Raw genomic sequence first — 129012 nt, 5'->3', positions numbered from 1 at the left:
CTTTCTCCAGCACCCACAGCTGTGCCCCGGAAATCCAGCAGGGTCTTGAGCAAGAGAGGAAGAGGTCCATTTTCAGGTTTTCAGGCCCTAGTTTCTGAACCTCAGCCTCAGTGGGGGCGGGGTGCTGGGAGCTGACAGCCACCGCGGTGGAAGGAGAAGCCTCTGCCAGGGCACTTTTTGATCTGCTCTAACTGCCACTATAGAAAATTAGATAGAATTCATTTCTGTGATGAAGGAATTAATGGTTATGGAGAGAATCGAGTTCAGGTGGAAGGCTTGAATCCAAGGAAGGGAATAAAGCCTTGAAATTCAAATGAAAAATTACGATATAAGCATAAAGGAACCCTATTTTACACCTGTAAGACCAAATGTATAAATATGAACCAACGGCTCCCTCTGGGAGACAGGGATTGTGCTTCTAATTCACCTAGACAAATAAGCCATGCATCCCTTCCACCCACACATTCCAATGAAGGCCAGGCACCAGGCAGCCCCACAACCCATGCTGGCCACCTCCTTCCTCTCCTGTGCTCCTGCCAATCAGGCCAAAGCCGTTCTGGCATCCCTGGAAGCCTGGAAGCCGGCGCCTCCAGACACTGCAAATGTCTTGGACAAGGTCATTCTTCCTTAAGCTTCCTCCTAGTTCTAATGCCCTGGTCTTCAAGTCGTCCCCCGCCCACCGACTCCCCCCAGGACCCCAGAGTATAAAACGTCTTAAGATGCTTCAACTTCATTCATTCATTCACTCACTCACTCATTCACTCACTCACTCACTCCGTGCCTAACATTGGGTATCAACATGAAGGGGAAACTGAGGCCACAGGTTTTGAGAATCAGGGAAGTCGAAGTTAAAGTCCTTTCCTACCATTTTCCTACCACTTAGCTTCCTCAGTGTAGAATGCCCAAGGCAGAAGAGGCACATGCAAAGGTCCGGGACAACTCGCAATCATTGTGCTTGGCTCTCGATTGAGCATCCTTTGTTCTCTACCTCACATAGTGCAAGCATAGAGGTACAGATGGGCCCAATTGCCAGGGGAAGCAGCTAGCAGGAACCAGCATGCACTGAGTTCCAACTGTAGGCAGGGGCATCCGGCTCCATGTTCTAACCCAACCCAGGCACCAAACTCAGGACTGGCAGCCTGTGTCCAGGTTTCACCACACACAGATGGCCACATATCTTTCTGGTGCTCCACCAGGGACCCTGGCCACAGACAAAGACTCAGAGCAAATCACTGATTCCCCAAGATTGGACTCCCCAGCTTTTTCTTGGGCCCAGATAGCCTGCTTATGTGAGAATCATTCGTTCATTCATTCATTCATTCATTCACCCGGTGAGAATACGCTGAGCATCTATGAAGGCAGCTGGAAGACAGAAATCCATAGAATAATGCCTTCCCTCTGGCGGAAGCTTCCAGGAGTTTCCAAGACCTTTGCTTCAGCTGACAGGAGTGGAGAGACACCTCCCTCTCCAGTGAACCTCCTGAAAACAGGAGGAAGCAGGAGCCCCAGAGGCCTAGGGAGCCCAATTCCATCAGCTTTCCCTTGGCAACTGGCCAGTCTGAGGTAAAGAACAGGAAGTATTTGATCTTTCCATGCCCGTTCTTGCCTTTCCTGACGTTCCCCAAAAGCCTGGGGGTGATGAGAGAAAGTTTTCCTGGGCTTGAGGCCTTCTCTGACACTGGCACACAGCCTCGGGCTGCAGGTTGACCTCTGAGCTACAGGCCAGACTGCATTGGGGCTCACTGTCCCCCTCCTCCTTTGACTTGTTTAATGAAAATACTTTGCGGGCGCCATAGATGCTCAGCTGTGATAAGGTAATTGTCCAAGGGCAAGGTCTACAACCAGACTTGCACCAGACTTGGTGCAAATTGAACTTGGAGGAGAGATCTGAAGGGACCAGAGCCAGGAATCCAGTGCTATCTGACTTTTAGTCTTTTGTTCTGGCTGCTGGGAGTCCAGAGGAGGCAGGTGTGCACCAACCCAAGCTGTGCTCACAGACATTTGTACACATGTGCACACACATGCTCCCAGTCCCACACGGTGAACAGGTACATGTCCATAACACACAGTCACCCCCATCCCCACTCAGCTGCATGAGAGCACCCCAGTCTCCCACTTCTGCCAAGGCACCTTCCCACTGCAGGAGTCAAAAGGAAAGAGAAATGAGACGGCAGAAGAAGAAAAGGCTGTTATAGATTCTAGCAGCCACCCTGTGAAGGCAGCCATAGCTGTGTCTCCACAGGGCAATGGGGAAGCGGAGGGCAGGAGGGTTTCATCTGGACAAGGAAGAGGAAGAGGGAGCCAGCCATCTTCAACATCAAAGACAGCTGGTGCCATCCCAGCACCTCCTGGGCTTCGTTGGCCCTGTTCTTTTTTTTCTAGACCCTTACAAGGCGCATGCTCCAAGGACCAGCTCAAGAAGAAGGCAGAAGAAACAGAGAAGAAAGGAGAGAGGATGAGGAGGAGGGAGAGAGGATAGGGAGGAGGGAGAAGAAAGAGGAGGAAGTGATGAGGGAAAAGAAGAGAAGGAAGGGAAGAGTTCTAAGCACAGGTGAGGGAGGAGTGGAGAGGAAGAAAGTCGTGGAAGCAGAAAAGAAGCACAGGGTGAGGGTAGAGAGAAGGGGAAGAAGAGGAAGAGGGGGAAAGAAAAGGAAGTCAGATGAGGGGCCCTCAGATACCACTACCCTGAGGCTCCGGGCTCTCCACCTTGAGAGCAGCAATCTCTATGCAAATTGATTTTATTTTGCTGGGGGAAATTAAAACGTGAAATACGAAAACAACTGGGCTTCTTTCTCCTTGTAGTTCCTTCCTAGGCTGGCACTTCAGTGTCACCCCGCGCCGCCCCCCAACCCTCACCCACCCCCACCAAAGGGCATAATCCCAAAAGAGAAGGCAAAGCTGTGTCCCCACGGAGGAGCCTTTCTGTCACTCCAGAGTTCCCACCTGGGAGCCTCAGGAGCTTAGGGGGTCCTCTGTTCCAGGCTACTCTGTGCCTGTCCCCTCCACACACCAACCTGAAGAAATGTCTAAGGCTCCAAATCAAAAGTTCCATTTTTCAAGGTGTCTTTAGCACCCTCTAAAGAAAGAAGCATTGGGTAATCACTTTCCAAAAAAATATTCACGGCGTCCGAGCTGAAATAAACAGTATCTACTCCTGGGAGCTGGCTAGGGGCGCAGGCCTGGGTTGCCTTAAGTCTCATATTTTTTGAGCTGTCTTGTGCAGACCTGAGCAGCCAGTTGTCCTCCAGCTCTTTGAATGGTCCAGAGTGCCCCCCTCCTCCTTTAGGGGAGCCTCCTGCTTAGTGCAGTTTGGAGGGCTCCACTAGAAACTTGAAAGAAGACTGTTGGTGCTGCTACAGCCTCTTAAAAGAGAGAAAGAGCTTGTATATTCAGAGATTCCAGACTAGCCTGGGACTGGTAGACTTAGGAAGCAACTGCCCAAAGGGGGACAGCTCTGGAACGGAAGTGGTTGGGGGAGGGGATGGGGATGCACTACACCGTGAGACCAAAGAGGAGGAGGGATGAAGGAAGGAAGGGGAAGGAAAGACAAGGAGGAGGAAAAGAAGCGGAGGAGAGACAGAGGAATAAAGGGGAAGGGAAGAGAGAGGTAGAGAGGAGGGGAAAGGAGAAGAATGGAGGAAGAGAGGAAGGGAAAGAGGAGATGAAGAAAGAAGAGAGGAAAAGAGAGGGGAGGTAGGAAGGAGGAAAAAGAAGAGTAAGAAAGGGAAAGAGGAAAAGGAGGGGAGAAAGAAAAGGGCGGGTAGGAAGGAGCGGAAGAGAAGAGTCCCCTTCCTCATCTGAACCAGAGGATTCTGGTCTGAGTTCCAGTCCACAGAGCAGTGGAGGCCGGTCATACTTCTGGAAACCACGGAGATGGAAGGTGGGAGGACCAGACCACAAAGTCCAGTAGAGGGGATCTGCTGGGGAGGAGTCAGAAAGGCAAGGAGAAAAAGAGAGGGGGATCCTATGCACAGAGGAGAGAGGAGACAGATGGTGGGGTGCAAACGGAGACAGGGGCAGAAAAAGTGTGCCGAGAACTGAGGTTGAGGGAGGGAGGGATGGAAGCTGGAGAGAGAGAGAGAGAGAGAGAGAGAGAAGAGAAGGGAGATGAGCAAGTGCAAGCTGGAGCACACAGCTGGGGCAGGAGTCCTGGGAACCTCTGAGGTGCTGGAAGCTTTGGGAGTTGATTAATGACTTGGGAGGGGGCACATTGGGACAAGGAGTGAGCCAGGGGGGACCAGCCAAGCAGGAGAGTGTGCCCCCCCACCCCAGCTGCAGCCACCCATCCCCAGGTGAACCCCCCTTTCCCCTGCTGGATGTGAAATCGCCATTTCACCCCGCCACACTTCTTAATTGTTGCAAAAATCATTTGTGAAATTGGTCTCCAACAGGCGAGAACGGCTACGCTCATTCTGACAGACAACCCCGCTTCCTCCCCCCATGGTGCCCGCCCTGCCTGGGCTCAAGGGATCCCCAGCTGCAGGAAGGCAGTATAGCCAGTGCAGGGTAGTGAGCCACTGCCTCTGTGTGTTTCCCTCCCTGGAGGGTAGAGAGTGGAAGATCACCTCAAGGGCAAAGTAGCACCCAACCACAGGTCTGTCTGAGGGTTGGGGGGCCCCTCCCTGCATGAAAGTGGCCAGCTGGATTTCTGTCTCACTGCAACTGGGCTCCACTTGTTGGGTTGGTACTGAGAGACTGGACCTGACAGGCCAGGTGCCAGGCACTCCAAGGAGGAGAGCCAATCAAAATATAGATGACACCTCTTCTCAGATGCTAGGACATACATGGGATCTACACTATAACAGCCCCATTGAGGAACCCACACTCAATTTACCTAGATTTACCCAAGAGAGGCCTACAAAGACCCCACTTACTCATGAAAAACTCAAAAGATGCCAGTGAAAGTCAGTCACACTCATCCATGAGTACACTAAGACCACACCACCACAGAAAGGAGAGCACCTCAAAACTTGCCATGTCAGAGGGTGGATGGATGACCAGGCCAATGGAAGACTGAATGATAATGCATTAAATGTGTGTGCTGTGTGTGTGTGTGTGTGTGTGTGTGTGTGTGTGTGTGTGTGTGTCTTTTATAGGAGGACATATGGATGCTGTGCGCGGTGGTGCACTCTGGGTGACAGAGGCAGGCGGATCTCCGTAAGTTTGAGGCCAACCTGGTCTACAAAGTGAATCCAGGACAACCAAGGGTACACAGAGAAACCCTGTCTCAAAAAATCAAAGAAAAAAGAAGAAAGAAAAAGAAAAGGAAAAAAAAAAAAAAAAAAAGACAGACAGACATATGGACACAGATGTTTGTATAAAAACAAATACCCACCTCAGGACGTGAGGCAGGCTAGGCTCCCTGGCAAGTTACCCCCCTTTTCCTCTTGGACAAACTACAGGCCAAAGACTCTTTCTCCTGACCTGGCTGGTGAGGGCACCTATGACTCTCAAACTACTTGGCTTCTCTCCTCTCCCCATTTTATCTTGAAAGCATGTATTTAACAAGCTATTCCACAGGACTTCCATCACCAGAAAGGCTCACCCCCCCCAAAAAAAAAGTCTGATGAGCCCCTCACGCTAGGAGAAAAGGTCAGTAGCATGCTGAGAGGGGCAAAGGTCACAGGTGTGGAGGAGGGGAAGGGAGAGGATACACTGGGGCCAGGCTGCAGAGAGCACCCCCAGGCCAAGACCAGACTGACCCCCTGGCCACCTGGAGAGGGGGGGCGGCGGCGCGAGGGGGGGTGGGGCGAGCTTGAGGGTTGGATTTATTTTATTGTATTTTACCTCCAGGGCTGGGCAAGTGAGGCCTTTTCCCGGATTGGGGCTGGGGACACACAAAAGGTCTGTAGTGGTGGCGTCCTACCCTGCTGGGAGGGCGTTTCCCCCTCTAGGAATCTAAGTCCCGATACTGAGACCACTGGTTACTCTGGCTGCAGAGAGCAGAAATTTTTGGGATCTCTGACCAACCTCCGCCCCTGCCCCCACACACACTCAAGACCATCAAATTGGAGCACCAGCCCACAACTGGAGGAGTTGAGTTTGTACCAAGCTCGGCCCCTACTGTCTCCCACTCATCTTCCACCTGATAGAAAAGGGTCCTAGGGATGGCCTGGGAGCCAGAAAGAAAGGGAGGTTGTTCCCAAGGGTTTGGCAGACCAGATGGTCAGTTTCAGGCGCCATAGGTCATCCTGGGCTTCTCTGAGCTGCAGGAGGCCAGGGGCGAGCTGAGCAGTAAAACTCTTGAGTTGGTATCAGAGAAAAAGTTAAAATCCTTCCGTGGACGTCACACAAGTCTCTTCCACCAGAGAGGGAAGTTCAGAGCTCAGGAGATAAGTGTGGGGAGCTCTAGTCCAGGTGGCCGGTGACAGCAGGAGAGGACAGAGAAGCGCCAGCCCATGGCCAGCTCGCCTACACAGGAAAGAGACAGCTGAGACCAGTCCTGGGGACCTAGGCTGGGGAAGCATGGACCCGCCCGCCCGTTCATCTCTGGACCACACTTAGAAGTTGTCCCCGCCCTCTCTCCGTGCACCCCTAGCCCACCCCCACCTCCGTACTCGGGCCCCCTCTATTTTCATCAGAGTTTTAAATTATTACCCTCCCATACCATGCCCCCTGGAAAAAAGAAAGAAAGAAAGAAAAGAGGTCGAGTTGGAGATTAGAAAGGAAGGAAAAAAATATTCGTTGGCGACTTCTTTTCGTTATCGGTCCCTTCTGCCTCCCGAACTGGCCCCCTTCCCTCCTCATGAATAAAAGAAAAGTCCGAACCTATCAGATCTCTCTGGCAGCCGCCAGCTCCCCCGCCCTCCCCTGCGGTTGAGCACTTTTGCACAACTTACCCAGCTGATCGCTCGCGCCCCCTCGCTTTGCCTCTTCTCTTCCCCCAACCCTGTCACTCGGGTCGCCTCCCCTCCAGTCCAAAACTCGAGCAAGCGCTCGTCCCGGCTTCAGTTTGTCCTCCGGGGGACAGGGTGTGAGGGCGAGGAGAAAGAGGCGTGGAGAGGAGGGATCAAGGGGAGGAGGGAGTCCGAGGCAGAGCCAGAGAATAAATATATAAATAAAGACCCAAAGAAATCCACTCCGCAGTCTCTCGGCTCAGGAACTTCAGCCGGGAGCGCCAGAGCAAGTGGCCCCCGCAAGGCGCAGCTGAGGACTAGGAGCCCGGCCTGCTCGACCTACGGCTGCTGGTGTCCTTCGGCTTAACTTCTGGCCGGGCCTGGCGGGTGGAGGCGGACTTGGGGTTGGACTGTTTGTTTGTTTGAACTTCCTTGTCGCCACCTTCCATTCCCCCCGCCCCCACCTCACTCCGCCACCCCCGCCCCTACCTCAAACCCCCCCCCCCGCCCTGCTTCTAGAAGGGGCGCGTCGGCAACCGGGGGGGGGGGAGGGTAGTGTGCAGAAGGGAGGGGGAAGAGACGGGGGGGGGGGGGGAGAGAAGAAGACGAGAAGAGGATCGCAGCAGGGGTGAAAGGAAGAGGCGCCGAGGTTTATCCAGCCAACTCGAGATTCCACTCCGGAGTGCGCAGGAATGGCGGCGCTGCCCGGCGCGGTCCCCAGGATGATGAGACCTGGCCCGGGGCAGAACTACCCGCGCACCGGCTTCCCCCTGGAAGGTAAGAGCGTGCAGTAGGCCTACGCGGGGCACCGCGAGGGCCTTCGAGGTGGCGCTCTCCAGGCGAGCGAGCACCGGGTCCAAGCTCTGCTGGGTCCAAGTCTCCGCAGGCGACTCGGGAAGTTTCTAGAGCCGACACTTGTCGGTTTCTGCATGGGCTCCGCGGACCGCGGCTCGCGCTCCACGGGTCACTGGCGGCCCGCCTTTCCCCACAGGGTGCGACTCCCCAGAGAGTTCGCATCTGGTCCCTGTAAATTCTAGTTTTTCCCACTATTCTTTGACACCGTGGAGTTCCTGGGTCTCTGCGCAGCCCTACCGGCTTTCTTCTTCAGTTTTGAATCGGGCCCCTCAACTCTCGGGATTGGAGTCCCAACCCCTTTTATTTCGAAATACTAACAAGCGATACTCTAGTCCTACTTTACAAAAAACTGTCCGCTTCCTCCAAAGCAAATTACTACCTGGCTTGTTTTTTCCGTCCCGGAAACAAACTAATTGGAAATAATGCATAGTACCATATTTTCCCGCAAAAACAAAAACCTCAAAACACAACTTTTCACTACTCGGCCTTTCTAAAGTCTGCAAATGTCCCGGGGAGAATCTCAAGAGAAAGGGTACAGCAACGTCCAATCCAGGGGACTGTTATGGTGTTGAACCGTATTCAGGTTCTCGGGGCACTGGGGACAAGGGGGTTGTAGAGGAGACCCGCCGGGCAGCTACACGGCCGGGAGAGGAGAAATGGTCCCTTTGCGCCACCAACCCCCCCTTCCTATTTAAACTGATGGAAGGCTTTCAGCCAGTCACGGACGGGTCATCCGGCTTCCTCGGGTCAGGCAGCCCAGGGTGTCACAGGAACAGTTACAATGGTGTGCCAATTTTATTTTTTTAGTTTCCCCTCTTGTCATTGTGTGGGCCCCACTTGCGGATGCGGGAGGATGGGGAGAGAAGGCGAGAAAGGCGGTCTGGCAGCCTGCGATCTGGGGAGGGAGACCCCCCTCGGGCAGCGAGAAGCCGCCGGGTCCCCGAATTAGACAGAGGCGAAGAGAGCGGGCTGCGTGATCAAGTGTGCGCGAGCGGCCACGCAGGCGGCAGAGCGCGGCAGCCGGGGATTTGCCGGAGTCCTCTCCTGGAACGAATGCAAGCAAAACAGGCGGCTGAGGACGCGCGAAGGATTAGGACAATATTTGCCCAACATGACGCAGAATACTGAGGAGAGCCGAGTGCCGGTCGCTAAAGAGCCTCTTGAATATAAAGTTGGGCGTTCGAGAGCTCTCCAGCGCTAATGGCGTATCCCGCCACGGAGACCGAGTGACTCTGGCTTGGCGACGCACGATTTCTGATTAAATCCGAGGGTGGCTTCAGATACCTACTTTTACAAAGAAAAATTGGTGGTGGAAGGGGGGAGCGAGAAAGTAAGGAGGGGGGTAGGAACAGCTCAGCCGCCCAAGCCTCTTCTAGCCTCCTCCTTTCCAATTATTCTGTCTGCTTCCTCCGCTTGCGCCGCTGTGAAATCGTTGTAATCTTCCAGATCTCTGCAGCCGCGAGTCCCCAAATTGGGGGGATCGGGGCCGGATTAGAGCGCCGGGTGACCCCCCCAACCTTCTGTGAGAAAATTGTGTAGACTTTGCATTAAGGCTTGCCTAAGTTCTTTTCTCCCCAGAACTCACCAAGTATGCCTACCTTCCTGGTGTGTACACACACACACACACACACACACACACACACACACACACACACACACAGAGAGAGAGAGAGAGAGAGAGAGAGAGAGAGAGAGAGAGAGAGAGAGAACCATCTTCATTGCAGTAAAGACTGCTTCCACGGTTATTGCATTTCTGAGACCAAGTTGCGGTATCTTGGAGCTTGTGGTCATTGTGGAGTGTGCCCCCAATTTGTCCCCAAGCGAAATGATAACTTTAAGAGTGCTTGGAAAGCAAAGGGAATTCACTAAGGGATGGTGTGTTCTCCCTCCCCCACCCCTGACCTCCCAGGCTATGGGGATGGCTTTCTGTCACCAATCCTTAAGCTATGCAGACTCAGCTGGCGCAATCCTGGCCGCTCAAGCCAAAGGGGTAAATGTTGAGAGTTAAGTAGCATCTTAACTAAACTGGTCAGAGTCCTGACCCACAAAGGTGTGGGGCTGACCTAGTGGGCTACACCTCCCTAACTGTCACTCTTCCAGAGGCAGGGGTCCTGTGTGACTCCAAACTAGGACCCCAGAACCATTTGCAGCTGGATCTCTATTCTCCGCTAGCCTCCACTCTCTGTCCTTGCAGGCGTTCAGAGCACCCAAAAGTGTATCTTCATTTCTTCCAACGAAGAGCGGCTTTAGGGGGCAATCAAGCCAAGGCTCTGGAGCCACGACTCTTCTCTTTCCACTCTGTAGAAAGCTCCTATGGCTTCATGAAGATTATGGAGATCATCTGTTAGGAGTCTTGGGTCAGGGGGTGCTGTACTACTCCCCCCACACACACACACACTAACCATATTCTGTATTGTTCTCATCCACTGCCTTCCCTTCTTCCTCCAGTGTCCACACCTCTTGGCCAAGGCCGGGTCAATCAGCTTGGTGGGGTCTTCATCAACGGGCGACCCCTGCCGAACCATATCCGCCACAAGATAGTGGAAATGGCCCACCATGGCATCCGGCCCTGTGTCATCTCCCGTCAGCTCCGTGTTTCCCATGGCTGTGTCTCCAAGATTCTGTGCCGGTACCAGGAGACTGGGTCTATACGGCCCGGGGCTATCGGTGGCAGTAAGCCCAGAGTGAGTGTCTTTGCCTTTGAGGCTGGTAGCAGGCCTTCCCTAGGGTGGAAACCTTGGTTGTCACCTCTCTCGCTATCCCGTGTCACCTAGCAGCCCTGGGTGTCTGGAAGCATCCCATAGAAATGGCAGTAGGAGCAGTGCCCTTAGCTCTCTGATACTGTCCCATTATTTGAACATTTGAAGGATGGGTTAGCTGAGTCCTAGGTAGTCCAAGACTTTGAAGCTGATAATCCCTCACTGGAATGTCCCCACATCTGCCCCCAATCCTGGTGTTGCCTGAGGTGGTGGTGGTGGTGATGGGGGAACAACAGGGTTACGAATTACATTTTATTTTATTACTTGCCCTGCCCCCCCAACGCCATTCTGGGAAGCTTGAAACCCTACAAGCCCATTTTAGGAGGAAGGGCAGTGGCCAGCTAGGCTGGGAGCTTTTGGAAGGTTGATACTAAAACTATTTCCCATCCCCGCCCCTTCCACTCCATCTCTCCGTTCCCACTCTCCCACCTCCACCTATGAAGCAGGTGGCGACTCCAGATGTGGAGAAAAAGATTGAGGAGTACAAGAGGGAAAACCCTGGAATGTTCAGCTGGGAGATCCGGGACCGGCTGCTGAAGGACGGCCACTGTGACCGAAGCACGGTGCCCTCAGGTGAGAAGGCAGCTGAGCCAGGGCCAGAACTGGCCAGGAGTCCGTCTGGGGAAGCCATCGTGTAGGGCTGAGGGTGGACAGAGGAAAGGTGAGTGACAGGCACCCGGAGAAAAATAGTCAGGCATAGAAGTGAGGAAAGGCAGGAGTGATGCAAAGAAGGGGGGGCGGTCCGGGGGGGTAGAAAGTTAGAAAAAGGAGAGGTTTGAAGAATGAAGGGGAAATAAATGGGAAGGAAGGAGAGCCGAAGAGGGGTGGGGTGCTGAAAGGAAATTAAACATGAAGGTGGAAAGCCCTTGAGCTTTGGGGAAAGTGACCTGGAGAAAAAGAGACTTGCCCCTAAAGGGTTGCCCAGAATATGCTGTGACAACGGGGGGGGGGGGGGAGCTACCTGATTTGTGTGTCAGACTGTACACAGGCCTGCAAAACCAGGGCACACTTGCATGGCTGCAGCAAGCGCAGGGGTGGGGGAGGATACTCTGGGTAGCACTAAGACAGGTAGGGTCAAGTATCTGATGAGTGTACCCAGGATGTGTAATAATAAGGAGCAGTAGGTGGCTGTCCCTGCAAGCCTACCTGGACATATTTGCCCCAGGAATGCCGCTGCTGAAGTAATCCAAGCCTGAAGTGTTTGGGTGCCAGGGAGCTGAGAATTGGGGGCTTCCAGCATCTCTGCCCCCAACAACTTATACTCTCTCTCTCTTGCCTTTAATTTCTGAGGTTTAGTGAGTTCGATTAGCAGAGTGCTCAGAATCAAGTTCGGGAAGAAAGAGGACGATGAAGAAGGGGACAAGAAAGAGGACGATGGCGAGAAGAAAGCCAAGCACAGCATCGACGGCATCCTGGGCGACAAAGGTAAGACCCTACGGTGGCCCTCGGAGACCACGTATTCCCACGCTTGTGCGGATTAACCTCTGCCACCGCTGGGACGGTCCGGAAAAGTCGTCGGTCGCCGGTAGCCAGGGTTTTGAAGGCTTTATGGTACGCGAATCTATTCCTCCCCACCACGCCAGCCCTGGGAAGCGCCGCTGCCCGGTAGCACAACCATGCGCCTCAGCTGTCACCACCACCACCCCGTCCCCCCCTCCTCCCCGCGCGCACGGGTCCACACAGCCTGTGCATCCTCTAGAGCTGGCGTTTTGGCGTCGATCAATTTATTTATAGAAGACTTGGGCAAGCGTGAGGGGGACAGGGAGGAGGGCGAGGAAGAAGCAGCCCGCCCGGGGCTCCCTAAATGAATTTGTTAACCAGACCCGCACACGCTTTCTAAACGGTCCCTTGAAACCCCGCCTGACAGCTGACTGACCGCTGCAATCAATAAAAATTAGCGAGAGCCGCGCGGGCTGTCTCTCATGCCCCCACGGCCGAGGAGGAGTGAGGGGCACCGGGTGCTTTCCTCTTGGCAAGAACTGTTGTGGCGGGGGCTGGAGGCCAAGTTCCCCAGATGCCAAGGGTCGGGGGATTCATAGAGTCAGGCTCTCCACACCCTCAGTCCAACCTTAGCTAGCCTTCCCAGCGCGGACTCCAGAGCTCTGCTTCCTCTCCGAAGCTGCTAAGGCTGAAGTTTATCTTTCAAGCGCCTGTGCCCCGGCTTGGAGAACCCAGACATATTTCTGTTTCTGCGTGGGGAAGTCTTTCTTCATTACCCCTCCCGTGGAAATTTTCTTGTCTCTGTGAAAGTGAGGTCCCAATGGGGGGGGGGGCAGAGAATGAAGACTTCAGAGTCACAAAGACTGACCCGGGAAAAGAAGGCGCCAGAAACAGACACGCCAGGGAGGCAGAATGAATCCGAAAGGCAAGTGCCTTTGGGGAGAGTATAGGCTGTTCATTAAGAACCCCTTGTTGTCCAAGAATCCTTCCAGAGGTTTCAGCAGATACCCTGCCCAACACCTCCAGCGCAGGTCTCTCTCTCTGATTCTCAGGAAAGTCTTCCAACCTTGAAGATGAACTTCACAAACAAAAGCCCACTTCTAAAGACAACACCAAGAGCCAGACCCTGCAGCTCAGTCCAAGTGGGGGGGGGAAGATTGGGGAAAAGGCAGCCCCCTTCTCCCGCAGCCTCTTTCAAGGGAGGAGGCAGGTTGTTGACATGGGGGCAGAAGGGGGGGTAGTGCTAGAGGAGCTGCTGTCCCTCTAGGGACAAAAGGGTCAGGGAAGAAAAGAAGAGTGCAGTGCTTGGTACCCCCCGCTGTGCCCAGCCTGCCTAAGGGGCCTTGACTGTACTGCTGGAGGCAGTCTCTGCACTGCCCAGTAAGCCGCTGCCTCGGTCATTCTGCCCGGAGCCCTGGGACTCCTTCCTAGGGACCCAAGGTTTATCTCAGCTTATCAGAAAGACAAATTGGACTCTTAAAAACAAAACAAAACAAAGTACTACTGGTGGATCCTAAATTTGAATAATCTTTCTAAGGTACACACCACATACTAAAAACCTCTAAGAGTTACCGTGCCCCTCCCATCCCGCCGCCACCTCCCGCCCCCAAGCCGTCGGGATATCTGAGTTTGTTTAGCGATTTCTTGCACAGAGTGTATGAAGGGGGACCTGTCTAGTTCAGTGTGTGGTGAAATGCAAGAGGTCGGTGGCCACCGAGAAAAGGAAGAGAATGAGGAAAGAGAAAGAAAAAAAGAAAAAGGCTTGCGTCTTGAGGGGTTCCTCTGACATAGAGAACTCATAGGCCTAAAAAAAAAAAAAAAAAAAAAAAAAAAAAAAAAAAAAAAAAGAAAGAAAGAAAGAAAGAAAACCAGTGAACCAGAGGCTTCGCTGGAGAGAGGTTTTCCCTGCCAGAGACCCAGGATGCTCCCTGTCTCCAGGGGTTTAGAAACCAGTTCTGGCTGTCCAGATGGGGACAGCTGAGGGCACAGGTGCTGACTGTGCAAAGCTGCTGTAAGATTGAAATGGCTGGTCTCCTGACAGATTCCCCAGGGTTTGAGTTGCCTAGGGGGTGTGAGTGGCACTCTGGGTCACTGAATGGCCTTGCAAGTGCCTGCATCTTTCAGGTGGCTGTATGCCTACCGAGGCGCCTTTGGATGAGGGATGCCTCAGGTCTTAGCAGGCAGGGGTCTGCAGCCTCATCATGGGCAATTGTGGAGAGGCGCTGGAGGTTCAAATGAGGCAGGATTTTCTTTGTGGGCAGATCTGGTGTCCGGGCGTGAACCCTGGCCTGTGGGATGGCAGCCATGTGGAGACCCCCATCTGTCTCTTAGACTCTAGACATCAGTTTCACAGTCAAATGAATGCTGAAAAGCTCCTCCAGTCGGCACTCCGAGTCCGTCCAGTGCTGGGACCCAGATGCCAACCCCCCCATGGGGAGAGCAAGGGGAGGGGTACACACTCACAACTTTGTTTTGGCTTCTTGCTTTTTGACAACCGCTTTCTCCCAGGGTCGCCCCTCTCGTGGCGGGGAGCCACCAAAGAGGGGTTTAAGAGCGCTCCTCTTTAAGCACTAAAGAGAGATCCCTCCCTGAGTCCGTTTCTTCCTATCGTCCGCTTGGCATTTAATAATGTTAAGACTTATTAGAGCTGGTAATGAAAACTGAGGCCGCTGAATAGGAAGCTGTGTAGGAGAGGGGTGTAATAGCTTCCAGGCATGGTAAGAAACTATTTATCCGCAATCAGTCTTCACTCTCAGAGTTTGAAGCACAAACGTTAAGTTGAAGGGTTTTAAAGCAGATTAAATTGAGCTTTTATTTCTCCGCACTTTCATCTCTGAACGGCTCACTCCCGCTTCCCTTGGGCTGATATTCATGAGACTGTGGGCTTTTTTTTTTTTTTTTTTTTTTCCCTTCCTCTTTCCCTCTTATCCTAGTTAAGACTGAGTTATTAGGATGTTGCTTGTGAGAAGTCTCGGGACTGCTGCCGTATAGGAGCTGCCGTCAAGCTCAGCTTACCTGGGGGAAGGAAGGGGACAGTTTGCACCTTTGGTAACTTGGACCCTCTCCTCTTCACCCCTGTCCTTAAGAGTCAGGGGATGGGGTGGAGACGACCTGCAGGAGATGTGAGCAGAAAAGACAGAGGAAGAGATTTCCCCAAAGAAATTGATAAGGGCATGCAGAGAAGGGTTGGGCCGTTCTTCTGTAGTCAGCGAGATAGGTAGGATGGAGAAATAGAAATAGCGATAGCTACAGTAACACAACCCGCAGCCAAAGCCTCTGGCATCTGCCTATGCTCAGGGTGACGCCTTGGCTGAACACATCAGACATAGGATTGCTCTCTAGGGTACAAAGCCCAGTGGGGTTATAATTAATATAAAACACACAAAAGGTTACCAGGAGATGGAAAAGTTGTTTTCGCGTGTGGCCAGGAATACCTATAGGTGTCCAAGTCCAACAGGAGGAGAGTGTTCATGGGTGTGCAGGCCATGGAAGGCTAGGGAGAAGAAAAGGGGTCGACTAGGATTTAATTTTTTTTAGAGAGGAGCGAACTAGAGTCTTGCACTCGCCAGGCAAGCACTGTCTCCCACTGAGCTACATACACTTAGGCCCTAGGTTTGTTTACTTTGCATTTTCCCCTTAATTTATTTGAAGAAAGGTAAACTTACAGGTGTGCAGTGGGATATGACTGAGGAGGGATCGGAGAGGAGGGGAGAGCCTGAAGTGTCGGTTTTAGACACTTGTAAAAAGGAGGTGGGAAACAATTTAATTTGGCAGCGGCGGCGATGGCTGCTAATGCGGTTTTCGGTCGTTTGCCGCACCGGAGGAAGCTGTTTTGATTGTGTGTACAAGGACCTGCCAAATTTAATTAGGCTCCGGGGGAGCGAGTGAATAGGGAAAGGGAGGGAGGTAGGACTCCTCACAGCCCACACTTTTTCTTAGTGTTGCCCCCGCTCCGGAGACTTCACACCTGGAAGGGTAGATGTTGGGGGGGGGGGTATAAGTGAGAAGGGTGGGGTCTTGGAGAAGAAGGCTGGGCTGAGAGAGGACCAAGACGGTCGGTTTATCAGGAGGCGATCTGCATTGATTTAAACCTACAACTTCCCTCCTCTGTAAATGTGTGTTTAGAGAAAGGTAATTGACACTCCACCAAATCAAAGGATTACCCCGGGTTGGCAATCTAATCAAACACAGTCCAGGCGGGATTTGAGTCTGTTCAGAGGAGGATCAGCTTCGCATAATGGGGGCTCCAAGGAAGATAGGGGGTGTCAGGCAATTCCTCGGCTTTAGGCAGCGCTCCGCTATAGATGTGGCGGGAGGGGGGGACAGCGAACATGGGAGGGGGCCCTGGAAGCATCACGGTCCGGTGGGGGATGGGACGCGGGGGGGGGGGAGAGCTCCTAGCGAGGGGGCGAGCCCACACTGAGCTGACAAGACTCCCTCCCCCCCAATCCCCCTGAACCCGAGAAAGAATGAGGAGGAGGGAGCTGAGACTAAGCGACACTACAATGAGGCGATAACTGTTACAAAGGCGAACACGCGCTCGCACGCTCGCATCCCCCGCATCCCGCGGTAAATAAAAGTCTGCAAACTGCGCTTCAGATAAACGGGTGCCTAAATCTAGTGTGACCAGCCAGGAGAGAAGAGACAGAAGGAGATAAGGTTGGGGAGGGGCGATGAAGGAGCCTAATCTAATAGAAGACGTTCAGAAAACAAACTTCATAAACAAGGGAAACAGCGAGTGCTGAGCGCAGGAGCCGCGCGGGGCCGCAGCCGACCGCGGAGCCTGGATAATGGGGCTGCCGCGAGGGCAGTGAGAATGCAAGAGTCGGGCTCCCGGGGGGGGGCGTGCAGGGGAGAAGCCCCGGCCTAGAGAAGTTGGAGAGTCTTGCAGAGTCTTGCAAGTGGGGTCCCCCGCTGAGCGGACGCGCTCGTTCAGTATTCACCTCCGGGCACGCACCCGCCGCGCAGCGGCGGTTTCAAGGAGTCTGTACCTAAAAGATTCGCGTGCACCGAGCTGCAGTTAAAGGAATTAGATATTTACCAGTTTGAAATAAGCCTGGCTAAGAAGAAGAGAGAAGAGAGAAGGAGAGAGACAGACACACACACACACACATTGAAAAGATGAGGCTGGGGAAAGACTTCAAACGAATTCATCATTTGGAACGGTGAAGGGAGATTTACCAGACAGTATTGGGAAGTTATTTAGATATTAATAACACATTTTCCTCAGGCGCGACCACGGCAGCCGTCTGCGTTGCTCTCCAAGCCATTTGGCTGGGTAAAAATATGGGCGTCTCAAATGTTGGGAGGCGATAAGGCAATCCGGCCAACCCTAGTCCTGAGTCTGCAACGCAGGAGCGTTAAACCCGGATTAACCTCCCCCAACCCGCCACCCCTCCCCTTTCACGGCTTTCCAAATTTTTTAGTGGCATTTACATGGAAAGGTTTTAAAGCACACATAACAGTAGCCACGAAGGCAGAGAGGTGATTTGGGGAACTTTTATCTTTATTAAGGAGTCTCCTTCTGAAAACAGTTGTTACACGTAACATTGTATATCAGTATTACATAATGCACAGAGAGGGCCCAGCAAACTAAGTCTTTTGTAAAGTTGCGGCCTGCGGTTAGTCCGTGGCCATCAACAAAGCCCCTGTCCTCAGCCCCAGGTGAGGGCATCTAAGGATAAAAACCGGTAAACCAACAGCCTCAAAGACAATCAGTTTGGGAGGAAGGCTTCTGCTTTGAAACCCCAAAGGGAATGTTCTCTTTGGGGCCGTGAAGAAGGCCTGACTAAGGGGGGGCGTGCATTCCGAGGATTCCTGAAAAATAGCCGCGTCCCCTCCCACTCCACTAATGGGGTAATTAGGAAACCCAGTTGGGGACCCAAAGTGATTGGAAGACTGAGATGCCCCCTAAGTTTCTGTTACCCTGGGCCCTCCCTCTCTTTTCCTCCTGCTGAACACGGGGAGGAGGTGGAAATGGGGTCACCACTTTCTGACCCCCTCTGTTGGGACTGACCCCGGTGGGGTCAAGCCGAGGGAGGGAGGAAACTCGCCTTCCCAAATCTAATCAAGGCAGAACGGCGACCTAAGGGGGGGAAAGCTGCGCCATTCGTACCTAGACTTTTCCATAACTTCAAACAAAGTGGAGCTGCGGAGAGTCAAGACCAGGATGCGAAGGGGGAAAAGAGCTTAGGGGAGGGAGTGAGTGGCGGGGGCAGCGGGGGCGGGGGGGAGCGGCTCAATATGCGCAGGGGAGGGGCCTGCAGGAGGAAGGGAAAGGGTCGAGGGCAAAGGGGAGGTGGGGGCCAAAGGAAAGGGTGAGGGGAGAGAGACGCGAAGGCGGGGTCAACAACTTAAGCTCTGGTGGGGAGGAAAAGAGTCCGACAGACCCTTGCACCCTCGGGACGGGTGAGGGGAAATTGTGTGAGCCCCAAATCCAGTTTCGAAGCGCCCCCAGAGCGTGTGGCTGGTCCTTTAGTGATGCAGCTGAGATGAGCTCGGGCGGATTTCCAGGGTCTAGGAGGCAGCTGCAGGTCTCTGGAGGTCCCCTGCTCCCATTTAGTGGCCTAGCGGCCCGAGGCCTAGGGTCAGCTTGCTGGCTCTGTTTCCAGGCCTTGGAAGTGCATGAGGTCTGAGTCCAAGGCGAGAATCAGGCAGCGGTGGGGTGGGACGGTGGGGACCGGGAGTGATAAAGTCAGAGATGGTCTGCCGAAACGGCGCGGTCGTGGAGAAACTGTACAGGAGAGAAGGCTGGGAGTAGAGTGTGGGGACGTTACGCGGCTCCAAAAGGGAGGAGGGGCGCAGGATAGCAGCGGGAAAGACAAAGGGACGCAGTCGCCGAGTAGCTGCCCTGGACCGCGAGCGCGGCGGGCTGCAGAGTGAGCGGGGCCGGGCGACGGGTCGCAGCACTTTTGATGCTCGGCGTTGGGTGACACCAGTACAAAGGCGGCTCATCATATTACCGCGCGGCCCGGCGGCTCCTCGGGATACAGCCGCTTAATTAGAGGCGAGCACGCCGAGCGGGTGGGGCGAAGACTCGGGAGGCACACTGTGACCCAGCCCTGGGTCTCGGCCAGCGGCACAGGGGTGCGCTATCCTCCCCTCCAGGCGCGTAAGGGATTCGCGCCTTCCCGCTTAGCTGTCCCACCGCGAAGTGCCCTGGTCCGCGAGAGGCAACTGCTCCCTAGCCATCAGCTCCAGGTTGGCGTTAGAGCCAGGGGATATGGGAGTGGGGAACACTTAAAGGCGAGAAGGGAGACTGCTGGGCGCGAGTAGGGCAAGTGCTGCCTCAGGTCCTATTCTATCCACCGGTTCTCCGGGGCTGAGGGTTCGCGGCCATTCTCGGGCCTGTGTTCCTGGCCCCAGCAGCTCCGGTGACGGATGCAGGAGGACCAGGGAGGGGACAGAATGCACCAGTCCTCGGCTTCCCAGCACACTAGCTTTGCAATTTAGGACCGGTCGAGGAGTGTCTCTGCACTTCGACTTCCCATTGACAGAGATTTATATAAAGATTCCTATCCTTTGGCTGGGATTCTGGACCCATTTGAAAGTCGGGTAAAAGCTAAACAAAACCAACAAACAAATGCCCAACTCTTCGTGTAGGGGCAGAATTTTTAAAAAAAAATGTAAAGAGATGCATCTACTTCCTGAAGTTGCATCCGGCTCAGAACCCCACGGCTGCATTTTTTGATAGCCCCAGTATTCTCTAAAGGGTCTCAGCTTCCCCGAATAGAGCCCAGAATGAAGAGATTTAAATGAAGGGGTCGGATAGGAGGTGAGAGCTATCTGTCTGTCTCCAATGCTCCCTCTCTTTCCAAAGCCATCAAAAGACCAGAGACACTAGTCTGACTCCAAAACAGAGGAGGGTTCCCAGCTTTGTGATTGGAAGCTGATTTCAGACATTTTTTAAAAACATGTTTGTTTGTTTGTTTGTCTGTTGGGATTGAGTAAGTACATGTGGAGGTCAGAGGACAACTTGGAGGGGGCCAGTTCTCTTTTTTTCATCTTGTCGATCCTGGGATCGAACTCAGGTCATTGGGCTTGAAGGCAAGCACTTTTACTGGTCCTTTCGCAGATCAGTCATAGGTGTTGTCCTCTTTTCGTCCCATATCACTAAAGGAAAAAAAGAAAAAGAAAAGGAAAGAGAGAAAATCTGCCCCTGAGAAGTAAATATATGTGAACCTCTTCATCTGTTCTTCGAACTTTTGTTGGGTTTAATGGGAGGTATCAGGCAGTGTCAAGTGACGAAATCATACACCGCATATCAGGATGGTCCCTGCTCTCCTGAAGTTCTGCTCCTTCCCTGAGTGTGTCTGTGTTCACTTGGGTCTCTTGAGAGTGAGGTGTGTGTGTGTAGGTATTTGTGAGTGGTGTGTGAGTGTGTTTAAGTCTGCCTGGGAGCATCCACACATCCCTAGGGGCGTGCTTGGGGTTGCCAGTGAAAGTGGCAAGCAGCCCCCAACTGACCTTTGGAGTCACAGGCATCCCAAGCCCGGTTCCCAGCGCTGAGGGTTCCAGGCAGTGGTAGAGGGAGGACAGAGCCTCTCTCCTTCACTGAGCTCTTTGTCTGAGGGGCCAAAAGACCGGGAGATCAAAGAAGGCCCGGCAGGCCAGAAAAGGGGGTGGGAACAAGAGACGTAGCTTAGAAAACTCTAACCTGAACTTTTCTGGGGTCCTTTTGGGGGAAGCCCCAGCAAGTGGGCTGGGGCCTTTCTGGGAATTCCTTCCCAAGAACCCAAGCCTCCGCAAGGCTGACAGGTGATCAGCCACGCCCTCCGGATGCGGGTTTAATTTCAGGCAGCAGGTATTCTGGTGACAGAGAGAGTGGAGGCCAACCTTCCAGAGGTGTTCCGTGAAGAGTGTAGGGGTGTTTGGGGGAGTGTGGTGTTGGGACTTGGGTGGGGCTCCAAGCTTCCCGAAGGTCAGGAAGTTTGCGTTCAAGTCTACCCTGGTTTTATATGCGCAAACTCACTTCCTAGGCAAGGTTTGGGGTTGATAGGGATGAGGAGGAGTTTCAAGGACAGTTTTGGGTCCTCTACTTTCTAATGGAAGCTGCCAGAAGTACCTCCAGCTTCTGCCTTCTCTGGTGATCACAGAACAGAACCAGGAAAGTGGTAAACTGAGGCACTCTCCCGGGCCTGCAACTCTAAGCCCCTGCCCATCCCCCATCCTTGCAATTTCCTTCCTCGACAGAACTTCCTGGATTTGCCCTTTCCAGGGCCTAAAAAATCCTTTCTTACGGGATGCCTGTAAGAAAGGCAGCTGGAAGGCACCTTGGCTTCTGCTTTGGACCTTCCTTTACCTGGGGGCCAATGCCCTTTCTCTCATTTTCCTCCTGTAGGAGGAATGCACACTTTTCTTTTATCAGGGATGGGGAAAGAGTATAAATTATTACAGAATCCCCATATTTCACACCTTTATTAGTAGGGCTCCAGCAGGACCCTAAGAAAAGAGGTTCTAGGGTTTTTGGTTTTGTTTTTTTTTTTCAGTAGGAGGCTCTCAGTCCCAATGTGTTGCAGTTGAGACGGTCCGCCTATAACCAGTTGGGGCTACACTGAAGTCCCATCAGAGAGTGCCCCCAGCCAGGCTTTTTTTTTTTTCCTCTGCCCAGCGCCCCTCTCACTCCCAAACGGCTCACTTTTCCCTCTCAGTTGTTTGGTGGGTACAGATCCAGAAGTCCAGCCCCTGGCGGGGAGTCTTGCAACAACAGTGACTCCCAACCAGCCACTGCCTCAGTTTCCTCATCTGATCAGGGCTGTGGAGAGGTGGGGAAGGAGGAAAGACAAGGCCGATGCAGGGGAGGGAAGCTCCCTGGAGCCTGGCAGGGAGTCCCAGGCTGGAAAGAAGCCCTGGCTCCTCCTCCCCTCAGTCGCAGCCCGCTCTCGCCTCAATGGCCACTTTAGAAATACAAACAACTTTAGAAATAAAGTAACCAAACCCCCAAGGGGCTTTGAAGCCGCGAATGCCTGGTGGCGCTTTGCAGTGGTGTGGGCCAGGCCCTGGCCTAATCTTGCTTTCATTTCCACCGATGGCTGCCGGGGAAGCGCTCCTGGCCTCGCGGCCCCTCAGGAGGCTGATTAGGCTACAAAGAGACCCCATTATCCGGAGAAGAAACTAGGGGGGGTGGTGTGGAGGCGGCGAGGGGGATGGGGGGGAGCGGCCTCTGAGCCAATCTATTGACTTAGTGGATGAAGTCAAGAATCGCGCACGCGGGGCCTCGAGGGGCGGAGGCAGGCCCACAAGCCCACCCCCACCTCCGCCCCCAAACCCAAACCCAGGAGCAGCCAGCCCCTGGTACAGGAGTAGCTCTGCTGAGCTGCTTCTGGGTGACTGCCCAGGCTGGCCGTGGAGGGCCCAGCACACGGAGTCCCACCACTCTAGACCTTGGCTTAGGATGGTGGGTGATGTTGGCATCCACTGTTCTGTCTCTAGAATGGCCTTCCTTTGTGAGCAGTGAGTCGGAGAAGGCACCTGAGCAATGTCCCCTCAACCCCAACCCCACCCCTGGCTGTCAGAGGCCACCACTCAGATGCTGATGAGGAGGTGGCTGAAACTGAAGCCTAGGAGGGTGCAGGGAGGGCAAGGGTGGTAGAACCTGAAAGATCCTGGCAACTCAGAGTGAGGTTTTTTCTGAGACTCCGTGTACTCTTGACAAATGGCAGGTGAGCGTAGGTGTCAGAGGATTCTGGGAAAAGGAAAAAAAAAAGGTGACACTATACAAACCCAGAGCAGACAGAAGGCTAGATAAATATCACCCCAGTTCCTCCTGCAGCCTTTCCTCCTTCCAGGCTTCTTTTAAGGCAGAGGCCCTCCACTATGGCCTCAGGGTTAGGGTTAGGGGGCCTGAGGGTGTCACTCCACAACCGTCATCCCAAGGTGAGTGGGGTGGAGGCAGGTCCTGTATAGGTGGCCACATCTCTCATTCTCGTGTACAACCCTGAGCCAGGAAACAGGATAGACTCAAGGGAGCTGCCCAGTCGCAGAGGAGCAAAGGAGAAAGAGAGAGCCAGCTCTTGAGTCCAACAGATGATGTAGCTCTGTTCCTTTGATCCTTGAACACAGGGGACCAAAAACAGTAGAGACCCCCCCTCCAGGTAGGTTTGAAGGAGGGTTACCCCAGGCTCCCCTTGAGACAGGGTTTATGTGGCCCCTGCATAGCTGAGGCATGCCACTCTTCTTCCATAGTGGCTAAGCTTGTCATGGTGGACTATACTGGGGAGGTGCCTCCTGGGGTCCTGGTTATAGGCTCCTAAAAAGCTGAGCTAAATTCTTCAATTTAGGGCTTATTCCAAGGGTGTGTATGTGTGTGTGTGTGTGTGTGTGTGAGAGAGAGAGAGAGAGAGAGAGAGAGAGAGAGAGAGAGAGAGAGAACGCGCACGCACGCGATGGAGGGATTTCAGCTGGGGACTGATGAACTGAGCAGAGAATGCTGTGGAAGGTGTGGAGGTTGTCGGGAGAAAGGCAGATGGGAGGGGAGATAGATGGAGGCTGCTTAGGAGGGACCACCCTGCTAACTGATGAAGAAAGGAGGCCCCCAATCCCTAAGTCCTCTCTGCACCTGAGACTCCAGGGCATGGAGCCAGCAACTGCCACCTGGGGGTTCCTCTTCAGACTGGGAGGGCACAGACTACAGACAGGCCCCTGAGCTCACCATTTCACAGGACAAATTCAGGACAAGTGACAGGAATGAGGTAGAGGAGGGACAGACAGACAGTCTTGTGGGTAGAAGAGCAAGATAAACAGGTAGGGGACTAGGTGTTTGGAAAGCATGAGCAAAACTGGCCCCCTTCTCATCTCTGCAGACTCTGCGTTGAATGTAGCACACATCACAGAGAGAGAAACAGAGGCAGAGACAGGTGGTTACTCTGAGAAGAAGTAGTTTGTAGGGAGGAGAGCTCTCTTCTGAGTCTGCTAGACCACTAATGTCCATTAGTGGCCTGGCAGGGACCCAGCCCTGCTCTTCTGGTTGTTTAGGTTAGACAACTGAGGCCCACCATCCTCTGCTGTCTCTCATAAATCCTGGAACCTTCTTCAGGCCCTTGCGAGACTCTGGCTCCAACAGGCATCCCTATTAGCCACTTAGGGTGTCTGCATCTCCAAGAATCTAGGATAACTCAGACTGGACAGATGTCTCAAACCTGGCCTCTAAAAAGTTTGTGTCGTCACTCCAAGAAAATCCCAGTAAAGGACAGGGGACGACAAGGGACTGAAGCACAGAGGCCAGGTGGTCACAGGTTGGCAGGAGGGGTCAGGGTAGGTCGCTAGTCCTCTGTCTCTTTGTCTAAACCACGACTGGGCTCAGCCCAGCAGGTTTTCAAGTTGTGGTGGACAGACACCGGCAGCTCCTGCAGGACACAAGGCTGATGGAGGTTGATGGAAGGCATTCCAGTGAGGCTGGGCTTTGTCCCAGGGAGGAGCAGTCTGTCTCAGAGGCTTCTCAGGAGGGGGTGGAGGAGAAGCTGTTTCTATTGGAATCAGAGCCTGGGGCTGTGGTTATTGGTCCTCAGAGATAAGACGATAATGCTTATCTGGTGACAAGTGATTCCTCTGCTTTTCTAGCTCCCTGATTAGGGAACTTTCTCTCCTGGCTGACACCCCTTCAAATAGGCAGGGCTGTTTTAGGAACACTGGTGTCTGCCTCCCAGGTTTGCCCAGCTTGCTGTGTGGACAGGCCAGGACCAACAGTCACACCACACACACACACACACACACACACACACACACACACACAAACACGCGCCCCCGCTTCACTGGCCAGGGTGGGGAGGGGTAGGTGCTGACCATGTGACACAATAGAACAATGTCTTGTTGGGGGGGGGGGCGTGGCACACACCTTTAATCCCAGCACTCAGGAGGCAGAGGCAGGTGGATCCCTGTGAGTTTGGGGCCAGCCTGGTCTATAATGGGAGTCCAGGACAGCCAAGGCTACACAGAGAAACCCTGTCTACAAAACCAAAAACAGAACAATGTCTCTTGAGAGGTGCCAGAAGGAGAATGTGGCTGAATGTGAAGAGTGGAGGTTCCTCAGCCAGCAAAGGCAAACAAGTGTGTCCCAGAGTCTTCAGTCATTTGATGGTCACCAAGACTGAGAGTCACTAGCCTAGAATAAAAAAAGAGAGGCCCAGCGAGGGGATGGAACTTGGGAATTGTCACAGGGCAAGTCAAGAGCAGCCTGAACTCTGGTCCTAGGCCTATGCCAGGTGGTAGCACATGCCTTTAATCCCAGCACCAGGGAGGCAGAAGCAAGCAGGTCTCTGAGTTCGAGGCCAGCCTCGTCTAAAGAGAGAATACCAGGACAGCCAGGGCTACACAGAGAAACCTTGTCTTAAATGTTCCTTCAGTGGAATGTTCTCCCAGAGCTGCTGGGTTCCTAGTCATTTATGCAGCACTGGTCCCGCTGAGGATCTGCTCTGGCAGGGTACCACACCCGGCCCAGTGCTGCTGCTCCTGGCTCTTGTTTGATCCATGGGATGGCCTCCGAAGCAATTGTGTCTCCGTCCGTCCGAAGCCTGGGCTCACCCGGGACTGCAGCTTTCATGCCCTCTGCCTACGCTTTCCCACCCAGCCACTGATGATAAAAGTCACACACACACACACACACACACACACACACACACACACACACACACACACACAGAGCAAGCTGATGTAGGAGAAGAGGCATCAGGCCTTTAGGAGTCCCTGGTTAAAAATGAGGAAAAATACCGGAGAATGGCCTGTGTGGGATGGAGCAGATGCTGAGGCTGGTTAGATGCGCCGGGTTAGGAGCAGGGGGGGGGGGGGGGCTGGGGGGGGGTCCCGAGCCAGGTGTACTGTATTCACCAGGGGCTTTGAAATAAACTCAAATAGAACTTCCCCTCTTGTGAATTTCAAGATTACTGCAAGGGTGATACATGCTTGTGAAATTTAATAATAATAATAATAATAATAATAATAATAATAATAATAATAATAATAATAATAATAATAATAATATATTATTATTATTATTATTATTTTGAGACAGAGGCTCATGTATCTCAGGTTAGCCACAAACTACACGGATGGCCTTGAACCTCTAGAGGGTCCTCCTGCCTCCACCTCCTAAGGGGAGATTCCGGGATCATACCACGCCTGGATCACACAGTACTAGTGACTGAACCTGGGGCCTCGTTCTTGCTAGGCAACCCCTCTTTGAACTGAGCTGCATCCGCAGCCCTTAGGAAGTTTCAAATAATAAAAAGTATTAACTGGGGCTGGAGAGGACCCACATAGTGGCTTATAACCACCTAGAATTCCAATTTCAGGGAACCGGATGCTCTCTTCCCACCTCCACAGCCTCCAGGCACGTGTGTGGTTTACACATGCAGCAAAATATGCATGTGCGTAAAGCAAAATGCATTAATTTGAAAAAGAAAAAAAGCATAGAAATTATTGTCTAAGGATTCACGTACAGATCCATGGGGAACCTTTCAGGGTCAGGACAGAACTTGGTTTTTCCTCTGTGTGGCCATGGCCATGGCAGTGGCCATGTATCTTAGTGTCCCTCACAGACCTCAAGGAGCTGGATGGGGGTGTTACGTGGACCATGTCAACTCACTCTATGACTGTAGAGGTGTCAAAGGGGTGAACATGACCTTGAACCCCAGGTTGAGTTTCCAACTTTTCCTTGTGTGCTGTGCCCCTAGGGAGGATGCTTGGGTTTGGGTTTGTTGTTATTTTGCTTTTGTTGTTGTTGTTGTTGTGTTTTTTGGGTTTTTTTTTTTGGTTTGTTTTCTTTCCCCCTCCCGGGATGCCTATGATGCTTAGGAAGCTCGCTTTGACATCAAGCTGTACCTTCAGCTCTGTCAGAGCTCAGCATCCCTAACAAGTTAAGCTTCAGAACATTTGCAGGTGTTTGTCCTCTCAAAGCACAACCCCCACCATCGCCACCACCTAAATGCCTCCCCTCCCTTCCCCCTCCTGCACCTGCCTCAGCTTCCGGCCCTCCTCCGTTTCAAAACAGCAGGCTGGGCTTTACCTGCCCACCTCTGAGAAAAGCAACCAGGCCTCAAAGGGGAAGTGGTATTTTTAGGCACTTAATTAGACCCAGGACAAGAATGGAGGCTGGTGCTCTGGTCAGGCCAGAAGAGGTTGTTGGGATTAACACCCAAGTAACCGTATCAAAGTATCAAGGCTTGCTGGCCCCCTGGAAGCAGGCAGCAGGCAGGAGGAGACTCCTAGGCAGCACAAAGGCTGGGTCCCCTGAGAGGGCATTCCAGGAACCATACTGGCAGGGGTTAGGGGTCACTGGGAAGTGTGTTGAGAGAACAGCCACCACCCCCCACTCCCCGCAGCTGTCAATCTGTTATCTTTCTCCCTTCACTCACTTCCTTTGCCTGAGAAAGTTGAAGTTCAGAGTTGTCTATTTTATTGGGGCTAGAGATGTGGGGAGTACCAACTCTGGGTGGCTCAGGGCTGAGAGCATAGTTATGGAGGGGCAGGACCCCACTGCAGGCTTCTCCACGGGGGTTCACAAACTAGGGGAGACTCTCAGAAGGCTGGGATGGACTGAACCCTGCTGGGAAGCAGAGGATGGGGGGGGGCATGGGAATTGGTAGGGCAGCAGACATCTACTGAAGCTACCAACCAAGCAAGTAGGGTGATGCCTCTGTAATCCCAGACCCGGCACTGCTGAGGCTAAGGCTGGAGGATCACAGGTTGGAGATCAGCCTGAACTGTATAGTAAGATCCTGACCCCTTTTTTTTTTTTTTTTTTTTTTGGTTTTTCAAGATAGGGTTTCTCTGTGTGGCCTTGGCTATCCTGAACTCACTTTGTAGACCAGGCTGGCCTCCAACTCACAGCTATCCGCCTGCCTCTGCCTCCCGCGTGCTGGGATTAAAGGTGTGCACCACCACGCCTGGCCCTGACCCTGTCTTAAGAAAGCAAAACAGTAAAAATATCTACTTACTCTGACCTTACGGGAGTGAATTTTGCAGGTCCTTATCACAAAGCCCATTTATACGTAGAAAAAAATGAGACACAGTGGTCACACTGGGGCAGTGCCATCCCAGTGGACATCTGTGTTCAACTGGACCACCTTTATCCAAAGGGAGGGACAGCAGTGCATGCATCTCTTTCAACCAGCCAGCCTGTTATCAGTTGGCTGGTTTTTTTAAAAAAGGAGAGGGAAAAAAAAAAAAAAAGAGGCCAGGCATGCCTTTAATCCCAGCACTCGGGAGGCAGACACAGGCAGATTGATGTGAGTTCGAGGCCAGCCTGGTCTACAAAACGAATCAGGACAGCCAAAGCTATACAGAGAAACCCTGTCTCGAAAAACCAAACCAAACAGAAAACAACAACAAATGGCCAAAAGAGGTTTAATCAGTCACCTGCAGTCACACAGCCAGAAACAAGGCAGAGCTAGTAAGCAACATAGATCTTTCTATTGTGACATTGGCTTTTCCACAGGCATGCAACTTTGGAACGTTCTTCGGAAGTTCACTGGGTCCTTAGAGAGTGGCTTCCCTGTCTCCTCCAGAGAAGAGGTTTGCCCTTTTTTAGGAAAGACTCCTGGCGAGCAGTGGCCTTTTTTTAATGGAGTTGCAGGTGGCCGTGTTGCCAATTTGCTGTTTGTGCTTCTAAATCAAGAAACCTCAGTGGCCTGGTTGGTGGGTAGGAAGGAGAGGGGTGCTGGATGGGTAGGTGGAGCAAACCTTGTTAAGGGCATTTTTTTTCTCTCTCTCTCTTGTGTGGATTTTGTTGCCCTTATCTTTATCCTGTGTATGCCTGGCCTTTGCCGGGTTGTGTCTTGGATGATGATAGCACAGCAGGGGTCTCTGGTTTTATATGTGTGTGTGTGTGAGAGAGAGACAGACAGACAGACAGACAGACATAGCCTCATGGTAGAACATGTGCCAGCTGTGTGCTGTATGCACGAAGGTATGTGGCTGCTGTTGCCACGCAGAGGGTTTATCCCCTGTGTAGCTATAGAACAAAAGAGGCATGTGATGAAGTGACTTTGTGGAACCCACTCTGTTTGGTACAGGCTTGTAGATTTGCCCATCGCCCCATTCATAGATAGAAAAGGGGATTTTGAGGAGCCGAGTCGGTTTTGTGATGGGCATCTAGCTGTGAGTAGCTGAGTGGAGACAAGCAACCAAGGCTGGCTTCAGAGCCCAGCCTCTCTCCTCTGCTCCCCAGGGAAGATTTAAGTGACAACAAAAAGTTGAAAAGGCGATGGCAGCGCGCAGTCGCCCCACTGTCATCAAGAGGTCTGGCGGACAGGACGGGGACGTGTGTGTGATCACATGCATGGCCCTCCTCACTCTGGCCTCTCAGCTCCTACCCGTTCCTGGGCCCCTAGCCCAGCCCCGTCACACGAGGGCCTTTTCTTTCTGGGGCTTGCAAACGCGCCAAAGATTAACGCCTGCAGCTGGCTGTAGCCTCAAACAATGGCAAGACCTAGGAAGTGAAGGAATTGCCGGGAGGAGTACAGAGCCCTGTCCAGTGAGGCGGGTGGGTCACGGTCTGCCCGCTTGACTCCAAGTGACCCCCGTCTGCCTGCCCTTCCCCCAACTCCTCCACCTCCAATCTCCAGGCTGGAAGTAGAAACAGCTTGCATAGAAATTCTCTCTCGAAAGACCAGACCGCTTTGCCCAAGCAAAGCTTTCTACCAGAGATTTGGTGGGGGGTGGGGGAGATGGGGGGCAGATGGGGGGGCAGCGCAGTTAGAGAAGGAGAGCACCCCTCCAGCTGGGGCCTGATACCAGAATTCTAGCTGGGTGCTGCCGCTCACCTTGTTCTACAACAACTAGACAAACTGACTAATCCCAGCACGTTTCAGGCTGAGGTAGGAGACTGGACAGGGTGTTTGAGGCCAGCCTGGGCTACTAGCAAGATCCAGAGGGTGGGAGGAGGGCGCTGTAGGAAGAGACACCTACCCAGCCAGGTGTACAGCCTTTCTCCTCCTCATATCTCCACTTCCTCCCTCCTGTATCAGCTGAAACAGCCCTGGCTACTTGAGAAAACAAAAGCAAAAACAAACAAACAAACAAAAAAGTCATCCTGAGCCATCATTCTGAGCTACCAGAGAGAAAGAAAGGCCAGATGGTCATCTGCACTAATTTTCAAGGCAATAAGAATGAGAGTTGGGCCCAGCATGGTGGTGCACGCCTTTAATCCAGGCAGAGGCAGGCAGATCGCTGTGAGTTCGAGGCCAGCCTGGTCTACAAAGCGAGTCCAGGATAGCCAAGGCTAATAAAGAGAGACCCTGAGAGTTGGGGCTAGGCGATGGAGCTCAGTGCCCCAGCGCCAAAGTAGATGACAGGGGACAGAGCATAAGATAAGCAGAGCCCACTGGCTTCTGGCTGGCATGAAGTTCTGGGCGCACACCTGCAGATCACAGAAGGGCGGCAAAGAGATCTGGTCACTGGGCCCATCACAGGACCAGAGAAAGAGGCACAGGAGTCATTGGATCCTAGTCTCTCTGGCTTTGAGTTCAAGATTGATATCCCTTCAGGCACGGTGGTACTCATCCTTAGTCCTCAGAGAGGCAGGTGAATCTCTGAGTTTGAGGCCAGCCTGTTTTACAGAGTGATTTCCAGGACAGCCAGGGCTACACAGAGAAGCCTTGTCTTGAAAACAAAAACAAGCAAACAAACAAACAAAAAAAATGAGCAAACAAACAAATAAAAACCCAAAAATTTTTTAAAAAATTGATATTGCTCGTGTGTGTGTGTGTGTGTGTGTGTCTGTCTGTCTGTCTGTCTGTCTGTAAGCAGGAGCCCATCAACAAGAGAACTGACCTTGCTTGGCTTGCCTGGCTGGCACCTACAGTGCAATGGAGATTTCAGCTCCCTATCCAGAGCCCCTCTGTGTGTTCCTTGAATTTGGGCATTACTGGTAAATTCAGCTCCATTCTTTCTCAGGGCTTCTCAAGTGCCTGTAAGCTCCTTTCTAGTCCTTTCCATAGCACACCAAAAAATAAAAAATGAAGACCACTGTCCTGGGTGGAAAAACAATGCGCCTCCCTTCTAGTAGCCAGATGTGAGTCTCCTTGGACCAGAAAACAAGGGCTGTGGCAGGTCCCAGCCCGTGACTGCCGAGCTCAGAAATGCAGGTGGCGAGTCCCCTCCGCAGATGAAGCCACTTAATTACCACGCAATCAATATGCAAACAAGTGCCAAACTGGGTTTGAATCAAATTTCTCATTGGGGACTCAGTGGGGGAGGACAGTTAGGCAGAAGGGGGACCTACCAGGGTGGACAGAAAGGAGGGGGCTGGCTGAGAGAGAAAAGGGTGTCTGTGAGATCCAGGCACCCCAGGGCCATTTGGACACCCGACACCCCCCCCCCCCCCCCCCCCCCCCCCCCCGTCTTCAGAGTCTGGCATGGGGCCCTGCATCCCGTTAGAGGAGCTAGGGTCTGTGCCTCCAGGCTGCCATCTTCAGGAGGCTTCTGAGGCCTGTCAGCTGAAGTCTGGCGGCCTCTGCTAATTCATTTGACTCGGAAATCTCAACTTGACCAGGTTCCCCCTCCCCTCTTTAAAACAAACTCATTAAACTTGTCAACACTCATTAGGCCTGTAAAACATTGAACTGGAGCCACTGGGGGGACTCGGAGAGGGTTATGTGTTGGCTGTGTGAGCATCTGGGAGCGTGCACTCCAGAACTGAGCCAGGCCCTGGGAGACTCAGCTCAGGCTTGGCCACAGGACCAGAAGTCACTACGGTTTGTTTTCTTGCATCTGCCAGTTATCAAAGGCAGAACAAGGCGGGGAGTTAGACACCCTGCCCCACCAAGAGCTCCAGAGTCAAATTTCAACTGGAGTTTGCCTTTGGCTGTCTGGTCTATCATAGTGGGACTTGGCTCACTGGGCAAGCACCCTGAACCTGAGCCTGCTGCATCTTAGAATCTGGCACTGGTAGCTGCTATGATGGCAAGGAGTTTTTACCCAGCACCTGTAGTCTGAACTTCAACTTCCTGCTGTGGGTCGGTCTCTGCAGTATGACACTTTTTCCTGAGCCTTAGTCCTCCCCCAAATAAAAAGCATAATGAAGAAACAGGGTTGCAGTGAGGAAGTAGATTGGCATAGGAGCAAGCCTGTGGTCCTACAGGGATCTCAGGAGGAGACTTTCTTTTTTGTGCCCCGACCCCTTCTACCTGCTCTTGGTCCTCAGTCCCTTGCCACACACTATGACATCCTACGCGCGCGTGTGTGTGTGTGTGTGTGTGTGTGTGTGTGTGTGTGTGTGTGCAGATCCCAGTCCTTTAGTAACAAGTATATGTGTTGGGGAAGTGGAGTTGGGGAAATGGAGGCTTCCAGAAGAGGGTCTGGATGGGGTTCATCTTAGCATGAGAAAGCACATCCAGCAAGGGGAAACTGGATTGCAGGGTGTAGGGGTATAGTGAGTCACAGAGTTCTTGTATAGCATGCAGGATACCCAGAGTTTGATGACTCTTGGTGGGGGGAGGCAGGGGGTCACAGTAAAGAACAGCTAATTGCTGTGCACACTCCCACACCCCAGTTTTAAACACTGCCTGTTGTAGAGGATCCCAGATCTCTCAGGTCTGCAAATCGCAGCTAGCAGAAGCTTGCTGCCCTGTTTAGAGTCTCCTCCTGGGCCCCAGTCTACAGAGTCCGGAGTCAGCCTCCCTGCCTCCCTGGGCCTACGCTAGGACCGAGGAAACAGCATCCAGCCATGAATAGCTGTTTTGTCTGGGTCCCCTTTTAGGACCTATGATGTTTTCTTTTTCCCTTTAAAGTGGGGTGTCTGCAAGTCTCTGGCTCTTTCTCTCTCTCTTACCCCCTTCCCCCTCTTATAGAGAATGGCCTCTTAAAAAAAAAAAAAAAAGACGCCAGCCTTCTGCTATTTTCCCCTCTCCTTGAAAATGAGAACATCAGCCATTGAAGTGGATTGATGAACTCTTCCAAAAAGTTTATTAAGGAAAGGTTAGACAAAAGCCCCCGGGGCCTGCAGGCAACTGAGCAGTCAGTATATATACTGGGCCCTTTTGTCCCCCCAGGGCCGACGCTTGAATACCCCTCAATGGCCCTCTTCAGAGTGACAAGATCAAGCCAGACAACGGCTTGTTAAAAGGAACTGCTAGCCGTTTCTCTCTGGCCGGCCAAAGCTGCGTCCCCCCACTTCGCTCCTGCATTAATGTACATCTGCACTCTCGGGAATAATCGCCTGGAATTCTGTTGGTTTTGTGTGGGTTTTTCTTTTCTCTTAAATACACCCTCCTCCTCCTCCTCCTCCTCCTCCTCCTCCTCCTCTGCCCTGCTCCCGCCCGACCCTCCCCCACCCTGCCCCCCATGCCTGCCCCTCCCCCTAGCCATCCCCATCCCTCCCCACAGCTGTCCTGGAGGCATATGTTACCCAGCTCTGCTGTCTGTGTCTGAGTGTCCCTGGGTGGCTATTTCTGGAGAGGAAGAAGAGAGGAGAGTTCCAGAGCCTCAGTCTCTTTTGGTCTACCCTCACGGATGCTTTTGTGCCCCAGGGGATGGTAGGTGGGACTTGAGCTACATTATCAGTCCTGTAGCCTTGGACGTTAAGTTGGGAATCTTCTGTCCCATTTGTGGATGAATGGGAAGCCGAAGTCTGGGGCATTCTGCAGACCTGGCCAATTCAGTGTCTTAGATCTGGTGGGTTTCCCATGGGGCAAGTGGAAGCTGGTGAGGGCAGGGCAGCCATTCTGAGGGGCAGGGACTGCTGGATGCCTGACCCTAGGAAACAGTGTGAGCAGGACTGTGGGGGATCCATAGGAGAAGGACAGGAAGGGAGGAGAAGTTGCCTAGAGAGGAACCTTGGATGCTAATAGGGTGAACACTTGACAGAGACACTCAGCAAGGGTCAGATCTGCCCTCTTCACCAGGGCTGGGCAATGCACACACGTGTGTGTACATGCAAGTGTGTGTCCCTGGGCAGACGCAGCGAATTGCCTTTCTAGTGAATTTCATTCTACTGTCACCTGTGTCTTGTACTGTCTGAATTCCCTAGCTCTAGGGTCAGGACAGTATGACAGACAGGTGCTCAATGGATGCTCCTTGATTCTAGAACCTTCCTGTGAACTAGAGGGTCAGCTGCTTCTTGTGGGCACTGAAGTCCTCCCCTCCCAACCTCAGAGACAGCTCCCTTCCCCTTCTGAACGGTCCCCTCCTGGCAACGGCTAGGGAATCGATTCTTCTCATCTGGGGAGGGTTCACCCCTTGAGGATAGGGTTAGCATGAAGGGGAGAAAAGGACCTGGGCCAGGAGCCCTCTGATCCTAATGGCCCTCGCTGATGGGGACCTTCTCTCTCTCACTTTCCCTTTAGTTCTGCAATGGAACCCCCCACCCCACCCCAACCCCAGGCTGTCTTAGGCCTGAACACGGCCCAGAGGTCTCAGGTGGATTGGCTCATTCTTCTAGCAGGGCAGCCTTAGCCTCACCCCACCTTTGGTGTAGACTAGCGCAGGTTCAAATCCTGCCCCTGCTGCTTGCCAACTGAACCATCATGACCTAAGTCTTTGTAGATAGCAAGAAGGAAATGCTACCCACCCCCTCTGCCCCCCCAAAAGTTCAGACACCCAGGCCAGCCCTGTCTTCTCTTGCCCCAGCCCCCCTTCATGTCTTCTGCTTTAAGGATAGACTTGAGAGAAAGGAAAACAGGAAATCCAGATGTGTGTGTGTGTGTGTGTGTGTGTGTGTGTCTCTGTGTGTGTGTCTGTGTGTGTGTGTCTGTGTGTGTGTGTCTGTGTGTGTGTACACGCATGCACACACCAGGTGGGGGAAGGTAATGGTACAGCCACTGTAATTTAAGAAATTTGCCTCTCACCCCTGTCCACCCACTCCAGCAAAAGATAACTATTTCACGGATGATTCAAGCCAAACTTCCCTGAAGGAAGGGCTCTGACCCATGACCCCCATAACCTGTATTTAGCACCTTCAAAAGCCCCAGAGAGCTGCCCTGAGCAAGACGGAGGGAACAGGGCCATCAGCAAGCCAATTCCTGAGCTCTGGAATCCTGAGTGAAAAACCAGCAGGGATCTTGAGGTGCTGTCCTAGCCTGTGAGTGGCCACAGGGAACCAGGGCTGGTAGAGGGTGGAAGGATGGGGCTCCCAGAGGGTGAACAGGAGGTAGAGAGAGGGCAGCTGCCCCGACATGTGAAGATGCCTCTTCTCTCTGGCTCCGTTGGTTCACCTGTAAAATGGACCCGCATTGCCTTCCTTGTGGGGTTTTGCAGGGATGCATGAAGGCTGTGGTGGGCCTAGCTAGGAGTGAGAGCTTGTCTGTGTTGGAACAGACAGACAATGCAAAGGTCTGTTTCTAGGCAGGACAGAGGATGGGACAGATGCAGGTATTAACTCAAGTTAATGCATGACATACATATTTTGACCCATCACTGGCAATGCCAGGCATGTGCAAAAGCCAAGGACAGTGTGGACACATCCCTGTCCCCAGCAACCTCTGGTGTGGTGATAGGCAAGTGTGTTCCTTCTCATTCTGTGTGAGCTGTCTCATGTTGGACAAGTGAGGATGGGTTTCTCTGTCTCTCTGTTGTCCTCCGTCCCCCATACCCCCATCTCTGTTTTTGTCTCTGTGTCTGTCTCTGTGTCTGTCTCTCTCTCTCTGTTTCTCTCTCTGTCTCTGTCTCTCTCTCTCACTCACTCACTTTGAGACATGGTCTCATTGTGTAATCAGGGTTGGCACAGAATTCATGATCTTCCTTGCTCAGCCTCCCAAGTTCTGGGATGACAGGCATGAGTTACCCACCTGTTGCATTTCCTGAAAAATCTCAGCAAACTTTCAGATCTCTGGGCTGGGAATATAGCTCATCTGTTAAGAGCTGGCTGTGCAAGCATGAGGACCTGAGTTCAAATCTCCAGTGACCATGTAAAAAAAATCAAATATGACTGTTTGCACCTGTAACCCCAGTGCTATGAGGAGTGCAGTGGAGGCAGGAGGGTACTGGGGCTTGTTGGCCACTGGTCTAGCTCCAGATTCAGCGAGAGCCTCATCTCAAGGGAGTAAAGTGGAGATTGACAAAACAAGATACGATCATCCTGTGGTCCATGCATGTGTATGCATACATGTATACATCACACACACACATGGGGGCGGGGGGGGGGGGGGAGAGATTCTGATCTTTTCTTGCCCCAGCCTTAGCCGTATCTCTCAGACATCAGTTTTCTCTCATCTTTCAGGCAGGAAGGCAAGGAAGGAATGGTCTCTCCCCACTGTCCCTCCAGGTCTCTTTGGATGCTAGCATTGGGCAGGCTCCTGTCTTAGCTCAGCCCTTGCTCTGCTGCCTCAGCCATGGAACCATCTCTGTGAGCTGGGGGGTAGGGTCACCATCTCACAGTGGGAGAAAGCCACCTGCTGAGTCCCTGACCTGGCACACAGTGGGTGCTTAGAGCGTAGGTGCTGGTGTTCAAGAGGCCCTGGGGTCCATCCGAGCTTCCTGGCTGTTTGCAGAGCCTGGACTCTCACAGCCTGGCCAGCCTTTGAAGGTCAGTGCAGCTCTTTATTACCACGATTAATCACCCAGAGACAATGGCCCTGACATGCCCACAGCCTGGCCTTCAATGAGCAGGGGGGTGGGTGGAGAACACCTGAGGGGGGGGTCTAAGTAGCTGCCCGTTTGTTTAGAGGTGCAGAATGCATGTTGCTGGCTTGTACCGCAGCGCCTGGATCTAGAGGGAGGTTTGCTTTTTTTTTTTGGAACACAACTTGGTGTCAGATTGTGCCAGGGTCCTTTGAGGTCTGCTCAGGAGCTAGGTGACAGCTGTGAGTGGCCAGTGGTTAGTGATGCCACCTCTCTAGGTTGGCTGGTAAGACAGGGAGCTTTGGTGTCCCCAGGTCCCAGATGAACACTCCACAGTGCACGTGACTGGAGCTGAGTAGAGTTGCCTGTCCTCCCTGAGCTTTGGACTCCTCTTCCACGGGCAAAAAAGGCAGCCACTGCCCCAGGGATGTGCTGGGGACACCTACTGGTGGCATCCTATTATAAGCCTTTGTGAAGTGTTAGGGTTTGGCTGTGCCTCCTTTCTGTTCACCATTCCTTCCTTTGTTCGTTCTTTGCTCATTCGTCATCCATCCACTCACTCATCAACCACTCATCCTTTCCATCTTCATCCATCCATTCTTTCATTACTTATTCATCATGCCTTCATCATTTGTTCATTATTCATTCATTATTAATGATTCATTGAGCACCATTCATTCATTTATTCACCATTCACTATCTTGCTCTGTGAAACTGGAGCTTCAAGTCAGACATCTGCCTAGAATTTGCACAGAAGAAATCTGGCTCTTAACGTCTACAAATATTTAATTAACTTTTCTTATTGGGAAAAAAAAAAAAATCACTTGCTTACTGTAAGCGGAAATCAGTCGAAGTGCCCAGAGAGTCTGCCTCTCCTGCTTCCTGCTGCTAGACTTTGGGTGTGGGTAGTTCGAGAGTCTGATATTCTAGATGTTTCTTGCTGGAGAAGTGTGTTTATCTCCACTATGTGTCCTCTGACAGTGGGACAGGGAAGTGACACTATTGTACTCCTACACAGCATGGTGTTGGCTAGGGTCTTGGGACACACCCTGCCTGTGCCAAGCTTCCTCATTTCTCTTGTCTGCTGTTGGTTTGAGCAGGAGGAGCTGTGTTGCCAGGTCCTAGAGGCCCCCTTGTTTGTTTTTGGCTCAGCAGGCCTGTGCCATTGCTGTTCCACAGAGAGCTAACCTACAGCCACAGAACTACTGTGACTGCTAGTCTTGAAGTAGCTGGAATTTGGGTTGGTTTTGTGCGCGCGCGCGCGCGCGCGTGTGTGTGTGTGTGTGTGTACTCCCTTGCCCAAACAGGGATGGACCAGAGGTCAACCTTTAATGTTATTACTCAGGATCCAGCAACCTTCTTTCTTCTGTTTTTTTTTTTTTTAAAGATTCATGTGTATATGTGTGTGCTTCTGTGTCTATGTGTGACTGTGGGTGTCTGTGTGTGTGTGCAGGCATGCGCTTCTCCGCACACATGACTGCAGATGCCAGAAAAGGCCGGAGGCTTTGGGCTTCCCTGGAGCTGAAGTTACAGAGCGTTGTGAGCAGGCCTGGATGGGTGCTGGGAATTGAATTCTGGTCCTTGGCAAGAGCAGTGCACTCTTAATTGCTGAGTTGTCTTCCCCAGTGCATAGCCTGTATCTTAGAACAGAGTCTTTCATTAGCCTGGAACTCACCAAGTGGGTTAGGCTGGCTAGTCAGCAGGTGACAGCACTGAGATTACCATGGGTACCACAGAGAAGGAAGGTAGGGTGCTCTAGGGATGATGGTAGGGAGGCTGTGTGGATAACAAGGAATGAAGTGACCGCAATACTAAATGCGGCTTGGAACTTCACAGTTGACAAAGTTTCCTCCTAGGCCTCTGTGAAAGATCCTTTTCCCTCTCTTTTACAATTGGAGAAGCCGAGGGTGACATCAACTGCTCAGACCACACAGTAAGTGATGAGATATCAGGTCTGCCTGGGCTGAAGACTTGGGGGACACACAATCCTTCCCCCATTTTTATATATATGGAGGTAAGGCCCTGAAGAGAACTTCTTGCCCTGGAGCCTCTTCTAGACACACAACAGTGAGCCCTGAGTAAGGAGAGAGGCTGCCCTTGGTCCCTTCCAGGCTCTGTCAGATGAACTCAAGTGCCAACCTGAAGCCCTTGGGAAAATGGCCCCATTTCTCTACGCTCGTATCTCTCTACGGCTTCGGGTAGCATGCATTTCTTTATAGAGGGAGATAGCCTTTGCATGCAGCCAGCCTGGTCACAGCAGGGACTCAATACACCCCCGATGCCCAACCTGGCTGGCAAGAAGGGGTTGGCAGCGTCTCTGCACTCAGCTTTGTGTCCCCCCCACCCCATAACATATCCATAGCTTGTGTCATTCACTGATGGGATGATCCGAGGTGTTCAAGGTGGGGAGCAGGGCTTGTGCCTGGGGCTGGAGAGATGGGGTGTGAATGAGCTCCACTGGGGGAGTGGTGCTGTTCTGAGGAAGAGCAAGGAGCTGCGGCTTCTCTCCCCAAGGCGCAACAGTCAGACTCAGCTTCAAAGTAGCGCCTTGATTACCTCAGATTGTTCTGTAGTCTGCCCTGTGGCTCACCCCTGGCCTCCTAGCACCCATGAAGGGAGGCAAGAGGATGACACATTTCAAATCTGCCTGGGCTGCACAGAGGACCTTGTTTCAAAATCCAAACAACAAGAAAATCTAAAATAAACTAGGCACAGTGGCATGGGACGGTAAGCCCAGGAAGGTGGAAGCAGGGGGATCGAAGAGTTTAAGGCCAGCTGCAGTGAGACTCTGTTCTCAGAAACCCAAAAGTGAATAAACAAATAATGAGCCCCCAAAACAAAAGCAACTAAGAAGAAATTAGTTGAAAAGATAAAAGAATTCTGCATTCCTGGATGAAAACCAAGCCCAAACAGCGCCTGCCCACACGCCTCCACATGCAGTTAGGACAGGCGCTGAGCCTGTTCTGGTGGGCGGGAACCCAAGCCTCCCAAAGAAGTTGATGGGGGAGTGATGGCCCATGCTCTGCCTCAGCCCCAGAATGGCCAGCCCATGGGTGGACACATCCCCCAGGTGCCTCAGTTCTCCTTAGATGTGCAATGCCACAGGGGTCAGGGGGCCCTGCCTGCTGCTGCTCGGTCAGCCTCCAGGGTGACTTAAGACCCAACTGGCCTGTGACCATGGGAAAGACTTAGGGCAGGAAGAGGCTAGCAAGGCCACTGCAGAAAGCATCTGGCTGTTTACCAAGCCGGGCACCTCCCTGGTCCCTGGCAAGGTCCTCAGGGTCCCACCTCTCACCCAGGTACTGTGAGGTAATAGTTCACCCAAAAACAGCCTTTGAAAGTCAATTATTTGAAACAAGGCAGCTGAGGCTTCTCAGAGTGCTTGGAGCAAACAGATTTTTGGCAAGCGCAGACCTAAGGAAACAGGATTGAATTTCCTCTCACCTCACTTGGGGAAAATCCATACTGCCTATTGGTGAACTTGGCTCAGAGTCTTAAGGGGTAGGGGCCTTTTCTGGTTATTGAGGAAAGACCCAGAGATGCTCTACGGCATCCCCCTTCCCCCCCTTCCCTCACTTGACAGCTGGTTCTAGGGCTTAGGGCTACCAAGGCTGGCTGGTTCTTCCTTTGATGTGACTTCATTTCCTCCTGATTCAGATTTAAAAAAATTTAAAAAAAGACAGTTTATCGGTGGCTGAGAAGCTGAGTTAAGGAAAAATGTTCAAGTCCTGACCCTTCCACGGAGAGCTGGGTATACTATCAGGCAAGTCTCTTCCCCTCTCTGCCATAACTGTGCGACAGAGGAGGGTAATAATACCCATGTTAGAAGGGTGTGGTGGTGCATGTCTTTAATCCCAGCTCTCAGGAGGAAGAGGCAGGTAGATCTCTGTGAGTTCAAGGCTATTCTGGTTTATATAGTAAATTCTGGGACAGCCAGGGCTACATAGTTAGACCCTGTCTGGGGAAAAACAAAAACAAACAACAACAACGAAAGAAAGAAAGAAAGAAAGAAAGAAAGAAAGAAAGAAAGAAAGAAAGAAAAGTGTCTGGGCAAAGGTAACAGAAAAGGGGAAGAGCTAGGGAGAACGGTGCTGAGTGATTGACCTTTGCCTGTGTCCTTCTGAGAGCGTCTGGGGTGTAAGAGTGATTTGTCATGCGACCCCACTCCCATACTCAACCACCTCCCCGCTCCTCCCCCCACCCCCCACAGCATCTCTTGTAGCCTAGTCTGGCTACGCAGCCAAGGATGACCTTGAACTTCTGATCTTCTTGAATTCACCTCTACAGTACTAAAGCACAACCACGCCCAGTTTAGCAGGGCTAGGGATCCAATTCACCACGCCCCCAGTGCTCCATAATCACACATACCTGCTGAGCTGTGCCCCATAAAGATGCCCTTTCCCCCCAGAAGCTGCTCCTGATGACAGTACAGGAGCCCCAGCTTCAGCAGGTGGGTCAGGGACACAGCTGCAGGGTGTGAGGCCAGATGTAGGGGTGTGTGCTTTGCTCTGCATCTTCTCCTTGTGCTGCAGTGGGGAAGGGAGCAATGAAGAGCTGAGGATTCAGGGAAGCACCATATAGACCTCAGTATAGGCTACTCACTTCCCAGGTCCAGGCACTTGGGCATACCGTCCCCTTCAGCTGGGACCCCGGTGCTATCTGGAATTGCCTCCAGACCAGAGTGGACTTGGGTAGCTGTTTAAAAGCTCCCTGGTAAGGCTTAGCCCTATGGAGAGTCCAGTGGCCGCTGCCCAAGCCAAACCCTTCCCGGTGTCACTCTCCTCACCTACAAAACCCCAGCATTATCAAGTCATCGCACAGAGGTGACAGGTTAGAAGAGATACCAGTCTGAGAGAACTCACCTGTCATTAAAAGCTTGCTAGCCATGATAATGACTTCCGTTTCTGGAGCACCAATAAGATGCCCATCCCTTTCCATGCATTTACATGGGCTTTTCTCTGGGACAAACACACACACACACACACACACACACACACACACACACACACACACACACACACACCTCCCAGGAGGAGGCTTGCCTTTGTCCTTCTTTGGGGCGCTTGGGTGTGTCTGCAGCTGGAGCCGGCCCTGGGCTCTTGTGCCTGTTGGGACACATCTAGGCAACCTTCAGCAAACAGTGACTCAGCCACATGGCTATAGATAAGTCTCTTCCCAGGCTAGTCCTCCGCTTCCTCAGGTTTCTCCCCAACATGTCAGGGCCCAAGAGGATGTGGCAAGCTCTTGTGTCAGTTTTCCCAAGGGGCCCCCGGGGGGAGGAGCTGGGGCTAAGAGACTGGGATTCCTTCTCTCCTTGCTTAACCCTGTTTCTTCTGTCCTAGGAACAGAGGATCCCAGTTTGGTGGGACAACACTCTGTTCCTGGTACTGGGGGGGGGCAGTATCTCTCCTTCCCGCCCCCCCTTTCTTGTTTCCAGGTCTAGGACACCCTCATTGCATATAGGGTGGCCCTGCTTCCAAGCTCCCAAGGGAGAGAACAGAAGGGGACCACCACGCTTTAGAGCCAGTGATGGGTGACCTTAGGACTTAATGAAAAGTAGCCACAGAGCATATGCCTTCATTGTCTGGTAAGGCATGCTGCCATTCACCCTGCTCTTCAGTGACTTACTCCAAGGACATCTGGGGTTCTTTAGAAACAAAGAGAGTCGGAGACCACTCCTTACCCCACCCCACCCCCACCAAGTCACCTGCTGTGTAACTTCCTGTGAATCCCATCCCCTCTCTTCAATCAGTTGAAAGCTTGCTGAAGAAGCACAGCAGGTTTAGGCTGGCATTTCTTGGTATGGAAGCAGGTCTCAGACAAACAGCTGGAACACCTCTGGTGACAGAGACCCCTCCACCCCAGGGTCAGCCCCATAGTCAGCACAGAACTTCTGTGACCCGGGATGTAGCTTCATCTCTACCGGATGCTTTATGTGGTGGAGAGAGCCAGCTCTTTGTGAATAGTTAAAAAGAACTATTTGGCAAGTGCCTCCAAAGCATCTGGGCCATGGGAGCTGCCTTCTGCACACCCTTATGGTGGAGTGGCACTACCATTTGGAACCTGGGTCCCTCACACAGACATGATGGTACCCACCTGCCCAGAGGAGCACCTGCAAGGATTAAATGAGATACTAGGTACCCCAAGCTTGGTTGGCAAATAGCCCCTCCATCATTGCAAAATTTAATTATCTCCATGGGTGTGGCTGAGTCTGCTTCCCTTTGCCAAACCCTGCCTTAAGAGCAGGACAGGAGAGCTTGGGAGCTAAGGAATGTGACACATAGAATGGTGTGGCTTTGGTACCTGCTCAGGTGCCCAGGGTCTGTGGCCCACCTGTGAACCATTGGCTGTGGTTGCGCCAACCTATGCCTGCTTTACGTCTTCAGCAAGCTCTCCTTCACTCCAAATTCCTGAAGCCCAGGGACTCAGGGTCCCAATCTGCAGCAGTAGCCACCCACATCCACACCACCACACACCCTCACCCCTTCCACCTACCCCCACCTCCACTAGGCATCCAATCATCTGTGTATTCTCCTATCATGAAGGAAGCCTTACTAGCTAGGTTTGGGGAACTAGAGGGTGGTACTGACCAGTGAGGGCCTTGGGCTGTGCAGATGGCCGCCCTGGCCCACGGGGATACTGTCCACCTGGCTCCTGAGTCCATCAGGCCCCACTTAAGAGGATGCTCCTCACGTGGAGGGCCCATCCGGCTGGAGATGCCTTCAGAAATGGAAATGCGGTCCATTTGTTTGTGATTTACTTCCTGACCCTTAACGGGAACCCGATGGGACCAATAAAGGCTCCCAGCTTGCCCAGTGCCCAGCCTCAGGAAGGCTGGAGCCCGGCCAGTTCTCTGTAGGCAAAAAGCATCTCAAAGTGGAGCCGACTGCTCTGCCCCCACCCCAGGCCACCCCACCACTCACTGGGGCTCCCTAAACTTTTGAAAGATCCCTCACTGTTCTCCAGATCAGCCTGGGGCCACCCGCCTTTCCACGCTGGGGGCAGGACACAGAGAATTCTGCTTTGGAGGCAGAGAAAGGCCTTGGAGGGGATGTGGATGACGGTAAGACTATTCTGAGCACAGGGTCCGTAGAGAGAGGGGCCAGGACAGAGAAGAAAAATCTAGTTTTCAATTTTCCTCAAGAGGAAAGTGAATTCGCAAGAGACAGAATAATTTTCCAGCGTGCCGGCCATAAGTACAACCTCCTTGAGACGTGGCGAGTTATTAACGAGGAGAAAGAAAAGCAATTGTAAAAACCTCTTTGCATTTAGCAGAACTGCACAAAACCTTTTATTTCCAGGGGAATCTAATTAGAGAGCAGGGGCACAGCTGGGGAGGGAGAGAGGCCTAGGTTAGGCTGGGAGGCCCCAGTTGCTTGTTCAGGAGGACAATGTGGAGCAACATTGTCGCTCATAGCACCACAGAGGGTTTGGGGATGGGAGCTCTGGATGCGAATCCTGAAGCTTGGCTTTGCCAGCAATACAGTATAGAAAATAGTTGGACTTGCCAGTTCATGCCTACAATCCCAACACTTGGAGGGGAAAGGGTTGCCAAGAGAGTGAGACCAGACTGGGCTGCACAGTTAGCTATTCTGTGTTTTGATCTTGCATATTCTAGGCTGGCTTGCAACCAAAAGTGACCATGAACTCCCAGTTTTCCTGTTTCAGTCTGTGAGGTGCTGTGGATTGAACTCAGGACCTCATGCATGCTAGGCAGGCATTCTCTCAACTGAGCCACATGCCCAGCCCACAGCATGAGCTTCAGGCTAGTGTGCGTTCAGAGCAGAACTTGCCTCAAAAAGGGAAACCAAGAAACACCTCCCCCCCTGGAATCCTAAGGAACACAGGTAGACGCACCTGTGCCTGGCCGACCATGTCTGGCAGTGCAAGTGAGATTGTCCCCATCTGTCCCACCCTGCACAGCACCTACCACCAGACATGTCTGTGCCCAGAATACTTCATCCACTATTACCACATGCAGCGTCAGTGCTCGGAGGTCTGGTCCTCCTCAGCTCCCCTTACAGGCCGTTCACAGGCAGCAGAATGTGGTTCTGGGGCAGGAGAGAAAAAGGAGCTATAAGGAGAACAGAGGCAGCTGCAGCCCAAGGGTGTTGTAGAGTTTCCATAGCCTTTTCAATACCCTCACTTCACAAAGGGTAAATGAAGTAACTGGAGATCTGGGTTCAAGTCCTGACTCTGCCACCAATAGCTGTGTGGTCTTGGGTCCTTCTTTGACTCTCATCCTTAGAATGAGGTTGGCCTCGATGCTCACGGGTGTTGTTATGAGTGCACAGCTTGGCACCTAATACGGCTTCTCAGATGCCCAGTTTCAGGTTGTCATCACACAGTAGCCTCCAACTCAACTCTCCAGCTAGTCCTCTGCCCTCAGCTCCTTCAATGAGAACGTTTTGTCTTTGTTCACAGTACCCAGAAGCAAGGATTTTTGCCTTCTGAGAACCAGTGTGTCTTTGGCATGTATCACTTCCTGGGACCTTAAGTGTGGTTGGCCACACTTGGGGGAAATTACATTATTTATTATAACAAGATTCAGCTGATTGAGCTCAAAGCAGTAATTGCTGCTGGTTACAAATAACAGATTTTTTAAAATATATATATATTTATTTTTATGTATACAGTGCTCTGCCTGCATGTACACTAGCAGACCTGAAGAGAGCATCAGAGCATATTATAGATGGCTGTGAGCCACCACGTGGTTGGTGGGAATTGAACTCAGGACCTCTGGAAGAGCAGACACTTCTCTTAACTACTGAGCCAGCGCTCCAGCTCTACAAGTAACAGATTTTATCTATTAATCTATATGTGTACCTACATATCTATCTAGCTGTCTGTCATATATATAATCTATCCATCTATCTATCCATCATGTATTTATCTATCAATGTATCTATCTACCCATATTTATCTATCATCTATATTATCAGAAACATATAACTGTCGAAATGGCATAGGTAGCAGGACCAGACTGGGTTTTACCTCCCCTGCAGCCTGTTTACAGAGCTCTTTGATTCTAGTCAGAGAGGCCCCAGGTAGAGGGAGTTAGTCATGATGAAGACCCTGTGTTTTCAGGGGGACAGGAGTGAATTGAACATCTGGATACAGATGGAGGATTGGATGGAGGGTCCGCATGTCGGTTTTCAGGGCTCAGGTCCTCAGCCCTCTTAGAGCAGTCAGCAGGGACCAGGGAGGCGGCGGGTACCACATAAATCCATCCCTAATGAGATTCTTGTGCAAGGAGATGGTACAGACTAGGCAACAATCATGCTGGCTTAGAGAGCGAACTGCTGTTGGCATTTGCCGTGGCTTTGCAAGTTAGGGCATCCATCTGGATATGAGAAAAGAGCATTCTTTCTTTGCTTATTTATTCATTCACTCAACCACTCATTCATTGATTCATTCATTATTGTAGGCCAGCTTCTCTCCTGGGCATCAAGAATAAAGCAATGAAAAAAAAAATTAAAAAAAAAAAAAAAAGAATAAAGCAATGAACAAAGCATACTGACAACATATACTCATGTGGGCCCTCCAAATCCTTCAACCGCAGAGTTGTTCTGGGACAGGTGCCATCCCAACTTCAGCCTCTTAAGGGCCTCTCTTGATTGGGTCAAGCTCTTTGCCCTGAAAATGTCACGGTTTGCTTCTGACTGCAGAGCATAAATGAGAAGAGTGAGAGGTTGAGAGGGGACTTAGGCCAGAGCATAGGTATAGAGAAGGGGTGTGCCCAGAAGGGGGGGCGGGGGGAGCGCAGCCTGGAGACTGGGGCCTGGGGCCTGTGCACGCGCGCGCACACACACACACACACACACTCGCTGCAACCATAGCAGGTAGATTCTGTTTCTGTTTCCACCTTCACAGTAGGGGAGAAGAGCTGTAGTCTACATGGCTTTTCCCTCTCTGTGGAGAAGCCCCCACCTTGTGGGGTCCTGAGATCGGTTCTTGCAGAGTGGCCTTCGAAGCTACAAGTGACCAGCCCTCACAGGAGATTCCAGGGATCTAGGCTGCATACACACATTCTTAGGCACCCAGAGGCCCACCAGGTGATCCCCGTGTGGGAAGCTTGGGAGGCACTGCTGATGTACAGCATGCTGGCAGGATACAGTTTTAGCACTGAGGCCCTTTCCCCGGCTTTGGACCCAGACCTTGCATCTTACCATTGGCTCAGGTCTCCTCAGCTTTCTGAGTGTTTCCTGAGGAGTCCTGGCTCCCCCTTACATAAGGGAACTGAAGGTCCTAGCTGCTTTATGAGCTCGTGGGACATCTCAGATCCAAGCTGGTCCTTAATCAATTGCCACTTCCTTCTTCCCTCTGTTGTGCCACTATGGACAGACAGAAACCGCAGAAGGCAGCCGGCTGTTCAACAGGCTGGTAACTGGTCACTTTTGCAAATCTATTTCCCCAACCCTGAGAATGACAGTCACCCACTCTGAGAGCATGAGAGAGGCCGGATGTTAGAACTCACACAAAGCCAAAAGTGTTAGCACCCAGAGTGACTGTCTAGCCTACCTTCCTTCCTGACAGGATCATGGGCGTATTGCACCTGGTCCAGGTGACACAGAGCCAGCTGCCTACCCCTTCCTGACTACCTTCCCTGGTGTCACCCTTTGTCCTCACAGCTGGGCAGCTTCAAGGGAGCTTAGCCCAAGTTCCAAGTTTATCTTTCTCTTCCAAGCAAGGTGGTATTATTCCCAGGACAGGGTGGGACAGGGTGACACGGGTACCTAGTCAAAGGCATAGATGGAAGTTCTGGGTTCCCCCTTTCCCTGATGGCAGCAGGTGATGGCTCCCACTCTCTCACTGCCCACTAGCATCCCAATGTCAGGACCTGGTTTCAGGCAAGCGTCTGCTCTGGACCAAGCCTTGCAGGGCAGGGGCGTCTTGCCTGCTGTAAGACGTAGCCGTAATTAAGAAATAAGCCGCCTCGCCCAGCGCCTTGGCAATCATTTGGCTAAGTAACTAGCATGGTCCAATGCCTCAGAAATCACCATTAGAGTACGCTCCTTATGGCCATAAAATTTCTCGTTTTCTGCCTCTCGTCAGCCTCCCCCACCATCTTCGCCTTGCTTTATTTACACATTCGTCCTCAAACAATGGCAATAAACTCTTTCCCAGAGTGTTGCAAATCAGAAATTTGTCCACATTTTTCCACCACCTTCCACTGCGGACCTGCTCTGCCTGGGAACAGCCTGGCCAGGCCAGCTGGAGAGGGCTGGGCAGCCTGGATTGATGGAGAGTTGTTCCCTACCCCCCACAGCTGCCTGCCAGGGAAGAGGTTGCTGGGGAGAGGGCAGGAGGGGAGGAGGCAGATGCTCTGGCCAGTGACCAGCCAGGTGCAAGGGGTATTATGAAGGAAGGGGCGGGGGAGAGAAACAGAGAGATAGACAGAGACAGACAGAGACACATGCAGAGACAGAGAAACAGAGAGACAGCAAGGAGAGAAGGAAGAGAAAGGAGGGGGAGGGGAAGAAAGGGAAGAGGAGAGAGAGCTTCCTTTTCCCTTCTAAGAGAGGAAGGGGGCTTAGAAGTCAGAAGAAGTAGAGCTAGCCCCGACAGCTTGTGAGGGAAGAGCATTGCCCCCATGCAAGAAACAAAAATTTTAGGATATCCTGTGGCCCACACACTGATCCCCCTAACTTGTATTCAGACTCCTTCTGAAATTCCAACCCCTTCTAATCTGTAGTCCTTTCTAGGGTGATGGGCATTTATGACAGCCAGCTGCCCTACTTACTGTGTGCTGAGTACACTGTTAGGAGCTTTGCGGTGGAGCCAGGGCCCTTTCTCAGGTTGATCTGAGACACCTAGGAGAACCCCTGCTTCTTAAAGATGGGGAGCTGGGACTCAGAGAGGGGGTGAGGGTCAACAAAGGTCACACAGCAGGTTGGTGAAACTTCAAGCTTCCTGTTTGAAGTTTGTATTTTATCTTTGTAACCAGCCCAAAGGCCTTCTGGGAATCTTCCCATGGATGAGGCCGTGGTCCTCTTATCTGGGTGAGTTCTGGGGCTTCTGCAGTGACACACACATGCATATATATGTATTTACACACATATATATTTGAGATACGGTCTTATGTAGCTCAGGCTGTCCTCCAAGTGCTACATTATAGGTGTGTGCTAGTCCTCCTGTGCTGGGGGCAGAACCCAGTTTACTGCACATTAGGCAAGCACTCTACCAACTGAGCTGTATCTTTTCAGGTGCAGCTGTATAAGTGCGTCTTGGGATATATATATTTGTGTGTGTGTTTGTGTGTATATGCTTTGTATGCATGCATGTGTACCACGTGTATTCAATGCTTGTGGAAGAGAGCATCAGATCCCCTGGAACTGGAGTTACAGTTAGTTGTTAGCTACTATGTGGGGGCTGGGAACTGAACCGAAGTCCTTTGGAAGAGCAATCAGTGCTCTTAAGTGCCAAGCCACCTCCCCAGTCCTTCATCTTAAATTTTAAAGCAAGACATAGTAGTTGCCCATGTCTGGGGGTGCAGGAGACATTTCAGTGGACACATAGTCACCTGTCCACCCCCTCAAACATGTGCCATTCCTTTGTGCTGGGGACACTTAGACTCCTGTGCCCTGGCCACTTAAAAATATTCTGCTATCCATCATTACTGGGGTGGCCCACCGCACACTAAAGTGATTTCTCCTCTTCACCAAAGCACCCATGCCCCATATCTGCCAGCCACATTTAGCCAGCACCCATATCTGCCGCCTCCCCAGAGCTCCTGGAGGCAGCCCGAGGAATGAATGCAGCAGAATGCTCAGAGGGTTGCCACTTCACGTCACTTCTCTGGTAGGTGAGTGTCCTAGGTAAGGCTCCCTGTCTCTAGGGAGGAATGTGTGGCCTGCACTGGAGCAATCTGCCCCAGGGATGGGGAGATACCTGCTTTTGCAGTGATCCCCCGAGCTGTCTGCTAAGTTATGGCTGTAGGGTTGGGGGCTGTGTTAGAAGCAGGAAGGGACAGTTGATGTTGGTTCCTGTGGGCCTACGCAGCCTGCAGGAGGGGCTCCGTGACGCCTACAGAGACACCCAGAGCCATACACCTTCTCTTGCAGCAGAATGCTAGTTCCAGAATTTTCTGCAAGGCCTTCCTAATAAAACTGAGGAAGCTGGATGGGTAGAAATGAGTTGAGAAAGGAAAGCAGGTGGCAGAGTCCTGGAGAGGAAGCTTCGATTTGGGCATGCTTGAATCCTCTGTCTGCCTGTCTGTCTGTCTGTCTGTCTGTCTGTCTGTCTGTCTGTCTGTCTGTCTGTCTCTCTCTCTCTCTCTCTCTCTCTCTCTCTCTCTCTCTCTCTGTGTGTGTGTGTGTGTGTGTGTGTATAAAGCCCATGCATATGCAAAGGTGTGCTCACGTGTGTGGAGACCAGAGGACAACCCCAGTTGTCATTCCTCGGGGTCCTCTCCACCTTTGTATTGAGTCAGGGTCTTCCACTGGCCTAGCACCCTGTCCCCATCTCCCCCCCCCCCCCCCCCCGCCCCAGATAGACTAGGTCTGCTGCCCTGTGAGCCTCGGGGCTTCCTCCTGTCTCCTTCTCTCCATGACTGGGATGACAAGGCTGTGTGTGATACCTGGGTCTTCCGTGGGTTCTAGGAGTCAAACTCGGGCCCTCTTGCTCACCAACTGCACAGGCTTCCGGCCCCTCAGTCAGTGCTTGTTTCTCCGATGAGGGAGGCTGTGGCTTCTGCACTCTCTTATGGTCTTGAGGCAGGGTCACAGAGAGTGAGAGAGTGTAGCTGTAGCCGTCCTGGAACTCACTCTGTAGACCAGGCTAGCCTCAAACTCATAGAACTCACAGAGATCCGACTGCCTCTGCATGTGCTGGGATTCAAGGTGTGTGCCACCACTGGCCAGCTCTGGCCTTTCAGTTAGTTAGTTAGTCTTTTAGCCCCAGACTTCTTGGCTGAATTGGCAGAGGAGTGGGCCAGAAGCCTGAGTCCCAACGCTGGTTTCCCCACTGGACTTCTCCATGACTATAGCCTTCTGTCAGCACTGAGGAGGGTGAGGAGGGGCAGGGAGGAGGAGGGTCCAGGCAGATCTGACTTCACAGCATTGAGGCTCGGAAGGCTCATCTGTAGGAAGGGACAGCTGCCCTCTTTCTCCTGCACTGACTTTGGAACCTCTTCTTAGCTCTCCAGCCCTCCCTCCACGCTGCCCCCGCCTTCCCTACCTGGTTCTGTAACATGTGTATTCTTGTTGGGTCACTTCCCTGAGACCTCAGCCCCCCACTTGCTCTTCTGCAGGTGCCATTGATTATTTTTTGGGGGAGGGGGTGACAGGTTCCTCTATAAAGAATAAAGTGGAGGGGATTGTGTGTGGCAAGAAAGGGAGGATAAAAGAGTGTATTTATTTATATGGTCATTTGCTCATTTATTTATTCATCTATTCACACACTTGCTCCTTGCTTTTAGATTTTGTGTCAGACAAATATTTGCCTCTGGGACCCAGGGTAAACTAAGTCTTCTTTGTTAGGGTGCTGGTGGTGACAGCAGCCAGTCATCAGGTACTTACTAGGTGTCAGGTACTTCATAGCCTTTGTCTTACCATGTCCCCTCCATCATCAGGCAAGAGGACCCTAAGCAATCAGGACTATCAGCTGCTTCATTTGGCCCAGAGGGATAAAGTCACTCTCCTCCCCACCCCCCACCCCCACATGCTGTGGGGCTGGGCGGCACTTTGTGCCTCTTGAGGGTCACTTTGGAGCTACAGTGAGGGAGAGCCATAGCAGCAGATGTCAAGAATTGGGAAATTCTGAGAGGACGAGCGACACACGGTGTTCTGTGTGTGTTAGAGCCTGAGGGTGCCCATCTTCTCTGCCAGGTGAAAGAAGACAAGGGGTCTGGGCAGTGGCTCACGGAGCTGGTCACCTTGGAGCTCTGTCCCACACAGGTCTGGGAGCTCATCCTGGGATCGTGATCTTCTCTCTGCTTAGCGTCTTTTGATACCCTCATCACTCATCCTTTTTAGCAATGACCAGCCCAGCACCTGTGGCTGGAAGGAAACCGACAGATGCCCCGGCCTGAGCCATCAGCTCTGGTTCCTCCCTGGAGCCCTTGTCAGCTTTGGTTGCTCTGGCCAATGCCCTCTTAGACAGGACTAAAGGCAGAAAATGGTGTCCTGGGCTCCACTCCGCCCAGCACTCTCTGCTTGAGGCTTTGTTGCTCTCTCTGCTGGATGTTAAGTGAGCCAGTGATCAGAACAACCCAAGGAGATGGCTCAGTTGGGAAAGCGCTCGCCTTGTAAGCAGAAGGGCTTGGGTTCGAGGCTCAGAAACCATTTAAAAAGTCGGTGGCGGGGGAGGGGGGCGAGGGGAGAATCATGACACAGGCTTGTCATCTCAGTGCTGGGAGGTTGAGCTGGGCAGATCCCGGAAATTCACTGGCCAGCCAGCCTGGCCTGATTGGTGGAGTTCCAGGCCAATCAAAAGGCTTTGTCTCAAACAAAAAAAATGGGAGAGTGCCTGAGGAATGACACCCAAGACTGTCCTCTGACCGCTGTACCCACCCTACCCTCGGCCCACACACTCCACGAGTGTGACATACACAGAAATAACTTGAGGAAGAAGAGAATGAAAACTTTGATCTTAAAGCTACAGGAAGAGTAAGGTGTTGGAGTTCAGCTCCAGTTAGGGTAGGCTCGTGCCTGTCTCCAAGGTGCTCAAATAATTCCACACAGCTGCCACTCCTCCCACACCCTACATTAGCCCCATGGGACAAGAGATTAAAGAGAATGAGTTGGAAAGTTCCCCAGGACCCTTAGCCTTCCATCTTCAGGTAGATAAACTCTAGATTTGAACTCTGTACCTGCTCAGCATCCTTGGCCACACCATATATACCTGGTTTCTCTCCTACATGTGACATATGCTAAGTTCCCAGTTCAGTGCGGAAGAAAGAACCCTAGATCCACCCTGGAAAAACATTACTGAATTCTGATCATACAGTGCTATTCCAAGCAGTACTACTTCCTTCTTCCCGGATCCGCCCCTTCCTGTCAGGAATGCATAGACAGTGCCCTCTAGTGCCTAAGAAAGGTACTGTGCTCTTAGCAGAGGCTCATGTTTATAATGCCCCATAGTGACCCTATATTTTCTGATACAAATGACCTCGCCAAGGCTCAGAGTTTGCACATACAGCCTGAAGGAAGCAAGGGTTCTGACAGTCAGAGGTCCTTCAGACCTGAGGGGGTGGGCATCTTACCCTCTGGCAGACCAGAATCCACTCAAGAAGTAGGAGATAGCTCCTGCCGGATTGGTACAGTTCACCCATCTCTCTACATAAGGGGTAGGTATAGCAGAGCTCCCAAGCTGGGCTCAGGCTGTGGAAAGCCCCAGAGAAGAGTTGTCTGCCCCCCACCTTGCACTCTTAAGTCTGTAACACAGTCTTGGCCCAGAAGCTGGAGTTAATGGGATCCCTGGAGCCCCAAGATATTTTGGCTCCACCAGTTCCCTCATGTAGGGTCGGGAGAGAAGGCGACAGGGCCTGGGGATTGACGGAGACCCCTCGCTACACAAGAAGACCCTTCAGTTGCTTCTGAGCTCCAAGCTCCCTCCCTTCCCCTCAAACTAGTGGGTGTAGAGCCTACATGGGGCAGAGTGTGTGGCTGAGTCCTTGTCACCAGGGCCTGGGAAGATGTGTGAGGAACAGCCCAGGGTGGGATAGAGAGGGCAGACTCAGGCAGGACAGAGGGCTGGGACCTCAGGCTAAGCTGCTTGGTGCTGGGCTGAATGTCCAAGAGGAACATGGGCAGAAGAGGAGGGCGGGAGTTGGGGTGCTTCCTCTCCTCGCAGGAGTCCCCCATGTCTCTTTGAATCATGAGTGGGCCAGTTCCCGCAGACCAGCCTAGCGTGCGCACACCTGGTGAGCCAGTTACAGCTGAGCACTTTGCACAGAGGGGACAGAAAGGATGGGAGGGCTCCTGCCACTACTAGGCTGGCGGCCCCCAGCTGAGCTGTAAATGACTTTTCCATTTGCTGAGGCCTGCGCCCAGGCCTGCTTGGTATTCAGGGACACCGGGCCCATACTCGCCAGCTCTCGGCTCTGCCCGAATTACTTGATTAAAACGCATATCAACTATTATGTGATTCGTTTCTCCACCACAGCTCCACACCAGGGCCTATGTTAAACTGTAATAACTGGAATGGGAGGTGGAGGGAGAGGGGTGCAGGGAATGGAGCTGGGCGGGGGGGGGGGGGGGGTGCGCTTCTGTGGTGGGGTGCAGAGTAGAGAGAGACCCTATGCCTCTTGGCTAGTGTTGGGTTTCCACTGCCTTGGGAGCTGTGCACCTTCAAAACCCACCACTATCTTCAGGACTTGCCCCAGCCAGAAAGAGGAGGCAGGAAAGGCTGGGAAGGGTAGAGGTAGCCCCCACGATTTCAAGATCACAGATGGGCTTCTCAAAGAGGCCGCCAAAGCAGGGGTCTACCGTCAGGTACAAAGCCAGGGGTCCTTGGCTTTTGTTCCAGCCTCGCTGTTCGTGGCTCCAGTGGCCACCTGTCAAAAAGGGCCATCCTCATCTTCTGGCATTCCAACTGGTGAGATGGTTTTGTGTTAGCAGTGTGAAGGGTCTGCAAGCCCTCTCCCCCTCCCCCACATGGAAATGGGTGGTGCAGGATGGCAGACTTCAAAAATCACTTAAGATAGCTCTGCCAGGCTGTGGGTGAGGGCCTTACCCTAAGTACCTGCTGTGTGCCAGGCACCATCCATATCACAGCCAAGGATCTGCTGGCCACAAGACCGGCAGACCCATCCACAGACCCGGCCATTGTCTCTGGAGACTATAGCTCTGTGTGTATGTGTGCGTTGGAGGATGGCGGATATGTGTGGGAACCAGAGATCAATCTTGGATGCTCTTGCCCTCAGGAGCTGTCTTTTGAGACAGGGTATCTCATCAGCATCCAAGGTCCACCAATTAAGCTGGGGTAGCTGGCCAGCAGCCCCCAGGGATTCACTTGTTTCTGCATCCCCCTGTGTTGAGATTTCAGGCACACAACCTCTACGGACTCTTTATGTGGAAGCTGGGGATTGAACTCAGGTCCTCACACTTGTCCAGCGAGCACTTTGCCTACTGAGCCATCTCCCAGCCCTTCATCCCTGTTTTCTGATGCTTGAGACTTAACAGCCCTCCCCCACCCCAACCCCCTCGCAATGGTGCTGAAATGTAGCTGGCCTGGCTGGGGAAGCTTTGCTGCAAGCCCCTGTGAGGGGCTATGTTGGATGAGCAGGCTCCATCCCACAGCAAGGACATGGCTAGAGGGAAGGACAGCAGGAGGTGGCCCTACACATTCTTATAGGAAACAATGAGCTTAATTAGGAGCCTCGTGGGTGGACACCTGAATGGGAGGTGGCTCCCAGCCTCACTAGTTTACAGAGACTTCTTGGCATAGCTCAGCAGTCAAGTGACAGCTCCCTAGGATGGGATAGGACCTAAAAAAAGACCCTGAAGAAGGCAGAAGTAGAGTGACTGGGGGGAGACTATGGAAGGCCCCACCAGAGACTCCCCATTCTCCGCTACCTCCAACCTGGGCTAGACCATCCTGGGCTTTGACAAACCCAGCGTCTCTGGTCCCTGCACTGTCTTCCAGCTTCCCTGGCTTTTTACAGGTCATGTAGTGACCTCAGTGGATACAATACTTCCCACCTTGGACTAGGGAGTCCCAACACAGGAGTGATGCCTCCTCCATCAGATTGGCAGCTTCCTAAGATAGACTGTTTCTTTCCATATGATGGGGGGGGGGGCAACTTAGAGCTCAGCATGGGGTTCCCACTCCTCTAAGTGGAAACAGGATTCAGGAACCAGAGAGGACTCCTTACTTTCCCTTCTCTTTGGGGGCTGTCTCCAGACCAGCAGTTGGTCCATGAGACAGTTGCATATCCCAGCTGCAGTGAAGTAGGAAGGCAGGGGTCACAGCTGGCCAGGAGCTGTTCCCTTATGCCCACCCCAAGTCTGCTGATTATTTAATGAGTGGTTTTCCGTGCCTTCTTTCCCCCCCACAATCCCCCTTCCCAGGCTCCAAAAAGGCCCCCCATCCCTGCTTTCTCTGCCCAGAGGGCTACCAGCACACTCAGTCTTCTTGATTAATTTAATTCAGAAGATGAAGAGTTCCTAGGGGATAGGGAAGGGGGTGCCAAGATAATGGGGTACAACAAACTGAATCAAGGCCATTGAGGGGTATAGAGGATCATTGTGTCCTTTCTCAGGCCTCTCTGTCCCTCCCCTCTCCCATTTTCCCATCATCTTCAACCATCATTAATAATAATAATATTACCTGTGTGCATTGCATTCTAAATCACTCCCTGTCTACTTGATTCCCCACCCCTTTCCAAAGCCTTCCAGTGGTGTGGGGTGCATGAATACATTTCATCCTCTCTTCCAAGTTGAGGGGACTATGGTCCCCAGAGAGGAAGTTACTTCCTCAGAGACACATGAAGAGGAAGAGAGAGACCTGGGTCCAGCTCTCTGGTCCCAGATGCACCAGAGTTGTCCCAAGAGACCTCAAACACCCAAACTGTCTCCCAACTACATCACACTCCACAGGAATGAAGGAAGGGACTTGGGCTTATAGACTGTGTGGCCTCCTTTAAGTGACTTGCTGTCTCTGAACCTTATTTGACCTGCTTTTAAGGGACTTGGGGGGGGCGGGGGGAGGTCAGGTTTCCCAGACTGTCAAGTGATGCTGCCTTCCGAAGGCTGCAGGAATAAAGGTCTGTCCCCCTGGGGTGGGCGACAGTGGAAACTGAAGTCAACACCTAGGCCTTGGTCTCTTGGATCTTTGTGGGCAGCAGGATAGACCTGTTCTCCTCAGTATCCAGAGGGTTGTTATGGCAATGCTTCACCCCAGAGGACCAGCTCTCCCAAACAGCCACACGGGAGACCAAAGCCTTTACCTTGCATGCTTTTCCCAAAGGTAGCATTGCTCCTTGCTTACTGGCTTATGCTTTCTGACTTTCCTAAAAGACAGGCTTACTGATGTACAGTAGAAATCCAACCACATTCTCCTGCCTTGGAGCTTATCATCCTTTGAGGATTTTTAAAAACGTGTTTGTTTTAGGAGAGAAGCACATACTTGCATGCATGTACTTGTTACCAGAGTGAGTTATCTCTTTCCACCATGTGGTTTCCAAGGAATTGAACTAAGGTCCATGGGTTTGTGTGACCTTGACACCTACACACACACACACACACACACACACACACACACGGCCACCTTGATGGACCCTATCCTTTGAGAGTTTTCGTTTGTTTGGTTTTTTTTTTTTTTTTTTTTTTTTTTTTGGCTTTTTGAGACAAGGTTTCTCTGTGTAGCCTTGGCTGTCCTGGACTCACTCTATAGACCAGGCTGGCCTCGAACTCACAGCGATCCGCCTGCCTCTGCTTTCTGAGTGTGCGCCATGACGTCTGACCTATCCTTTGAGTTTTGAGAGATGTATTTCATCGAGTCTTAGGTCAGGGGCTTCCATGTCAGTGTAGATGCTCATGTCAGTAAATGCTCATCTGGAGGGGACTGGCTTTAAAAGCAATGGAATACTCATGGCAGAAAGAGTTTTTTTACCCAGTCTCCTGGGCTGGGCATGGAGGGTGTCTGCCATCCTTCACTGCTAAGCCATGGAGTAATAGGCAGCCTTCTTCCTTTGCGAGACACTGGAACCCCGCTGAAGTGTTCAAAGGAGGACACAGCCATAACTTTGTACCCGCCATGTCACCCGGCTGTAGGGAACCGTCTGGACGAGGGCTCAGACGTGGAGTCAGAACCTGACCTCCCTCTGAAGCGTAAGCAGCGTCGAAGTCGGACCACGTTCACTGCTGAGCAGCTGGAGGAGCTGGAAAAGGCCTTCGAGAGGACACACTACCCAGACATCTACACCCGAGAGGAGCTGGCCCAGAGGACCAAACTCACGGAGGCGCGTGTCCAGGTGAGAACTGGGATGCTCGCTGGAGTCAGGGGCCAGGGTGGAGGATGAAGGAAGTAATATGAGCCGTGGTGGTCCTGAAACCCATGCGCACTCTAGATGCACGCAGCCTCAGAAGGGGCAACACATGCTGGTTGATTGATTTACAAATTGACAGAGAAGTGGAAACCCCAAAGGGGAGGCGGGAGGCAGGGAGAAGTAAGAAGAAAGAAGAAGAGGCAAAGAGAGAATGGGAAAGAGAAACAGGGTGGGTAGTAGTCAGAGAGAGGGGCAGGACCGCAATCTCCAAATCTCCCTCGAGGAGGGAGATTTCCCAGCAGGCCTATCTTTCTCAGTCGGTGAATGAGTTTTCTATTGCTAGAAGAAAGCAAACCATCATGGGTTCCAACTGGGTAGGTTCACCCAAGACTCTAAACATCTGAAGTGCGCAGTCCCTAATCAGTGGGGCTTGTGACAGGAGAAAGAGCCCAAGTTGAGGTTCAGGTCCTCATGAGGGAAGGCAAAGGAGGAGGGGTGGCCCACCCCATCTGTCCCAGCACAGCACAGACTGGACGGATCTCTGCACCTGCCTGGACAGGGCTAAGGCTATGGAAGAGATGGGTGCCGAAGGCAGGGTGATCTGATGACTGTCTTGCATGGCAACCTTGTCGTGGGTTGTCACCTTTATGGGCAGAGGAGGTGGGTCTGCAGATGGCCTGCACCAAACCGTGCCACCCCAATCCTCACGGCTGCAAGCCACAACGTTGAAGGCGATGGGGTCTCAGGCTCAGGTGTCAGGTTGGGATGACCACAGATACAGAGGCTAAGGCCTAGAGAAGTGGCCCGTGGGACACTGACAGAACTGCGGCAGCTTGGCCTGGCTGACACCAAAGCCTACGTACTCTTTCTGTGCCCAAGAGAAGGAAGCTGACTTGGGAGCTGGAAATGAGAAAACAATAAGGAAAGCCCTAGAAGCAGCTGGCTTAAACCCTCCAAGAACCAGTGTGCCTCCTTCCACACTCCTACCCTCAAGGGGAGGAAGGCAGGCCATGGCAGTCAGCTAGCTCCTCTCCTCTCCTCTCCTCCCGTCCTTTCCTGCTGACAACAGAGCTGGCAACTGCCTTCTTTCTTTCTCTCTCTCCTTGATCCTTGCAGCTGTTGTCCTGGGTGCATTGCCCTCTCCCTACCTCCCCACCCCACTCCCCCCCCCCCACCCCCACCCCCACCAGCTTTCTCTTTGTCTAGTCTGGCAGCTTCTCGGCTTCCCGGCTTCCCACCACCCAGAGCCTGGAAGGTCCCTAGAAAATGTCCTGGCTGTTTGTGCTTTTGTTGGCCCAGGGGACTAGGAAACAGGTGTTACTCAAGGTCCAAGGAGGAAGGGGTCTGGGAATGGATGAGGCTAAGCCTTGGCAAACCACAGAAAGGCTAACAGCCATAGATTCGCTGGGCCCTTCTCTACCCATGGCTTGTGAGTTTCCTGGGTAGGACAGAGCAGAGGAAAGCTCAAAGGCCCCTGAGGCCAAAGAAGGACTAACAGGGCATCATCTGCTCAGTGCCAATAGAAAGAGCGGTACAGAAGGAGGCTCCAGGTGGAGACCCTGCAGCCTTGCCACTGAGCAGCTAAGTCCCTATCAGCAGCTCAGCTTCCTCTTTCAAAATGAAGTTTGTACCAGGAGCTCAGGGTCGGAACCCAGTGGTCACCAAGACTCCTTGGGGTTCTGTGGTCCCACTGGCATAGCGGAGGAGACCACTGTCCATGGAAGTGTGCAAAAGAAGACATAATGCCCATGGTTTGGGGGCCCTGGTGAGGGGTTCCCACTGAGGGGGAATCAGGGCAGGGACTCAAGGCCCTGGGTACAGTTGGGGCTCCCCAACTCCGTGTGTCTTGCGACTTAGCCTCCTGCTTTGAAAAGTCTATGCTTTGAGGGCCTCCCAACCCTGCACCACTCGGCTCAGTGTGTGGATGAGTTGCAGAAGAGCATGGGTTCGAATCTGGCCCTAAATTATCCTCCCAGTTCCAAAATAGAGATCATGACAGCAGCGCCTGCTTTCTTCTAGAGCTATACAATGACATGCGATGCAACAAGATGTTAGGGACCGACTGGTGGTGAGCGTGTAGCTCAGTGGGTAGAGAGCTTGCCTAGGATGCACAAGGCTCTTGGTTTGATCCCCAGCACCACATAAATCGGGCGGTACACACCTATAACTTCAGTACTTAGCCATGGAGGAAGAAAGATCACAAGTTTAATATCAGCCTTGGCTACATGGCAAGTTCAAAGCTAGTCTATAGACTACATGAGTCCTTGTCTTTAAAAACAAAAACAAACCCCCAAAAAGCTAGGTGGTAATGGAGCACACCTTTAATCCTAGCACTCAGGAGGCAGAGGCAGGAGGAGCTCTGTGAGTGAGTTTAAGGCCAGCCTGGTCAACACAGGAAGTTCCAAGATAGTCACATGGAGAGACCTTGTACCACCTTTGTTCCTTTCTTCATTCATTTATCCAGTGAGCATTTATTGAGCCCCTATGGAATGCTCACCCTGAGCATTTATTAAGCACCTTTTGAATGCTCACCCTTGCAGGGTAGGAGGAATGAAGGACCTCTGCCCAGGCTGTCCTAAACATAAAGGGAGACTGAGAGCCACTCAGCCAGGAGGAGATAAACAGGATGATGCTCCACAGGCAGAAGGGCCAAGCAGGGCCTCCCTTGAAGGGGCAGGGGCTCACCTGCCCCATCTTAGATGCAGCTATGGTGGTGATGATGCAGGGGTGCTTTCTGGCCAGAAGTATTCATTCTCATTCTCATTCTCATTCTCATTCTCATTCTCATTCTCATTCTCTCTCTCTCTCTCTCTCTCTCTCTCTCTCTCTCTCTCGTGTGTGTGTGTACACGCGCATGTGTGCATGCGCAAGCACCTGTGCATGTCCTATTTTAGCAGGGCTTGGGCTCTGTGAGCAGGGCAGGGTCTCAGCCCCCAGTCGGCACAGCTGAGTGCCAAGGCCCTCCTAACTCAGGATGTTCTGTGTATGCGGTTTCCTCCTGGAGGGCTTCCCGGAGGAGTTGGAGGTTTGGAGCAAGGATAGGAGACCCCGGGCTGGAGCCATCACCATAGAAAGAACTCTGGGCTGAGTGTCTAGCTGCCTTCTCCAGGCCTTCCCTCACGCTTATCGGTAAAACAGGGACCATTCTAAAACACCTCCCTGGGTAGTGTATGCGGAGACCCTGCCTCTAAAGTTCCCTGCAGACTTTCCTGGGCTGCAGAATGGTGGGCTCTGCTTCTTGGAAGAGGGCACTGATCAGCTGGGAGACCACCCTACCTGTTCCTCAGCTCTCTGCAGGGAGCCAGGTTCAGCATCTTCTTCTCCCCTTCAGGTCTGGTTCAGTAACCGTCGCGCCCGCTGGCGCAAGCAGGCAGGAGCTAACCAGTTGGCTGCCTTCAACCACCTTCTGCCTGGAGGCTTCCCACCCACTGGCATGCCCGCCCTGCCACCCTACCAGCTGCCGGACTCTACCTACCCCACCACCACCATCTCCCAAGGTGAGTGTTTGCTATTAGAAAATGGGCAGTCCTGCTGCTCTGACCTTGAACCTCCTGACCACTCACAGCCGAAGAGCCAAGCCCATCTTTCCCCATGCCCTGGGCTGCAATGGGCCATTGAGACCTCCTCAGGAAAGAAAGATCCTTTGGGCACATTTCTTCCAGTAGCTTCTAAGATGCCACATACCCTGAGCATGGAGATTGCTGAGGGTAGGAGGTGGCAGGGAGAGAGTCCAGGATACCCAACAGCCTTGGGAAGTAAAGGTTTTCTTCTCTAGTTCCTGGAACTCTCATCTTGCTCCCACTCCAGCACACACAAGAAAACCCCTAAACATCTGCTGCACAGGGCTGCCTCCTGAAGAGCTCTGAGGCTGGCATTCTGAAGGCCAATGAGCCAGAGATCCCTACCCATGACTTTCAATAAGAAATCAAGCCAGTACGGAGGACAGCAGAGAACCAGCCCCAGCAGGCGTGCAGAGGGACCGTGACAAGCAGAATAGCAATGTAGGGGCTGGGAGGAGAAACAACTGGAGTTCAGCTTGGTTCGCTCATTGGCCTCAACTGTACCCCACCCTAGCTGAGCCTCAGTTGCCCCCCCTACACCCTCCCCATAAGTTAGGACTCAACACAAATGAAAGCACCTGACATGTCACTGGTACCCATAAAATGCTAATAGGGCGTGTCTAGGTGGATTATAGGTCCCATCAGGAACAATTTACAATCCAGTCAGCATTTATTGAGCACCTACTGCACGCCAAGCATCAAGACCTGGGTGCAAGTTGCCTAGAGGGCATCTAGATGTCAAGTGGGTATCTGTCATGCCCTGCCAGGCTGTAGGGCTGTCTGAGAACCAGTTTGTCGCAACCCAAGCATTTGAGAAGCTGGTTCCTTCCTTCCAGAGAGCACAGCTGGGTGGAAGAGTTGCAAGGCTGCTTTTGTCATTTGCTTAGGACCTCTCTGGGTCTCTCCTCAGATGGTGGCAGCACAGTGCACAGGCCCCAGCCCCTTCCACCGTCAACCATGCATCAGGGTGGGCTGGCTGCGGCTGCTGCAGCAGCTGACACCAGCTCGGCCTACGGAGCCCGCCACAGCTTCTCCAGTTACTCAGACAGCTTCATGAACCCTGGGGCCCCCTCCAACCACATGAACCCCGTCAGCAATGGCCTGTCTCCTCAGGTAGGTGGTGGCCTCTCTCTTTGCTGTCTTTGGGGTCTCATTGCTAGACTACTGCTGGCCCAGCCAGAGGGGTTCAGGATAACCCAGACTGACTTCTTTCCCACCGGGGAAAAACAGTCACTCAGAACTCAGGGGTCTCAGGAAACTCCCGGCTTCTGGGGCCCCTGAGAGAGTTTGAGCAGGAAACAAATACTTCTTCCTTCCGTTGCCTGTGTCTGTGGTTATGGCTCTGGGCTGACCTTCCACTCGCCAAGCTGGATGTGGGGAACAGTTGTCATTCTCCCCAAGTCAGTAGGGACTGATACAGGACTCACCCTTGGCCCCACAGCCAAGGAGCGTAATAAATGATCAACAGTGTCTATTCATGTGCACCTGGCTCGTTCCTACAGTGAGCGGGGAAGGCTGGTGTGGGGCTTGAATCTAGAACCAAGAGTGTTTCCTAGGTCCAGTCATGCCTCTGTTTTCGTCAGGAGTGACCAATTACTGGGGGGAACGGCTCTTCTCCTGTTGATGGAGAGAATTGCCGCTGAGGTTCTGGGACAGGAGCACGGCTTAGATTGGAGCTTGGAAACTCAGGTTCACTCCACGAGCAATTGGTGGCTGGCTCAGTCACTCGCAGCCCAAAGGCTTCGTGCCTCTGAAGAAAAATGGAAAGATAACGCAGAGCTTGAAGTGGTTATTGGCGGGTTTGTTGAGCAGGCGTGCGTGATTGATGTGTTGGAGTCTGAGTGATTTTTGAGGGAGCTGATGGATTTGTTTCTGTGGCTCCCAAGTTCCCCCTGAGAAAAGGAGTTCCTTCTGCCTCCCACCTGCTGCTCCCTCTTTCTGTTGCCTGCAGGAAACAGGCGTGGCACAGGAAGCAAACTGACCTGAACAGCTGTGTTGAGCAGGAGAAGGCTCAGGCTTTGGGGAAGGATAGAACCTCCTTTTGCTCCTCCGGGGTCAGTGTGCATCTGGGAACCTCAGCTTTTCCCCTTTACAGCGTCTGTCCCTAATACCTTACCCAGGAATACTTCCTGTGATCCATGTGTAGCACAGCCTGGCTCACAATAGAGCCAGGGACATACTAGTTTTTTTTTGTTTTTGTTTTTGTTTTCTGGCCCTACTTTGCTTAGGCAATATATTAATAACTAATATGGCAAACCTGTTATCAGAAGAAAGATGAGCAGAGGTGGGTGCAGGGGAGATGGTTCAGTTGGTAGAGGTCTTGCCTTGTAAGCATAAGGACCAAAGTTCTAGTCCTCAGCACCCATGGTAAAAGGCAGTAGGGCGCCTCTGGAGTCCCAGCACTGGGGAACCAGAGACAGGAGGATTCCTGGAGCTTACTGACTAACCAGCCCCGTGGTCATGGTGATCTCCAGGCTCAGTAAGAGACATGTCTCAGGGAATAAGGGGGAAAGTAACTGAGGAAGATACTCAACATCAGCGTCTGGCCTCTGTACACATGTGTACACACTCATGTGCACACACACCCATATGCATGTGCATACATGCACACACACACACACACGTGCATGCCCACATGCATGAACTCACGAGTGCATGGGCATGAGGCAGACACACACACACACACACACACACACACACACACACACACACACACGCCACATGCACAGCTCCTGGTGGGGATACTTAGACCTCAGAGGCCCTCAAGTCAAGGGTGATACCATCAACTTGTCCAGACTTGTCCGCTTTGGGCTGGCTTTCACAAGACATCCTAACTGTGTCCCTGGTACCTAGCATCAGGTTAGCCTCTCTGGGGTTTGAAGTCATTATTTCTGTTGCATTGACGTCAGTGCTAGCTGGCTAGCCTGGGCTAACATTCCAGAGCTCTCACAGGAGAACAAAGAAAAGGTTTCTTTTCTTCAGGTGGGGCTCAGGGATGGGGTTAAAGGTGAGGAAGGAAGGCCAGAGGGGAACACCAACCTCTTTCTTCATGGGAACATAACTCCCACGGTCTGTATGGAGTCTAAGCAGGAAGATGTGTTTTCTACCTCAGCCTGGAAGTTTCTGGATTGGCTCTGGGGTAGCTTCCACCCAGGCTGAAAGCCTTTGAGAACATGATGGATTGGCTGTCTCTGAGCCCTGCCTTCAGGTTCCCGCCAAAGGGGTGGAGACAGATGGAGAGTCTTAACAGCAGCAGCAGAAGGGACATGAAGGGAATAGCTTCAGAGGAGAGGCAAGGGCAGACAGGCCAAATTCAGGCTGTGTGTGTGTGTGTGTGTGTGTGTGTGTGTGTGTGTGTGTGTGTGTGTGTGCGCGCGCGTGCACGTGCGCGCGCACGCGCGAGCGCGCATCACCCAAGGATGGCAAGGTGACCCTCTGAACATCCAGGGTTGGGTGGAGTCTGGGTGCTAAGTCAAAAGCTTTGACATCTCAAAGCCTGTTCAACTCAGGGTTCACTCTCATCCTCATGGTTCTGAGGCCTTGGGAGGGATTTGTGTTGGGGGGAAGGAGATGACTCATAGTTCAAGTTGACCTCCCTCATCCTCTGCACCCAATAAGAAACTCCCCTATGTTTCACGTAAGCCTCCTGGGGATGTGCCACCTCTGCTGAGGTAGGTTGGCACTCTACTACCCAAGATTAGAGCTCTGGTCCCTGCCGCCTGGACAGTGTTAGCCTTGCAAGCTAGAAGGTGGGTTTGCGCTTCTAGAAGCCAAAGGGAATTCTGTGTGCAGCTGAAGCTGGGGCATTTAGGGGTAGGACTGGCCTGCGCATCTTGCTGGTAGCCCAAGTTGCCTGTGGGAAAACAGACCTCTTCCCGTACTTTGATGATAGGCCCTCGTCTTGGAAATGGTTGCTTCTGAATATCAGGGAGTCCCTGGAGAGGCCCAACAGGATTTCATGAGAAATCTCTTTGTTCCTTGAAGTTCTACAAGGTTCCCTTTCTGAAGGTGGCATGTCAGAGGGCCAATAGTTCCTAGTGCAGGTCATACATCTGGTGCTGTCCCTGAACTTAGGGCAAATCAGTAAAAGCAAGTGGGAGCCCCTGCCCTGGGGCCCCACCAGAGCATTCAAGCCTGCAGGGACTGCATCATGAGAGGAGTATGTTTTCTGCAGAGTCCAGGAATCCTAGATCTTACAAATGTCTCAGCTGCATGGGGGGGGAAGGGTTCCTACGAGCCATGTTGTGAGTTAAAAAAAACAGAAGACTGCGGGGCATGGTGGCACACGCCTTTAATCCCAGCACTCGGGAGGCAGAGGCAGGTGGATGGCTATGAGTTCAAGGCCAGCCTGGTCTACAAAGTGAGTCCAGGACAGCCAAGGCTACACAATGAAACTGTGTCTCAAAAAAAAAAAAACAAAAACAAAAACAAAAAAACAAAAAAACAAAAACAAAAACAGAAGACCAAGGGCCTCAGGTTGCAGGCTACTAACAGAGAAAAATCAATCAGAAACTTTTCCTTGAGGCTCAAAACTTTTAATGTCCCCACCCACAGACCCCCATCTTACGGCACCAGCCATTGAGTGTTCCACATGAGACTTGTGCTGAGTCCTTCTGACGAGGTGCAAGGAAAGGGATGCCTGTCCAGGGACTTCACTTCTGGTAGCTCCTCTAGATAAGACTTTGCTCCTGGTTGAGGGCCAGTTAATTGGAAAATGACTCAGAAAATAGCTCCTGAGAAGCTAGGCATGGCGGTACACACCTGTAATCTCACCCAGAACTTGGGAGGGAAGATCAGAAATTCAAGGTCATCCTTAGCTACATAATGAGTTCAAGACTAGCTTGGGATATTGTCTGGAAAAAAATATTTTTTTAGAAAGGAAGAAGAAAGGAAGGCAGGTAGGCAGGTAGTCCTCAGTCCTTTGAGTCCTCAGCACAGCACCCAGGTCAAATGGATAGCTGCTTCCAGTCCATTCCAGAAACAACGTGAAAGATCCACAGGACAAGGAAGATATCAGGTGATGGGAGGGTCCCAATATGACGGAACAGGAAGACCCCTGGCCTTAGGAGAAGCATGGCAGAGACACAGTACTTGTCTCAGATGCCCCAGTGTGGTGGCCAAAGCATGCTCCTCCCTTGTTGAGGTCCCAATGGGATGTAGAGACAGACATCAAGGGACTGTGCTGAGTAGCCAAACTTACCCATCCCAGAACACAAGCAAGGAGTTGGGAGCAGAGTTCTGCCACTCAGGCGACCTCAGGTTGCAGGCAGGGGACCAGTCCTGGGCCTCTTCAGGGGCACACTTGTGAGACCTGGGAAGAAGAAGAAGCCATTGACTGGTGTTCTCTTCCCACCTGCCATTGTTAGACTTGAGAGTGGTCAAGATTCTTTTTTTTTTTTTGGTTTTGGTTTTTCAAGACAAGGTTTCTCTGTGTAGCCTTGGCTGTCCTGTACTAACTTTGTAGACCAGGCCGGCCTCGAACTCACAGCGATCGCCTGCCTCTGCCTCCCCAGTGCTGGGATTAAAGGCATGCGCCACCACTGCCTGGCAAGAGTGGTCAAGATTCTTGAAAAGTCACATTCCAGACCTTGAGTCGAGGGCTTTTGCCGCTGTGCCACAGAGGAGACACAGTCACGGCTTATGCTGGCTCTTCCCTTCCTCACCTACCATCATCTTCTTTGTCTTTCTTTATAGTCATGTGCCCATGACCTCAGCACACTACGCCTTCCTGTCTTTTCCTCTTCTCGGCTCTTCCACCCTTCTCTTCCTGTGCCTATAATAGTTATATGGCCTCCTGATGGGCTGGGTAGGGAGTGTGACTCACAGGTAAAGTGTTGCTGACCCTGCAATAGGCCCTGGCTTTGACCCCTATAGCAGTATAGATGGAAATGAATGAATAAATAGATCATCAGTACAAAGTCAATGCTGAATGGAGGCCAGGTGTAGAAGCTGCAAACTGTGGCACCTGCTTCCATCCCCAGACTCGTGGCAGTTGTCTTACGACCTCCATTCCACAGATGGGAAGACCATTTCGCCCATCAACCTATTCACCTTTCTCTCCATCCATCTATATACCTACCAACTCATCTATGTATCCATCCTCCCTCAATCCCGCGTATTCGTTCGCCATCCACTCACCTATGCAGCCAGTCACACGTCTACTCATGCTCATATACCCCTACCCATCCAGCCATCCGTTCACCCATCCACCAAGTCCACCCACCTATTCATTTGTCTACCAACAAACCCATTCTTCCATCAATTCACTCACACACACACACACACACATATATACATCCATCCATCCACATATCTATATCTATCTATCCACCTGCACCCCACTTATTTACCCTCTCAATCATCCATTCATCCTCCTAGGCACACACCTGCCCACTCATCCCGCATCTTTCCACCTAACCAATACACACATTTATCCATCCTACAGTTTAGCCATCTATCTATCTATCCACCCATCTACCCTCTCATTCCCCATTCCTCCAATTTATCCATTTGCCATCCTAGCCCATCCGTCCACCCATCCATCCATCCACACACCTCTACATCCTCTCATTTATTCATATATCCATCTAACCACCCATTCACTCAATATGCCTTTCCATCCATCCATCCATCCATCTATCCATCCATCTGTCCATCCATCCGTCTGTTTGTCCATCCATCCATTCGTCCATCTGTTCACCCATCCGATGTCCAGTCTCTGGCAGGTTCTAGAAGTCACCAGAGCTGGCATTGGAACAGTCTGCTGCCTGCAGAGCCCACCTTGCTGTTGTGTTGCGTCTGCCCCATGAGGTTGGTATGAATGTCCATATAAGAGAAGTTGGTGAGATGGTCCAAGGAAGTTGAGGTCCAAGGCCACAGAGGCAGGTAAGGGCAGATCTGGGTTTGGAGTCTGCATCCACAAACAGCAGTATCTGCTTCCCCTTGAGACAGAGCTTCAGATCTGCATGGTATTTGACAAATGCCATCTCCCAAGTGTTTCTCAGTGGCAGGTACCCATCTCTGCTCTCATCATAGTCCAAGGCCTCTAGGGGAGACAAACCTGCAAGATCAGACACTTGGCACCAGAGCCCATGTAAACACCTGGCCCATTTGAGGTCATTCAAGGCCCACACCACCACTCCTCTTGGGGAGGCCTTCTCAGAGAGGCTAAGAAACTCACAGAAGGCCACAGAGCCATTGGGTAGTGGAACCAGGGTTCTAACTGAGGTCTGCTTAACCTCTGAACCTCACCACCCCTGACCCTCAATAGGACAAAAGCAAGACACACGGGAACTCTCGGGACTGAATTTCACCTGCACAGGAGACTTCCAGTCTTTCTCTCTTCTCACTTCCTCTTTGTCCCCGCCCCTTTATTGGTGACATTGCGTTTCTAATAAGCATTTAAAATGAGTCTTGCTGGACCAGGGACAAGGAAGGAGGAGGGAGTGAGAGACACATAGGCAGGAAGACGGGGCGGTGTGTGGGGGGGATCATGGGGTGTTAAATAGCCCAGAATTTTTAAAAACCTGATGCAAATCATTGGTAGGAGAGAAAATTACGCGCAATTATGCCCTGATACTGGAAGGTTTTGCCTAGCCCAGGCAACAAGATCTCATTAACAAGCAGAAAATAAGATTGAAATGGTGTGTAAAAGAGCTGAAAAATGAATTTGAATGCTGCGTTTGTCCACAATTACCCCCTCCTTCACACATATTTTATTGCAATTTTTTTATTATTCTTAATCCCTCCATTCCTCAAAGCAGATTGGGGACATCCTGGCATTACCGGGGCATTGGGAGGAGGTGTGGAGGATCTTCTGCTCCCCTGAAACGAGACCCTTTCTCTCCAGCATCTTCCAAGGTTGGGATTTGAAGGGATTGGGATTCATCTCGCAGGCTTAGCAGGTTGTAGGGACATGGGGCCTTAACCCCAGCCTGAGTCTCCTATGCACCTCCTCCCACACAGGCCTTCCTTCGCTTCCCTTCCCAGGTGACTCTCCCGCTTCCCTCTCTTCTGCCTTCTCGGGGGTCTATGCTCTCCTTTTCTTGGGAAGCCTCTCAGGCCCCACAAGTATAAGGTGGGCTGGGTCAGAAGAAATGTCAAGGCAGACACCGAGTTCTGATTCTGAGACTTAACTCTGGGGCTGTGTGATCCCAGGGCAGCTTACTTAACCTCTCTGGGTTTTATTTCCCTCACCCAAAAGGAAGGCTGTTATCCCTGCTTCTCAGAGGCAGCAAAGTACCTGGCACACAGTAGGTGCTTGGTCAATGTGTGTTCTCTGCACCCTTCCACCTAAGCCTCAGCCCCTAAACTCTGACCTTCACACACACACACACACCCTGCCTTCTTTTCCAGCTTTCTCATCCTTTTTGGTTGGCCAGGAAATGGTTGTGCTGTTTTCTTCTTTAGAACTGTGTAGTGTGTTTAGCTGACCCAACCTGGATAGAGCTGTTCAGGGGTTCAGGGGGCCAGGGGGCAGGATGCAGGCAGCTCTTGTCTCTGCAGAAAGCATGGGAAGCCACCTCCTGTGCTCTCCAGAAGGTAAGCTGAGAGAGAGTTGGGGGGATGGTATGGCTCAGGCCCTGCACGGGAGTCCCAGGATCAGGGCAGAGTCAATGGAGACGTTCCCACCTTCCCTTCCCTGTTCTGTTTCTCATCGTGACTGAATTGTGCTGGTGTCAGGTCAGGGGTCAGTTTTCAGACCGGACCAGGAGTCTGTGGCTAGATTTTTTTGGACTCATCACCCACTACCATTTTTCTTAAAAAGCATGCGCCCTCCTCAACTGGATTTCCCCCATACCCAGTGATAGCTCATCTCTTAGAGATGCAGGCCATGCCTCCCACCCCCAGTTAAAGCCAGATGAGACAGCAGCTGGGGGACAGGTCACCATCACTCTGTTCTCCAGGAGTCCCTCATACTCTAGGCAATGTCCCCTGATATTCTTAGCAGAGCCAGTTTTGGCAAGGATTTGGCCTTGCAGAGGAATGAGCAAGTGTCTGCTACCCAGCCATTCTGCCTTTGTCCCGAGGTCACCCACCTCCGTGGAAAAGCTGAGTTATTTCCCACTGGCTGCTGTTCCTGACATGGCCACCTGCTTTCATCCATCAGGGCAGAGGCTCTGGTCCCCGGGGAGAGACTAGGCAGCAGTCTCAAATGAAAACAGAGCCCTGTTTATGTCTCTGCTTTCGCCCTTTATCCTGGGTGGAGGGAACAAGGGGGGCGGGTTAGGAGCAAGGGTAGGAACTGCCTCCCCAAACAGAATGGGAAACCTCCAGGCAGCTAAGGAGAAAGTACCACTGCCTGAGAGGATCAGGGTGAATGGCTTGTGGCCTGGTTCACTGGGTGACACTGGAGACTTTAATGATTGAAAGGACAGTGGCAGAGTCTACTGGCTTCTCTCTCAGAATGGGACTCAGGCCTGCAGTTCCCCTCACTACATCTATCTAAGTGCCCCCCACCTACTTCTGGAAAAGTACAGCCAGAGCCACCCTCTGTTCCTGTGGGGGACCAAGGGCGTCAGGAGAGGCTGGGAAAGAAGGGATTTTGAGGTCACCTGTGCTCTAGCCAGTTGCATTTTGGGAAAGACAATACCTCTTCCTCCCCCCTGCCACTGATACCATCTGAGAATTGAGCACGGACAATTTCTGTGAGGTTTCTGATTCAGCAGAGGAGATTCAGAAGATAGAGCAAAGACCATGCCAGCCAATAACAGAGATGTAGCGTGGGCTCCGTGGCATGGTGTGTAGATCGGGGTTTCGGTTCCAACTCCCCTCTCTACTTGTATGATCTCAAACAACCTACATGTGTTTCCTGGGCCTCCCTCTCTTATCCACCGCACTCATCTGCAGCCTTAGAATTGAGTGAGGGATGAGGCACATAGCTCAGTAAGTAGAGTGCTTGTCTAGCATCCAGGAAGCTGGCTTCTATCCCCAGCACCACATAAACAGGGTGTGGCAGTGCACCTGGAATTCTAGTGCTCAGGAGATGGAGGCAGGAGAGTCAAGGGTTCAAGGTCAGCTTAGGCTACACATCAAATTCAAGGCCAACCTAGAATACACGAGACCCTATCTAAAGAAACAAAAGAAGAAAGAAACAAAGTGTTTCATGGGAAAGAGCCCTTGTCATACCTTGTACAAGGTCGAGACTTAGTAACTGGAGTTCTTTCTTCTTCTCTCAAGCAGAGCCTACTGTGGAGAAGTCTTGCTAGGCCCAGCCAGCCACTAGCTGGAAAGACTAAAAGATCTGAGTTCTTTCCCAGCTCTATCTCAGACTCACTATGTGTCTGAGGAGATGTGTCCCTGCTGTGGGCCTCAGTTTCCCGCTTTGTGCCATGAAGGAGGTGGGCCAACATCTTCCTGTTTAGAGTGAGTGATTACACCCTTCTAGGACCTCCTCTGTGGGCTATAGGGCTTCCCAGAAGGCCAAGGATTTAGCTTTCCAGAGCTGCTTGGCTTGGTGGGGGAAAATGCAAATGGCTGATTTGTCCTCCTTTCTGGGTAGCACAGGGGGTTCAGGGCAAGTCTGACCCTGAGACAGTCCAAAGCAGATGGGGAGAGAGGAAATAAAGGATGCTCGCAGCCAGACTGGGCACCTTGAAGTCTGTCCCTGGGCTTCCTGAAGGAAGTGGGCACTGCTGGGAGGCCACAAGGACCCCAAGAGAGGGGAGGGGGGAGGAGATCGCATTGAGGGTCTACAAAAAGACCCTGCTTTCTGGCCCCTGTACCTGGTACCCCTTGTCTGGGACCCCCTTCCCCACCGCCCCACCATCCCCCTGGAAGCAAACCTCATGTACTCTTTTAGATTTCTCCTCCTGGGAAGTTTTCCTTTGCCCCCTCCTACTGGGTTTGAGTGCTTCCTTGGGCTTTTATCAGTTTTTATCAGCATAAGGCAAGTGCTTGCCATTACTTTTAAATAGTAATAATGATGATTACATTTTTTTTTTCGAGTGCTCACCCCAGGCCAGATGTGTGCTGAGCCCAGTATGTGGGTCACTTTATTCCATCTTTAAAACATCCCCTTGGAGGAGGCCCTGGAATCATTTCTGCATCACAAGTGGAGGCATGTAGAGACCCAGAACAGTTTAACCCATTGGTTAAAATGTTAACAGGGGGTAGAGCCTGGGCATGAATGCAGCCTGCCTGGCCCCAGGGCATGCCATAAAGATGGTTGCTATTCTCAGCTGAGACTGTGTGTGTGTGTGTGTGTGTGTGTGTGTGTGTGTGTGTGTGTGTGTGTGTACGTATATGCATACATTTTTGTTTATTGTATGCGTGTGTGCTTGCATGCATGTGTTCATGAGCACCACAGTGTACTTATGTGGTGTATGGAGGGCAGAGGGCAATTTGAGGGAGTCAGTTTTCAAACTCATGCTGTCAGGCTTGGTGGGTGCAAACACTTTTACCCTCTGAGCCATCTCTCTGATTCTCTGGAACAATCTTGTAAAGGCCCCAGTGGGACTTTTTGGCCTCAGATGATCACAGACCCCTCTAGAGGCAGAAGAATAGAAGTCAAAGCCAGAAGAACAGAGGCTGGAGAGCAGAGGGTAATGAAGAGCTAGGGCTGGGAGGGGTACCTGCTGCATGGTCCCTCCACACCTGTGTGACCCCAGGCAGCCTGTCTCCTGCCTCAGTTTGTCCCCCGTGTAAATTAAGCATAAGGATTTAATGGGCTTGCAGATACATGGCCAACGTTGCAGGTGAGGAGCCTGTGTGGCTGGCTATGGAAAGTAATTGTGTCTTTTTAGAGCCCACAATAGGTCCAAGGTCACAAGGAGGCAGTGTGGGTCTGGGCCTAACACAGTGCTTCTGAATCCCTTTCCAAGCACTTCTCAGCACCCCTCGAGGTCCCTCATAGTCTCCTCATCCTCCCTTCATACTTCCTCTTCGATTTAGGTTCCTCTCTAACCAAGGGTCCCCCCCCCAACACACACACATCGGGCTCTCTCCCCAGCTACAACACTTTTTAAAAGCACCTTTTTCAGTTGGGACAGGTACTTGGCCACCCACAGACTTCTGCTAAAGCGAAGGCAAGAAGCAAGGGGGACTCTTGGGATGAGGCATCTGGGAATAGCTAGGTCTGGGCCGGTTCTCCAGGATGTGGTTTGGAGACCCTTGGAAGGGCAGGCCTGACTGTGACCTCTTTCCTGTCTAAGGTATCCCAGGCATCCTCTGCATCTGTACTTTCCAAGGAGGATGGCCAGCCAGCCTTTCCCCTTCCTCATCCCATGCTTCCCTCACCCAAAGGTCCCAGCCCTGAATTTTCTCAGGCATGTAGCTTGTGTTCACTCCTCTCCTGTCTCCATCCTCTCCTTGTCTGTCTCCAGCCCCATTGTTCCTCAGCTCTACCCCCTGGATAGCCTCTTGGACCCCTAACTCACCCTCCTGCACACCTGCAAGCCAGTGCTGCAGGCCTCTCTCCTCCAGGGTGTTCCCCATGCCTCGATTCAGACCCTCTTCCTTTCTCCCTGCCCTCTGGCAGTTCCAGCCCCCACCCCCATTGCCCTCCCCTAATCTCTTTCATTCCCCTCCACACCTCTCCTTTCCTGGGCTCCACAGAAGGCCTCTTCTTCCTCACTCACCTTCAGTCCTCCACCCCTGCAGTGATTCCTCATCCCTCTTTAACCTACAGTGGGTTGAGGCTGGGCTGGGTGCAGGGTCCCCAGGCCTTGTGTGGGGGTTGGGGAACAGGGGGACTGGGATGGGGGGCACTGACGGGGGCGGGGCGGGCAGCTGACGCCTCTCCCGCTCTGCTTCAGCTCCGGCTGCTGCCGCCAAGCCGCGCCTTTGATCCATGGCCTGAGGCCGCCTGACAGTGGAAAATGCGGGGAGACAAAACCACTCAGTCAAAGTGATTCCCAACAACTGTCTCCCAGAGATAAGGACTCGCTGGGGCTCCACAGCCTGCTTAATTCCCGCTGCCCGGCCTGGGATCCCCATGCAGCAGCTAGCTGACTGCCAACAGAAGCTGCTCTGAGAACCAGCCTGGTCCTGGGACCCAGGATGGGATGCAATCCTAGGGGCCCACATCAATGGGGGAAATCAGGACAAGGGGCTTGTGCATCTGATGATGTGACAGGCTAGGTCCCTTCTCTTGGCAATTCTGGGGAGTCCTTGTTCCATCCTCACCAAGATGCTTGCATCCTCCTCTGGAATAGTCTCTTCCCTGAGCAAAGGCCGACTTGGTCCTCAGCTTTTCCATCCTCCACTTTTCCCAGCCCCTCTTGTTCCTGGGCTTACAGGATTAGCTCTGCCCTCCCAACTTTCTGAGTGGTTCTTGTTCCCTCTATAGAGCAAGGTCTAGGGTGTCTTGTGGGCCAGCTTCCCCAGCACAAAGCTTTATACATTAGCAGGGACCAGATAAACACATAGTACTAGGGACAGAAAGAGGACAAGCCTGTATCCAAGAAACAGTAAGAAGCCAGCCCCGAGGCGGAAGCCCCCCAAAAAGGGAGACATGCCTGCAATAAAAGGGGTGATCCATGGGTCCTAGTCACCTCCACCAAAGGGCATACCTTCTTGGCATGATAGATAGGTCTCTGGGAAGCTGGGCTGGGCTCTCTGTCCTTGGCAATAGGGTTAGTAGGGTCTAGAGGAGAAGCCTCCAGGAAGGACCCCTCCCCACCACAGCGTTTGGCAGTTAGAGCTTTTGTGTTTACGTGGTCACAGAAGTAGAGGTCGCAAGAGCTGAATTTAGCTCAGGGATTCTGAAAGCCTGGCCTGGAAGGGGGAAGTCCTGAGAATCAGCAAGCACCCATGGGTGCTGAGGTGGTTCAAGCAGAGCGGTTCTTTCACAGGGGGAGGGAAATAGCATCCGTGCCAGAGTTTTCCAGAGTTGGGCATCAAGAGGATCTGGAGGGTCTGTTAAAACTCAACTTCCAGGTTGGTCCATGACAGCTATGACAGGCCTGCTATGGGCCTGGGGAACTGGGTTCTAAAAATGGCGTCTGTCATCCGAGGCAGCTCTTTGGCAACATGACACCCCTGAGCACTGAAATAACAAACGCTTGCCCCAGCAATTTTTCCCAGTATGGCTGGAGACCCTCAAAAGCCTCCCTGGCTTAAATATGTTTGGGTCTCTCACGCATCCCAGCAGCATCAGCATGTCCACCCCCTTTTCTTTATGACTCTGAAACAAAGTATGGTAGTACATGCCAGCAGTCCCATCACTTGGGAGGCAGAGGTAGGGGAATTGCCATGTGTCTCAGGTAAGCCTTGCTTGCACAGCAAGCCCCTCCTTCAGCATGAGGACCAAAGTTCAGTCCCCAGCACCCACCTAAACAACTGGATGAAGTGGTGCATGCTTTAACCTTAATGCTGGGAGACAGACACAGAAAGATGGACTCTGCGGGCTATCTGGACAGCTGGTCTACCCAGCACAGCAAGCCCAGATTCAGTGAGAAAACTTGTCTCAAAACATACAGTGAAAAGTGATTAAAGAAGACACTTGAGGGGGTTGGAGAGATGGATCAATGGCTAAGAACACTGGTTGCTTTTCCAGAGGACTCAAGTTCAGTTCCCAGCAACCTTGTGGCAGCCCATAACAGTCTCTAACTCCAGGATCTGATGTCCTCTGGTCTCCATGGGCACTGCATGCATGCTTACACTTAAACACACCCATGTACATTAAGGACAAATAAATAAATATTTTAAAAAAGATGACACTTGATATCCACTTATCTAGTTTTGGTCTTCACATGTATATCCAAGCATGCAAATGCACACATACAAATGCATGTATGTATACACACACACACACACACACACACACACACATTACTCCCTCCAAGAAGCAAAAACAAAAGTGAGCCTTGGAAGGTCTGTTGGGAACTGCACTAATACTTTAATAACCAGACATCTCAAAGCTGGGAGACATCCTAGAATAACCTGTAGGAGACACCCCAGAACAGCTTCTGTCTTACCTGGAACCTAAAGAGGCTCTCCAAACCTTGGCAGACAGACAGATTTAGGGCATTAAGCAACTGCCAAGGCCAGACAACATCTTGACAGAGCCAAAATATCCAAAACAGACAGAAGCAGCTTTGTGGGTGAAACAACAATGGCCAAGGGGACAGGAGAGCCACCCTGCCCTCTTTCTGTCCCTCCATCCCGCTGTGGCTCAGACCTCGGTGCTCCCCAGGCCCAGAGGATTGCCAAGCCAAGCTGGCCGGAGGCCAAATGAATGAGACCCTCTCATCAGATCAGGGCTTTCTGACCAGAGGCGGTGAGGATTAAGGCCCCCATGAGGGCCCTGGCAAGTGTCTTATCATAAAGGGGACATGTCCAGGCTGAAATTGAGACGTGGTGCCCAAGGGCAGAAGTTCCTGATCCCGACCCAAGGGGCTCCCCTTCACTCTCAGCCACAGACATGTCCTCCAATGCCTAGCATAGTTCCCTGCCCCCCACCACCACTCCACCCCCACCCCGGGAGCTCACCCCACTCCCATCCAACTTCATCCTGGGGTGAAGCAACGGCTGCCATTGGGGTTCCGCTCTTGCTTTGAGCCACGGAGAAGCATGCCTGACACCATTACTTTATATAGCGGCTGAATTCTCTTTGGATTTCACCCACTGGGCATGGAACTCAGTGCCCTGTAGGTGCCAGGCAAGTGTGCTGCCACTGGACTACATCCCGAACCTTGTGGTTTTGTTTTTATTTTGAGATAAGCGTTTACCGAGTAACATGGGGTGGCCTGGAACTTGCTATGTCGTCGTTCAGGCTGGCCTCAAAATGTCTGGGTTTACAGGTATGTGACTCTACACCCAGCTTGACAAAGCGCTGTTGTCCCTAATGGCTGCCAGTCTGATGGTAGCTGAGCACTGAGGATCTGTAGTTCCGCCTGCACAATTTGCTGACTCAGATGTGATGATGTCCAAGGTCAGCCTGTTAGAGCAGTATCAGAATCCAAAATCCAGCTCTGCTGTGGGGCAGATGCCTTCCCCTTCCCTCAATGGGCCACCTCAGTAGGAGGGGTAGGCTTGTTGTCACCCTTGCTGCTTAGAGCTAGGCTGCTTTTTAGAGGATCCTCAGGGATAATGTGCCCGGAAGAGGTGAGCTGTGCCCAGCAGCCCCAACTTCAAGTATACCACCCTGGGCAGCAGAGGGCATGAGAGAGGGAGTCTCCAGACCCCAGGGGACTTCCAAGAGGAAGAGCCAAGGGAGTGAGAGAGCTCAAGAGCGCCTCAACCATGAAGCCCATAAGAGCTGTGTGGACCGTCAGCTGGACCAGGCTCAACCAGGAGGCAAATTTAGGGTAGGAAGCAGGCAGAGGGGAACAACGAAGAAAAAGTACATGTGTATGGCTAGATGGGCCAGAGAGCCACACTGTGAGATAGTGGAAGGAGAAGGAAGGTGGCTCTGAGGTGACATATAGAGTCATGGAGAAGAGAGAGAGAGAGAGAGAGAGAGAGAGAGAGAGAGAGAGAGAGAGAGAGAGAGAGAGAGAGAGAGAGAGAGAGAGAGAGAAGGAAGGGAAGGAGGGAGGGAGGAAGTGGGGAGGGAGACAAGAGAGGACAGAAGACTAAAAGCAGAGGGACTAGGAGAGGCTCGGTGACAAGGTGACAGAGTGACAGGGGCAGAGACAGGGAGAGAAACAGCACAGGGGAGGGCGAGAGTGTGGTGACAAAGGCTGATGAAGGGTCATAGCCCTCCTTCAGTGAAGCAGAGGTCAGGAGCCAGGGAGGGAGGGCCAAGGGCACAGGGGGCAGGTGTGGGGAGGGGCCGGAGAGCCCCATGAGGAGGTAACCCAGCATTACTCCATAGCCAGAGGAACACAAATTGGAATTCCAGCCCCACCAGCACCCAGCTGTGTGGCCTTGGGCTGCCCTGCCCACCAGAGCATCAGCCACACGGGTTCATTTTGTTCCCCACCAGGGTGACCTACTAGAGCTAATGTCGTCAAGTCTTCCCACAGCACTGTACCCCCCCCCCCAAATCATGGAAGGCACCTTTTTCAGGGTTGCCAGACCTGAACCTCACTTGCCCTGGCCTCCCAGCGTGGCAGTGCAAGTCCCCAAGCCTCCCAAGGCCGGGGTGAGAAGTCCCACTCTTTTGCCAAGTGTTTCCCTTTAGTTCCAGATGCCACCCTGACAGGTGCTTCTCATGATTAATATCACCACCCCCTAGCCCTGGGACCAGCTCCTCTTCCCCAAGGCACAGCCAGCTGTGGGTGGGCAGGACAGAATCCTGCCTGGCCTTTTAGAATCTCCTCCTAGTCCCTCCCTTCCCTGGAGCCCATAGTGAACATGGGGCACAAAACATCTTGGGCTCCCCTGAGTGATTCGGGAAGGAGGGAATCTGACCTTCGTCAGTTCACACACACAACCTTGAGTAACCTGTAACAGTCTCTGCATAGGAATAGCATTAGAGGGGATCCTGCCTAGCTGAAAGTACAGCCAAGACTGGGGGCGGGATCTTGGTCATCTTAGGAGGGACCGCACCTAGAGTGAAAACCAATTGTGTCAAACCAGAGAACATTTTTTTTGAATGAGGAATAGTGCTTACCCAGCTGTGCAGCGATCTCAAGCAGCCAACTTGACCTCTCTGTGCCTCCAACATCATAGATACTCTGAGGAGTCTATGTGTACCTGGTCCAGGCCAGTAGTCAGAAGACAATCATTTCAATTATGTATGGCTGAATTTGGAAAGTGCAGCCAACTCCAAGATCATGGAGTGGGGGGGGGGCGGTGAGAGTTATTAGTCCTCCCCTTCCTGCATAGCCATACAAGCTGAGCTTCCCTTTCCCCAGCCAGTGAGCCCCCTTATCACAAGCTGCATCTCTCCTGCCCCAGGATGGGAACAGACAACATCTCAGCGAGTCCCCAGCCTCTTGTTTGTTTGCTATGGAGTCCTCCATGCCGTGGGCACGGGTTTTTTTTTTTTTTTTTTTTTTTTTTTTTTTTTTGCTAATTTTGTAGCTGCCTTTATCAAACAGGGATTCACAGGCGCCTTAGCCTTGATAAGTGGATTAGTCTCTGCACTAAACAAGGAGGTGTGGGGCGGGGCGTGGGGGCTGCACCACAGACGATGTTTGTTTCTGGAAGAATGGAGCCTGCGTTCTCTGCCCCGCACAAGGCTTCTGAGGCGCTGGAAGGGCCATCTGCGTGCCTTGTCTCAGAGCTTGGAGCTGCAGCTTAGAACTTGCTGCAAAGCAACTAGGGAGCCGTGGGGAGGGGCTTGGACTCAGTGGGCAGGGAGGGGGACTCTGGATTCTTTCCAGGCACACGATCCACCTGGGCTCACCATGCTGAACGTGGGAGCACCTGCTTGTGCCACCATACTCCCATGGCTGATCCCCTCCTTTCCTTCCCTGCAGCCTCCACTTTCTCTGGTTTCCCAGCCCTTCCAAGAATGCCTTTGTGACTTGGCTAAGGATGCAGGCTCAGCTTTTGCAGACTTCCCTAGTCCAACAGCAACACATTTGCAGGCCTGGAACACTAGAAGCAAGAGGTTATATCTACTCTGAGACTCTAGAATGTTCCTGGGGCTTCCTTAGCATTGATGATCTCTGAGGAATGGTTTTCTGGGACCATGGCGCATGCTCCATTCCCCGCAGGTTATAGTTGAGTGTGCTTCTCGATGAGGCAACAAGCGTTACCTTTAAGATGAATGTGAGCCTTTCTTTGCTGTTGGAGCCATGAGACACAGCATCACGTCAAGTTGACCCTTGGTCTCCAGGGACGCCCCACTATGGTTAGCTTAGCTTGTGACTTTATGGCTAGTGGCTTGTGATGCCCCTACTGGATGTTGAGACTGAGAGAGGAAGTAAAGATGTCTGACCAAGACACATCACAAAAATAAACAGGGAATCAGGAGAAGACTCTGGGCCAGTCACAGGTTCTTTAGAGGTCAAGTCAGGAGGCAGCCAGAAAAGTGTGCTGGGAAGAGGTCAGTGTGAGTCCCTGCAGGAGCCAGGAGATGAAATATGATCCATGAAGGAAGAAGCTGAAAGGATGCTTGGCTCAACTAAACCATGAAGGCTTGTTTAAAAAGTGGGGTGGGGGGGACCCCAATGGTTCCCTTTCCTTGGCCCTTCTTAGTGTAAGTGGCTGGGGTGTTCAGATTTCTACTCTGGGCTGGCTGAGGGGCATGGTGAGCAGAGATGCTGAGAGAGAAGAAATGGTGTAGGAGCAGAGTGCCACAGGCCCTCAGCTGGTCCTTAGCCACTCAGTCCTCCAAGCTGCCTCCAGCTGAGTGTGATTTTGCTATTTATTTACATGTAATTATTGCTATGAGGTGCAGATATTAACGCTGTCAAGAGCAATTTGCTCTGACATTTTTCACTCCCTCAGTGCCCCCGCCACTCTTGATGGGGCCCAGGGCTCTCCCAGCTTAGGCACTGCACGCACGCTCGGTGGCCCGGCCCAGAACCACCCAGCCGGCAAGGAGCTGCGTCAGAGAGTTCACTGAGCTTTTCTGCAAGCCCATTAAGGTTTGAAATTGAATTTGGTCTGAGAGAGGGTGTGTGCTCCCCACCCTACCACCGTTCCATCAGCCAACCTGGCTCAGGGCCTCCCAACCCTGCCTTGCACAGACAAAACTGGTGGGCATGGGCCAAGGGCTCAAGGATGTCAGAAGGCAGCATATAGAGGACAGTAAAGACTTTGAGGGCCATTGTCAGAGAGCCGGGATACACATGGCCTCGGCCTCACAGATACAGCCCAAGATGGATGTGGCCACTCACTCTCTGTCTTACCATTTGGCCAGCCAAAAAGAATGGGTGGGAGGTGGGGTGATAGGCAAGTTGTAAGGTCTACTGGGGGGGGTGTGGAGTTGCTGGCCTGAGGTTCATCCTCCGAGCCCATTACAAAGCCTGGTATGGTGGTGAACACTTGTAATCTTAGTGTCAGGAGGTAGAGGCAGGAGGCCAGTGAGAGACTCTGACTCAAAAAACATGGAAGATATTCACAGATGAGGAACGTGTAAGATTGTCATTTAGCATGTCTCCACAGCCATGTGCATCAGCATGCATGTATGCACACAGAGAGAAGAAAAAAAGAATACTAAGTGGCCCTGGGGACAGCTGGATCTACCCATGTCACTAGGAGAGATTCCTCTGTCGCCAGTTAGGTATCCCAGTCACTGTGGAGTAGGAACAGGAGCTGGGCTGGCCCCACAGTGACTCCCTCCAGTAGATGCTAGGAAAGGAATTGGCTTTTAGTTTCTGCCTTCTGGGTTCTAGGCCCAGCTCCCCCAGTGACTGAGCGTGTTGATCTGGGTAAAATCTTTGCTCTCTGGAGCCTCTGGTTCCTTGTCTTTAAAATGAAACCTTTGGTTTTTTTGGGGTTTTTTGTTTTTTGTTCTTTTGGGTTTTTTGTGTGTGTGTGTGTGTTTGTTTTTGTTTTTTGTTTTTGTTTTTTGAGACAGAGTCTCTCTGTGTTAGCCTTGGCTGTCTTGGACTTGCTTTGTAGACCAGGCTGGCCTCGAACTCACAGCGATCTACCTGCCTCTGCTGGGATTAAAGGCGTGCGCCACTACGGCCGGCTAAACCTTTGGTTTTTATTTTTTATTTTTTGGTTTTATTTCTGTTTGCTTGCTTTCTTTTTAAAAAGATTAATGAATGCATGTAGGTGTGCGAGGTACCCTTGGAAGACAGAAGAGGGCACCAGATCCCCTGTTTTGGAGCCACCTGACTTAGGTGCTGGGAACTGAATTAGAGTCCCCTCTTTAAGTGCAGCAAGTGCTCTTAACTGTGGAGCAGCCCCTCCAACCCCTAAACAGCCATTTCATTAGGCCCACACATCGCTGGGTCAAGGCTACGGATGGATGCTAGCTCATCCTCGAGCTGACCAGGGCTGTCCACAGAAGGCTGTATGTAGCATCCCAGCAGACTGCTCATTTGGATCCAGTGGATGGAAAGGACAGCTCCATTGCAGACAATTTGAAGTGTGCATCTCTGAGCAGGTGTCTTTCTGGTTGGCAAGAAAGAGTTGGCTTTCTACACGCAGTGGGTGGGAAGGAGTGGCTTCTTGTACACAGTAGGTATATAGCAATGTGAGCCTGTCAGTTTCTGGGGCCAAATGGAAGGAAAAAACTGAGACCCATAGGTCCTTTTAGTCTGCTATAGGGAACTGGGTCTCTGGGCGAGCAGAGGACCTGAGCCATCATGGCGGTGGGTCCCTAACACTCTGTGATGCGTGCCAGCTTGTCTGCCCAGATACTTAATGAGCCCTCACTGCCACCACTCAGTCCCTGCCACCGCCAATCTACGTTCTTTTCTCTGACAATTATGAAAGGGACCCCCACAAACACAACAAGGGGAACTGAGCTCCCCCTCCTCCCTCCCCCTCCCCCTCCCCCTTCTCCCCTCTACCTCCTCCTCCCCCTCAGCTTGGCCAATTAGGCCCCTGACACCTGGAGCCGCTGACAAACTGTTTCTGTCACTTGCTCTCTGTCTTTCATTAGGGCAGCGGAGGAGGGGGAGCAGGAGAGGGAGGGGAGAGAGATGGCATCTTTCATGCTTAGTAAGGCCGGCTACATTAATTACAAAACGGCCATTTGCCGCGTGAAACTCTACTAATTAAATTTATGCAATCATTATCTTTAAATAGTCATATCTTTCCCAGTGATCAGCCGGTCCCTTCCTTCCCCAACCCCTCTGCCGCTGCTCCGAGCAGTCACTCTAATCTCCTGGCTGTGTTTATCCAAGCTATCAGAGATGCTCTTCAATCTCATCCTCCCCCCCCCCCCCCCCCCCCACTCTGCCCGCCCCCACCCAACATGGACACCTCCAACCTTGGCCAGCCTAGGGATCTGCCCAGGGAAGGATGGATTAAAAAAAAAAAAATTCTGCCATGTTTCCAGATCCGTCCGGTTATCTGGAGGGTAGCACTTGGTCGAAGACATATCGGATGTGTATATGTTCTTGACTTCCAGAAAGAGGTCATTGTGTCCGCACCTCCTGTTCTGCCTCCTCCGGCTGGGGAGGGGGTCTTTTGAGAATCTTCAGGATGGGGAGGGGCATAAGCATGCCACTGGACTGCTCCTTTTGGTTTTCACTTACGCAAGCGTGGCACATGCCTGGCCTGGGCTGGAGAGGAAAGGATCTAGTCCTTGGTCCTTTCTTGAACTTGCTCATTCAGAGAATGTTTGTTGGACACCTACTGTGTGCTGGGCACCCAGTCTGTCCCACTCAACTCCTGCCCATCCAGGGCTGTTGTGTGTGGCCACGATAGAATGTAGTGTGTAAGTGTCGAGGAGGTGTTTGTGTGCATGGGGATCCGTGACTGTGTGGTGAGTTGGTCGTGCTAACGGCAGCACACAGGGTCAGCATCAGCCTCAGAGAGGGAAGATGTGGGACTGTAGGAAAGCCGAGGGCTGCCTCTGTGAGCTGAGACTCCAGCCAATGAGGCCACAGCCTCTCCCTGCTGCGCTTTCCCTAGGAGGGCCTTCCAAAAATGTCACCCAATTTCTCCTGATGCTACTTCCCAGAGGTCCCTTTCTCGTTCTTCTTCACTCCAAGGGAACTTGTCTGCAGCCTTTACCCTACCCAACACACACACACACACACACACACACACACACACACACACACCAAACTCACTGTATGAGTACATCAATATATCCATGAACACACAAAGTGTTATGTACACAAATATATACAGACACAAAAAGGTAGTCCTAGGAATGTATAACACTCCCCTGTGCACACACAATCTTAAATATGATAGTCTTTTGTTCACATACATGCACTCTCAGTGTTCATGCATGCACACAGTCATAAACACACACCCAGTATATACACATGTACATGCTCTTTCACATCCATGTCTGTGTGCAGACAAAATTCTCTATATGATAACCCATGGGTAGACGTATACAATACAATAATCATGCATATACATGTCTAGCAGCCATGTATGCATACATGGACTCAGTACTCCCATGCACACGTGTGATGCATACACATGGAATACACACATATACTGAGTTCCTGAGCTGTCTGGTAAAGCATATCTCAGCACAGAGACAGACCAGAGCATAGTGCTGAGAGTCAGGGCTCAAGGTCTGTCTCCCTGCTCCGTAGGTGATTACAGGCAAGGGCCTGAGCCTCAGTTTCCTCATCTGTAGAGTAGGGTAACTGCTGGATAAAGTAGGTACCTGGCTTGACAGGGACAGGCTCGGGGAACTGCCGGGGGGGGGGGGGGCGCGGCTGCTGTGCTTCAGTAAATGAAGAACCTTACTGGAGGGATGCTAGAGGGATGCAGGCATGGGGGTTGCCATGTGATGTGGGGGATGGGGTGCAGCCCATCCACAGCAATGGCTGCTGAAGGGCGGGGCAGAGGAGACCTGGGAGAAATCTTGTTTGGAAGTTCCGAGTCAGCACCCCGAAGCCCATTACTGCTGTCCACAGGGGGGCAAGAGGGGGGTGTAGCGTAGATCCTCTTAGCGGAGAATTGAGAGGCAGGCAGTGGAGAGGGGAGCGGTGGTAGCTGGCTGCCTGGGTGGGGGATTTCTTGCTTGCACTAATCCTAGCTGGGGAAAGGCTGGGGGCCAGCGGGGAGGGGTGAGCTAGTTTCTCTCTCTCTCTCTCTCTCTCTCTCTCTCTCTCTCTCTCTCTCTCTCTCTTTCTCTCTCTGTGTGTGTGTGTGTGTGTGTGTGTGTGTGTGTTGGTATTGGAAGAAGGTGATATAGATTCAAAGGTCTGTACAGGGGAGCTTGACAGTGCAGAGGTAAAGAAACTGTGTGTGTGTGTGTGTGTGTGTGTGTGTGTGTGTGTGTGTGTGTGTGTGTGGTGTTATGTGAACCCCCTGTCTTTGCCCAAGAGTCTGTGACGGTTTGGGGGGAGGCTACCTATATAGCAACTGAAATGATGACTTGTAGGCAGTTGGTATCCATTAAAGTCACCTGGAGATATTAAGAATATCCCCAATACCCAAACAGTTGACACCAGTAGACAGCCAAGCAGAAAGAATGGAGCTGGACATCAATTCTGTTCCTATTCCCTGCTCAGTCTACCCTGAGGGAGTGCACCTGGACCCAGGGCTACCCCAGCTAAGCCAGTCTGAGGATAGTCCCGTTTTGGACAGATAGACATTTTTTGCACAGCTCCAATAAACCCTGTATTCCATCCCTTGCGGTAGAACAGGCTGCCGCCCATATATCTGTGCTCTGGCTGGCCACTTTCAGATGTCATGGTCATGTGTTGGGGAGGTGGGAAGCCAAGAGGGATGGAGCTGGACCGGAGGCTGGAGGAACTGGACTTTCTGTGCCACATCAGAGTCCTTTTTTTTTTTTTTTTTTTTTTTTTTTTTTTTTTTTTTACTTTCAATTCCTTTAATACAATGTTCTGAGAAACCAGAAGGACAGGCAGAGGGTGGGCAAAGTAGTGCTTCTTTAAGAGAGCTGCTCAGTAATTCATCAGTCATCTTCTGGTAACTGGATCTTGCTGGGATCAAAACAATTGGATTCCATGATGGGGAGGCCGTTGGCTTCTCGGTATTTCACAAGTTTCTCAGCTTCCCGGCGGGCCCACTCTCCCATCCTGTAATCAGGCAAATAAGCCACAAAGGTGGTACCAAAGACCAGGACGATGGAAAAACCAAAGAAAAAGACAGCTCGCATATTCCAGACGTCCACCACTGGGTCACTGTCATAACCATGAAAGTCTGGGTTCTTCGCGTATACGTTTTCGTCCTCGGGTTCTGGGTCCTCCTGCCAGAGCATGGTCGGTTCTTTTTGCCGCTTTCTCTCCACAGCGGACGGGGCGATTACAGCCCTGGAGGATTCCCAGCGAACTCGGGCAGCCAGTAGCCTTTGTACCGCCACTGCCGCTGAAAGGCAGCGAGCAGGCAAACTTAGCAGCCGGGCCGCCATGACAGCTTGTACAACCGAGTCTGCAGGGGTGGGGACTGGGGCCACATCAGAGTCCTTTATGACAAAACTCAGTTTGAGGATGGGAGTAGGGGGTGGGGGTGGCAGCAAGTCCCTTACCAAAATGTGCATGCAGAGGTAAAGGGTGTCCTTGATAGCAAAGGAGGTCTTTTGTTTTGTTTTTTTGTTTTTGTTTGTTTGTTTGTTTGTTTTTCAAGACAGGGTTTCTCTATATAGCCTTGGTTATCCTAGACTCACTTTGTAGAGCAGGCTGACCTTGAACTCACAGCGATCTGCCTGCCTCTGCCTCCTGAGTGCTGGAATTAAAGGCGTGTGCCACTACACCCAGCTGCAAAGGAGGTCTTAAGGTCTGTCTCTGGGCACCAGAGAGGGTTGTCCTGTGTGGCTACATGTGACTATACCAGAGTGTGAATTTTCAAGCAGCCCAAGACTAGGAGACCTCATAGACTTGCCCCAAGTCCTCCCAGGTAACCTCCTCTCTCATGATGAACACCATCATGCCCAAGGGGCTGTGGCTTGCTCCCTTTTAGAGGATGCAACCAAATTCTAGATGGGACGGGCCCATTCCAGAGCAGAGCCAGGCTTCTTCCAGAAGCTTGGACAGAACTGAAAAGGACATACACGCCCAGGAAGCTGGAGAAGGTTCCCTGTGCCTGCTCTTTTAGGTTTATTTTCATTTGGGGGGGTGGGGGTCAGAAGGGGGGGAGAAGGGGTCCCGGGTCCCTCCTCGCTCCTCCCTTTAACTCAGGCTTTAGCAGAAGACATCAGGGAGGGAAGACTGACTGATGGATTCTAGGCACATCCTCGGCATCTTCCTCCTCACCTTAGCCCTCTAGACAGCTTCAGCGTTACTCCCGCCACAGCAGTGAGAAGACCAAAGCCTGGTAGGTTCAAGAACTTGCAGCATTGGGGGGAAGGGCAGGTGTGAGGGGCAGGCTGGGGGCATAATAGAGTCATGACTCATGACTTGGTCTTAAGTACCTAAAGCAACTATTCCAAAAGCCAGGCTGGGTGAATGCCTGCTTGTAATCCCAGTGTGCATAGAGTTCCTGGGCAGCCTTGGACTATACATCTGGTAGGATAGTTGTGAGTTTGAGGACAGACCAAGCTAGAGTCAGACACTATCTTAAAAGACAAAAAAAAGAGCCAGGCTTCAAGAGGACCCCCAGTTTTCTGCCTCCAGCTGGTCCAGGGCCCTTGGGGGGAAGGTGTTGAATCTCTCAAGGCCTCTGAGAAGGAACAGTTCGTCTCTAACCTGAAGCTGGCCACAGGCTTCTTTGACCTAATGGTAATACGCCCCTCCCCCATTACCTTCTCAATCCTGGGCCCCTCTCATCCCTCGCTTCACCACCCTGAGCCCACCACACAGCCCTGGTTTAGCTATGGCACCTCTAATTTTCAGTTCTGCTTCCCAAGCCACGCTGGGTTATCAGAGGGTGCAGAGCTCCAAGCTCAGGCGCTTTGGTCCCAGGCCCTCAGGCCAGCTCAGGAACGGAGGGAATTAATTACATTCTACCATCCCCTTTTAAAGTAGGGGAGTACCGTCAGGGCGTCCACGGAGGAGGGGCTGCAGAGCAGAGGCTGTGGAAGGGGGGGGACACGTACCCCTGAAAGCAGCAGGCCTCTCCCCAGGGGCAGAAGGGGGTGGGTGAGGCTGGCCCCTTATTGATTTAGTCAGGTTCAGGCTGGGACTGATTTGGGGTAAGAGGTGGGGGTGGAGTGCTGGAAGGTGGGGGGGGGGGCCCGCTGGTGAAGGGGAAGGGAGGAAGAGAGAGGAAGGTAAGGCTGTCAGTCAGGCTGACGGACAGCCCCGAGATTTGCCTTCAGATAAAACCTTACAGATGTGGAGGTCAGTATTGATTTTGAGTTAGTAACGGTACCTTACCAAGAAGTAATACATTAGTGAAAGCAAGGTCACCAGGAAAAAGCAAACCCCACCCGGGAGAGGCCTCGGCATTCCTGAGGGGGTGTACATTACCGCATCAGACTAGGACTTCCTCAAGTTCAAAAGTGTGCAGGCCCAGACCTCCGCTGGGCCCCACTGTGGGCAAGATGCTTCCTGCTTCTGTGGCACACAGGGACTTCCTGCAGAGGTCCGCAGGGCTCTGTACCATCAGTGGTGGGAAGACCCTGGGGAGCACCACCCACGGGGAGTACCACCCACGGGGAGCATCACCCAAGAGGACCGAGACCCAGGCATAGACCCTGGAGTGGCTGCTGACCAACTGTGTTAAATCCAATGGGCCTTTCACTCCTATGTACCTCAGTTTCCCCACTTAACAGATTAGGGGTAGAAACCCCATTTGCTTGAGGATCTCCTGATACACAGCCCTGGCTGAGGTCTCTCTTCCATGGTGGCTGCCTGGCTCTCTTAGATTATGCCCTGTCTGTTTCCTGCAGATGAAATGGAAACTGCTTGATCCACAGGCCTCCAGGGACTCAGGGCACCATTCACACCTATCCCAGATGTGGATTTGATTTGATGTTCCAGGCCAAATCCCATTGTGCAAATCCCATTATGGGAAAAAGCTCCCTGGCCCGAGCTGTCTGTTAGCTGGCAGGGTCCAAGGCCTTTGGAGACACCAGGCACAACATGAGCCCCTTCTAACAAAGGGGTGCAGGAGGCCTCACAGCTCCCAGGTCTCTTTACTGTGTAGCCCTGGCTTGCCTGGAACTCACTCTGTAGGCCAGGCTGGCCTTGAACTCGCAGAGATCCACACACCTCTGCTTCCCAAGTGCTGAGATTGAGAGCACTCAGAATCATGCTCAGCTTAATTGGTTTTGTTTGTTTGTTTGGTTTTGTTTTTTGAGTCGGGGTTTCTCTGTCTTAGAGCTCACTCTGTAGATCAGGCTGGCCTCAAACTCAGAGATCCAACTCCCTCTGCCTCCCGAGTGCTGGGATTAAAGGCGTGCCCCACTACCATCCAGCTTTAAAACATTTTAAAAGAAGAGTTCATTACTTTCCACTTTTCTGTGTGTATAAATTCCTGCATGAGGCTATGTACAACAAATGCATGCCGGTGCCCGAGGAGACCAGAAGAGGGCATTGACTGTCCTGGCACTATAGTTACGGGAGATTGTGAGGGGCCTGATGTGGGTGCTGGGAACCAAATTTAAGTCCTGTACAAGAGCCATTGGCCCCGCCTCCCTCAGTGTTGATCTTCTGGCTGTTTCTTAAGCCTGCTAGGTCTGTTCCCACCCCAAGGCCTTTACACTTACAGAAAGCCCTCTGCTGAGCACATCTTGCCATCACTGGTCCTTTTGGATTTGATGGACACTTTGAGCAGGTCTTCCCTGAACCTACCCCTACCCTGACTCTACTCCCCTTCCCTGTGACCCTGTGCCCCCATAGTGGTCTCCACCAGTAGAAACTATACTTTTTATCTGTTTATTTGTTGCCAGCTTTCTTCACTAGACTGACAGCTCTGAGAGGAAGTTAGGTCTATTCTTCAGTATGTTCTAGGGTCAGGTGCGTAACAGGTACCCAGTAAGTCCTATTAGAGTATGAATTCAGCAGACCCTTCTGTGCTCACTGTAGGTAGCAGACACAAAGCAGAGCAAATGAGAGCACATACTTTGTGCCCATAGCAGCATTCTACAACACCATTTGCTGGGTAGTAAGCGAGCACATGAACATTGTCTGCTTCCAGGAATACACTATTGCCAAGGTCACAAAGGGAGCCGAAGAACTGGATCAGCAGAGAAAGCTTGGACCACGAGAAGCCCTTGCTGGCGCCCTTGATAGGTCTTGAGTGATGCAGTCAGATCTGGCTGCCATCCTGTGTGGGCATCTGTCATAGAGAATGTGTGCCTATGGGGCCTCTGGAGTGCCACCTCTTCTCCCTACCTACCCTTCCTCTTTGTCCCCTCCCACCATCTTTTCTGAGCTGGCCATCTTGGTAAATGGCAATACGAGAGAACCAAGCTGGGCCCCATCCACTTCCAGGAACCTCTCACCACCCTAATGCAGGCTCTCTCTGTGGCAAACGGGATGAGCGACAACGTCATCCTTTAGGTGGAAAAAGGGGATCTTGATCGGGAATCAAGCACAGTTGGGGACAGAGTGGATTCTCCCCAGATCCACATCAGTTTCAGGGTTCACCCTGGAGTCCCTGTCCTGCACCCCAGGCTTGGGTATCTCCATCTTGAAGACCAGAAAGCCACAAACCCAGTTCAGTGCTTGGCTGTGTTCACATCCCCAAAGCCCAGCACCCTGCTATTGTTCCTGACCTGACAGAGATGCCAGAAGCAGGCCAAGTCTGTGAGCTAGGCAGACAGCAGTGTTCCAGGGGCACCCCACCCAGCCTCATACCTCCCCTTCACACCTCCCCAAAGATATACAATGTCTTTGCCATCTTGGAGGGGTCCACTGGGTTCTACCCAGCCTAAAATATCCCACCATCAGAGCCTGTGGATGATCCATCATGTCTTGCCCTTGGCTCTGGTTATGGCCATGTGCTCACTCCACAAAGTCTAGGCACCAAAGGAGGTATTCTACTCCTCTTCCACTGGCTCCCCAAGAAGCAGACAACTGCTTGACCCTGGTGTAAGACTCCTCCAAAGGGTTTGGATGGGTCAATTTGATCCTTGAGAATCTGTGGTTGATGATCTGGGCCACAAACCAGGCCCTAGCCTGCTGGCTCCCTGACCAGCTAGCTGCGAGGTCTGGTGGAGGCATAGCTCTGTGGTCTCACTGTTCTTATCTTAGCTCTGCCCCACACGTCCCCATAATGCTCTAGATTGGTGACATCATGTAGGTAAAGAGCTAAGAAGATGCTTGAAGGGAGGGCCAACTGAGGAGGCTTGTGAGAGCAGGTTTACCCAGCTCTTGGCCAGGCTCAAGGCAGAGCATGTCTCAGGCAGAGCTCCCCACACCCTCCCACCTACCCTCTGAGTCAGCCACCCTCACAGTCCCTGTGCCTGGGACTTCAGAGGCCATGGGATTTCCGGGCTGTCCACACCCCCTCAGTCACACAGCTGTCAACTATGAGAGCTCTGCTCTGCCCAGGGCTTGAAGTGCTTGTGTGTCTGCCCTTGACCTGTTCTTCTGCCTCAGAGCTCATGAAGACAAGCCACTGGAGAGACAGATGTCATAAAAAGAGTCTGGCTTCACCTTGTCCTGCGCTGGCAGCTAGTCTTATCCCTGGAGACAGGGAAAGAGGTCACAGCAGAGTCATAGGGTCAGCAGGAGTAGCCATATGTTCTGCCCAGAGCTGGGCAAACGAGTTCAGCTCTGCTCACCTGCCCAGAGCCTCTTCCCTATTAGGTGGTATTCCTCAGGAGCCTGGGTCCTGCAAGGCAGGGCTGCAAGGTTCTGCTTAATCTTCACATCTGACCCCTCTGGGTCACTTTGCTGTCTCACTCTACAGGGGTCATCTGCCTGCACCGTCTGTCCCTACTGTCCTGAGCGCTATGGCAGGCCCCAACTTCTCCAAAGCTTCTTTGGACCTCTGGCAGTCTGGATGCACTCCATGGTCCCCACAGCCAAAAGCTATGAAACGCTTCAATGCTCTGTGCTTCGAAGGCCTTTGTTTGTTACCCATGCCATTTCTTTCCATTCTCCCACAGGACTCTGCTCTGAAGTTCCATGGCCATCAGCCTAGGGCATGGGGCTAGACTTGTCACCAGTACTTATCAGGTGACTAAGTGATCACCCCAGTGGCCCAACAACCATTCTTCAGGCTGAGTTCCTAAAGATCAGTCTGGGGGGCCCTACTGCTGGGCCAGGCCAAGCAGGGTCATGGGTGAAGGCCAGAGACGGCAGGGGCTGACAGAGTCATGGAAGGTTCTCAGGGCCCTGTTAAAACCGTGGGCCTTGGGCTGGCAAGGTGGCTCAGTGGGGAAAGGCTCTTGCCGCCTAGCCTGAGGACCTGAGTTCGATCCCCAGTACCCACGTGGTGGAGGGAGAGAACTGCGTGGATTGCCTCCTGACCACCACATGCATGCCATGTGTCCACACACGCATACACAAAAATAGGTAAATATTAAAAACATGGGCTTTGTATTTTGGCGTAATAGTAGAAGCAGGAGTTCAAAGTCCGGAGAGGTCAAGAATGGTGCACAGTCTTAGCACAACAAATTCGTGGGGGGGTGGGGGTGGGGTCGTGAAACCAGGAAGTCCAGCCTTGCCTCTATGTGTGTGTGAAAGTGGGACATCCCAGTCGGACTGGGGGAGGCACAGTCAGCTAGGTAGTGGCGGAAAGCTCTCTAGTTATAGAACACTTGGGAATGCGTTAGTTCATTCATGAATTTATCCCTTTAGTTGACAGACTTGGGGTGCCCGTTATCTAGTGAGCACGTTTGTTTATGCAGGCATGCACTCATTCGTTCATTTAGTCATCTCTTTAGCTGATAGCCCCATGATGACCTTTATGTAGTTAGTGCGTTTCATTCATGCACACACTCATTTCTTTTTTTTTTTTTTTTTTTTTTTTTTTTTTTTTTTTTTTTTTTTTTTTTTTTTTTTTTTGGTTTTTCGAGACAGGGTCTCTCTGTGTAGCCTTGGCCATCCTGGACTCACTTTGTAGACCAGGCTGGCCTTGAACTCACAGCGATTCGCCTGCCTCTGCCTCCCGAGTGCTGGGATTAAAGGCGTGCGCCACCACGCCCGGCTTACACACTCATTTCTTTAGTCATCTCTTAAGCTGATAGTTCCATGGTATCTTTTATCTAGTAGTAAATTTATCTCTCATGCATGTGTGCAATCACTCAGTCAGTCAGTCAGTCAGTAAAGCATCCAACTGATAGCCCAGAGAGACCCTTATCTAGTTTACTCACTCACTCACTCATTCACCCAACTGACAGATCCAGAACCTTCTGTAATTAGTGCATTTGTTAATTCATATATGTATATGCCCGTTTATTTCATTCCTTCAGCTGATAGGTTCAGGATGACCTTTATGAAGTTAGCTCATTTATTCATGGATTCTTCCATTGGCCCATTCACTCATTCATTCATTCATTCGTTCATTCATTCATTTATTCATCCTGATGATCCGTTCAGGGTGCCTCTTCCCTGGTTAGTGTACTCATTCATTCATTCAGCCGATGGGTCTAGGGTCCCTTTATCTAGTTACTAAGTTTATCAGTCATGTATGTGTGCATTCATCCAGCCAGCTGATAGGTCCAGCATGTCCCTTGTGTGGTTAGGTCTTTCATTCATGCATTTATCCATTGGTTTATTCATTCAGCTGATTGGTTTAGGGCACCTTTTGTCTAGTAAGCACGCTCATTCACTCATGCATGGGCCCATCCAACCATTTGTTCACTCATTCAGCCAGTAGGCCCATAGCGCCCCTTATCCAATTAGTGAATTTACCCATGCCTGCATTCATTCGTTCAGCAGAAAGCATAGGGGAACCCCTCAAACAAGGTCATAAGGGACAGATAAGGGACAAAGGGCCTGCCCTGACCCTGGAGCTCTTGGTGGGGAACAGCCCTTTGGGCTCGCACTTGGCCAGGTGAAACACTAGAGGCCAGCAGCCATTTCCTGCACAAGGCTGTGACATTGCTGAGGTCCGCCCTGGGCCTGCAGTCCCAGTGGTCTCGGCATGCTGGTGCCCTGGGGTCCGGCCTCTGGCACTGCCTGTCTCTCCTCCAGGTGATGAGCATCCTCAGCAGCCCGAGTGCCGTGCCTCCACAGCCCCAGGCCGACTTCTCCATCTCCCCGCTGCACGGAGGCCTGGACTCCGCTTCCTCCATCTCAGCCAGCTGCAGCCAGCGGGCAGACTCCATCAAGCCAGGAGACAGCTTGCCCACCTCCCAGTCTTACTGCCCACCCACCTACAGCACCACCGGCTACAGTGTGGATCCTGTGGCTGGCTACCAGTACAGCCAGTATGGCCAAAGTGAGTGTCTCCTTCTCTGCCCATCTCCAAGGGCCTGGCATATTCCTGGGCAAAGCGGTGGCCAGGGTGGAGGGTGTCTCTTTCTTTACAAAGATTTTTAAATTGTGTTATTATTTTACGGGTATGGATGTTTACCCTGCCGGTATGTCTGCACCATGTGCATGCAGTGTCTGCAGAGGTCAGAGGAGGGCATCAGATCCCCTGGAACTGGAGTTTCAGCTGGTTATGAGCCGTTCTATGGGTGCTGAGAACTGAACCTGAGTCCTCGGCAAGAGCTGCCGTTGCTTTTAACCACTGAGCCATCTCTCCAGTCCTCTTCTAAAATTCAAAAGTGTGTGCGTGCGTGCGTGCGTGCGTGCGTGCACGCTTGTGTGTGCGTGTGCATGTGTGTGTGCGTGTGGTGTATGTAGTGGAGCATGGGCTTGCACATGAGTGGAGATCAGAGGACAACTTCTGGGATTTGGTTCTCTCCACCTTTACCTTACATGGGTTCTGGGAATCAAACTCAGGGTTATGCGTTTACCCTTTGAGTGATCACGTGGGCCCAGACGTTCCTTTCATGGTAGGAAAACAGAGGTCCATAAGGGAAGCAGAGGTGACCCAAGAGGTTCTGAGCTGGTCGTCAGATGCAGCGGCTCATCTCTTAGCGAGGACTACCCCCCCATACACACACACGCACACACGCACACACACACACGCGCACGCACACACACACACACACACACACACACACACACACACACACACACACACCCTGCTTCCACCCCAGAAGCCACAGATGCCCCTGTGTTCCCTAAAAGCCACACTTTGAAATGTGAGGAGAAAGGGTCAGGATTACTTTTATTAATGTATTTTATTTAACCCAGTATACCCAGATCACTGCTTCACACAATCCACACACGTTCGCCCAGGAAACAGCGTGTGTGCTTTTGTTCGGCCCTGTCTTTCAAACTCAGTGTCTTTTGTTGCTGTCCGTTGGTGGTTCTGGGGATCGAACCTAGAATCTTGGCCAAGCTAGGGAAGAGTACTCCCACTGAGGTAAATCCCCCACCCTCTACAGATGTCCATCCTGGCCTAAGCTCACTCTGTAGCCCTGATGGGACCTGAATTTTCTCTCCTTCATCAGCATTTAAAGTTCACGAAGGTGCCATAGAAGACACCCAAGTCTTTCCAAATATGAAGCAACTAAATTAAAGATCAGTTTTTAACGCTTGAATTACATAAAACTAAGTAAATATCTGAAAGCTCATCACCATTGTACTAGGTGCAGGTCAAGTGTGAGATAGCTGGCTGCATGTGGCTAGTGACATGACAGTAGAGTGGGGTATCTGCTCCCCTCTTCCCCCTATGCATGGGAATAGAGAGGGGGGCTGTGTATAGAGCTCTGTCCCTCCCTCAGGTCCCCCAGGTCTCACATACCCACCCCAGCCTTTGTGCCCTTGGTGGCTTGCCTTGATATAGGGGCAGCAGATCCTCAGACCAACAGCTGGGCAAAATGGGCCTGGTTACAACCTCTGGCTGGTGATGCCTGATGGGGCCAGCAGCAGGGCAGGCACAGACGGGAAGGGGAGCCAAAGGTCACGCAGCTGCCCTCCCGCCACCTCCCAGCAAAGGCCTCACCTGCTGGTGTCAAACTAATCAGGAGGGCGTGTGGAGAGAGTGAGGCCTCAGCCGGAGGGCTCCCTCTCCTCCAGCTGCCGCCTGGCCCTGCCACACTGACCTCTGCTTCCTGAGGCCCCCAGCCCACTCCAACCGCATGGCCTTGGCCTCCACGGTTAAATGAGGGCCAGCTGTGTGGGCCTCTACCTCCCATGTGCACATGGCGCTTGCTTGCATGCATGTACGCATCACGGGTATATTGTGGTTCAAGCGTCTATGCACACACTGTGTGCAAGAGACGTGGCTTGAATAATCCAGCAGCTGCAAGGTGTCCTCGTCTTCGCAGATAAGTGTGTATGTGTCTGTGCGTATGCCTGTGTGTATGTAAATGTGTGCTGAACATAGGTGTGCGTGTTTACTTATCACTATACACATATACGTACAAATGACCATTTTGTGTACGCACCGGTATGTGTCTATGGCTTTGCATGTATGAGCACTCCTAGACACGCATACATGTGACAGTATGTGATGGTAACACGCATCTACATTTTAATAGGTAGGTTCTTATGGGCTGATGTGTCTCTATATGTGTGTGCGTACATTGGCATGTGTGTCTTTTGAGTGTGTACAATGCGTGCAGATACATGTGGTTATGTGCACATGAAATTTTGGCATGTGCATGTGCTTGAAGGTGTCTATGGTTAGGCATGCTTAGGCTTAGGTGCTTGCATAGGCGTGATGTGTGTACCTGGGTGTGTTCATATGCTGCTAGGCATATGCAATCGTGTGTGTGACTACGGGTGCACAGGACTATGCGTGTAAATGTGTATGCATATGGGAAAGAGCTCTACACAACCAGCACCTGTGAGGAGGATGCACCCATGTGCATGGGAGCCTTTCCCGTGGGTCCCTGGTTGACCCTCTGACCTCTAGCGCATGTTCCCAGCCCAACACAGGACACACATGCTCTTGATAAAACATTTGAGAGCGGCAGCGACAGTGAGGCCGGGCCCCAGGCAGGCGTTAGTCACACCCGGAGCCTGGAGCCCCTGCCCTGCTCCAGGGCGCCTGCCCAATTCGGAAATAAAATTAACCCCAAAGTCAGCATGGGGGTGGTGGGGGAGGGGGATCAAAAGAGAAGGGGCCCAGGAGGCCAGAAAGGAGAGGCAGTTGCCCTCCCTCTCCTTCCTCGCCCCCTCCCTTCCTTTCCCTGTTCCTCTGATACTGCAGGGTTCCTCTTGAACCATCTTTTTTGGCTCTACTCAGACTCCCACCTGCAGGGTGGGGCTGGGGATGAAAGGCATCTTCTCAGAGGTCTCCTGTTGCACCATCTTCTTTTCTCTTGACATTCTGGGGCAACCTGAGGACATGCCGTGCTCCCCATTAACCACCTGCCAACATCCCTGAGTGCACATGAGGCCAGGTTACCGAATAAGCTTGGAAAGTCACACATCCTGCCCTTCCTCCGGTTGGTACCAATCCACCTGTCACCTGCTGTTTCCTGTCCCCATGCTTGAGTTTAGCCCCCACGGCACCGTGTGAAATGTGCCCACCATTGCAGATCTTTCACAGTTCCCAGTCCTTGGCTCGTTAGGCTCAGAGAAGCAGAATAGTGTTCCCCAGGTCCCACAGCAGGGGGATTGTGATTCACCTTACTAACTTCCAACCACGGGTGAACCGGTCTTGCCCTAGACACTTGCCACTGATTGGTGCACACTCTCCCATAGGCAGACACATGTATGTGCGTGCCACTGAGCGTATGCACATCGTCAAGGCATGACTAGCCAGGCACATGTACAGGAATGGAGGAGAAATAATTGTTAGTTGAGCACCTGCTGTGAAGTTGATCCTCCATCTACAACAGAGCTCTGTGTGTGTGTGTGTGTGTGTGTGTGTGTGTGTGTGTGTATTCCCACTGCACCCTACAGAAATGGCATCTAGAGAACTTACTAGAGAGGCATTGATGGGCAAGGTAGGCACGCCTACAACCTGGCCTTCAAGTGGCACTTTCAGTTGTGTTTGGAACATGCATATGACCCAACCCCTATGCAACAGAATCCTCCCCCATCTCCTAGGGCCTCTTACCTTCCCGGGGACACCTTCATACCTTCTTTTCTGGCTCTGGCCATGTCCATCCATCTGCCCATCTCTTGCTGTCCCTGGAGTGGGTGGGGGCAGGGGGCCTGGGATGGGGCACATGGTAGATTAATATGGCCCCGGTGTTCCCAGAGGCCAGGGCCATCCTAATGATGGGGCTGATAGAACGCAGGAGTGTGAAAAGAATTTTAATAGATCTGACAACTCTAATAAGAATTTGTGTCTAGAAGGGTCCTCCTCTGGGGCCGCGCGCTGACGAGGCACTGATGGCTGAGACCTGTTTACTGGTTGGCATTTGCTGGCCCATCTCCTGCCAACTCCTGATTAACGTAATTGGAGACGTTCAGGGCCCAGGCGGGGTGTGAGGCAGGAGAAGGGAGACACGAAGGGACAGAGGGACAGCGAGGGCTGCTGACAGAGTCCCTAATGAGGGATGTCACCTCCCTGTTTTCCTGCCAGCTCCTTGGCTCTACCCTAGGAAGAGGCAAGCATGCCCTACAGTTGGCCCCATGGGTGCTCTGGAAGTTGCTGGGGTCAGCAAGAAAGTTTGGCTTCTGGGTGCTTCGCCCACCTCAGGGGCTGGGAAAGCTCTTACTGTGTACTGAGGGAGGGTAATCAGGGAAGAGGCACAGAGTAGGTAGAGGAGCCAAAGAAAGCAATTTTTTATTTTACTTGATGTGTGTATGTGTTCATGTGTGTGCAGTTGTGCATGTGGAGGTCAAAGGTCAGAGGTGTGGCTTAGGCATCTTCAGACACTTTCCACAGCATTTCACACTGGCCTGGAACTTTTCAAACAGGCCACCAGGCAGGCTGTCCATTGAGCCCAGGGAGCCAGCCTCTTTCTCCCCAGTACCAGGGAACAGACGCCGTCATCTGGCTTTTTTTTTTTTTACATGACTCTAAGGGATCCAGTTTTCACGTATGCACAATTTTGTCAAGAGATCCAGCTCCATGGGTGTCGACGTAAGCTCCATTTGAAGTGTAACTCAGGACTGGCAACTGTGTTGTGCCTTGGCTTTCATATTTACAGAGGGGGAACTGTCCTGCCCAAGGTACAGAGCTCATGTTTTCCCTGGTACTCAGTAAGTGCCAACCAAGTCTGAACTCCTCCTTTGCCAACACCATTTCTCAGTGATAGACCTCACAGCCCACTGCAGGAATAACGATAGTGCTAGGTGTCAGGCCCAGCATGGTGTAGACTGAGGCTAGGTAGGTCACAGCCTCCTGTGACAAAAGAAAGGTCACCTGAGGTGATGTATGCTCTTGGTAAGCCTATGACATTGCGTGGAGTGGAAATGGGACAATGTGGGCATAGGCGTTGGTGGTGGTGGTGGGGATGGAAAAGTGTCAGTCTTGAGGGCTATGTGCACACCAGGGGCCATTGTCAGGGATGCTCCCAGGGGCTGCTGGTGAGGCCTGAGGCTAAGGAGCTGTCACCAGGCTGCCTGGGTTTGAAAGCATAGGAGGAACCAGCTGATTTTCTTCTGTCACAGAGATAAGGGACAGTCACACTACCTGACTTGAAGAACTAGCATGAGACCTAAAACTACCCCAAGTACAGGGCTGGGAGCAGGACAGCACAGGGCCAGCTATCTGTGGCTTCTGCTTCTATTCTGTGCCTGTCACAGGGTAGCTTATCGGTCCATGCATCCTGGCACCCAAGAAGAAATGACAGTGTGGCCAGCGATTCAGGCTCTTCTCAAAGCTAGAGCTGAGAATTCCACACTCCCTCCTTCACACCAGGCAAGGCTGGCCACAGCTGTGACTGCTCTACCAACTGGAAGCCTGAGACTGAGTGAGTGATATCACAGACTCCCAAGCCCAGGGACCCAGCAGCACAGGATTTTCCAACACCTACCCATCTTGAGCCTGGCTGACTGAGGCACACACGAGATTCAAAGACACCCCAGGAGATTTGCACATACTTTAGGAGTGTGGGGGATGGGCTCTCCTGAGCTCTCTCTGTGACAGCATGTTTAAAAATGTCCCCACCACATTTTGCAGCTGGAGAAAAAGACCTAAAAGGGAATATCAAAAACCACATGACTAGCAATGTGGCTACTTTCTTGGCTATCCTCTCCTCCATGCCACTATTAAAGGTCACTCATATGCTGGGCCTGAGCTCACAAGTGTCACACACTACCTTCAGAGACTATATGTGTGAATTCTATTAGTTTTCCCTGCAGTTCTTTGGTCCAGGTGTTCTACATCCCATGATACAAACAGGGAAACTGAGGCTGAGGTGGTGTGCCTCAGATCACACTCAAGATTGTCAAGCATGGAATTTAAATCCAGGTCTTTTTAACCCCCAGATGATGTAGCTCAGCCACTGAGATTGTCCCTCTGGCCTCCCTGGCCTAGCCATCAGGCCGAATCCGTCGCCTCCTGGCTCCACCTCCCCCCAACCCTGCTTTAAGCAGAAGGTGCGAAGCCTGGGAGAGCCCAGAGACTGTCTACAGGGAGCTGTGGAAGGCACGTGGCAAAGGGAACCTTGGGATTCTTCGTGCCCAGCTTTTTCTCTTTCCCTAAGCCCTCAGCATCATGGGAGTCCTGTGGGGGTACACTGACTGTAGTCACAGGGCCCTACCTAGAAGGTCTCATCTTGCAGCCCCAGAGTGCCTTGGCCACATGTCTGTCCAGTGCCTTGGTCAGGACAGAGTTCTGCTAGCGCTTCAGTCGAGACAGAGCCACATGTTGGTAAGCCAGCAGCTGTACCTAGCTGCACTTGGCAGACACCTGTGTCTCCCTCAGGTGAGCCTTATGTTCATGGGATCTGTGCATGCATGAGTGTTCCCACTTGTGTATCTGCTTACACAGGGCATGTGGCTCACCCCCACACACACACGTGTGTGTGTGTGTGTGTGTGTGTGTGTGTGCGCGCGCGTGCTTGCTTGCTTGCTTGTGTATGTATGTATGTATGTATGTGTGTATATATATATATATATATATATGTATATATATATATATATGTATATATGTCACAAATGGGCATGGGTAGGTTTTTCTCTGTATAAACATTTCATGCTATGTTTAGCATTACCATGTTTCCGCAGATCTCAAAGCACTCCCCCACCATACACACACACACCACTCACATTCACACCCATCCCCACCAGTGCTAACCTGTCTTCTCTGGATCTGACGAGCTGAGTCTCAGCTCTCACTCTTGCTCCTGATATCCTCTTATCTCACTTGCAAAAGTCACTTTGGTCCTTAAGCAAGCACCCTCCTGTGCCTCAGGGATGTGTGCACATAGGGTCCAGCAAAGGCAGAGAACCTTCATCTTCAGAGTTACCTGGACTCACTTGGGGTCTTCACTAGCCAGGGTCTGAAGAGGGCTTGAGGGGAGGGAGATTAATTCTCCACTGAAAACTGAGATGTGTGATTGTACTTCCCTGCAGAGCTAGCAAGGTGCCTGGATAAATAATAAGCAGTGAGTAACTATTTGGTGAGTGGCTGGGAAGGAGAGTCATAAAGAGACAGATGAAGAAAAGAGGGATAGAAGACGAATGTAGGGTGGCTTAGTTTTATTTGTTGCTGTGACAAATACCCTGACACAAAAGCAATTTAGGGAAGGAAAGGGGCTCATTTTACTTACAATAATATGTTATAGTTCCTGATAACAGGGAAGTCAATGCAGGAACTTAAAGCAGGCCACAGAGAGCAGAGAGAAACAAATGCACCCATGCCAACCACTTACTAGCCTTTGGCTGGCTTTCTTTATTCTCATACAGCATTGGGTTCCCTGCCTAGGGAATGGTCTCACCCACAATGGGCTGGGCCGATTAATAATTAATTAGCAGTCAAGCCAGTTCCCCCACAGACACTCGCACAAGCTAACCTGATCTAGACAGTTCTTCAGCTGATGCTCACTTCTCAGGAAATTCTAGGCTGAGTCAAGTTGACAAAACTAACCAGCAGAAGAAAGGGAAGATGGCTAGACAGTCAGAAGGATGAGAAGATGGACAGACGGACAGGAGGGTGAACAAATAGAACAATGGATGGATGAACAGCATGGGTGGAAGATGAATAGACTGACAGATGTATAGATGGAAGAATATGTGGATGATGAATAGAATATGAGTGGGTAGATCATTAAGGTTGATAGGTAATCAGACAGACAGAGAGTAGATGGATGGATGGATGGATGGATGGTTGGAAGAAGGGATGGATAGATGAATAAGTATGTAAATGAGCAGAAGAATGTGTGAGTAGAATAATGAGTGGATAGATTGGTAAGATGGATGGGCAAATAGAGGAGTGGATGGACAGACGGTGGATGGGTAGACAGACGATGGATAGGTAAACAGAAGATTGGTGGGTAGACAAGATAGGTGGGTAGACAAGATGGGTGGGCAGACAGAGGATGGGTGGGTAGACAGAGGATGGGTAGGTAGACAGAGGATGGGTGGGCAGACAGAGGATGGATGGGCAGACAGATGATGGATGGGCAGACAGAGGGTGGATGGGTAGAAGAATGGATGGAATGGTGGTTGGATGGACTGATGGACAGAAGGGTGGTGGTTAAATGGAAGAGAATATGAAAAGAACCTCAAGTTCTAGAAGCTTCTTTCTCTTTCCAGCTGCTGTTGATTACCTGGCCAAAAACGTGAGCCTGTCCACACAGCGCCGCATGAAGCTGGGGGAACACTCTGCCGTGCTGGGACTTCTCCCTGTGGAAACAGGCCAGGCTTATTAGGGCCCTTGGGGTGACTCACCCTAGCCAATGGCCCAGCCTAACCCTGAGCCTCCCCCATCTCAATCCCCTCATGCCCCTGGGGTTGCAGGAGGCCAGGGAAGGAACCTTTCCCCTTCCTACAGGCAGCCCTCTGGAGACTGACAACCAATGTATCATTCACCCATGGTTAACGACTCAGAGTGGCCCCTTGGGTCTTCCTCTGTCTCCCGAGGGATTCCTAGCCATCTTGCAGTGATCTCGAGCTCACATCCATCTTCCAGCATCATGGCCTTGGTCGTGTTTCAGCACAGAGATTGAGGTTCAACCTGAACCGAGCACCTAGTCATCAGAGGAAAATGGTGCCAAAGACAAGGCCCTGGAGTACTTGACCTCTGAGTCCTAGGTGCACAAATGCAGATAGAGCTCACAGGTGTCCTCTGCCACAGAGCTAGGAGTTGTCTTGCTTGGGCATCAGGACTGCAGCCTCTTTCACTGGACACTGAGATGAGCTCCCAGGGTGTCCCTAGGGGAGAAAGCAGGTAACATCTCAGCTTTACTTAGGAATCCAGGGGACTTTGGGACTGTCCCCACATACCCTGCATCAGGAGACCAGGAAGAGATTCTAGCGGGGGAGGGGGGCGTGGAGGGAGCACATGGAAAGGCAGAACATGTCAGCCATAGGCTATCCCTAGGTCCAGAAGCAGGAGGTGCAAAACTCCTAGGCTACAGTGTGATAAAGGCCTGTCCACTGCATCAGGGCCTGGGGAGCCCACAGAACCTGTCAGTCTCCTCAACTTGTAGGAGAAGAGAAGGTCTTGAAATGACAGGAGGCACAAATCAGGCTCGAGGGGTCTGAGGGCACTTTGAAGTCCACACCCCTGGAGTTCTGCACACCGTCTTGCTGGCAGCTGGGAACCAGCCTTGGACATGCTGGCCCTCTGAAAAGGGGCCTCCACCTTCCAGCATGTAAGGTCCGTGATGCCACTGGATGCAGAGAGCCTTCTCAGACCAGGCAAAACAGCTGGTCTACCCCAGAGAAGATGCTCCAGTCTCCTTGGCATCTCAGCAGAAAGCCATGTCCCTGTCCTTTTCAGAGTGGCATTTTCCCCCCAGTGTTGGCTGCTCTCAATCAAGAGGCTTCTGTCACCTCCCCAGGCATGCTGTGCCTGGGGGCACTGTTTTTAAGCCACCACCCCTGGGGCAGAGGAAGATGCCAAGAGTCCCAGCAAGGAGGACAAGGCACCTTCCTCAAGCACTCTGGGTTGTTGGGGAAATGGGTTGCTCAGGCCCCCCAACTCTCCCCTCCCTGAAGCTCTCCATCACCCTCTATTTATCAGAATGGCATCCATCTTTACCCTGTCCCTCACTATAATCTACACTCTGCCCACTTTCATCCAGTGCTGGTATGCCATAGCATCAAATCCAGGAACACTGGGCCTGATTGCTTGTCCCCACCTGTATACATGAGGCCACCTGCCCTCAGCCAAGAAGACATTCCTAGAGAGACGGGCTGCCACTCAAAAGCACCCTGACTGACTTTCCTTCTGCCTGGAAGCTGGACTGGCCAGACCCTGGGACACTTGTCTACATGAACACGTGGCCGATGCACACCTGTTTCTCGCCTGTAGACCCATCATCTGAAGCCTGCCCTGGGCCATGACTAGGATGGCTTGTATCTGTGGTTTGGAGAAATCTACTAATAACCGGGGAGAAACTGACTCTCTGGTAGCACCAAACACCAGACAGATGGGGCTCTTCCGCTAACTCCAGATTTCAAGAGAGAAGAGTGTAGCCACATTGTCCCCTCTGAAACCTGGTCTCCCCTTTTGTAGTTCTCACAGCTGCAAGAACCCCTTTCAGAAGACCAAATGCATTTTCCTCCACATTCCTAGCCCTCTGGAAAGCCTGGCTCTGGATGCACCCGAGTCTCCTTTCACTCAGTATGATTCAGGAGCAGGGATCTCAAGCAGGTGACATCCCCAGGGCCCAGCTCCAGCCCAGGGAGCAACATTCCAATGCTTGGACCAATCACAGTGATCTACCCACTGGGATAAATGCAACCGAGACCTACTTGGGAGAAAACAAAATGACTTACCATTCCATTCATCGTTTCTGAACATTCCCCAGGCTGTCATCTTGGTAAAGGGACTTGTGTGCTGAGGGGCCCTTGACCCCAGCAGGTTTCCGCAAACCATTTCATGTTTTTGTGAAACTGTCCACCTCGGTCTGTAAAACTCAGCCTTGTTTGGGCAGCTTGCAACTTCACCAGAGAGGTGATGTCGGTTAGATGAGAGGCATCAGGCCTCCATCCCTTTGGGCTTGAACAAAGCCTAAAAGAAGGTCTGGCTTCCGGTGGCCAGGCTGGACACAAAACACCCCCATCCCTGTAAATAGAGTCAATAGCAAGGTAAGAGGGGTGCCCTCCATGACACCTCAAGTAGCTACTGGTTCTTCTGTGGAGGCCCCTCTGAACTCATTGTATGTTAGTTGAAAATGTGGTATTGTGCTGGTTGTTTATAGAACATTGGCTTTTTATATATAAATCTATATACTTAAAAGGAAAAAAAGAAAAAAGAAAAGGAAGAAAACCCCCACAGTGTGTATCGTGCTAGCACCAGGGACCATCTATAGGGATCTGCTCGTTGTGTGTTCGGTATTTCAGCCTTTCCTGGGTTCCTTTTTTTTTCTTTTTCAAATCCCCTACCCCTAATTTGGTATTTCTCTCTTGCTGTGAAACTGAAAGAAATGGTGTTAGGAGCTAAGCTTCTATTCTCTTCTTTGGTACTCAGTTTACCTTTGACATTTTAGGGAACCAGGAAAAAAGCTAAGGAGGCAGAAGCCGGGAAGCAAGAGGGTAGGAGAGAGGAGCGAGAGGAGGGGCTGGCTGGGAGGACAGGAGAGATGATGGGTGTGGTCCAGGACAGAGCCTGGATTGGCATACTCCCCCCGGAGTCTGGTATTGCTTTGTACGGAACTGATAGAACATTCTAAGAGGTGGCACTGAGCCTTGCTGAGGGAATCTACAGTTACCAACTAAGAAGGCATCGTGTAGGTCCTCTGTGAGGCTGGCGTTCTTCCCAGGCTCCTGGACATGTCTCTCCCAATCGGATGCTTTTGGGGGCACACGAGCATCCTCATCTTCTATAGAAGCACCAAGCCAAGACCAAACGGGGGTACTCAGGCTGCCATGTTGAAATGCTTCAAGAACACCTTTGTGTTTGATGTTTCTTCTGTCTACACTGACACAGGCAACCCACTACTGGGGAAAATACCCACACTGTGCTGGAGAACATTCCTTTTCCCCCAGTAACTGCAACGTTGTTGCTTCAGCGTTTGACTCAGCCATTTTTCCTCCAAGGGAAGTGAATGTGTGTGCATGAGGGATGTGAGTGGGATGTTCGCGTGTGGGCGGGTGTCTAAATATAATCGCACCATAATTTATTCAGCTATATGGAGTAGTAGACTAGAAAGACAAACTGGTATTTGCTTTAACTACCTGCTGCTTGTAAGCGCTGCCTCTGTAACTCAGGCGTAACTGTCATACATTAAAAGAAATTAAAAAAACATCGTGAAGGTTCTGCATCCTCAATTGACTGCCATCCTGTGTCTGGGGAGCCAGGATGTCTGGGGAACCACACAACGGGAATGATTCCTTTTTACCCTGTATTGGTCTAGAGAAACAGATAAAATCATAAGATGAATATACAAATACACACACACATTATATGTTAGACTGGCTTATAGGTTGTAGACAATGGCTGTCTTCCAATGCAAAGTCCAAGAACCTGGATGTCTCAACTGGTCTTCAGTAAATGCTGGAATTCTGAAGGCTCTAATGCCAGTGAAGAAATGAGCTAGCCAGCAAGAGAGAGGGCAGGTGAACAAAAATCAAACTCTTCTGGCTCCCATGTCCATTATTATGATTATGATTATGATTATGATTATGATTATGATTATTATCATTAGTTTGTTGAGACAAGGTTTCTCTGTGTAGTGCTGGCTGTCCTAGATGTGCTTTGTAGACCAGGCTGGCCTCGAACTCACAGTGATCTGCCTCCCGAGTGCTGGGATTAAAGCCATTTCCTTTATTAGGCTTCCACCAGATGCATGGTCCAGATTAATGACCCAGATTTTCAGTAGGTCTTCCCACTTCAAATAAATCAACCAAGAAAGATCCCTCAGAGGTGAGCACCCAGACACTTGGGTTTTAGTTAATTCCAGATATAGTCAATTTGGCAATCAAGACGAGCCACCACAAGTCTATCCCTTGTCAACTTGACACACGATCATATCTCCTTTGGTACCAGGAGGAGGGTACATAGCCCCACTGCGTATGACCACCCAGTACCAAGCAGCTGTGTGTGCATGCTGCGTGTGCCTCTTTGGTATTAATAAGTGTCAATGCAGATCAACACAGATCCACAAAGGTAGCTCCTGAGCATCTGTGGGCTCAAGGGAGCAGCCCAGACACAGGGAATGGGGGACCCTCTGAGCAAATGCTGAGCTGAGAACCTTCGGTGGCTCTCACTCACTCTGCCTAGGACAGAATTCAGAGGCATCTGCTTCCCTAAGAGCAGCACCAGAGGTAGCAGGTGATTTAAAGGACATTAGGATCAGAAGAGAGCCCAGGAGAGGTCCAGCAGAGGAGATGATTCGCTGCAGTCCAGCTTTAAACGGTTTTGACCCGGAGTGCTGGATATGCAGGCTGGCTTTCTGTCCCATGTCAGTCATTAGCTGAGGGAGGAGGAATAGAGAGGGCTTACCTGCCCTGCATCTCTAACTGAAATGGCCCTTGGGTGCTACAGCTACAGCTATGAGCTCTGTCTTAGTTTGGGTTTACTAGTGCTGTGAAGAGACACCGTGGCCAAAGCAACTCTTATAAAGGAAAACACTTCCGTGGGGCTGGCTTACAGTTTCAGAGGTTTAGTCCATTATCATCAGGGCAGGAAGCATGACAGCATGCAGGTGGGCATGGTGCTGGAGAAGGAGCTGAGAGGTCTACAGGAAATGAACTGGCTTGAGCTTCTGAGACCCCAAAGCCCAGCCCCCACTAGTGACACACCTCCTCCAACAAAGCCACACCCACTCCAACAAAACCACACCTACTGATAGTGCCACTCCCTATGAGCCTATGGGGGCACTGGTCTGTCATGGGGAACCTGAGCAGAGACAGGCAGCATCCGTTTCAACTGTGCTTGGTGGCCTAATGACCAGGAAGTTCATGCCATGTCAAGGTTCAAGGTGCTGCTTTCCTTGGATGACGTTCTGAATAAGAAGAAATTGGATAGAAAGAGTAGGGGAAGGGGCCGCACTGGTCAGTCATTCCTGATGACCTCATCTGATCTAGGCAAGGTCAAGCAGACCCTTGACTGAGGAGGCTGAGGATGACCCAGGCCTGAGACCAGTTGGAAGCTGCTCTAGTACCTTCTCCACAGCATCCTTGTATGTGCTGAGCCCCATAAACACTCTTGATGTTATAATCACAGATCTCAACCACAGCCAGTCAGCGCCCTTAACCCTCAGTTCAGAAGATCTGGGGACAGTCAAGGCCTCCCCAAGTTCCACTCTTAGCTCTGCATCAGACTGGCTGTGGGCCTGAGGCCATTGTCTTTCCTCCCTTGGACTAGATCTCCATGTTTTAGAAAGCAGGCTGGATAACTTCTAAGGACCTTCCGTTACTCTGGAGATCCTCTGAAGTTTGGGCTTGCAGGCAGCCCCACAGCATGCTGATGCAGCTCAGAATTGTCCATCTGCAGGGCTGGGAAAAGGAACCAAAGCGTAAGATACCAAGATGTAGGCTTTGCCCTCAGGGACCCAGAGAGCCCCTGACCCTAAAACGTTCTTAGTAATCATCCTTTTTTTCTGACAACCTTTGTCTATGTCCCCATGGAAAATGGTCTTCAAGAGGACACGCTACCACCTGGTATAAAGTCAGATTTCTGTATACGAAGAAAAGAAAGAGGTAGAGCCGGTTGTGGTGGCGCACGCCTTTAATCCCAGCACTTGGGAGGCAGAGGCAGGAGGATCGCTATGAGTTCGAGGCCAGCCTGGTCTACAAAGCGAGTCCAGGACAGCCAAGGGTATACAGAGAGACCCTGTCTCAAAAAACAAACAAACAAACAAACAAAAAACCCAGAAGAAGAAGAAGAAGAAGAAGAAGAAGAAGAAGAAGAAGAAGAAGAAGAAGAAGAAGAAGAAGAAGAAGAAGAAGAAGCCACATAATGCTGCAGTCTGGGTAGTTTCACTGGCCAGGCTCACCTTAAGGTGGCTCACTCCCAAGACTTCCCATAGATGAAACTGAGTAATGAAGGAGAAAAGGCTGCTTAGATGCAGATATGTGGAGCCCCTGCAGTGGGAGAGACACCTGCACAGACCAGCACAATCCCGATTGTTGCATAGCTGGTCTTTCTAAGAGCTTCTGGCACTAAATTCTCTCCCCTCCTCAAGCTGCCTGACCTATTCTGAGCAGAGACTTAAGTTCATAACCCCAGCCGTGAGAACAGATGCTGGTGGGAGTTGGGCTACTTTCCTGTAGGCTTTGGGGCGTGGGTTCAAATCTCCAGCCACCTCTGCTACCTCCCTTCAAAGAATTTATATATGTTCCCTCTGGTCAGACCTGGAGAGATGGCTCAGCAGTTAAGAGCACTAGGACCTGAGTTCAATTCCCAGCAACTGTGATCTGATGCCCTCTTCTGGCCTGCAGGTGTACATTCAGGCAGAGCACTGTATACATAATAATAAATAACTTAAAAAAAAAGATAAGTGGGCTGGGTATAGCCAATGATAGAGCATTTACCTAGCATGTGCCACTCCCTGGGTTCAGTCCCCAGAACCACAAAGATATCATGTGCTTCTAGTTGCTTTTGTGGTCATTGTGACCCAAAACCTACCCAAAAAAAGCAACAAAAGGAATGATCTGCTTTGGCTCACAGTTCACAGGGCAACTGGAACAGTCCTCTAGAACAAAACCTTTGCTCCCTAACTTGCTTCTTGCTGGGCATTTTAGCACACCAACAGAAAAGTAATTAATACCCATCTGGTGAGCCCCAGGTCCTAGAATGACACTGTGTAGGCTTTGGAACTTTTTCAAACCTACTTTACTTGGGGTCCTTTAATGCTTATACCTCCCTTCCAACCCACCTACCCTAGATTGGAGAGAAGTTAAGAAGTTAATGGGAACCAGCGTCGTAGACCTTTTCAGACTTAGTTCCTTGGAACGATTCCACTGGCATAGTCGGCAGGATTGCAGTAGACCTGTTAAACAGCAAAGCAACAATTCAGCAAAGGTGATTGTAACTGCAGCCACTGGAGCCCTGAGCAGCAGCTGGAACCTCAAAGTAATCGCGGGAGCTGTTCTCTCTAGGGGTGACTCAAAGGGGAGCGATGAACAGCCAAACAATAGGAAATTATGCAAAAAAACAAAAAGCCCAGCCTCTTGTTTTGGGTGGGTTTATATCCTCTCAGGATGTTTATCAGTTGGCAAAGACCACGCCCCCACAAGAGGCAGCTCCTCTTCTAGTGGACAAACATCACCTGTTCTCTCACAAGTCTGTTTCACATCCAACACTTGGGACTAAAACAAAAACATATTTACATCCATTACAACACTCAGAAGCAGTGGATGGTGTCTGTAGAATGACACCAAAGGTGGTCGTCTGCCCTCCATGTGTGCACTCACCTGCACATGTATGTGCTTTCAATTACAAGAACATACACACACACACACACATACACACACACCCCCAAAAGTCACTCTCAAGATCCCATGAGTCTCCATCATGGTAGGCTGGAGAGGCTGCTCTGCCAGCTACAAAAAAGGACTAGTGAGAGGCCACATGGATAGAAATGGCTAGCTCTACAAACTGAGAGTCACCTTGTCCAAAAGTAAGGAGGCAGGGAGCTCCCTCCTACTGTGACAACAACAGAACCCCTCTGACCCCCCCAAGTGGAATGTTCATAGGAGACCATGCATGCCCATGTTTGGTCACCACTGTCCAGATCTGCTCTGCAGGGCTCAGACCCTATGAGATGCTCAGTGAGTGTTGTCTGATCTCCTGACTTGTGTTAACAATGGAAATGCCCACGGAAGGACAGGGGACAGTCAGAAGTTGCAGGTCTGACCGTTATTTTTTTCTAGGGCCTGCGAAGAAGGCCTATATCTTAGTTAGCATTTCTGTTACTGTGATAAAACGCCATGACCAAAAGCGACTTGAAGAGGAGGAGGAAAGGGTTTACTTCATCTTACAGCTTGTAGTTGATTGGCTAGGGGAGTCAGAAGCTCAAAGCCGAAGTCTGGAGGCAGGAACTGATACAGAGGCGCCATGGAGGAATGCTGCTTAGTGGATTGCTCTGCCTGCTTTCTTATACAACTCAAGACTTCCTACCTAGGGGCAGCACCACCCATTGTGGGATAGGTCCTCCCACATCAATCATTAAGGCAATACCTATAGGCCAATCTCATGGAGGCATTTTCTCAACTGTGGTTCCCTCTTGTCCGATTCTGGCAGCTTGAGTCAAATTGCCAAGAAACTAGGCAGCACACCAAAGATCCAGTGGAGCTGTGGGTACACTTAGTTCAATTTATTTCCCATTCCTTACTCCCAGTCCCCTGACATCTCATGACCAAAGCAAGTGGCAAGGCCAATCTCAAAGACAAGGGGTGGAGAATGTTCCTCCTGCTCATCTTCGAGGCATGGAGAAGGATGGAATACTAATTTCACCACTGTGGAGTAAAGAACAGATATACATTGTTCAGAAAATATAGCAAAAACACACCATGTCTGATCAGACCTCCTCCGATCCCATGGGCAAAGAGTTAATCAACAGCAGTTACTTCTCAGGGGGTTGAAGCCTTTGGTGCCCCTTTTCTCTGTCAAATTGACTCATGGCAGACATCTAGGCCTCCAAGAGAGGACACCAAAACCATGGAGGAATAAGGACCAAAGGCCAGAGCATCTGAGTCAGGGTAAGTTATTAGGTCACCATTAGCAGCCTGGGACATGAGTGTGCCACCAGGAATATCCCAGGCACAGGGCTTAGGTAAGGCTCAGGGTAGAAGAGAGTGGCTTCCCCAGGACCTTGCACCGGGCCACGCCCTCCTTACCTTTAGACTCTCCCTTCTTTGGGAAGCTAGGCTGAGGTCCCTTGTTAGCTGCCTGCACTGTAAAGAACAGCAGTTTTCTGTGCCAGACACCTCTTAGATACTATTTGCCTATTTAGTCTTCAGAAAGCCTCTCTGAAGTCAGCCTACATGCCAACCTAGGCACCACCACCAACTAATCTCACGCACGGTGTCCAGCTTTCTCTGAGGACTCGACTTATCGCCACACAGCATGATTAATAATGGCATCAACCTCCAAGGTAGTTGGAGGGGGGGAGGCATCCAACAAGGTCACAGAATTCCCTTACGGCTATCAAAAACTTATTGATCACATGACCTCTTTCTGCAGAATGCTCACTGACCTTATTCGGATGAGCCAGGGACTTCCTAACAGCCAGTTGAAAAATAATAGACTTCATGAGTAACACAAGGATTGATATCAAGGAGAAGAGAAGAGATGTGCTAAGGAAAGCTCCAATATTACAAGTATTTTCTCCCTGGTATCTTCCAAAGAAGATGCTAAATGACCACTCAAAATTAAACCTTTGAAGTATGTAAAGACATGTTGCGAGGGTGTGTTTATTATAAAGGTCTCCAGGTAAAAGGTGAGGAGGAGAGAGAATAAAATGAGACGTAGACACGTCACCCGAGTTTGAAAGTTAATGCCACCCAGAAAGTCACACAGAGCAAAAGTTTTTTAAAAAACTGGGTCAGTCGGGCTGGAGAGTCAGCTTGGTGCTTAAGAGCAATGGCTGCTCTTTCAAAGGATCAAGGTGCATTTCTAGCATCTACGTGACAGCTCACAACTGCCTATATGCCGATTCTAGAAGGTCTGGTGCCCTCTTCTGGCCTCTGTGGGCACTACATGCACATGGTGTATATACACACAGGCAAATATTCTTACAATAAAATAAAAACAAATGAAAATTTTTAAAAAGCTAGATCAGCCAGGCGTGGTGGTGCATGCCTTTAACCCCAGCACTCAGGAGGCAGAGGCAGAGGCAGGCAGATCGCTGTGAGTTCAAGGCCAGCCTGGTCTACAAAGCAAGTCTAGGACAGCCAAGGCTACACAGAGAAACCTTGTCTCGAAAACAAACAAACAAAAAGCTAGATCAATATTATATGGCAAAGATCTGGACAATATATACTCTAGGAAACTTTCTAGAATATACTACACACACACACACACACACACACACACACACACACACACACACACCCGTTTTGTCAAGGTCTGGCAATCTCTGCCTTTTAAGGTCTGTTTAGGCCTTTTACATTTAATATAATAACTAGCAGGATTGGATTTTGGTCTATCAGTATGCCACATTCTGTTTGAAGCTTACTTTTGTTTGTTTCATTGTTTTCTCACTTTGGGTTCTTCTAATGTTTTCTGGGTTTTGTGGGGCTTTTGCTTCGTTAGGTGTTAGGGACCCAATGCAGGGCCTCATGACTCTTAGGCAAGAGCCACTAGCCCTTAAGTAATTTCAATACATTTTAACTCATTTATTGCTTCATCTTATTCCTTAAAATATTTCTAAATTTTATTTATTTATTTATTTATTTTTTACTATTATTGTGGGGACATGTATGCCATAGCACTCACCTGGAGGTCAGAGGACAGCTTTTTTTTTTTTTTTTTTTTTTTTTTTTTTAAACTAGTATTGTGGGGACATGAATGCCATAGCACTTGTCTGGAGGTCAGAGGACAACTTTGTGGATGAGATTCTCTTCTTCCACCTTTATGTTGTTTCTGGGGATTGAACTCAGGTCGCCAGATTCGCACAGTAAGTTCCTTTAACCATGAACCATTCTCACTGTACCCTTGGGATTTTTTAAAAATATATTTTTAATTATTAATAGGTTTGTTATGAAAGTTTTATGCATGGATCTCACTATACTTTTCTCAGCTTCATTTATTATCTTTCAAAATTATTTTTTACAATGAATGTAAGTAAAATTACATTTGTATAATACACATGTGGAGATGTAACTTTTTACCTAGAATTAGTATTTTGCTTACCAAAAATAAAAAAATAGAACAAAGTAGGCAAGTAGAAGCCAGGGGATGAGCCCAAGGCTGAGACTGTGTTTTGAGGGGGGTCAGGAAGGAGTTGGCGTCATCACACGGAGGCTGTGTGCCTGTGAGCTCATCAGCCATGGCTCCATCAAGACTCATCAATGCAGTAGAATTTCTCCACTTGACTAGAGTTAGCCAGGTTCATTCCAGAGACAGCTGGGTGTGGCAGGAGACACATTTTCAGCCAGGCACACTCCATCTTACACTGTGGCCTCTTCCAGTCTACACAGGCAACCTGGAAGTAGGCATGGGAGATGGTTCTTCAAAATGAGGGCCCGAGTGTGTGATGGACACATAGCATCGGGTGGGCTGTGTCCCAGCAAGTGATTGTACTATGGGCCCAACCTGGGGACAAGGAAGAGTTCTGAGATTAGGGATAGGAACAGCAAGAAGAGTGACTTTAAAACCAGGTAGGGTCACTGTTTGCCCTGGATATCTCATTTCCTACTGGGTAGCCCTGGCCTAGGATTCACCCCAGACCTCTGCTCATCTGTAAAATATGTGTGCCATGACCTACATCACCGGACACCATGAGGGTCGTCAATAGATATTTAGTTCAAATGCCTCATCAGCACAAGAGGCTCATTCAGGGTCTCAGAGTAGGGAGGAATCAAGGCAGGTGTCCTAATTCTGAGACTAGACCCCTTTCCTGCACACCCACTGACTCCAGCCATAGTCACCCACTTATGGTAAAGACTAGAAGGGTGACACGGGGGTCGGAAGACCGTGGATTTTATTCTAAGGATGTGGGACAGTCCCAGGGGCCTTCAGAGGTGGGTGCAATGCGATTTAGGTTAGAAAAGAGTGATTGTCACATGGAGGCAAGCCTGCCGGAAAAGAGCAGGGCATGTGAGGAATTTCGCTGGTATTTCACGTTTGCTTGAGAGAAAAAGTGGTCTAATATCTCGGCCATTTCAGGTTTAAAACAAAGAAGGATCCAGCAAAGGGACCTGCAGAGTCACCGTTGAGGGGAATGGCTCTAATGGAAAAGGCAGCAACACACGAAGCACTTGGTAACCCTTCTAAGAAATATCCCAAGCAAAGAATCTAGAAGACAGCAGCCCTCAGCTATGGGTAAACTCTGCCACAGACCCACTATGTTTGAAGACTGCCAGAAAATGTTGTCTACACATGGCTCACTGCTACACACCAGTTAGAGTGAACAAGAATCATCTTCTCGTGAACTGAACTCTCTACCTGGGTGGGGTGAGCAAGACCGGTTCCAAGCCTCCAGCTCTCATAGGCCAGGAGTCATATTTTATCTGTGTTTAGTATAGCACCACAACCAAGCCTGTGGAGTTCTGACACTTCTCAGAGCAGGGGAAGCTGATGGGCCACTAGACAGGGCCACCAGATGCCTTCTACACAGGGCCTTCTACACAGGGCCCTGCTTCAAGCACATTGATGGTGTAGGTGTAGGCTCTTGCTGCCCAGACTAAAGCAGAGCAAGAAGTTAGGGCCCAGCCCTTTCTAGGCGTTGTCTTGTCTCATTCATTCAGAACCTCTGAGATGGAGCGCAGGAAGCATCACCATTATCATCATCATCATCACCATCATCACCAACATCCTCATCATTATGAGCGTCACCATACTTACCACCACCACCACCACCTTTTGTGATGTACAGAAAGAGAATGGCCCCATAGGCTCATATAGTTGAATGAACTGGTCCCCAGTTGCTGGAACTGTTTAGGAAGGATTAGAAGGTGTGGACTTGGAGGAGGTACGTCACTGGGGAGTGGGCTTTGAGATTCAAAAACCCACACCAGGCTCCCCACCCCCTCTCTCTCTCTCCTTCCTGCCTGCAGGCCAGGACATAAGCTCTCGGCTACTGCTCCAGCACCATGTTTGCCTGCATGCTGCCAAGCTTCCCACTATGATGATGGACTCTCTAACTGTAAGCAAGTCCGCAGTTAAATGCTTTCTTTCTTTTTTTTTTTTTAAGTAGCGCTGGTCATGGTGTCTCTTCACAGCAACAGAACAGTAACTAAGACACAATCACCACCACCACCCTCACCACCCTCACCACCCTCACCACCACTACCATCCTTACCACCACCACCACCACCACCACCCTCACCACCCTCACCACCACCCTCACCACCCTCACCACCCTCACCACCACCCCCACCACCCTCACCACCCTCACCACCACCCTCACCACCACCCTCACCACCACCCTCACCACCACCACCCTCACCACCACCCTCACCACCACCCTCACCACCACCACCACCACCCCCACCACCACCACCCTCACCACCCTCACCACCACCACCACCACCACCACCACCACCACCCCTCACCACCACCACCCTCACCACCCTCACCACCACCACCACCACCCTCACCACCACCACCCTCACCACCCTCACCACCACCACCACCACCCTCACCACCACCACCACCACCACCCTCACCACCACCACCACCACCACCCTCACCACCACCACCACCACCCTCACCACCACCACCACCACCACCCTCACCACCACCACCACCACCCTCACCACCCTCACCACCACTACCACCCTCACCACCACTACCATCCTCACCACCACTACCACCATCACCACCCTCACCACCCTTAACACCCTCACCACCACCCTCACCACCACTACCATCCTCACCACCACCACCATCACCACCACCACCATTTCCCTGGAGCGCTTTTGGCCACTTTTGCTGGAAGGGACCCATTTCGCAGGTGGGAGCTAAAACCCAAAGTGGATAAGTGTAGCTCTTGGTCCAGAGTACCTTCTGACATCCCTGAATAAACAAATGTCAGAGGAATTTTCCAGAAAATTCTGAGTGGAGGTCTTGTGCAGAGGGAAGGAATCCCGATTCCAGCTTTAACCTCAAATAAATTTTCTGCACCTTTGATGAGTTAACTGATGGACAACTCTGAATGAGCTGGACGCATGGCACCTGCCACATCCCCCTGCAGAGCTGGACGTGTGGCACCTGTCACATCCCCCTGCAGAGCTGGCTTTCTTTCGTTTTGTTGTTGTTGTTGTTGTTGTTGTTGTTGTTGTTGTTTGTTTTGTTTTTTTGTTTTGTTTTGTTTTTCAAGACAGGGTCTCTCTGTGTAGCCTTGGCTGTCCTGGACTCACTTTGTAGACCAGGCTGGCCTCGAACTCACAGCGATCCACCTGCCTCTGCCTCCTGAGTGCTGGGCTTAAAGGTGTGTACCACCATGCCTGGCCACCCCAACTCTTTTACACAAAGAGCTGGCACTGGGCTAAGGCCTTTGCTTGCGCTATTTTAAGGGATGGCAAAATTCTTCCTGAGGACCTGGGTAATAAGTATTGTAGGTTTTGTGGGCCAGACTGCCTTGTTTTTGCTGTTCAGCTTCACCGTTCTAGAAAAGCAACCACTGGAGGCCCAGGAGTAAGCTGTGTGCCAGCAATACTTCCTTTTTCTTTTATTCTATGTGTATGAGTGTTTCGTCTGCGTGTATGTGTACCGCAAGAATGCAGTGCCTGTGGAAACCAGAAGAGGGTGTTGGATCCCCTCGGCCTAGAGTTACTGACCACCATGAGGCTCTATGTGGGTGTGGCTCCCTTTCCAACAGTTAAGAAATGCTCCCTGGAAAGCCTGGTGATGGCGCACACCTTTAGTCCCAGCACTCAGGGAGGCAGAAGCAGGTAGATCTCTGAGTTTGAGGCCAGCCTGGTCTTCAGAATGAGTCCCAAGACAGCCAGGGCTACACAGAGAAACCCCTGTCTTGGAAAAAAAAAGAAAGGAAGGAAGGAAGGAAGGAGGGAAGACAGAAAGAAAATCAGTAAGGAAGAAATGCTTCCTGGCTGTATAGTGGTGGCAGGTGGATGTGTGTATATAAATTTTATTGTTACCTCATTTTTAAAGAAGAGAGTGAAGAAGGCTGCGGAGGTGGCTCAGCCTGGAAAGTGCTGCTCAAGCCTAAGGGCCTGAGCTCAGACTCCCAGCAGCTGTGTAAAAGCTGGGTGTGGTGTGTGCATCTGGGATCCCCGCACTTGGGGGAGCAGAGGCAAAGGGATCCCTGAGCTCACTAGCCAAACTGGTGAACCACAGATTCCACGAGAGACCACAAAAAAAATTAGGTGAGCCAGTGAGGCTCAGCAGGTGGACAGGCCTAACAAGCTGCATTCAGTTCCCAGATCCCACAAGGCAGCAGAAGAGAACACACATCTAAGAGTCTGCCTGTGAGCATGGGCACACTTAGACACATCTGTACACACTTACACATGTCTGTGCACACATGTGCTTATGCACGTATACCTCCTGCACATGCACACACATCTGTATACACACACACACATCTGCTATAACACACACACACATGTTTGCACACACAATTAATTAAAATCTATGGTAGAATCCAGAGGCCTGCCCACTGCCATTTGGTGAAGCAAACACGTACCACTACAACAAGCAAGAATGTGATGGAAAGAAAGAGAAGCTGAGTGGTCTGTGCCCTGTGAGGAGAGGCCGAACTGGTAAAGCTCAGCCTGATGTGAGCAGCCTGCACTGCCACCTGAGGCCATGTCGATGTCCTGGCCTGTGCTACCACTGAGGGCCATGTCTGAGTCTGTGGCCCTGCAGAAGCAAGAGTCTGTGTCAATGTCCAAGGTCCATGATACCACCAAAGGCCACGCAGATGTCCCTGGTCTAGGCTGCCACCTGGACCCATGTGATTTCTGAGGGCCCTGCCCCTCACCAGCTGCAGCGCTAAGGAGAGACAGCCCCACCCCTTGCCTGGAAGAGCTGGCCCCAAGAGCATGATTGCAAGTGAGATGCCCCCCACCCTCATTGCCACCCCCACCCCCACCCCCAGAGCTGGCTGAGGTGGTGTGGGTATGGGAGTGCATCCCCTGAGGGCAGATATGAGCACTGGAGAGCCAGTCTTGCCCCTTGCTGGCTTCTGCAGGCAGGAGAGCTGGCCCTGCTCCTCACCTGGGCAAACCAGGAGAGCTGACCCTGGTGGTGTGGGTGCAGGAGAACTGGCAGGCTGACCAACTCACCTGCCCCCCAGGCCCAGATTCGGGCCTTTGAGTTGGCTCACCCCAACATCTATGAACTACCGGAGCATGTGAAGAGGCTAGTCCTGCAGAACCAAAGCTGCAGCATCTCCATGACATAGGACAACAACGGAATATCCAAGAGGGGTCTTGGTGAGGATCCAGTGTTGCTGGTGTAACAGAAGCCAGAGGCCTCAGACCAGACATTGCAATGAACGTTTGCAAGTAAAGCTGTCAGGGCAAAAAGGTATACTGTATGACTCACAGCGACACAGCTTCCATAGTGGGAGTTTTGTTTGTTTGGTTTTTGTTTTCTTTTGTGGGGGAGGATGCAAGGGCAGAGGGTGGATGTGGTGGGATCAGGGTACATGTTGTGAGGCCCACAAAGAATCAGTAAAAAGATATTTTTCTTAAATTACAGTAGAGAGTGACTAAGGAAGACAATGTATATCTACATCTTATTTTCCACAAATGTGCACAGAGAGAGAGAGAGAGAGAGAGAGAGAGAGAGAGAGAGAGAGAGAGAGAGAACGCATCCACAGAATAAAGGCATTGTATGGGATCGCACAGCTAGCAGTGGCAAGGGAAATCCTTTTGCAGCACTAGGGTAGGACCCTGGAACCAGGCTCTTTACCATATATGCCAAGAAAAGGAAGTGAGGTACAGAAAGGAGATCGCAGCTGAGCACACAGTGGGGTCTAGAGTCAGAGACTTGCCAGGCCCACTCACTGGGTCCACATACGAGGAAGGGCTTTATCCTTTGTGACAACTAGTTGTCATCTGTTCAGCACCTCTCCAGATGTGCAAGGTGGATGTGGGAGCAGGGTGGAGACAGGAGCAGGAGGAGAGAGAGAGAGAGAGAGAGAGAGAGAGAGAGAGAGAGAGAGAGACGGCCACAGTGTACACACACTTCCACATGCACATGCACATACAGGGCTTCCATTTCCCCGAGATGTCCACCTGCTTTTTATGAATATAAGTGGATTTGTGACAAGCATTGCAGCTGCATAGGCGCCATTCATACATGGGGACAATTTTACTAGATAATAGACCATCGCGCAGGATACAATTTAAATTAAAAAATGCAATTTTCACCTTGAAATGAACAAATGATTACAATTTCTATACAAATTAAGGCATTCAGCCTCTCTTTCAGTAGTGGCACCAGCCCATGAAATATGACATAATTACCATGAAATACATTTTCAAATATTTTGATTTTTTTGTCCGCCGCTTTTTAAAAAACATAGGCCGCCTTCTAGCTCTCCGGGTGTGTGCTGGCATTTTCCCACCTTCTGGGAAAAACACATTAAAAAGAAAAGCCGAGTCTCCCCGTGCCCCACCGCAAGATGAAGTTGGCCCCCTCCCTGCCCTCCCCTACTCCTGTCGCCTCACCCCTCTGAGCCCCCTGCCCTGCCCTCCCCCCCTCCCTTGGCTCAGAGATAAAATTGAAAAAAAAAAAAAAAAAAAAAAAAAAAGGCAGACAGGAGGAGAAGAGGCGCAGACGACCAGTTCCAAAGCCTGAGATCTATCTAAGTTGCTACGCTTATCTGCAGGATCGCATCTGTTGGTTATCTCCAGCCAACCACTCCAAGCCACATCCCGCTCCCCTCTGGTAATCTTCGCCCCCCCACCCCCCCGGCCCCATGCATCTCCTCCTCCCCCCCCCCCACCCGCAACTCCCCCTCACTCTTATTTTCTAATTATTTCCCTGTTCCCGTTGTCTCTTTGTGGCTGGAGAGGAAAGGATTGAGCACACATAGCCTGTGGCTTGAGCCGATCTATTGGAACTTTAGGGCTCAGAAGAGATGGGGAAAGGCAGTCAGTGTTTTCAGCTCCTTGTCCCTGAGTAGAGTTCTTGTGACATTGATGAAGGTCATTCCTGTCCTACTCTGCCTCGGCCCTGTGTCTGTAAGGCTTCCATCTTGAATGCGCCATTCTCTTGGTCTGAGCTTGGCCTGGGTTTCTTGGCCCAGGGACCTAAAGGACAGACCTTGGGCCTCTCCTCTGTACCTTGCTTCTTGTTCTGAACCTAGCCCTCCCCCCCCCCCCCCCCCGTACCTCACCTTTGTGAAGGATGTCAGGACTCCCAGCTCCCCAGGACCTATCCAAGGGACTTGCCTTCCACCTGCTACTGCTTCCATGCCCCTCCCCCCAGCCTGGCCCCCTGCAGAGTACCTCTGGCTCTTCCTTGAGCTGCTGTTCAGCTGGGGCAACCAGGCCAGTGTTTCTTCCTCTTCACCTTGGTAGTCTCCCCACCTTCCCTGGGAAATGGAGACACAGTTCCACCAGAGCTCCTTCACTCTGCTGAGTGTGTCAGCCCTGCCTTCCAACGGCTGTCACCTGCTTTTGGGGCAGTTGTGCCTTTCAGGTGTCCCAAAGGGAAGACTTCCCTCATGGGATGCATCTAATAACCTTTGAGGGGGGGAGCAAACAGGAGCCGGGCAGTGGTGGCGCACATCTTTAATGCCAGCACTTTGGAGGCAGAGGCAGGCGGATCGCTGTGAGTTCGAGGCCAGCCTGGTCTACAAAGTGAGTCCAGGACAGCCAAGGCTACACAGAGAAACCCTGTCTTGAAAAAAAAAAAAAAGTGAACAGGTATTCTAGACCAATTGTCAAAGCAGTCCCGCCTCCCAGCGACTTATTTAGAAGGTTCTTTGTGGGCGCTTAGACCACCCTTTTGCTCTGACCCAAACTTCCCTGCACCCCACCCTACCCAGGTGACCACAGGATCAAACTCAGAGAGCAAGACAGGACATCTTAGTGGAACAAGAACAGATTTCAAGACCAAAGTGTTAGGTCCTGCTGCTCTGTTTATTTCATCGGTCACAAAGACCCAAGTTTTTAGAGTTGAGCCTCCATTGCTTTCCCTGTGACCTTGGTCAGATCTCCAGTCCTCTGTGCCTCAGTTTCCCCAGCTGTAAGATGGGGTCTGCTCAGAGGCTAGAGAAAGGCCTTCAGCAATGCCAGTCAGGTGGGTCATCAGCTGCGTACACTGCTGTTCTTGTTCTCCGACCCCAGCTTGCTAAGGGATTCATAGGTGGTTAAACAATCCAGGTGCAGCTAGATGGCTTGGCAGACAGAAATGCTGCTGAGCGAGCATACCTGATGGCCCGAGTTCAATCCCTAAAACCCACAGCAAAAGACGAGAGCTGAGCTGAAGGCCAAGAGTTTTCCTCTGGCCTCCATGTCTGTGTTGTGGCACACACGTGCCCATATTTACACACATACACCATAGTCATAGCCATGAAAACATGATAGCAATAATAAAATACTACTTAAGAAATCAGGAAATTTGGTACTGCACTTGACTAGTCTTAAAAAAAAAAAAAAAAAATCAGGAAATGGGGCATGGATTACCTGGTAAGGTGTTTGTGAACTCGAACTCTAGCATATCAGGTGGGGGGGGGTGTGTGAGGTGAGGGGGGTACCATGGAGCTCTGCTGTGATCCTAGCACTACAGGGGTAGAAACAAGAAGATCCCTATGGGCTAGAAATGGTGGCCTTTAATCCCAGCACTTGGGAGGCAGAGGCAAGCCTGGTCTACAGAGTGAGTTCCAGGACACCTAGAGCTATGTAGAGAGATACTGTCTCAAAAGAGAGAAAAAAGAAAAAGAAGGAGAGGAGGGGAAGAGGAGGAGGACAGGAGGGGGAGGGGGGAGAAGGGAGGAGAGGAGGGGAAGATCCCTGTGACTTGCTGAGCAGACAGTCTGTCTGAAATGAGCTTCAGGTTCGATGAAGGAGTGAAAAGAGGAAGACACCCAGTGTTGACCTCTGGCCTCCACAAGCACACACACACACATTCATGTGCATGTGCAACTATACACACATGATCATGCACACCCACACACTCACACTCCACACACACACATACACACACTGGCACACACACCCAGGCACAAACACTCACACCCATACTGACATACTCACACTCACACATACCACACTCTGGCCAGACTTGAACCCTGGTTCAGCCAAGGCAGTGGAGGTGGGGAGAGAGCAGGGGCCAGGCTCCATCCTGCTTCTGCAGAGCTCTTGCATGACTTGGTCACTTAGTGTTGCGGGTTTCTACACGCCCAGCAGAAGGATGCATGGGTTAACTCAGTGAGATCAAAGCTCACACCTGCTCCCACGAGTGTCACGGGGATAGGAGAGAGAAGCACTGTGGGTATCCACACCCAAGGCACCAAAGACGGGTAAGTGATCCCCAACACTACTTATATGGTCAGTTGTTTGTTTTGGCTACTGAGGGTGGACTCCAAAGTCAAACACTACCATTGCAGCCAAAATGGTCCCTTAAAAAAAGTTTGCATTTATTTGTCTATTTGTGGGGGAGGGGCATGCATGGGCCACGGTGGGCATTTGGAGGCAAGAGAAGAGGACAACTCTCAGGTGTTGTCTCCTTCCTGTCACCATACAGATCCCAGGAACTGGACTCAGGACATCAGGTTTTGCAGCAAGTGTCTTATCCGCTGAGCCATGAGATCTGGGTTCGGGGAGAGACTCAGCCTCACATGTGGACCTGCACACACACACACACACACACACACACACACACACACCACATGCACACCCCCACACAAGGGACCATGCATACACACAGGTTCACACACATATGCACACAGCTGTAAATTTTACATTGTTTCTAAATACATATTCAGTGCAATTCAGCTTGTAATTGAGTCATAAATAAAGTCACTACCAGCCCTCAAAAAGTCTACAGCATTTTTTTTTCTTCTATTCCTACCCCACCTCCCATATATAGCTGCAACAACAGGCAAGGTTCTCTCTGCTCATCCCACTGCTCTTCTCTTCAGCACAGTCCCTTCAGATGCTGGCATAGCTCTTACCCTTGGGTGCAGCCTCCTTTAGGTGCACTAAACTCTTCCCCCCTCCCACCCACCCACCCACCCCTGCCAGGTCACCTATTTTCAGTGCCTGGTTGAAGGCACAGACAGGAAGGCACTTCCACCCCGCTGTCATCCCCTTGCTCGGGCACCTGGAGAGCCTTTCTGCAGGCCCCAACACACCCTAACCTCTCACTGGACTCTCTAGCTGTGTTACTTAAATGCAGTTAAGCAGTTTGGTCATCCTGAAATTCAGACAAAATGAGAGCGCAGAAGTCCGAGGCTCTCTGATGCACCTGGACACAGCTGGATAATAGTGATGGTTGCTGGTATTTGAACAGCTGGGGCAAGGCCTCACGGTGTCTTTACAGGCTATTATCATTGTCCTCAAAGTACAGACAGGGAAACAGAGCCCCGGGGAAGGTTCAGTGGCTGGCCTGAGTCCCACAGTTAGTTAACCTTTGACTGCTGGGTCCCAGCTCTGTCATCTGTTGAACCTGTGGGATCGAGAACATGAACCCAGATGGGACTCAGGGAGGTCAAGAAGCCGCCTGAAGCCTTTGCTGGAACCATTAGCTGAGGGAGCAGTAGGCACAAGCCTGCCTTCTTCTAGGAGAAGGGTTGCCAAGGGCTGGAGAGATGGCTCAGAGGTTAGGAGCACTGATTGTTCTTCCAGAGGTCCTGAGTTCAATTCCCAACAACCACGTGGGGGCTCACAACCATCTATAATGTGATCTAATGCCCTCTTCTGACATGCAGGCAGAGCACTGTATACATAAAATAAATAAATAAATATTTTTTAAAAAGATAACTGCTGCTCAGAGGCTTAAGACTACAGGGTAAGGGGATGGGGCAGCAGTGGGAATGGCTGGAACCCAGGCTTGCTGCTTGTGGCAGAATTCTTGTTCTGCCATGGGGTAGTGCCCAGCCTCGCCAGGCAGCTTAAATGACTTAGAAGGCCGTTGTCCTACTGTGAAGGTCTTGGATAAAGGACCTTTGGGCACTGAGGATGATTTGGTCGAGGATGATTTGAGGACACAGGTGTTGAATTTGGGTCTCTTGAATGAAAGCCATGTCTGCCACAAAGCCAGGATCTGCTGAGTCACAGAGTAAAAATATAGAGGAAGGACAGAGAGATGGCTCAGCCGGTAAAACAGCTGCCACCAAGACTAGTGGCAAGTTCAATCCCCAGGACCCACGTGGTGGAAGGAGAGAACCAACTCCTGCAATCCTCTGACTTCCATATGTGTGCTGCAATACACACACACACACATACACATAGACACACATGCACACACACATATGCATACACATAGACACACATACACGCACATACATTCACACATATACACACGCGCACACACACACACACACACACACACACACACACACACACACACTGGATGATTGCCAAGCCAGCTAGTTAGGTACATAAGGTCCCTCAGCATTGAAGAGGATAAGGGCAAGAAGGTTGTGAGTTCAAGACCAGCTTATGCTAAATAGTAAGACCATGACTCAAAAAAAAAAAAAAAAAAACCTACCCTCCAAGAATAAATAAATGGATAGATAGATAGGTAGATAGATAAATAGATAAACAAAATAATCAGATAAATGCGAATAATTCTTTAAAAGAAATCTCTGAAAGCAACACAAGAAGCTGGGCACTGGACTGGGGAAGTGACTCAGTGGGTAGAGCGCTTGCCCTGCAAGGGCATGAGTTGGGATCCCAGAGCCCACAGAAAGCCACAATACTAATCCTTCTGTGGGAAGATGGAAGGTGGCGACAGGAAAATCCCTGAAAGACCGTGGACCAGCTAGCCCAGCATAGGCATCAGGAAACAATAAAGAGAGTCCGCCTCAAACAAGGCCAAAGGTGAGGAGACACCTGAAGTTGCCCTCTGACCTCCATATGTACTCTGTGGCACATTGGACACACCCCTACCCCCTACCCCACCCCCATACACCACACACACACACACACACACACACACACACACACACACACACACCATACAAAAGTTAGAAGAGTCGTGTGACCTGTACTATGGAAGGGATAGTGAGAGATACCCTCAGCCTTTGGAGTTTTGAATTATGAATATATATGAAAATTCACAAATTTAAAACATTTGTGGAGCTGGGAGGCAGAGGCAGGCGGATCTCTGTGAGTTCAAGGCCAGCCTGGTCTAGAGAGCGAGTCTAGGACAGCCAACATTACACAGAGAAACCCTGTCTTGAAAAACCAGAAAAAAAAAAAAAAACAGACAAGAAAGAAAAATAGTGATTGCCTCTGATGTTCAGCCAGGTAAAGGAGCAGCAGGTGTGAGAAAAGACAGCAGGGCTACCCTGTGTGTCCGTCCCCAAGAAGCCTGTGCTGATATGTTTAGCTGACACATAAGCAGCAACTAAGCTCAGAAAAGGCATTGCAGACAGAGTAATAGCATGTGCAAAGGCCCTGGGGTGGACTTTCCCAGACTGGGAGAATATGAGCTTTAGGGACATTGAGGGAGACAGGGTCTCAGCAAGTCATTTGCCTCCTCCTGATGGTAGCTACCAAGTCCTGAGGGTCCTGAGGGGATCAGGCACCATGCTGAACCTTCATGAGCCTCCCCTCAGCACTGTTAGTCATCAGCAATTCTCAAAGCGGCCACCACCAGTGGCTACAGCATTACCTTACAGTTACATGTCACCCAGTACCCCACATTCACTAAATGAATTGCTTTGACCTGAAGGTCCCCCACCCCACCCCTACTGCCTTTCCAGGCCTCCTGGTGACTCTTGTCATTAACTCAAATGCTGCTGGGTCAGTACAGTGCCTGCCTGGCATGCGCTGGGTCCCATCCCCAGCACCACATAAAACATGTGTGGTGGGGCACACCTGAGATCCCAGCACCCAGGGCCTAGAGGCAAGAGGATCAGAAGTTTGCAGCCATCTTTGGCTGCATATCAGGTTTGAAGCCAGCCTGGGCTACATGAGCCCTTGTCAAAAAGGGAAAAAAGAGAACAATCAATCTGTATGCTGTGTCCCCTCCTCCTAGTCCCTTCAGACCTTTCATGTCCCCTACTTCCTAAAACTGTCCTTGAACGGGTTCCAGAACCCACAAGGTGCTTTGCCACATGCCCCAGTGTCTCCAGCATTAAAGATTCTCAATGCAGCAGCTACGTTGACAAGTCCCCACGGTCAGACCCCTGCTCCATTCCCCAGTGTGCCCTAGCTGCACACCCCGAGGGCCTCAGGGCCACCTTTGTGACTCCAGCAACATTCCGCCTACTCAACAAGAAGAGGAACAGTCCCCTTTGGGGCCCAGTAAGGTGCAGTGACTTAAAGTTCAACTATCCTAGGTTTGAATCCTGCCTCTTGTACTTACTAGCTGTGTGTCAAGTAAGTGTATGTATGTGTGTGTGTGTGTGTGTGTGTGTGTGTGTGTGTGTGTGTGCGCCTGTATTTGTGCATCCATGTGTGCTTCTGTGTGCATGCACATCTTTGTGTGTCTCTGTGTGTCTGTATGTGTCTGTGTGTGCTTCTGTGTGTATACCTGTGTATGCCTATGTGTGTACATCTGTATGTGTGTATCTCTATGTGTGTTTACATTTATTTATTGGAAGTGCATAGGTGTCACAGGACATGTGTGGAGGTCAGAGTCAGTTCTCTTCTCCACCATGTGAGGTCCAGGAATCAAACTCAGGTTTGGCAGCAAGCACCTTCACACACTGTAGCATTTCATTGGCCCGCAGGTAAGTTTTTAGGCTCTCTGTCTCTCAGCCGCTAGCCATTAAAACACAGCTAATAGCTATTTCTTGGGCCTAGACCAAGAGCTCAGTCAGTGAGTGCTTGCTTTGCAAGCCTAAGGACCTGGGTATGGTCCCTGGGATCCGTATACAAAGCCAGGCATGGTGGTAGGCACCCCTAAACGCTAGAGAGGTAGGGATGAGTAGGCCCTTGGGGCTCGCTGGCCAGCCAGCCAGCCTCATCTCCCTGGTGAGCTCCAGGCTAGTGAAAGTTCTGTCTCAAAACACACTCAAGGCCAGGCGTGATGGAGCACAACTTTAATCCCACACTTGGGAGGCAGAGGCAGATGGAGTTCTATGACTTTCAGGCTAGCCAGAGCTACATGGTGAGACCCTGTCTGAAAAAAAAAAAAAAAAAAAAAAAAAAAAAAAAAAAAAAAAAAAAAAAAACAACAACAACAACAAAGCCCAAACATCCGACAAACACACACACAGTCCACACATTTAGGCTCTGTCTGCCACAGCCCATCCTATGAGCTTTATTTACAAGTCCCTCTCCTCTTCAAACCCCCACCTGTTCATTCTTCCCCTCCACCTCACTCTGCCTCCCAGCTCCAGCCCCAGCAAGGCTAAGCTTAGCTTTCTCCCATTCCTCCCCACCCTTGCCCCCACCCTCTGCCCCCTTCCACCTTCAGGCCCAGCTCTTACAAGCCCAGACACGCAAATCTCCTGAGACCAACATCCAATGCCTACTTGTCTCCACATCCTTCCCACCAGACTCTCCGTGTTTTACAAACACTTTGTGGAACCAAACTCAGGAGTGAGTTTTTCTAAGTGAATCAGAAGCCGGGCCTGGTGATGCCAGCCTGCAATCCCAGCTCCTTTGGAGGCTGGGGCAACAGAGTGGCAGCTAAGTGTGGCCCACTCAAACACGCAAGGACTGATCTTAGGCACGGAGACGCACTCCCATGGGAGGAAAGGGGTCTATCACCTTTTTTTATTAGAACAGCAACCAACAGGATGGATTCATGGGTGAACTGAGCACAGAACAGCTCCCCTCTCTGCCTCCTGTCCTCTCCTGTGATCTGTATGAGGGGGGCAGCTTCCTTAGGCTCCATACTGCCATGATAGATAGGGGCTACAGCCTGAGTTCCACCCCCACCCCGCCTCCATGCCTATCTGTTGAGTGTCACCCTGGCTGAGTGGCAGGCTCGTTTCCAAAGGATCCTGTGAGGGGAGCCAGCTGACAAGAACTATCTCAACCGCTTGAGAGGGCTACAGGAGTGGGACAGTAGGTGTGGGGGAAAAGGAGAATTTACTGAAAAGCATTTTATAAATATTTATGTAGTATTTTCTGTGTTCTGGGAACTTGGGACTCAAAAGACCTTCAGATGGGGAAACTGAGGCCCAGATAAGAAGAGATAGCAGGTTGGGGGCTAAAGCCTGAATTTCTGCCCTTCATGCCTCCATGGGAGTAGGGTTCCCAGCAAGAGCAGGCTCTGAGAGAGGAGCCCTTCCTTCCTTCCCCCCAGTAAGAATACATGCCACTTCTTCCTGGAGCCCTCAAGAATAGGTATCTGTACCCACATTTTACAGAGGAACAGTGACCCACCCAAGCCTGTCTAATGAAGACCCACTAAGTGCCTGCAACAACAAAGGAGACCTCCAGAGTTAGACCAGCATCAACATTGTGGTCTGGGTTAGCGGATGAGGTGGACCAGGCCAATGTACCTGGCCTTGCCCCTCCCCCTTCATGAGATAGGTAGTGGCTTCTTGGACATGGCTCCTGACCCTGTGCCTCCCATCTGAGTCTGTCCCCCACCCCAGCAACCCCTGTACTTCCCTTGCCCCTTATGCCCCCCTGACTGTCACGGATTATCCAGGGGACCCTGGGGACAGGGGAAGGGACATCTGGATTCAGTTATGGGCCTAGCTGGGGGTGGGGATGCTAAGCCAGCAGAGTAGCAGACCTAAATCAGTTTCAGAGTTTAGGCTGCTGTAGCCTGGTGCTGGCGGGGAGGGGCCCAGGGCCTCAGATCCCAGCGGGCAGGAAGGTGGATAGGGCACGCATGGGGCCTTCCTGAGCGGCTGGGCCAGGCCGGCTGAAGCAGGATTAGGAAATTAGTTCAGGTGGTCGCGCTGGGCAGGGGCTGGTAAAGGTGGCCCCAGGCTGTGGCCCAACCTGGCTTGGCCTCCACCTCCCTGGGGATGCTGGGCACCTCAGGTTAGTGGGAATATGGTTTGGTTTAGGGGCAGACCCTACAGAACAGGACAAATCAAATTCAGCTAAACATTCCAGGCCCGTCATCCAGGCTAGGTGAGGGCCTAAGACCAGTGT

At 51.5% G+C, this 129012-nt stretch overlaps 2 protein-coding genes across 2 annotated transcripts; one reads left to right on the top strand and one right to left on the bottom strand.

Annotated features, from left to right (window-relative positions):
* The first annotated feature begins 7476 nt into the window (after window positions 1-7476).
* On the top strand, window positions 7477-102199 carry Pax7 (paired box 7). The gene is made up of 9 exons (XM_051170923.1): window positions 7477-7613; window positions 10140-10375; window positions 10894-11023; window positions 11747-11875; window positions 57097-57296; window positions 60643-60808; window positions 61782-61984; window positions 93301-93547; window positions 101830-102199. Exons 1-9 carry the CDS (start codon window positions 7529-7531, stop codon window positions 101943-101945), a joined length of 1512 nt encoding a protein of 503 aa, XP_051026880.1. The 5' UTR covers window positions 7477-7528; the 3' UTR covers window positions 101946-102199.
* Window positions 85119-85688, bottom strand: LOC127211141 (NADH dehydrogenase [ubiquinone] 1 beta subcomplex subunit 11, mitochondrial-like). Its single transcript, XM_051170917.1, has one exon. It carries the CDS (start codon window positions 85680-85682, stop codon window positions 85227-85229), a length of 456 nt encoding a protein of 151 aa, XP_051026874.1. The 5' UTR covers window positions 85683-85688; the 3' UTR covers window positions 85119-85226.
* Window positions 102200-129012: the final 26813 nt, after the last annotated feature.

This window comes from Acomys russatus, chromosome 29 (assembly GCF_903995435.1).
Source record: "Acomys russatus chromosome 29, mAcoRus1.1, whole genome shotgun sequence".
NCBI classification, from domain to species: domain Eukaryota; kingdom Metazoa; phylum Chordata; class Mammalia; order Rodentia; family Muridae; genus Acomys; species Acomys russatus.
This window is presented reverse-complemented; position numbering and strand designations above follow the sequence as displayed.

Coding starts and splice junctions, on each gene's coding strand:
- LOC127211141 (XM_051170917.1), bottom strand. CDS start 85,682: ATGGCGGCCCGGCTGCTAAGTTTGCCTGCTCGCTGCCTTTCAGCGGCA.
- Pax7 (XM_051170923.1), top strand. CDS start 7,529: ATGGCGGCGCTGCCCGGCGCGGTCCCCAGGATGATGAGACCTGGCCCG. Junction 10,376..10,893: donor TCGGTGGCAGTAAGCCCAGA/GTGAGTGTCTTT, acceptor CCACCTATGAAG/CAGGTGGCGACTCCAGATGT. Junction 11,876..57,096: donor CGGCATCCTGGGCGACAAAG/GTAAGACCCTAC, acceptor ACCCGGCTGTAG/GGAACCGTCTGGACGAGGGC.